At 45.2% G+C, this 107977-nt stretch overlaps 1 protein-coding gene and 1 long non-coding RNA gene across 3 annotated transcripts; one reads left to right on the forward strand and one right to left on the reverse strand.

The window, feature by feature from the left end:
• Positions 1-332: 332 nt before the first annotated feature.
• On the reverse strand, positions 333-74302 carry CDH1 (cadherin 1). The gene is made up of 16 exons (XM_079116852.1): positions 74117-74302; positions 73180-73294; positions 26078-26304; positions 20684-20836; positions 20393-20548; positions 19538-19682; positions 17521-17696; positions 17120-17248; positions 15261-15443; positions 13948-14192; positions 10975-11120; positions 8490-8714; positions 7943-8170; positions 5840-5970; positions 4310-4453; positions 333-2006 (listed from the first exon to the last, which is right to left on the reverse strand). Exons 1-16 carry the CDS (start codon positions 74162-74164, stop codon positions 1797-1799), a joined length of 2661 nt encoding a protein of 886 aa, XP_078972978.1. The 5' UTR covers positions 74165-74302; the 3' UTR covers positions 333-1796.
• On the forward strand, positions 73301-93312 carry LOC306647511. Of its 2 annotated transcripts, XR_013760113.1 has the most exons (4): positions 73301-74085; positions 91322-92019; positions 92315-92698; positions 92791-93312. It is a non-coding gene; the product is annotated as an uncharacterized lncRNA (long non-coding RNA). The 2 variants fall into 2 exon arrangements; XR_013760114.1 differs by lacking the exon at positions 92315-92698 and having other exon boundaries at positions 91322-91488.
• The last annotated feature ends 14665 nt before the right edge of the window (positions 93313-107977 follow it).

The raw sequence follows: 107977 nt of genomic DNA on the forward strand, positions 1-107977 counted from the left end.
AGGGGGCCACAACCTTCCTCAGTAGAAAACCACTGGCCTATGCTGGCATTGCTGACTAGGTAAGCATTGCTTGAAACTTTGCTTTTGTGAGTCTTCCATTGACCTTGGAATTTTATTGTTTTCACCACAGGTTATATGGATGGACAATCTTTGAACAAAGTTACCTTTTGAATATAGTTTCCCCTTCTCTGTCCCAAGTAGAATAACTAAAAATTCTGGAGAGGTCATTTCACCCTGAGGCTTCTTTCTCTACACCTTGAATGAGTTCACCTCCACCGTCTTCCTTTTGCCTTGCTTAGAATTCCAGTGGAACCAAATCAAACAAGTTTGACAATGATTTAACAAAATTCTTTAATAAAATTTATAAAAATGCTTCCTTGAGAATAAATTTCTCAGCTTGAATTGTTTTCTTCTTCCACTCCCAAAGAAAATACAAAATTATTAGCACCCACACACATACACTCAAAACTACAGTGACATTCTCTATGACAACTATATCAGATAGTTTCAAACACAAAAATCAAGACAATTCCAACAATTGATTGTAGACATGATTTTTTTCCTTCCCAAAACAGTTGACAGTAAAACAATTTTATAAAACTCTTCAGTACTTGTCAAAAGTTGAAATTTGCATTTTGAATTAAAAAAAAAAAAAAAAAAAAGAAATTCAAATCAGTCATTTTCCTCCCCTTAACACCAATTTGGGCAGTATTTACTTTCTGCTTCTAAGAGGGAAAAAAAAAAAAAAAGGAATTTCTAATATCTACAGTTTTTTGTGCACAGTTGGAATCAGGCAACTATGTCCAGATCAGCAAGTGTTTTCTGTAGACACCATTAAAAGCAGGCACTTGGGGATTCTGGGCTTTGGGTACAAACCATGGTATAAAGATCCTAGGTAGGAAACACATGCTGAGATCCCTCCATTCTGCCAGAATTTTCAGGGATAGAGACAAAACCACCTTAACCGTCCTCAGCATGTTTGCTAAAAGACCAGGCTTAGTGACAAGCTCTCTGCCACCTCCAAGTCCATCTTTCAAATTTCCTCTCTGGCTTTGGCTGCAGCACTGTAGGCACTACTCTACATCCCAGAACACACTGCTCTTTTGTGTCCGTGATAAATAAACAAGAAGCATTAAGTGGCACCTGAAAATTCACCACACTTTCTAGTCCAGGTTCCCATACAGAACCAAAGTACCCCGAAATGACATTCACATAGCAAACCTGGACTGAGAACAAGTAAATGCATAGATGCCCATTTCAAGTCAGTACTCAGGAGATGGAGAACCCCTGTGTGGGGCAGAGCCACAGAATTCAGGATTAAGGGTGAAGACTAGAACACAGGACACACCAGTGCACTGATGGGGAAAAAGCACACAATTAAAAAAAAAAAACAAAAAACTTTATATATATATTTACACACAAAACAGAGCTAGGACAATTGCTCTTCCTCTTTCTTTTAGACATGAGACCACGCCCCTTAGGGAAATCTACACGTGGCTAGGAGAACCTTCTGAAACTAAAGTTTGTTCTTTTGAAATACTAAAAATTCGGGGAGCTCTGTGACATCATCACTCTGTGAAGAGTGACAAAAGAAAAAAACCAAGATTCAAGCACTAAGTCAAAACCTTTCTAACATACACAGATTAGCGCTACAAAGTGGAAACAACTATCTGTACTGCATCGCCCATCAGTCTCTCCCCCAGGAACTCAGGTCAAGGGAAGACGGCTGAAAACCCCCAGCAACATCGCTCCGCATTTCCCATCACTCGGGCCCAAGGACCCCACTCTCGAGTGCCCTAGTCGTCCTCGCCACCCCCGTACATGTCCGCCAGTTTCTTGAAGCGATTGCCCCATTCGTTCAGGTAGTCATAGTCCTGGTCCTGGTCCGACTCTGAGGAATTCAGCGAGCTGAGACTAGCAGCTTCAGAACCGCTTCCTTCATAGTCAAACACCAGCAGAGAGTCATAAGGGGGCGCTGTGGGGTCACTATCAGCCGCCTTCAGGTTCTGAAGAAGAGAGACAAGGAGGTGTTTCAGTAAAAGGAACAGCATACTCCCCGGCACCAGGATGCACTGGAGGCAGGACGCCCCCCGTGGTGCTTCAGGCCACACGTGATGCAAGATGATGCAACCAGACTGTAGGTCACCACTGAGCAGTTAACACAAACAAGGGCCATTTATAGTACAACCTGGCATTAAAGGTGGACATGATATATTGTTGATGAGAAGGGAAAATTACAGGAATACATGAAGAATGCTTTCCCCCTAAATCAAAACAATAAATTTTATGTAGGTAAGGAAAGAACAGGCACCAACCAATCAGGATGGGGCTTTCTCAAATCAGGGTGGGGATTCTCATGTCCCCAGTTAAGATGGAGAGAGGCTAGAAATAATGAGGGTATAGTATATACAGACTGCATTTCAGTTGGAAAAGTCTAGAAGGATGAAAGTGTAATTATTATTAGAAGTTAATTCTGAGCCAGGTGCAGTGGCACAGGCCTGTAATCCCAGTGGCTTGGGAGGGTGAGGCAGGAGAATCTTGAGTTCAAAGCCAGCCTCGGCAACTTAGCAAGGCCCTAAGCAACTCAGCGAGACCCTGTCTCTAAACAAAATATAAATAAGTGCTAGGGATATGGCTCAGCACCCCTGGGTTCAATCCTCAGTGCCCCCCCCCCCAAAAAAAAGTTAACTCTGGGAAGTGGAGTGGGGGAAACTGAGGAAGGGCTTGCATGTTCTTTTCTTTATATACCTTTTCATAATTTATATTTTTTAAATGGCAAGCATAATTTTAAAAAACTACAAATAAATGTGATGACTTGCAAACGAATGTGAATTGGGGAAAGGATCTGAATCCAGATGTATCCAAAAGGAATGGTGAGCTGGATGCAGTGGTGCACACCTGTATTTCCAGTGATTTAGGAGGCCAAGGCAAGAGGATGGCAGATTTGAGGCCAGTCTCAGCAACTTAGACTTTGTCTCAAAATAAGAAGTAAAGAGGGCTAGTGATTGTAGTTCAATGGTAAAGCACCCCTGGGCTCAATGTCCAGTACCATAAAAAAAGGGGGGGGGGGGGTCCTTCCTGTTTCCCAAAAATCCAGTGATTTGAATGGATGTAACTTGGCTACCCCACCTTGCTGCATTGTTTTGTATAGTCCTCAGTGTTAGTGACTCCCACAGGAGACTACATAAAACCAGTCTCAGCCTCCAATGACCACTAGACTATCAGACCTGTCCTGAAAATAACTGAATAAATGATCAGGTGAAATAGTCTAAGAGAAAGAGAATGAAAGTCTTTGTTGGACTGTTCCCTTACTAGGTTATTTGGTCATCTCACTCCTAGTTCTTTATTTTATCCTGAGCTAATGAATTTAATGCCTTATTTTTCTCCCCTGCAGGTAGAACCACCTGTGCCAGTTCTGGCCAATAACATTTTGGGCCAATTCCTTTCTTGAATACAAAGATGATGTACTCAGAGAGGCAACATGTATCCCATTTGTTTAGAATTAAAAAAAAAAAAAAAACTGGAGTGCAGGAAAGGCACACTGTCTCTCCCCTCTCTGAGATGACCCACTATTTCTCTTGAGAGTGTCCCCTATTTCTTTTATTATCCCTTCAATAAACTCGTGCCTATTTAAAAAAAAAAAAAAAAAAAAAGATGATGTACTAGAAGAAAGATTTCTGTCTTTGGTTCTGCCCCTCCTACTTCTTCCTGATTGAAATATAGACTCGAGGCCTGGCAGTGATCACAAGGCATCAAGCATGAGAACAAGGATCCCAGTGCTTAAGAGCATACAATGGAGAGTGGAACAGCCCCGTGCACCAGCCAGGACAGCGTACCCCAGCCTTCTGTTTACACAAGGTAAACCCACTCCTATCTAAGTTTCTCAGTCTAGAGCAGAATAAATTTCTGACACATACAATATAGATTTTATTTTTCTGGCCCTCAGGTAGACTGTGATGCACATTTAACATTATGCCCCAACCAGTGGTGAGATCCCATTGAAACCAAACTCAACTTACTTTGCATCCTTTAATGGCATTTCTAGATCTATTAATTCCTTTCAAGCAATTCTTGGTTTTGTCCTGTAGACTTTGCAAATCCCCTAAGACCAATTCAAAGTGCTATCAGTTCTAAAGTTCATAGAAGATAAAAAAATAAAGAATAGGACTCAGGGATTAGGCAGGCTAAAAGCATGATAAAGGGATGAAGCTAAAGATTCTTTTTCTTGTTTTTATTATTTTGTTTTCCTCTCTTTTTCTCTGGAGTTTAGAGATACATTGTGCTTTGATTTTCAACTTTGCTTACTTACTTCATCGATAAAATTTCCAATTTCATCAGGATTGGCAGGGCGGGGACGATACTGGGGCACACTCAGGAGGGTTGGTGCTACATCATTACGAGTCACTTCCGGCCGGGCATCCAGGCCTCTGTGCAACTGGCTCAAGTCAAAGTCCTTGGAGAAAAATGTAAAGGTATGACAAAATAAAAGGCCACATACACAAAGCTATGTTTTTGTTATGCCTTGACTGCCAACTATATGATATTTACCAGCATGTGCCCAATTTAATATAAAATGACAGTTTTCAAATTAAGAGTCTCCCAATTAGCATCGAAAGAAAACAGCTTGAAACATGTAGCACTTGAGATGAATATAAACTGTTGTGTCTTACTTGCTTTCCATAGGATATAATTATTGGGTTATTATTCAGCAGACATTCACTCTCTTCCCACCAGTGCCTCTGTGAGAAGAGTACACATGCATTCATCTTGGCCTTTGTCACACGACTTGCTTTCAGCAACGAGACAACAGGCAAAAGCTTGAAAGGCCCTGGCCTGCTTGTACAGAGCAGGAGCAGACCTGGACACAACTTGAAACTTAGAGTCATTCAGCAAAAAATCTGCCCAGGTCAGTGAGTGTGAACCCCACTGATATTAGCAACTGCCCCAGCTAATCCACAAATGCCTGAGAAAAACACTCAGTGTGCCACTGAAATCCTGGGCTTGTGCACTATGTGGCAGTATCACCATAACTGCTCACTGAGAGAGCATATCTGGCACCCTCCAATTAGACTTGAAAATGCCTTGAAATCTGGAACACTTGAGTAAGGCAAGTAAGCACTTTTGCACAATAAGGAAAAATAGAGACCTCAAGAATTAAATATCTCAGACTGGGGGTGCAGCTCAGTGGTAGAGCACTTGCCTCGCATATGCAAGGACTGGGGTTCGATCTCCAATGCCACACACAGACACACATACAAGGCATGGTAGCACATACCTGTAATCCCAGTGACTTGGGAGACTGAGGCAGGAAAATTGCAAATTAGAGACCAGCCTCAGCAACTTAGCAATTTAGTGAGACCCTATCTCAAAATTAAATTAAAAAAATCAAAAAGGTATAGCTCAGGAGAAAACTATTGAGTTCAAGCTCCAGTACTAAGGGGGAAAAAAGATTTAACCTCTAAAAAAGCAAAAACCAGTTTGGCCTAACTAAAAACTCAAGAGAAACCAAATATTAAAATAGGTCATTATTCTACAATAATTTCTTCAAATTATCTCCAATGACAACTTGATTGGAGTTCTTTGTTTTGTCCGGACCATACAAATAGTGTAGACGCTGGAGTCAGACTAGGTGTGTGACCTTGGGCAAGCCACTCAACTGTTCTCTGCCTCAGTTCTCTTATCTGGATGCAGGACGGTAAGCAATAATGAAGACACCTTGGGGGGTTTTCCTTAAGAACAGTACGCAGAGTGGCATGGCTATTTCCGATGTCTGCCTTCTCATCATTGCTTCTTCCACATAAGCAGATCGCCACTGAGCTTTTATGTTTTTAAAACTCACCTGGTCTTCTTCTCCGCCTCCTTCTTCATCATAGTAATAAACATTGTCCCTGGTGTCATCTTCTGGTGGCAGTAAGGGCTCTTTGACCACCCCTCTCCTCCGAACAAACAGCAGAAGCAGCAGAAGCAGAACTGGAGGGGGAGAGAGGGAGTGATGGAAGCCACAGGCAAGGAAGGCCAGAAGCCACCGCCACAGAGCACCAGCAACTTGCATCCTAGACCGGAGGCAGCAGGCAGCCACTGGCCACCTTTAACACATGTGTAATCAACCCACATGACACTCATGTCCTTGAAGTTAATAAATGTAATACCACATAGCAGACGATGATGCTTGAATTTTAGTGTGTTCTTTAACTTCCAGATGGATCTTAAAACCAACCATGGTCATTTCTTCAGATTCTGGGGCAAAGTGTTCTAGGCAGAGGAAACAGTAAGGGCAAAGGCCCTGAGGCAGACGTGTACTTGATGTGATTGAGGAAAGGTGAAGAGGCCAATGTAGCTGAAGTGGAGAAGAGGCTGGGAGGTACCACTGTAAGGACTTTGGCTTTGATTCTAAGTGAGTTGGAGCCATTCAAGGTTTGTGAGCAGGGCTGCTGGGCCAACCTAATGTGACTAATTCATGCCTGTGATTGTTAATCTATTACAGGAAGTGGACTCAGAATACAAAATCACATGACATGTTCTTAATCTTAAAATAAAGATTGTGAATGAAGGGAAGGGAGGGGGGACAGGATAGGAAAGACAGTGGAATGAATCTATTTTAACTTTCCTGTGTATGTATACAAACACACCACAGTGAATCTCCATATCATGTAAACCATAAGACTAGGATCCCAATTAGAATAAGATATATTCCATGTTTGTATAAATACCAAAATATACTCTACTATCATGTATAACCAAAAAGAACAAATTAAAAAAAAAAAAAAAAGATTGTATAAGCAAGCTCAAGCTTTGAACTCTATTTCCAAAGTTTTCACTTGATCTTGAGATTATATATAATTAGGATACATACTTCACTTTAAAAAATAATATTATATTCTTCATTGTGAATGGAAAAAAAAAAAAAAAAGGACTGTGTTTTTATTGTTGTAACAATGTAATTCTTTAAGATCTTTGGACAGAAACTCTGTATACTCACTGCTCTGCCATGGCCTGTCTGCCCAGGGGGTGTGGCATGGATGAGACCCTTTGAGCTGCAAACAGTTCCTATCCATGCAGAAGCACCTTATGGTTGGTTTCCCAAGGGATTTTTTTTTTTTCCCATTTACTTTTAGACCTGTTTATTTTTGGCTTTACTTAGAATATCCATGAGGATAGATATTTTGTTTTGTTCACTGATAGCTCCAGCATTCAGAACAGTGCACAGCACTCAAATATTGAAATAACTGCATGAATGAACAAATGAACATACTGTTGCAACAGTGTAGCTTTAGCAAATAGGTTAAATCTAGCAAGTTTATATTTGGAAATTTCTCATTAATTATATATCCTGGAAAACCTGGTTACTGATATTAGTATGCATGGTTCTGGCATACTGTTGTTGTTGTTTTTTATAAATAAACATGATAATAGAGTGTATTTTGATATCATACATACATGGAGTATAACTTATTCTAATTTGGATCCCATGCTTGTAGTTGTACATGATGTGGAGTTTCACTGGTGGTATGTTCACTATGAACATAGGAAAGTTATGCCCGACTCATTCTACTTTCTCAAGGGATGCTTCTTATCAGTGACCCCAGTGTCTGACATAAAGCCTGATACCAAATAAGCAGTTAAATATTGGTGGAATGCAAGAAAAGCTTCATGTGCTTGTGTCCCACCTGTGTGCACTCAAACTTGGGAAGCACTGAGGGAGGAAAAGAAACAAAACAGATGAACCCCGAGGCCCCCTGACTTCATGAACAGGGTTTCTCCCATGCCTGGACAGCTTACCTCCAACATGTTCAGTAAAAGACAAACTTCTCCTTTATTTAAACCACTGTACTTGAGAGTCTCTTTCATCTTCTAACCAGTACCTTAACAAAAGTTCTTTCTAGGAAATAAACCACCCCCACTTGAGAATCCAAAGGCTGAACCACGTACCAGCTGCACTTACTTAGGAAAGCAAGGATCCCGCCAAGAATCCCTAGAATGGCAGGAACTTCCAGTGTCGCTTCTGCGAATTTCACCCTTATGCAGTTGTTGACAGCTCCCTCACAGTCACACACGTGGACGTCCAAGGTGGTCACTTGGTCTTTGTTCTGATTATCCATGAGCTTAAGATTGATTTTGTAGTCGCCCACCTCTAAGGGTTTCTTTGGCTTCAAAATGATGGACTCTTGGGCTGGGGGAAGCAAAACAAATGAATGGGATCAGGAGAAGACAGATAAACAAACAAACAAAAGTAAATTGAGAGGGAAGTAAAGATGCTCCAAAGCTGAGTGAAGAAAACAGAGCTGCTTGGGGTTTTGGTTACTGGGCAGTAGGTCACAGGCAAAATATGAGGAAAGGAAAGAGACCTCTGGGGCAATGCCACGAGTTTAGAAGGCACCAGAGCAAATATCAAAGGAAAGAGGTGGCAGGTAGAGCGGGAAGGGAAATTGAGCAACAGGCAGGGAAAGGGAAGGGAGAAAAAGCAGGGAGAATCAAGTTCAAGTTCCCACCTGGATCATTGTACTCAATGGTCCAATTCACACTTGCGCCATGAGTTAGTTCTGCTGTGAAAGGTGAAGTGTTGGGGGGAAGATCTGGATCTACGATGTTGATGACATGAGGCTGTGGATTCTTCTGGCAGAACTGCACATTTCGAGGTTCTGGTATGGGAGCATTGTCATTTACGTCGGAGAGGATCAAGAGAAGGGTTCCTGTTCCAGTGGCAATTGGAGAACCTAAGAGAAAACACAGAGGAGATGTCCCCACTCAGAAATATTAATGAAGCCTGGCATGGTGGCGTATGCCTATAATTCCAGCAACTCAGGAGGCTGAGGCAGGAGGATTGCAAGTTTGAGGTCAGCCTCATCAACTTAGTGAGGCTGTAAGCAACTTAGCAAGACCATGACTCAAAATAAAAAATAAAAAGGGCTGGGGATGTTGCTCAGCGGTTCAACACCCCTGGGTTCAATCTCTGGTACCAAAAATAAATAAGTAAATAAATAAACAAACAAGCAAACAAACTTTACAGAAAATTTTCTTTTAATCAGCTAGTGGATTTTCAGAATAAACTTCATTCTCCTTTTAGACTGTATGTTAAAAGGCTAGGCAAAGGCTGGGGATAGAGCGCAGTGGTAAAGTGATTGCCTAGCAAGTGTGAGGCCCTGGGTTCCACACTTAGCACTGCAGTGAAAGACAATTTGCAAAATTAAAGCAACACTTAACTCCATTTATGTGTGATGTGTCAAAATGCATTCTACTGCCATGTATAGCTAATTAGAACAGCAATGAGAAAAAAAAAAAAAAAAAAAAAAAAAAAAAAAAAGCAACCCTTACAGGAACCACTCAGAACATCAGCCTTTGGCTGTGATTATTTAGGTCAGGGTCAGCAAGCTAAGCTAAGGTCTTCTGGCCAAGTTAGGAACACAGTTATGCTCATCTCTTTATGGATTTTCTATGGCTGGCTGCAGGCTACAATAGCAACAGAGACTGTATAGTTTTGTAGAGCCTGAAATGTTTACTCCCTGGTCCTTTATAGAATAAGTTTGCCCATCCTTGGTTGACTGGAGAGTCCCAAGAAGCTGGGGCTCGCTGCAGGCTGAGGCAATGGGCTAGCTCTCTGCTCTGCAAATGGAGACTCATGATGGTCTTCCTTGCCTGGCCCTTTCCTTTCCACATGGTCAAACCAGATTACTACTTCAACAGGTTAGCGGGTGACAATGGGAAGAAAATTAACCACGGGAAGCTTGTAGATCTCTTTACAAGTAATTTGGCCTCAAAACCTCTATCTGAGGGAAATGCCTGTGAACAGAGGCATATACAAGGATGTCCATTCACCAATCATGGAAATAATAATTGCAAACGACCAGTGTCCTTTGATATGTGAATGACCAAATTATGCTACACCCAGATAACTTTTTGTTTTTAGGGGTAATGGAGCTCGAACTCATGGCCTCATGCATGCTAGACAAGTACCCTACCACTGAACCACATCCCCAGCTCCAGATAATACCATTCTTAAAAAGAGATATGTCTATCCTATGCCATGGCAGACCTCTGTGTCTTTGGAGGAGGGATGGGGGTCTTGGGAAAGGGGAGATTGAACCTAGGGGCCCTTAACCACTGAGCCACATCCCCAACCCTTTTTATTTTGAGAGAGGGTCTCGATTAGTTGCTGAGGCTGTCTTTGAACTTGTGATACTTCTCCCTTAGCCTCCCAAGTTGCTAAGTTTATAGGCATATGCCACCAGGCCCAGCAAATCTCTGTCTTAAAGACACTGTCAAATTAAAAAAAAAAGTTTGTTTTTCAGTGTTAGAGGTAGAACCCAGGGCCTCACACATGCTACACAAGTGTACAACTGCTCAGCTATATACCAGCCCCCAAAATTTAAAATTTAAACAATATGAATAATGTTTTTATAACAAAACAAAATTTAAAAAGCCTTAAACCAATATAATAAACCATATTTATATAAGTGTATTCAAATATACAGACATAATCTGTGCACACTCACACCTAACTGATGATAAAAATGCCAGTCCTGGGCTGGGGAGATAGCTCAGCTGGTAGAGTGCTTGCCTCACAAGCACAAGGCCCTGAGTTCGATCCCCAGTACCACAAAAAAAAAAAAAAAGCCAGTCCTTAGATAATTCATGACAGACACTATTCTAGGTGTGTTTACACCCGTTAACTCATGTAATCTGGATGGAGTGTTATCATTTTGCTAGATGAAGGAACTGACAGGTATAAAGTTAAAAGTAAGTGCAAGGTCACACAGGTGTTAAGCTATAGACCTGGGGCCCCCATGGGAAAGGAGTGGGTGGTAGGTATAGACAGGGACAGGGGAAAGGAATTACTTGACTCAAATTATTTGTATTTTTGATACAAATAATGAGAATTCTCATCTAAAATTAAAAAGACTGAACACATATCCAAAAGAAAGGCAAAGGGGCAAGGGAGGCAAGGGGGCCAGGAGGGTGGGGCCACGGGTGACCTACCATTGTCTGTGGCAATGATGAGGGCTGTATACGTGCTATTCTTCACATGCTCAGTGTTCTCTCTGTCCAGTTCAGCCCGAGTGGAAATAGCACCAGTGTCTGGATTAATCTCCAGCCAGTTGGCAGTGTCCCTCCAAATGCGATACCTGAAAAGTTGCAGGCTCTGGCTTAGCGTGAGAACATCAAAAAGCACAGAGCTAGAGAAGACCAAGGTACCTCCTTATTTATATATGGTTATTTTCTATTTTTATTTTAAGAACTATCAACTCTGTATAAAAGTTGCCAGAATAATAGGATGGCCATCCATGTACCCTGCTCCTAGATTTACCCCCAGTCTGTTTTTGAAGTGCTGGGGATCAATTCCAAGGCCTTGCACATGCTAGGTGAGCATTCTACCACTGAGCTACATCCCCAGCCATTGTTAATATTTTGTAGCATTTGCTTTCTCAAACGATATATTCTCACATACACACATGATTTCTTATTTTGTTAAGTCATTTGAGAATGAGTTGATGGTGTCATGTTCCTTTACTTACCTATACTTCAGTGTATTATCCTAAGAACAGAAGCATTCATATATACATATATGAATAAGTATGTAAGTTTGTAAAATATGTAAATTTGCATAGTCTCAATCACAAATTGATTTTCTTTTCTTTCTTTCTCCCTCTCTTGTGTGGTACTAGGAACTGAAGTTTATTTTGGAGACGGGGTCTCACTACATTGCCCAGGCTGGCCTTGACTCGCAATCCTCCTGCCTTAGCCTCCCAAGTAGCTGAGATTATAGGCGTGTGCCACCACACCAGCCTCACATATTGATTTTCAGTTAAGGAAACAAAACTCTTGACAGAATACTATTATGTCTTTTATAGTGATCTTGTGCCCTCCCCGATTCAGAATGCAATCTGCTGTTAGTAGCTCCAAGTTCTCTCTGCCCAGCCCCAACCACACAGAAATGGAACCAGTGTCCAGATCAATATCCAGCGATCCAAGGGCTCATCAGTGGCATTTGGCTGACATGTCTAGTTTCCATCAATCTGGACCCACGCCTTGCCTTTTCCTTCTCGTACCTAACATTTTTAAGATGGGTGGGCCAGTTGTTTGTGTGCCTCAATTTTAGATTGTCTAATTGTTCCCTTTTGCAGGGTGAGAGGGGATGAAAACCCTGTAGAGGTGAGGTTATGTCCTTCTCTGTGCTTCACCTTAGAAGGCACATGATGTCCCTCTGTTCTTTTATTGGTGATGTCAACTTTGATCACTTGGATAAGGAAAAGTCATTGGACTTCTTCATAAGAAAGGTATCTTCTCTTTATAGTTAATCTATAATCTAGCAGAAGACCATTCGGGAATATCCTGTTCACCCATTTTACACAATGAATTTAACATCTATGAGTAATTTTTGCCCAAAGCAATGCTTACTAGAAGCCTTATACAATCATAATCATGATCATCATCATGATCATCATCTTCACCACCACCACCACCACCACCACCACCACCACCATTTTTGGTACTAGGAATTGAACCCAAGGATGCTTTACCACTTTGAATTATATTCCCAGCCCTTTAGTCTGAGACAGGTTCTCACTAAGTTGTTCAGGGCCTCACTAAATTGCTGAGGCTGGCCTCAAACTTGCAGTCCACCTGCCTCAACCTCCCAAGTCACTGGGACTACAGGTGCTAGGATTACAATCCTGGCTCAAAATCCTACATTATTTTATTCTGCTTTTCATATTCTTTCCCACTCTGATTAAAAATACTTTTACTAGGCCTTACATTTTAGACAACCTAGAAGTATCCCCAGGATAATGAACTGTACACTGACTATCTGTACAAAATTAGAGTATTTCAAAGAAGAGTGTTGTAGGCACCTTCAAATTTAAAACAAGAGACAGTAAACTACTTATAATACTTATCACACATCACCACTGCATAAATCGAAACCATATTCCTACAGCCAAGTGCAGTGGCTCTGGGTACTCAGGAGCCCAAGGCAGGAGGATCACTTGAGCCCAGGTCCAGGACATTCCAGGCAACACAGTGAGACTTTGTCTTAAAACAAAACAGCCAGACACATGATGTATTTCTGTAATCCCAACCACTCAGGAGGCTGGGAGAAGAGGATCACAAATTGGAGGATAGCCAGGGCAACTTAGTGAGATCTTATCTCCCTGAAAGACTGGGGTAGTAACTCTGTGGTAGAGCACTTGCCTAGTGCAAAACCCTGGATTCAATAACCAGTACCACAAACAAAACAAAACAAAACTGGGCCCAGTGGTACAAGCCTATAGTCCCAGCAACATGAGAGGTTGAGGTAGCAGCATCACCAGCCTCAAAATAAAAAAATTAAAGGACTGGGGATGCAGTTCAGTGGTAAAGCACCCCTGGGTTAAATCACCAGTACCAAACAAAGCAAACAAGAAAACAGAATTACATTCCTCCTGTACTATCATAAGAACTCAAAGCTGGGATGCTTGCCTGTAATCCCAGCAATTTGGGAGACTGAGGCAGAAGATCATAAGTTCATAGCCAGCCTCTGCTACTTCAAACAAAACCAAACCAAAATGAAATAACTCAAAACTCAAAGATGGAAAGGACATTAAACCTAGAATGGCCAAGTGGAGAAAGAGAAATGATGTGGGAGACAGGGACAAAAGTGAATAAAAAAACAGAACAAGGAAAAGGTGTTGCACAGTCCCAAGCACGCCAGGAATGAAACAGCCATGTGCCACATAATAAGGATCAGTCATCCAAAGACTGCATACGTGACCACCTAGTGACAATGTGGTGAACTTAGCTTGTGTAACAATCGTGTTTGCACAATGATGACATGGGCCAGAGGAACTTCTCGGAATATAGTCCTCTGTCACTAAGTGAAGAGTAACTGTGTGTGTGTTTACCTGAATAAAAAACCATATAGATACATCACAATACCCACTTGTCACAAGACCATTGAGAAACCCACACACTCACGTAATCCTCTGTTCCATGAACGTGTCTGGCTCCCGGGCCGTGTAGGATGTGATTTCTAGGCCCACACCAAAGTCTTCGGGCACATCCACTCTCTTTTCAGGAGGTACAAAGATGGGGGCCTCGTTCACATCCAACACATCCACAGTGACGGTGGCTGTGGAGGTTGGGAGAGTCACGTCAAAGGCGGCCACGTTTGTCACTGCCACATGTAGAATGTACTGCTGCTTGGCCTCAAAATCCAAACCCTAGAGAGCAGAAAAAAATGAGATTAAAAATAAAATACAAGGGCCTGGTATGGTGGTGCATGCCTGTAATCCTAGTGACTCAGGAGGCTGACAGGAGGATTGCAAGTTCAAAGCCACCTTAGCAACTTAGAAGGGCCCTGTCTCAAAAAATAAAAAGGGCTGGGGACGTGGCTCAGTGGTTAAGTGCCCCTGGGTTCAATCTCTGGTACCGATAAATACATAAATAAATAAGATAAAATACAAGGACCATGGGTATAACTCAGTGGCAGGGTGCCTGCCTAGCATGCATGGCATGCTGGGTTCGACCCCCACTCCCACCCAGTAAATAAATAAATAAATGTCAAGAAACATTTTATGTTAGCAAAACCACACAAAAATTACATCTTTAATCATTGCTTTTGGTTGGTGATAAACCAGCAGTCCTCAAACATGACTGAAGAGGATGTCAAAGCTCTGGGGTGATTCCAAGCATCCGCCTTTTCCTAACTTCAATGAGCAACTCACCCAACTTCTTAGTTTCCAAGTTTCTAGGACATTTTCCACACACAATAAAGTATCTGTCCCCCCACCTTAAAAAATAGTCCATCAAAACAGCCAACACCAGTAAACCATGTTCTCTCTTACTTGCAAAACAGAAAGGGGATTAGGGCAGGCAAATGTTTCCAGGAAGGAGCACATTAAAGCAGACGGTACTGCTGGGCACTGTGGCGCCCATCTGTAACCCCAGAGGCTCGGGAAACTGAAGCAGGAGGATTTCACATTTGAAGCCAGGCTAGGCAACTGAGTAAGACCCTATCTCAAAATAAAAACAAAAAGGGCTGGGGGTGTAGCTCAGTGGTAGAGCACCCCTTGGTTCAACCCTTAGTAGCACCAAAAGTGGGGAAAAGTAGATGGTATGCCTCTTCAATTTTAGGTTTAGTACCCCATGAGCGCTGAGCAACAGGCCCACCAGAACCTGGGCAAGCTGTCCCACCCCTGCCCGCCAATGCTAATCTACTTCTGAGAAGACAGTGGGGGACAAGGCAGCAGCCAGCAGCTGGGGTGCAGGCTTGCCAGGCATATACAAACCTTAGCTGTCTTCAGAATGCCATCATTGGTCACTGGGTCTGTGACGACAACAAACTGTTGCTCATTATCGTTTAATATGGTGTACACCGCCTCCCACGCTGGGGTGTTGGGGGCGTCAGCATCAGTGACTTTGAGTGTAGTGATGACAGCATTAGCTTCATTCTCAGGCACCTGACCCTCATACTGCAGGACAAAGGAAGAGATGGGTCGTTGACGGCATACTGACGTGGAAAGTGGAACCAGGTCCCAGGCTAATGGGATCCATTCTGAGCCCAAGCCTGGAGGAGCTGGCGTGACGGACCAGGTCAGGCAGGGCACAAGCTGTCCCACTCTGGGAGCAGGCCCTCATTCCTGTGCATGGAATGGTTAGTACTCAAGAGTACCCACCTCCATGAGTACTTCAAGCAGGTTTTTGCAAGGTCCTCGCTGCCCAAGCCCCTCAGCACGTGTCCCTGGGCATCGAGGCTGACAGTGATTTTGGTCAGATGGTCTTAGTTCATTCACCTCCAGCCCCCCTTCTGTTCTCCATCAGTCAAGACTAGTCATTACGGTCCTTTCCTTAAAACCCTTTGACAGGGCTGGGCCTGTAGCCCAGTGACAGAGCGATTGCCTAGCATGGGTGAGGGACTGGGTTCGATCCTCAACATCATGTAAAAATAAAGGCATGCTGTCCATCTACAACTACAAAAAAAAAAGTGTGACAATGACCCCTTGTGCTCAGGGTAACATTCTTACCCCAGGCTACAAGGTCCTCTAGGACTGCCTTACTTGGTTCATTACACCTGGGTCCTATTGGCTGTCTTTTAGTTCTTCCTGTACATTAAGTTTCTTCTTGGTTCAGGACATTTTGCACATACTGATCCTTCTGCCAAAAATGCTTTTCCCATTTCCCTGTCTTGGTTTGATCTGCTTTCAAGTTTTATTATTAATAACATCCACTGTCTTTGTGATACCTTCTTATACTCAAGTGCTGGTTGGGATGACAGACACCGCTACTTACCTGCTAATATGCATTCTCCTCTTTCTTAACTATATTTTTGGTAACAGCAGTTACAAATGGCTGTCACCAATGAGATGCAAGTGAAACTTGTGGACAGTGTTGTCACAGAAATGTCTTTAATAAGAGGACTTGCCTCAGCAATGCCTTTGTGCCCTCTGCCCTTCTCCTTCCTGTATGGAACACAGACATGATTGGCTGGATCTACAGCAGCCATCTCAGGCCACAAGGTGACATTGAGGAGAAAAGACTTGCACTAAGGATGATGGAACAGCAATTATCTTTTTCTTTCTTTCTTTCTTTCTTTCTTTCTTTTCTTTTCTTTTTTTTTTTTGGTGACATAAATGAAAAAAATGCCATCTATTTGTTTAAACCACAGTAGTCAGGTCTCTATTTCTTAGCAGTAAATCAACTTTTTGCCAATTCAATAGGATTTAAAGTTCTTCTATTTGGCTCTCAGAATCTCCTTAATTGCATTTAATACTCTTGGTATTAAAGTGAGCTGTATAACATCTTCACGGTTAGACTACTAAGCTCCATGAGACTAGAGTTGTATGCTTTGTGAATCTATCTCCAGAGTCTGACACAGTGCCCAGTATAAATTTAGAAAATATTTCTTTGATAAATACACAAAACCTGGTAAGATTTGCTACAAAGATGCACAATACAAGGAAATGGATACAGTAGGTGCTTTTTGCAACTTTATAATCCTTTGCCAGATGGGCTCCAAGCTAAGGATGGAACAAAGATGCTCACAGTAGGTTTAGAATTAACATTCACTAGTCTGGGGAAGAGTTCTCAAGGTCTTGACCTTGTACGACAGATTTTTCCTTGGAAACCACCTAAGAAGTTGCAGGCTTACTGTGGTTGGATGGAAGATGGGAGGGTTATCATTGGTGTCAGTGACCGTGATCATGGCTGTTGCTGTGGTACTCAAGCCATCACCTTGAAGATCAGCAGCTTGAACCACCAGAGTATACTCAGGAAAACTCTGCAGAGAGATCACACATACCTGAATCAGAACCAGCAGCAATAGCCACCTAGGCCCAGCCAAGCCCACTGCACATATAGAACCACAATATTTTATCTGCTTAAATACCAGCCTTCATGCACCCAGGCACAGAAACCCTTGGCAGACAGTTAGGTGCAAAGTTCAGACCATCACACTAACTGGCCACTGGCCACAGCAGAGTTTTACAAAGGGATTTAGCCAATATACATTTGCTTTCAATTCCCACTGGATCCTCCTGAGCTCTGCCTGACCTCTCGGTCCAGCCCGGGAGTGACCACACTGATGACCCCCGTTTCCCGGTTGATGGTGAACATATTGCGGTGAGGTGACTCGGGTTCTTGGGAGAGGATGGTGTAAGCGATGGCAGCGTTGTAAGTGTTCACATCGTCGTCTGCATCCGTGGCTGAGACCTGCATTACGGAGGTTCCTGAAAGCACCAAAGGAGAGGAAGATTTAGACAGGCTGCCCTCTGGGACCTGCTCAATACTGCTCCGTCCCATCTTGCCCCACGGGGTGAAGGAGGACCCTGCAGATGGCACTTTGCCATAGTTGCATTCTTCCAAATTGCTAGGGGAAGAAGAAAGCACTACATCACGTGAGCTGTGTTCAGGGAACTCAACTCCCCAGGACAAATTTTTGGGTAGGGTAAGGAGGAATATTTTAAATAACCAAACTTTTACTAAAACATCTTGCTGCCAGGCATGGTGGCGCATGCCTATAATACCAGAAATTCAGGAGGCTGAGGCAGGAGGATGAGAGTTCAAAGCCAACCTCAGCAATTTAGCAAGGTAGTTAGCAAATCAGTGAGACCCTGTCTCTATATAAAATACAAAAAAGAGAAAAAAGGGGGGCCCTCCACCCCCCCTCCACCTCCCCCCCCCCCAGTTGGAGATGTGGCTCAGTAGTTAGGCATCCCTGGATTCAATCCTGGTACCAAAAAAAAAAGTCTTGCCATATCTCTTATACTGAGTTGAGTGGCATGTAAAACAAGAACAATTCCAGAATTCACTACATTAGAGAATGATCATTGGCATCATTACCTTCAATGGAGTAAAATACTTAAAACATACGCAACTGATAAAGGACCAATATCCAGAATATCTAAGTAATTAAGAATTAATAGCAAAAATACAAGTGATCCAAGAAAGAAATAACAAAAAAAAGGGAAAAATTTCAATAGACAAATCATAAAGAAAAAATAAATTAAAAATAGTCAGTAAACATATGCCAAGATGCTTAGGCCATCAGTCACCCCAGAAATGCAAGTGGTTGTTGTTGTTTTATTTTTTTGCAGTACTGGGGATTAAGTCCAGGGCCTAGTGCATGCTAGGCAGGTGCTCTACCACTGAGCCACACTGCCAGCCCATAAGTGCAATTTTAAATTGCACTAAGTTGGCATCACATGCCCAACAGATTGGCAAAAGCTAAACAGTCTAATAATTTCCAGGAGTGTAAACTGGTTTTAATCCCTTGAAAACCTGCTTGACACTATTAAGTAAAGATGAATACATGTGATCCACCATTATGAATGTGTATGCTAGAGAAATTGTCATGTATTTGCACCAGGAGATATATTAAGGATATTCTGAGAGTGCTGTTTAGAATAGCAACAAAATCAAAAGGGCCCAATTTCTATCAACAGCATACTAAACTGTTTTACATAAATAACCATAAAAGGGAACACTATGCATCAACGAAAACGAATTGTCATCACTAATGAAAATCTTACAAAATGAAAGAGGTCATAGAAATATAATATAAACCAGGCATAGTGGTGCATGACTAATTCTAGTGGCTCAAGAGACTGAGGCAGGAGGTCAGCCTCAGCAACCTAGTAAAGCCCTAAGCAACCCTTCTGCTCAAAATAAAAAATAAAAAGGGGTGGGGATGTGGCTCAGTGGTTAAGCATACCTAGGTTCAATCCCTGGTACCAAAAGAAAAAAAAAAAGAAACAACAACAACAACAACAACAACAAAAAGTCAGGACAATAGCTACCATTATGGAAGAGAGAAAAGGATATGATCAAGAAGTGTTTATGGGGGTTTAAGGTACTGGCGCGGATCTGTTTTATAATCAGGGAAGTTGTCTTAAACTGTTCCTACTGCATGTGTTTCTGTAGGTAGATTGTTCCACACACACAGTGGCTTCTAAAGAAAGCTCTGTCCATATGAAGGGTCAGCTTCAGCGGCCTAACCCCAAGCACCAGGCCTAACACTTTGGGACCTAAAGCAGCTCAGTGTCTCTCTGACTCCTTGCCATGCGTGTACCTGGAAGAGCCCCCTCCATGACAGACCCCTGGAAGACTGGCTGGATGAACTCAGGCTTGTTGTCATTCTGATCTGTCACCGTGATCACAATCTCCATGGGGTCCTCCACTGCATTCCCATTTGAAGACACGGCGTGAGAATAGAGCTGCAAGAGCCAAGTGAGGGTTATTCAGGCCCTGACGAGGAAGATGAGGCGGAGACGGGGGCTGGCTGGAGTCCCGCGGGCTCGCCTGGTCTCCACCCTTCCCACTGTGAAACCCCCAAAGAGGACTTTCCTCACACGTGTGCTGCTGCTTCAAGATCAGGATGAGTTAGGACCCATGTCTGTAGAACACATGCCCCCGCCTGGCAGACCTCCATGTCCCACAGGAAGTCTGGGGCACCAGGGCCAGAGGTAAAGGCAGAAGCATAAAAACTTCTGACTCACTCCACTCAGGGTCAAGTTTGCTCTGGCCTCTCCAGTCTGGTGTTTCTCCCAGATTTGTCTGCATCTGGCATTGATACTAATCTCCCTCTCTCCTAACTCCGATTCCTACCAAGTCCTAGAAATAGTTTCTGCTTTCTAATATCACCCCTATCTTCTTTCCTTAGGAACCTCCAGCCCCAAGAACAGGTTGACATCCTGGGTCTAAACTCCTGCTTGACATGTGAACACTCTTCCCCCATATTTTTCCTCATAAGGAAAAAAATGAACTGCCCTGGGTTCTCCTGTCATTTCATCTTATCAACAAGTCAAGAGATGTCAAAAGCTAAACTCTTCACATGCCCAGATCTCTGATGTGGGGACCCAGCAGGAGTGGACCCACAAAATTTTGGACAGATGTTACCCCCGGTCAACAAGCGAGAGGTACTTACGATATACTTGGCAATTTTTTCTCTGTCCAGAGGTTCCGTCACCTTCAGCCATCCTGTTTCTCTTTCAATAGTAAACACACCAACAGGGGGAGTGTCAGCTCCTTGGCCAGTGATACTATAGAAAACCTTGGTCTCTTTGTCCCTGTTGGATTTGATCTGAAGAAAAAACAGAAAGGGGAAAAAAAAAAAAAATTGGTAAGGGAAGATTCCAACCTGGGGTTTTTCCCCTTCTCTTCATTGGTTCTACTCTGCCAAATTCCTTCCAGAGAAATAGATAATTTTCTTCTCTACCTGAACCAGGTCTTTAGGAAATGGACCTTTTTCGTTTTCTGGGCAGCTGATGGGAGGGATGACCCAGTCTCTCTTCTGTCTTCTGAGACCACGGTGGGAGCTGGGAAATGTGAGCACTTCTGTGTGGGTTCCAGGGAGAGGCTCCTGAGAAGACTGGAAATGAGGAACAACAGGAGAGAAGTCAGGAGAGATACTACAAATCTGACTGTCCAACCTACCTGCTGCAGCCTGGGGGCTTTATTGGTTTTAACTTAATGACATGTCCTCCTCTCCATGAGAAATTATATATCCATTCCAAAATGAGCAACCAAAACAAAAATCAATGAACCCCTTTGCCACTGCCATGGTTTGGATGTTGAATGTCTTCCTAAAGTTCCAGGTGGCTTGGTCCCCAGAGTGATGCTATTGGGAGGAGGTAGAAACTTCAGGAGGTGGGGCCTATGATAGGTCTTCAGATCATTGGCAGGGGGTGTCCTTAGAGAGAATTTTGGTAACCAGTCTCTTCTTCCTCCTCCTCTTTGCTTAGGGAAGTGGTTTGCTCTGCCATATACACCCACCATAATGTGCTATCCTCACCAGAGGACCAAATTAAAAGGGTCACTTGATCTTGGATTGGAACCTCCCAAAACCATGAGCCAAACTAGACCTTTTCTCTTTATAAGTTTATTGCCTCAGGTATTTTGTTATAGGGATGGAAAGCTGACTGATACAGCCACATAATAAAGGATATGTCCTATTCTGATCCTTCTCAGTGTCCAAAATTCAAGTCATCATTATAAATACATAACTGTAGTTTGAAGTTTGATATTATAATTTACAAGTTATTTCAAGTCTATGCAATATATCTGTCATTTTTATAGCAACATTACAGTCTGGTGATTTAATATCAGAGTTTATTCAATAACTATCAAGTGTTTTCAATTTCTTTTCTTTTATGTTTTTCCCAGGGATATAGTTCCCTAAAGTTGAGTTGTCTGCCAAGTTAAGTTTGGGGAATTGTCTAAGAACTACTTTGAGATGAATACAAACCTCTTAATCTCACTGTTCTGTATCTATAAGGTTTCCATTTGCTTGAACAGAAGCTGTTTGGATGAGCACCAAAAACACCCTTTGAGACTCATACTGAACACTTTTCTTGTGCAATACAGATAACTTTATGCACAATCAGGGAAATAGGAGAGTGGTGAGAAGGAACATATCTCCCAAATTGTTTATGTTTGCTGTTGTTTTTCGTAATGGGGATTAAACCCAAGAGTGCTTTGCCATTGACTAACATACCAGCTCTTTCTATCTTCTATTTTGATACAGGGCCTTGCTGAGTTGCTGAGACTGTCCTCTATAACAAGCTATCCTCCTGCCTCGGCCTGCTGGGGTTGCAGGTAAGCGCTGCCACGTCCAGCTGTTGAAATATTTGAGAATGACTAGCGGTAACACACATGAGTTTCTAGTGGAAAATTCCACCTTCCTCCCTCCACAGAAGGATGCTCACTCATATTCCCTAATCACTGTTTGCCAAGTTTGATTCAAGCCCGATTTCCTGGCCTTTTTTTTTTTTTTTTTTTTTTAAAATTTAGATTCCAAATGTAAAACATGGAAGTGAGACTTGCCCAGGTGTAGTTCCCAGGGCACTTCCATGATCACGCATGCATGCGCAGGGGGCACACCCCTGCTCCGTCCTGCTGATCCTTGCATTTGTCTCCCACAGAGGCAGGCCAACCAGAGCCAAAGGCAGGCTCCTGGGCTAGGCTGTCAGGCTTTGATTCCTCAGTATGGCACCTCCTTGTTCAGGACGGATCACTTGACTTCTCTGTACCAGTCTCCTAATATCTATAACAGGGGTAATATCAGTACCTACATCATAGGTCACTGGAAGGATTAAGTGAAATATTGGCACATGTAAAGTACTTAGAATAGCACCTGAAACACAGTAAGTGCTCAATAAATGACTGTTAAAAAACGCTGAGTTATAATATTTTGGGATCTATTCCAAGCACAAGAACAATATAAGAAACTGACCATCCACAGCGTGCCCTAGGCTTTAAAATGATCATCGTGCACAGCCATGGTACTGAGGAAGAATGAAAAGCCATTTGCCAGATTGAAAAGGAAGACAAATGTATGCCTTGCTGACATCAGGACTGCAGAACACTTTCAGACAATGATATTAAATAGCGAGGAATACTGTGCTGGCTAAGCATAGGATGAACATTCATGTGTGAAATTAAAGGGAACAGTGCCTCTTCTTCCATACTTAACATGGAATGTATCCCTCAGAAAAACAGGCTACCAAACTGCAAGAATTCACTCAAATTAAGTGAAAGAACTGCAAAGTTAGATCTATTCTAATACAAAATTAAAACAGGGTAAGAAGGATTGGGGGTGGTACTTGGGGGTAGAGCTCTTACCCAGCCTGCACAATGCCCAGGGTTTAATCCCTAGTACTGGGGGTGGAAGTCACCCCTGTCCCTTCTCTTAACAGAGCACCACCTGGCTCCACAGGAGTCCCTTAAACTGGAGACAAACCCAGGGGAAGGTCAAAACCGTTGTGGCAGACTTTGCCACCACCCCAATAGCCATTTTCACTTTCTTATTAAGTACAAAACAAATTCAAAACCTCTTTTTCTCTATCTTAATGTGTACCTGGCAATGTACCCACAGAAAAAAACTACATATCTGTAAAAAGTTACACTTGTATCCAGGTGTGGCCAATGTGACATAGTCGAAGTACTGCTTCCACAAAGGCAGGCTGGGGTGGTGGCTCAGAGGCAGAGCACTCGCCTAGCATTTGTGAGGCACTGGGTTCCATCCTCAGGACCGCACAAAATAAATTAATAAAATAAAGGTATTGTGTTCAGATACAACTGAAAAAAAAAAGAAGAATCAACTAAAGGTTCCTTAAAATGCAGACAGATAACTAAGAAGTAACACACCTTTATGCTTCTCTTTCTTTTCTTTTTTTTTGGGGGGGGGGGTGAGGGAGTGGAGGGCGGTACTGGGGATTGAGATTGAACCAAGGGTCCTGCATATTTAGGCAAGCACTCTACCACTGAGCTTATACCCCCAGTTCCTTTCTCCTTATTATCACATAGAATGAAGAAGGGTGCCAAGTGCAGTGGTCCATGCCCTATAATCCCAGCTACTCAGGAGGCCGAGACAGGAGGCTGACTGTATCATGAGGTAACCACAAGAATACAACCCACGTGCTGAGGGCAGCAAAGTGGAGAGGAAAGGAGAAACCTGGGTTCTTGATGACTGTAAATCTCCATACTGGGCACACTTACCCCTGAACTTCTTTAACTTAAAAGAGAGTATTTTTCAGAAAAAAAGAAAAAAACCCTGTAATTTGGGGTTTCATGTAATATATACTTGAACCAAATCCTGATACAGCAGTACAGGAAGAAGAGGCAAAGTCGGCTGAGGTGGAGATGGAAAGTTGGAAAAGAACCAAGTTCAAAACTGTCTCAGTTGGTCATAAGATGTTTTCACAGGCGGCTGCCAAGCAAGAATTCATTGTGCTGAACTTATTCCTGTACCCTGAATGCGCCCCATCTCGCCTGAACTCCTTGCTGCGAATGCCAGGCCACCCGGAGACTGCAGGCAGGGAGACGCATGAACGTAGTTCTACTAATTTCCTCATTTTCTCTGATGATTCCACTAGGGAGAAAAATTAGCTCTATCAAGAAGACTATTAAGTACCAAGAGCCTCAAGCGTCCTCAGGGAGACAAATGGGAGGCACTCTTAAAGGCTCTGGCATTTACGGCACAGTCCACCTTGCCAAGCCAGTAAGCAGATGCAACTAGAATGTACCCCAGAGGCACATGTTGGTAGGAAGTGCCATGGGAGCAGTTTCAAAGCTGGTGGAGGCATTTGGCTTTTGATAACACCCTCCAGAAACACTCTTGCTTCCAGAAACATACATCCTTCCATTCGTGGCCAACCCCATCTCTCTGGCCATTCAGTACTTACAGGGCCCTGGTGTGCACCAGTGCTAATGACCAGGCACTGCAAACAAAATGGGAATGGACCCTGGGCAAGTGACAGGTCAGTGGGGCATATGCTTCCCTCTGGTTCCTCCTAGTCTTTGCCAAGATGCCCCCACAGCAAACACCAAGAGCAAAAGATCAGAGAATCCACCTCTTATCACTCTGCCTCCAGGAGGAAAACAATAGCAGCTAACAAGTAAGGAGTACATAACAGTCAGCCCTACAGATCCACAGGATCACATCTAGGGATTCAATCATCATGGATCAAAAAATATTTAAAAAAAAAAAAAAAGCCAGGCATGGTGGCACCCACCTATAATCCAGCAACTCAGGAGGGATCACAAGTTCAAGGCCAACTTCAGCAACTTAGTAAGGCCCTAAGCAACTTAGTGAGACCCTGTCTCAAAATAAAAAAATGAAAGGGTCTGGAGATGTGGCTCAGTGGTAAAGCATTCCTGGGTTCAATTTCCAATAGCTCCCTCCACTCCAGCCCCCCCCCCCAACAAAAAAAAAAAAAAAAAAAATCACTGAGCATGGTGGCCTATAATCTTGGCAACTCAGGAGGATGAGACAGGAAGGTCGAAAATTCAAGGTCAGTCTCAGCAATTTAGCAAAATCCTGTCTCAAAAACACAGGGGTGGAGGGAGGTTGGGGATGTAGCTCAGTGGCACATCCCTGGGTAAAATCCCTAGTACCATCCCCACCAAAATTGTGTCTGTACTGAACATGTACAGATTATATGAGAATGATTTACATTATATTATTAGGTATTGCAAGTAATCTAGAGAAGATTTTAAAGGATACAGGAGGAGGATGTGTGTAGGTTATATGCAAATATTATGTCATGCTACATAAGGGGCTAGAGGGGCGAGGTGAGGGGGCGTCCTGGAACTAACTCCCTATGGATACATACAGGGTCTATGCCTTTGCCCACTCTTCTATATTACTTGATTCCCTCCAACAAAATAAGAAGCCCAAAAATCCAACAAGAGTTAGTTCAGTGTAACAAAAAGTCCTCTCAATTGGAGGGATTTTGCAACCCCCTACCCCAAAGGACCACTGGCAGTATCTGGAAGTATTTTTTGGTTGTCAAAAGCAGCAAAGGGCCAGGCCTGGTGGTGCACACCTATAGTTCGAGTGGCTCAGGAGGCTGAGGCAGGAGGATGGCGAGTTCAAAGTCAGCCTCAGCAATGAGGTGCTAAGCAACGAGGTGCTAAGCAACTCAGTGAGAGACCTTGTTTCTAAATAAAACAAACCCAGCAGAGGTGCTTCTGGGTGTGGTCAGAGGTGCTGCTCAAAATCCCAAGACACTGCCCCTTTCCCCAGAATTACCTAGCCCCAAACACCAATGGTGCCAGGGCTGAGAAACCTGGTTTGACGGCAGATGAAACGAGCATCACCCCAACATACACGATGGTGGTGGCGGCGGTGGCGGTGATGCTCCACTGCCCGCAGCGTGACTTTGGCGGAGAGCTTCCTGTGGGAGGAGTCCCAGGCGTGGACCATAAAACTCGTCTCCGGATTATGAAGCTGTAGAGGCCGTTTGACCGTGATCACACCATCCGTGCCTACTTTGAATCGGGAGTCTTCAGAAAAGTAGACTGTCCTTGGTCGACCCGTGCATCCTTCAAAACCCACTGCAGGGCAGAAAATCACAGTGGTTAGGAAAGTGGGCAGATTGAAGACAAGAGCTCTCCTCCAGAAAGCAAACTCGATTCACCCACCAAAAGTGCAACTCTCACAGAACAAACAAGCAAGACCATCCCCACTGACAGAACAAAGCTGTCCAGGAATCAATATTGTCATTCAGGGGGCTGGGGTTGTGGCTCAGTGGTAGAGTGCTTGCCTAGCACGTGTGAAGCACGGGGTTCGAGCCTCAGCATCACATATGAATAAATGAATAAAATAAAGGTCTATCAACATCTAAAAATATTTTAAAAAAATATTGTCATTCAGTTCTTCATCCGTAATTACAGGATAGCTGATATCACTGTGGTCTGATTTTCTCCTCATACTGCTCGTCAAGTGAAAACAGTGTATTACCTAGAAAGTAGCTTTTCTGTTTCAGTAATGATAACAAAAAAAAAAAAAAAAAAAAAAAAAAAAAAAAGGCCTTCTTCAGGTGACTTTTGCCAACGTGAAAACCTATCCCGAAAATGACTGAGACGGTACCTGCAGACCCCAGAGGTTGGAGACCAGAGTACAGTGAGATGCTGTGGATAGTCTCCATTTGAAAAAAATAGTATCCATTTTGGCGGATACTAAGAGAGACAGTACATCACAATGGTTAAGAGTAGATTCTGACTCAGGAGGTTGAGGCAGGAGGGTCATAAGTTCAAGGGCAGCCTGGGCAACTTATTGAAACTGCCTCAAAATTAAATAAAAAAGGCTCAGGACATAGCTAAGTGGTAGAGTATTTGCCCAGCATGTGTGAGACCCTGGGTTCAATCTCTAGCATCACAAAAACAAACAAAGAAAAGTAGACTCTAGACCAAATTAACTGGGTTCAAGTCCCAGCTCTGCCACTTACTAGCTCTGTGACCTTGAACAAGTTGAACAAGTTATTTAACCTCTCTGATTCAATCTACCTACCGGTGGCATGAGAGCAACAATAGCAATTATATAGTAGGGTTATTTTAAGACATGTAGGAGAGTGCCTGCCACATAACAAATATTAAAGTTTATTAAATAAAAATAATAAAGCACATGCAACTTTGGCTAATCATCAACTTAGCTCCCATGACTATTAAACAAAACACACTGATAATAGTATCTATTGAGTGTTGATTATGTTTATTACATGAAGCAGAGAGCTAATTCCTACTTGCAGTGTGAGGCACAGAGAGCTAATTCCTACTTGCAGTGTGAAGCACAGAGGAGAAGCTGATCATTGTCAGAGGAGATGATGAAGGTTTCAGAGAACACAGTCTTCGTCCTGATCATACAGGGCACTAAGACAAATGCAAAAGCCAAAGAAGGACTACCTGGATGGAGGAGTGCTATGATCCACGGCTTGGAGGAAAGACTACTTAAAGTATTAACACTTTAAAAATTATTACTCTCCAAAGCTGGGGAATCTATGGTGAAAAGTTTGTACATGAAATATCAGAGTCCCAAAGGACTGATTCAACAGTCCTTCATCAAGCTATGTGCCTGACACTGTCCTGGGCTTTGAGGACCCAACGTGAACAAGATAAATTAGGTGCCTGCTGCTGTGGACCTTATGCCATGAAGGAAGAAAGGACAACACAAAAAATAAAAAATTTCAAGGACTGATAAGTGATCCCAGCTAGTAGGGAAGCTGAGGCAGGTGGATCCCTTGAGCCTAGGAGTTCAAGGCCAGTCTAGACAACACAGTGAGATAGACAGACAGACATAGATACAGATACATACATACATGTATGAAATTTCTAAATAAACAAATAAAATTTTAAAAGCAAAAGAAAAATATAACAAAGAGCCTCCCAGGCAGAGGGTACAGTTGAAGACAATTCATTCCAGGAAAACTCAGAACTTAGTCTGTTTTCCTTCCTTTCAAGTAATCTTCCCTCCTCTATCCAATGACATTTCTATTTTATCCAAGTGTTCTTTTATACAAATTCCTGGTGTCAGGCCTACTTTACAAGGCTAGACTCCTTTATGTTCAGGAGGATCAGGTGTTGGTCAGGAAGCCCCAAAGCCACCAATGATGTCTGGGCTGCAGTTCTCATTTCTTCCACCAGGGGCCACCCTTGCAACCATGTCTGTAGCCCTTGCTTCATTTTCCTGCTCTTAAAAGAGGAAATAAGACCCTGAATGTTTGGGGTGAGAAGAGTAGTACTGAGGCTGAGAAGTTAAGAAGTTACCTGACATCCCATAACTAGTATACGGCAGAGCCATAACTGGGCCTTGAAGGAAACCAGAATGTCACCCCAAAATATGTCTCTTTGACATAAATATTTTTGAGCCAAAGGCACTTAAGAGGTAGGATTTTAGGTCTGTCTGAACTGCCCTTCCTTACCCACAGACAAAACTCCTGGGAGAGAGAGCTGATACTCCTGTACCAGCAAGATAGGCCCCTGTCATCAGTGACTGGGAACTGATGCTGCAAAGATCTTTATAGATAAGCTTACTGCCGATAAGGAGACTGAGGTAGGAGGTTTGCAAATTCAAGACTAGCCTTGACAATTTTAGCAATACCCTAAGCAATATAGTGAGATCCTGTCCCAAAAATAAAAAAATAAACAAACTTACTAAACTCATTGAAATAATTCTCATTCTTCATCCCTCTATTTTCTCCTAGTGACTCACATAGCATTTACTGCCCCTAGCCCAGACCCCTCTGTCTTGTCATTTCTTCACAAAATGTATCGTTCTTTGTCTAGAAAGTATACAACTTTTTGCTTTGGCTACTTTTTCAAGCCTTCACTCTTGTGAGGGTTCTCATGTACATGTAAAAATTAATGAAATGTATATGCTTTTCTTCTGTAAATATGTCCTGTGTTAATATCCTGGTTAATAACTAACAGGGGCTAGATGCAGTGGTACACACCTGTAATCCCAGTGACTCAGGAGGCTGAGGCAGGAGGATCACAAGTTCCAGGCAACTGTGAGACCCGGTCTCAAAATAAAAAATAAAAAGCTCCCCTGGGTTCAATCCCTAGTACCACCAAAAGACAGGGAGAGGTGATCTAGAATCTCTCCTATGCCCCTAACTTGTATTGCTTTGGAGAGATGCTTGACTTTTTTTTTTTTTTTTTTTTTTTTTTTTTTTTTTGGTGGTGGTGCTGGGGATTGAACCCAGGACCTTGTACAGGTGAAGCAAGCGCTCTACCAACTCAGCTATATCCCCAGCCCCTTGTTTTGTTTTTTTTTCAATGCTAGGGATGGAAGTTGGCCTTGCACATGCAGGCAAGTTCTCTACCAGTGAGCTACACCCTTAACCCTTCGCCCCAAACCTGGACAATTTTTAAAGGATTCTGCCTTCAAGTTAGGAGCCTAAGGATGATAGAAATCTGAAACCACCGCAGCCCTAACTGGGAGTCTGTTAACTGGCAAATAAACTGAGTGACCAGAAAGAGTCAACTCAGAAGAAGAGAACTTGTCTTTCATGGCCCTCCCTCCTAGTTTCTTAAGAACAACAAAATTCCCTAACCCTTCAATCTCAGTTGACAATTCACTTTGCAAACTTGAGGGGCTGGGGGCAGGGTAAGCAAGGGCCAGCTATAACAAATGGTGGGAAGGAAAGCAATTTAAAAAAAAAAAAAAAAAAAAAAAAAAAAAAGACTGACTGCAGTTTTGCCACTGGATTATAAATCCAGATTTTACCATCTTTTTGCTGGGTGGCCTTAAGCAAATGACTCGGCCTCTCTGGGCCTCCATTTGCTCTATTTTAACATGAAGGATACCACCAAGTGGGGAGCCTACCACTTCAGAATTTCGTGAAGATTAACCAAGACGGTGAACATGATTACACTGCTGCAGAGTAGTGCAAAAGGAAGCGATGATGCTTTCTGTGCTTCTGGACAGACAAGACAGAAGTATTTTCTAAATGTACAGATGGGCCATAAAGTGACAACAGAAACTAGAGAAGAAATGCCGAGTCCTTCAAGGATGGGAAAACACCACCTTTTGAGTCTATAGTAGGAACTTCTTTTCAAACTAAAAAACAAGATGCTTTTTGAAGAACCCTCACCTACCACTGACACAACTAATAGAGCAACTGGGCTGCATCTGGGGGCTTGTGGTGTACGCAGGGAACATGAGCTGCCCTGGATTCCTTTCCCGAGCTCATCCAAATCTGGGCAGTGAAAGTTGAGACAGGCATGATTGGACTTGCCAAGGGTGGTGGCCTGAAAAAATGAAAATGGTTTTGCAAATAACTTGACGCAAGGCACTTAAACTACTGGGGCCTCTCCTCTTGACGCTGGCTAAGCCTCGCCCTTTGAGAAGTGACAGAGTAAGTGTGACAGGGAGCCCCAACCTGAATTACCAGGCGCTCATTAAGACTCATTATCTTTCTGTAAAACCGGATCCTCTGGGCTGACAAATTGCAAGTTGCAGGGGCTCTGGGAAGCTCCCCTAGGTGGCGGGCGGGGTGGGGCAGGGCCTGATCAGCCACTGTGCATTCCCACAGCACCAAGTAAGCGGGTGGCGAGGGCAAAATGGGAAGCCAGAGATCAGCACATGGGGACTGAGGATATTTGAACATTTCTATAAAAAAAAAGTTAACAAAAAGTGAGATGGGGGCGGGGGGATGAGGAGTCTTTAACCCAGTGTGAAGACCTTTCCTCAACCTGCTCTTTGGTCACGTGATCTAGAAACCAAATCCCAGTAACAGGCGAGAGACTCCAGTGGCCCTGTCTACATGGGATAATCTTTCTGCCACAAAAATATCACCACACCATCACCATCATCAAAAACTACAGACTCACTCAACAGCTTCAGCTGTTCTATTACATTTTAATTGTGTAGAACACTGACTAACATACCCCGCTCTGTTTTAGGCACTTTACAAATATTAGCTTATTTAATACTGGGATTCTATGAAGTTGGTGTATCTGGTGTCCTCCTCTTACACATGGAGGAACTGAGGTGGCTGACAGGTGGCGGAGCTGTGATTTGAACCTTGGTAGTCCAGAGTGCTCCCTAGGTGATGGTCCTTGCCCTGAGCTCCTTGTGTCCAATTTTCTGGCTTCATCCCTGCCTCAGGTCCCTAGGGCAGGCATCAGCAACACTGTTTTCTTTTTCCTAAAATTACACACTGGGGAATTCTGGGGCTGAGCTAGTTTACCCCAAAGTGAGGGCTTTTCCCACTGTTTTTCCTGCAAAATGGGGGTGTGCTTTCTAGCAGGAATTAATAAAATAAAAAGGCTAGGGATGGAGCTCAGTGGTAGTGTCCCTGGGTTTAACCCCCATTCAAACAAACGGACAACAATGACAAAAACCAAAACCAAAACCAAACCAAACAAAACAAACAAAAAACAACAACAACAAAAGAGAGAGGAGAAAAGGAAAAAGATGGTCCAGAACAGTATGAAATTACACAGCAGGAAGTTAAACCAGTGAGACAAGCCAGGCACACTTGCCTGTAATCCCAGCAACTCAGGAGGCTGAGGCAGGAGAATTGCAAGTTCAAGACCAGCATCAACTTAGTGAGGCCCTAAACAAAGGAGGGGAGCTGGGAGATGTGGCTCCAGTGGTTAAGCACCCCCTGGGTTTAATCCCCGGTGTCAAAAAGACAACAACAACAACAAAAACTAGTAAGGATGACTTTTTGAAAGTGTCTTTAATGTGGGGAAATTCTCACATACTGTTATTCTTCCTGTTTTCTAGTGTATTTGACAGAAATAATAAGCTTTGGGTTGGGGAGATAGCTCAGGACCTGGGTTCAATCCCTAGCGCTGGAAAGAAAGGAAAGAAAAGAAAAAGAAAGAAAGAAAGAAAGAAAGAAAGAAAGAAAGAAAGAAAGAAGAGAGGAGAAAGAAATAATAAGCTTTAAACAGAAAACCCTGGAAGAGATAGCTGAAGTTCAAATACAAATAAAACCCAAGTTCATGAAAGCATTGGGTCTGGGGTGGGCAGGCTCTGAGCACTCAGCAACATTCCTTCCTTGGAATTGCAGGCCTGCAGGGAACCCCACCCGCCTCTCCTCCACCCACGTGCAGACTGGAATGTGAGCGGGTAGGATGGAGACACTCTCAAAAGCTTCTATAGATCCCAGCAGATGCTGGGATGTGAGGACAGGGCCCTGCTGGCTGAGCCGCCCGGTACCAGTGGGGAGATGCAGTCTCTGAGGACACTGCTGGGAAGCAGAGCTGCACCCCGTTACGCACCAAGGGGACACCATGGATCATCTCCCCTCCTCAGAGCCAGGTCACTGCACTCAGCTGGACTTCAAGGACCATTTGAATTGAGCGCTCAAGCTTACGTGTACAAGATCAAAGAAGCTTCTGAGGCTCCTGGGGGCCACACTGCCATTATGTACCCCCAAACCAAGGGCTTCAGTTTCTAATTTAGTTTGATGTAACGGATGTAAGGACACCCAGGGAGACAGACAACCTCATTTAAGTGAAATGAGGGTTTTTCCTTTAGGGTTCAGGAGTGATGTTTCTAACTCCAACCATAAAGCCGTGAGTTCCCACAGGTGCCTCTACAAAACTTCTCTTCATGTTGACCAATTTCTTAGGTGGCACTGGGTAATGCTGGCAGGGCTTCCTTTGATGGACATCCATGAAATCATAAACATTACAGGCTTATTAAGCACCCATCAACAGCAGAAAATGTGATTTGATGTTTAAAAAAATGGGGGAGAGGGACAAGTAGGCTTCTGGGCTGTCCCCATCTGGGGCATGTTGAAGAGGAGACTCAGTCCCCTGGGAAGACCGGCCATCTCAATTGTAATGGGTCTCTATTTCTACGTGTCCATCTGCTACTGAGAACTGGCAGTAACGACGATCTAAAATCCTTATTAAATTCAGCAAGCCCATGAAGTAGGATTTAGCATCCTCTGTTTATAAATGAGGACACTGAGGCACAGAAGTGAAGGGAGGTGGCCAAGTCACACAGCTCTGAAGAGGCAAAGGCTGTGGTCCGACGCACTTAACCCATCAAGATTTAACCACCAGGAGGCCTGTCTCTCAGCACTGAGGACCCACTTGAGAAACTCCCCTAGTTAACTGAATTCCTGGAGGTTAATTCACACAAACGAATGGAACGGTTAAGAAAGTAAATAGAAGGAGAGTCATAAATGCAAAGCATCGGCAGACACACACCTTTCCTCTCTCCTGGGACAAATACGGAGCCTTGGAAATCCAGTTCCAGACATCAGAAAAACACAAGGCTCTTTAGACAGTCACATGGAGGAGGAAGTTTGAGACTCCAGACTCAGAATGTTCTGAATTATGTCATCACTTTGCACGAGCTGAAATAAGAGTTCCTCTAACTAGCCAGCTGCAACCCCAAAGGCTTCTCTGTGGAAGAATTGGAAGTGTCCTTGCACAAACACAGCTCCCAGCAGGTGGCCCCAACACCTGTGCACCCACCTGCTTCCTGTGTACTTTGGTTTGGTGAAGGCAGAGGCAGCCACAGTACTTGTTGATAGGTGGCTCCCTTGGGTTCCCAGGGACAGGAAACTTATTTGCAGGAAGCTTATCAGGTTGTTTCTCCTAATCTCCCCCAAATTTCCTTGCCCAGAACAAATTCACTAACTTCACCAATGTGCACCCTGAAATCAGATGTCAACAGTAAATGCTGCCTGGGTGGGAAGCAAGAAACAATCTTCAAGAAACAGAGGAGGCTGGGTATGGTGGCACAAGCCTGTAATCTCAACAACTTGGGGAGCTTGAGGCAGGAGGATTGCAAGTTTGAGGTCAGCCTCGGCAACCCTGTCTCAAAAGAAAAAAATAAAAGGGCTAGGGATAAAAAGGCTCAGTCATAAAGCACCCCGGGTTCATTCCCTGGTAGAGAGACAGAGAGAGAGAGAGAGAGAGAGAGAGAGAGAGAGAGAGAGAGAGAGAGAGAGAGAGGGAGAGAGAGGGAGAGAGAGGGCAGAAGAAGCAGCAAGCAGATGGGGCGAGTGGGGTGGCAGTGGAGAGAGGATTAGATGAAGATGAGCTTAAAGATGAAGGAAAACCTGGTCCCAGCCATTTATCCTTTATTTCCAGAAAGGGAGTAAGCAAGGAAACGATCATCCTTGCTTCTCAAAGGCTCCACCTCTCTGTGAATTTCCCCTCTCCTAGGAAGTCACTAATGCTACCTGGGTCATTTCTGCAGCGCCTTTGCTTGCCAGTCATGTTTCCACCCGGGCAGATGCATTTCCTTCTCCACAGCAAATACCAAGGATGCTGATCAGAATCAGCCTGGAGAAAAAATGCTATCAGTGGCGGCACTTCTGGCGCTGGTTAACAACCAGTGCAGTACGTTAATATTTTACATTTGTGTGAACGGAGGTCAAACCAACTCCGGTTCAAATCCCACCTTGGGGGCCACTGTTAAAATGACCTCTGCTGATGACCACTAGGTGTTTGTGGAGCTTAGCCCCGCAAGTACAGCAGCCAACTAAACAAGAGGCTGCCTGTGGCGGAGGGGTGACATTCCAGCGGAGAAGAGCCTATTGAAAAGAAAATTAGGGCCAGGAACTAAAAGCTTTAAAACTGTTAGCAGGTAAGGGGGTTCCCAGGGGGTTAGTTGCCAGCCCATCTAATGAAGGGAGTCTAAGGAGGGCCTCCAGAGGGCCACTGGAGAAAGGGCTCTGCGCACGCAGAAGCCAGGGAGGGAGGGAGCTGCAGGAGGCACAGGGGGAAGAGTTCCAAGGCCTAGCCAAGAACTGCATCCTACTGCGAGACCCTGAGGGCCAGGCCCTGGGCTGGTACTGAAGAGTCACCTGGGGACACAGTGGATGCTGTGACATTCTAGAAGAATTTAAGTAATTAGTGGGTCCCCCACTGGGTCTGTGTCCAGCACTTATTCCTGCTCCTTCAGTCCAAAAGGACTGAGGGCCTCCCCATCCCCTCTGTCCTTTTTGTCAACAAGATCAGAAAAAACTCAGTTTCGGATCATTTTCCTTCCGAGGCCTCTCCTGGACAGCACAGGAACCACCAGCACCCACAGATAAAACCTCACCCAGTTTAATGGCAATGTTCCTGCCTGGACAGGGTTCCAATGGTTCCGCTGGGGAAGCTGGGGTGAGTCTCGGCTCAAGGCAAGACCCAGGACTGGGTTTCAGTTTTCCAAGGGGGTGGGCACTAACTGGAAGGAACCTCACCTGAATTTAAGAGGTGGGGGAGGAAATGAGCACTTGATCTCCACTCCCTCAAGGGGCTGGGGGCACGTGGGCCTCCTGCAGAGGGGGAGGGGGGGCTTTGTCCCTGCCTGCCACAAGAAGGAAACTTGTTTGGTTTCTTGAAAAAGAACGAGGTGAATGGGGAGGCCCTCTGGCTTCCATGCCAAATTGGAGGAGTTTTATTGTCCCGGCTTCTGGCTGCATGAAAAATGCTCAGACACCCCACCCTGCCCGCCTAAATAACAGAGGTGCTAACTGCTCATTCTCATGGGCTGCAACCCAGGAAACATTCCTGTGGCCAACTTGGGCAACTCCAGGAACTGTTTGCTTATTGATTAGAAAGAAAAGGCTCCCACACAGTACTTGCCCACTTTTCCTTTCTGGAGGGTTCCATGTTCTGAATTCCAAAGCACCTGAGTTCCCACCCCCAGTTCCCACTGACCCCTCACTGGAAGGGGCAGCTGACAACCTTGGAGCAGGGCAACTGGGTCCTGAGCCCTACTGTGTCCCTTAGGGCTCTTCAGGTCTTTAATTCTCACAAAATAAGGCCCATTGATCAAAATTTCTGGTTCAGTTTTGGTTTCCCAGTACTGGGGATTAAACTCAGGGCCTCAGGCATGCAAAGCCCAAGGTATGCATCACTGAGCTACATCCCCAGCCCCGACCAAGAATTCTAACATCTTCTCCATCCAGGGTCTAAAATGCACTGCACACCCTCTTCTCGGGCACTTTGGCAAAAACACCTAGGCCTGGGGCCTGCCCCTGACTGAGTCCAGATGTCCAGAGCTGGGAGAGCCCAGGTGTAGGTACATTAAAACCTTTCCCAGGCACTTGCAGGAAATGCGATCTCAGTAACTTCCCTTCTATTTACCTTGACTGTTGAGCCTTCATGTAACAGGAGAAAAAGAACCTGTCACCTTCCTCAGTCACTTTATGTTCAGGGTGCCTTGTTATCTGTGTCTATTTCTTGCCCCCTATAAAGTTTTGATTTTAATTCAATAGCAGGACCTTGTGTATGTGAGAGAGGGAAAGTTACAAAACACAGAAGATACAGCAGCACTGTTTACGACAGCCAGCTCATCACCTGACGAATGGGTAAATAAGCTGTATTCTATCCATACAATAGCAATTGTTTGGCAATGAAAAGAAATGAAGTAGCAACACATGCTACAACATGGATGATGGGTTAAAACATCATGTTCAGAAGCCTGAGCCAAAGACCACATGTCGCATGGTTCCATTTACTGCATGTGAAATGTCCAGAGTGGGTAAACCTATAGGTAAGAGTAGATTAGAGGTTGCCCAGGGCTGGGAGGAAGCTGGGGTGGAGGCTCTGCTGGGATGCCTGTGGAGGGGGAGCTTTTTTGAGGGTTGGTGAAATGTTTTTAAGTTGATGTAATGATGGCTGAAAATTCTATGACTAATACTAAAAACCCACTAAATTCTAGATTTTGAATGAGCATACTATAGGACATGTGAATTGTATTTCAAAAAAACTGTCATGAACAAAAAAAGAGCCCACTCCCAAAGGCTTGGGAGGCTGAGGCAGGAAGATTGCAAGTTCAAAGCCAGCCTTAACAGAAGCAAGGTGCTAAGGAACTCAGTAAGACTGCATCTCTAAATAAAATACAAAATAGGGCTGGGGAGGTGGCTCAGTGGTCGAATGCCCTGCGTTCAAAGTCTGGTACCCTTAAAAAAAAAAAAAAGTCAATCCATAAAGTTTTTAGGATGGATAAAGTGTGGTATAGCCTCTCAGTGATAAAAAAGATTAAAATAGAAAAAAATGCAACAGCATAAGAACCTTAATAGCGCTATTCTAAGTGAAAGAAACCATTCACAAAAGAACTACACAGCTACTTACTAGAGACACAAGCACACCCATGGTGTCCTGGAGCAGGGGGTAGGTGGAGGCTTGACTGCCAAGAGGCCCAGGGGAACTTGTGAGGTGACAGAAATCTGAAACTGGGTTTGGGTGATGGCTGAACAGCTGTGTATGTCTGTAAAAATTATCTAATGTATATTTACACTGGGTATAATTGTGTGGCATGTAAATTACATCTCAATGAACCAGAAAGAAAATACAGTTATTAGGCCTTCTTTTAAGGACCCCATGAATCAAAGTCCTACCATTCAAAACAGATACAGTCTAAACCAATAATGGCAAGGCTATGAAAAAGCAAAGAGAGAAAAGAGAAACCATAAATAATCCTTGGTGAACAAGAATTAGAAAAGTAAAAATAATCCACACAGTCACCTGTGGACACGGTGTGAGGCTCTATGCCCACTCAGGCTGTGTGAAGCAGGGGGTTTTCTGATCCCCTGGATGCTGAGGCCCAGAAAGGCTCAAGTCACTTGCTCACAGTCCCACCTGTGAAATGACATTCACACCTGGGACTCGCCCAACACCAGAGCTTCTGTTCTAACCACTAAGCTAAACTGCCCTGCCTAGAGGAGGAAGGGACACTCTGGTATGAGGGTAAAAGTCCAAGTTGGAGGTAGATGGCTGAAACCACACTTAGTCTCTGTAAAGAACACATCTAGAGAGACATGCACTAATCCAGGGCCACATTTCCAAAGCCTGAGGACACAGAGATGTGGCAATGCTGACTGTGAAAACACAGGAATTTGGAATCTTTGTCTTTTTTTTTTTTTTTCCTTTTCTTTTTTTGGTACTGGGGATTGAACTCAGGGCACTCGATCACTGAGTCACACCCCCAGCCCTACTTTGTATTTTATTTAGAGACAGGGTCTCACTGAATTGCTTAGAGCCTCGCTAAATTGCTGAACTCGTGATCCTCCTGCTTCAGCCTCCCAAGCCACTGGGATTACAAGTGTGCACCACCATGCCCAGCTTGTCTTTTGGTTTTGAGATGGGGTCTGTCTGTGTTGCCCAGACTGCTCAGAAACTCCTGAGCTCAAGCGACCCTCCTGCCTCAGCCTCCTGAGTAGCTGGGACTACCAGAAATTTGAAATCTTTGAATCATTCAGTCATTCAAAATTGAGCTCTGGAAACTTCTACAAAGAATGAACATGAGGCCTGTCCTATTCCCAAACATGGGTTGTGCTGGAAATGCTCAGACCCTCTGCCTCTGACCTTTGGAACAAAACTCCTCTCACAGCCCCAAAGACCGGCTGAAAGCCAAGATGCAGAAGTGAGGCATTTCCCACAGTCTCCAGGTCACATGCGCTTGCGTGTGACTCCACGACAAGCCCTCACTTGTCCAACACGGCCTCCGAGAGCAGCTTTCCTTTAATGGACCCGAGCATCATTTTTCATTAACTCCACAAGTAAGCACTGACGGGAAGGAAGGGCTGCTGCTCCCAAGAGCAGCTGAACCTACTCAGGCTGCCCGAAAGGTATCTGCACAGACTCCAGAGAAACACACCCACAGCCAGTGCCATCTACCTCCGAGCCCCAGGAGGAGAGAGAAGGAGAGATGGAGAGGAATAGAATGGGGTGCTCACTCTAAGAATCCCAAATAGGAAAAAAATGAAAACCCAGAAGAGAAAATAGCAAAAAGATGAGTTCGTGGGCGCCACATGCAGACTTCCATATCTGGGGGCTACAGCCATGTGGCCAACTCTCTTCTCAAGAGGCCACAGAAGGTTGCTGTGGGACTGTCCCAGCAGTGATTCTCTCCACCTTCTTACTTTTCTGGATGCAGTCCTTGCCAAAAAGACTCCATGATACATTTATCTGACCTGTTCCTACTTTCCACTGTAATTCATAGTTGGAAATTGACACACATACATATATGACGTATGTAAAAGGTTATTCACTAAGGCAGTGTTTGTGGTAGAAAAATGGAGACCACCCAAGTATCCATCAATAGAGGGTTAGATAAATAAATTATGGAATCTTGCTTCAGTGAAATATTATGCAGCTATAAAACAAATAAGAGAGCCGGGGTTGTGGCTCAGTGGTAGAGTGCTTGCCTCACATGTGTGAGGCACTGGGCTCGATCCTCAGCACCGCATAAAAATAAGTAAATAAAAATTAAAGGTATTGCCTCCATCTACAACTAAAAATATTCAAAAAACAAAGAGCCAGGCATGGTCAAGCACACCTATAATCTCAGCAACTTGGGAGGCTGAGGCAGGAGGATCACAGTTCAAGGCCAAGCTCAGCAATTTAGGGAGGCCCTAAACAGTTTAGTGAGATACAAAATAAAACATAAAAAAGGCCTGTGTTCAATCTGCAGTACCAAAGGAGCTAGGGATGTAGCTCAGTCTGAGATGGTCCAAACCCCAGCACCACACAAAAAAGAAAGCTCTTTGTTCTTTATGTCCTGCTGTGGCATAAACTTCAAGATATATATTATTAGGTGATAAAAAGCAAAGTGCAGAGTGGGACTGCCTTTTGGGTAAATAAAAAGGAGGTGGGTGGGTGTGGTAGTACACGCCTATGAGTCTAGCTTTAGTTATTGTTTTATTTTTATCAACAGTGTGAACACATTACCCATACATATATATATATATTTTTTAAATGCGGAGCCATGTGTAAACTTACTATTTACTTTCTATCTGAGAGAATTTAGGATAGAGGGTATAGCTCAGTGTTAGTGTTTGCCTAGCATGCGGGCCTTGGGTTCAATCCCTAGCACTGAAGAAAACAAATTTCTTTTGGCCAAATACTTGGAGGAGTTGCGAAATTCACAGACCAATGAAACGGAAAAGACCAAAGTAAAGCCATTTTGTTTTGACTTGACTCCATTGTATCCTTGCTTGTAATGCTTTCCTTTCAGCCTCCTGAAGCTGTACTTATGTTGACAGTAGTGTGGGATCTTCTTGCTTCCCTGACTCTGGTCCTGATGTACAACAAAAATGACTCTGAAATGTGTAATCAAAACAATTCTCTCATGTAATCAAAATATCTGTCTCAACAAGGTCTTTCCTGACTTACGGGTGTCTCAATTGTCCTTGTGGTTTTGTGAATTTTGCCTTTATGAACTCTGTACTTCCAAAATTCAGGTGCTGGGAGTTCTTCAAGGCGTTAGCCTGCTCCCAGCCACGGCTTGCCTGGCATGCTCATTGAAAAAACCCTTTTTCAGTCTGGTTTAGTATGCATGGTGGTGTGTAATTTTCCCACATTCCCTAACAGCCAGTTAGAAGGCACCTGTGTCAGGCACAGGTACCTGTAATTCTAACTATCCAGGAGGCTGAGGCAGGAGAATCCCAGGTTTGAGGTCAGCCTCAGAAACTTAGTTAGACCTTGTCTCCAAATAAAAATAAAAAAGGTTGGAGATGTAGCTCAGTGATAAAGTGCCCCTGGGTTCAATCCCAGCACCTCACACAAAGGCACACTGTGCCCACTCTCGGGGGATTAAGAACCCTCTGAGAATCTCAGCAACACAGGATGCAGGAGCCCATGGGCGGTGGGAAAGAGGGAGGATGACCCACATGTGAGCGGAAAAGGAAGGGGCACAGCAGGCAGGACGCTGGTCAGCTGGTCTGGCAGGAAGTGGCAGATGCCAAGTCAGGTGACCAGATTCTCCTTGCAGTACGCCAGGCAAGTCCCTTGCATTCTTTCTGTGTAAGTGTTCTCATCTGTAACGTGCAGGGGCTGAGCTGTACCAGCACAGATGTGGGGCTCGGATGTAATGTGGAAGATGTGGAAGCCTTGGATGTAATGGCAAGTCTTTTGGAGGTCACTCTGAGCATGATTCTAGATTTTACACGTGTGAATCCTTTCTTCCCACAAAGCCCGTTTCCAGCACTTTAGAATGAAGTTTTTTATGGATTCGGGTAAACAAGGAGTCAGTACAGGCTTAGTCCGTAGAAAGGTAAAAACAGCATTCACAGAGGATTCAACAAAAACGCAGGTGGTCGTTTAAAAAGAATCAAGTAACTGGATGTTGTGGTACATGCCTGAAATCCCACCTACTCAGGAGACTGAGGAAGGAGGATTGCGTGTTTGAGGCCAGTCTCAGCAATTTAGCAAAACCTGTCTTAAAATGAAATTTTAAAAAATGGATCTAGGGATGCAGCTCAGTGATACAGCACTTGCCTAGTATGCATTAGGACCTAGGTTTGATCCCTGACACTGCAAAATAAATAAACTTAATTAAATAATTTTATTTACTTATTAATTTGAGGTACTGAGGATTAAACCCAGCCCAGTCCTTTTTTATATTTTATTCAGAGACAGGGTCTCTCTGAGTTGCTTAGGGCCTTGCTGAGTTGCTGAGGCTGACCTTGAACTCGTGAACCTCCTGCCTCAAGACTCCTGAACCCCTGGGATTACAGGCTTTCACCACCATGCCCAGCTGATGTTTTTAAAAATTTTAAAGAAAACAATAAAATGGACTGGGCGTGGTGGCTGGGGACATGGCTCAGTGGTTGAGTGCCCCTGAGTTCCATACCCAGTATCCAAAAAAAGAAGAAAAAGTGAAGAATAAAAAGAAAACAGTAAAATGGGATTGTGAAAAGGCTTAGACTGTCTGTAGAAGGACACAAGACATGGGAACACCGCTCATATCAAGAGACAAGCTGCCGATACCGGACGTTAAAGGGAGGGACACTTGCATGCAATTTCAAATCATTTAAACTGGTTTGTGTTTATTTTCTGGTCTTCATGTGACATTTTTCTCTCCTTTAATGAGAGAGTTGAGCTGAAGGAAGGACTGGTGTAGTTGACTGTAACTTCAATGAGCAACCAATTGGGTGCTGTGGCTTCCAAAACCCAAAATGCTGACTTTGGATGCATTATCAGAAATACAACACTCAGGACATGGAAGTCTGCGGGTTCTGTTCTGTCTGATTCTATTTGTGGTTTGATAAGAACATTCTCAGGGTTGCAATCTAATGATCTAAATGATGGATGTTGTATTTCTTTCCAAGCATCATGCTTTAAGAGGGACATTGACCCCTGGCTCTGGCCCAGGGGCAAAGGGGCAAGGATGGTAAGTAGTCCTAATGTAGAGGAAGGGACAGAAAGGGAGAGGCAATGGGATCTTTGCTTTTAGGATTTATAAATCTGACTCCTTTGAGAAGAATTGGTCACAATGGTACCAGAGGGCAAGTGAAGAGTTATGGAAAATAGAAAGAGCGAGACAATCCAAGAAGAGAAGCAAATTTCTTCTGCTAAGAGCTGACCTCGAACAAGATGGAACTGCCAGCCTCCTGCAGGCTCCTCTCTCCAAGTATCAGCACGAGTGGCTGCACCTGGTACTGCCTTTGCATGACACTGAGGCTGGTGTAAAAGCTTGGAGTCTACATAGATCCGGACTTTATTTGAACTATGCCTCTATCTGTGATCCTTTAAGAAAATTCATTAGCCCCGGAGTCTCTGACACCTCTAAGACAGAGAGAATGGTCCCTATACACCACAGAATCGAAGGGAAAATCTGAAGAGAGTGGTATGGGGCGAGCCCTCCACGTGTTGCTGCTGTTATCACTACACTATAAATGGTGTTTGCAGAACTGGAAACTTCTGCAACTGCTTCCAGGGCATCCTGCAAGACAGGCAGGGCCAAGATGGCTGTGCAGACTTGGCAGGGCAACAGCCCAGTGCCTTCTGGGGAGGCTAGAATATCAGCAGTCCCTCTCTCCAGCCTTGGTCCACACCCCCAGGACTGGCTACTCCTGCTTGCGGGTGTGGTGGCCCCTGCCTGTGGGGAGTGCCCACAGAGCCAGAGGAAGCTTTGGACTTGGGAAAGTCAATCCTTCCCCTCCCCTTCTGATCAAAGTTCTGGTACCACAGGGAACAGTGTCTGCCCACACCAACCACTCCCTTCTTAGGCCACCTGGAAACAACTCTATGGCCATAAAAGGAAGTTTCCTGATTGCTGCTCTGCTTTGCCTGATCCACTCCTTGAGGCCTTAGCAGCAAGAACTTCAGAGTTGGGCCAGGGTTGTTAGGTCTGTGAGTGGATGTCAAAGAAGGCACTAGTGCCCTGGAAGGTGGCTAGGATGTGGGAGCCTCCCAGGGGAGCCCTTGACAGTTTCTTAAATGGGTCTCAGATCCCAAAAGAGAATCTCTGGATTAGAGACAAAAGTAGGGGTTAAAATGGGTGTTGACAGTAGGAGAATGAAGGGGTCTCAACTGTGACCACCATATCTGGTTGTTTCCAATGCCCCTGGCCTTCAACTCAAACCCTGGGGGCACCGTCAGAAAAAACTCCAGGTTTCCTGGGAGCATGCTCAGAGAGGGTGAATAATAACACCTACAAAGCCCAAGTGAGCAGTGGGGACAGGGTAGTCAAAATGGGAGGTAAGAGAAGAGCAAGGAGACAGTCAACTCTGTGGGGAGCTTTCTCCCCACAGACACAATCCACCTCTCTGCCTCTCTCTCTCTCTCTCTCTCTCTCGCGCTCGTTGTGCTGGTGATTAAACTCAGAATTTGGTGCCGTCAGGCAAGGTGGCACACACCCGTACTCCCAGCAGTTTGGGAGACTGAGGCAGGAAGATCGCAAGTTCAGAGCCAGCTTCAGCCACTTAGCAAAACCCTGAGCAACTCAGCGAGACCCTGTTTCAAAATAAAAAATAAAAAGGGAGGGGCTGGGGAGCTAGCTCAGTCGGTAGAGTGCTTGCCTTGCAAGCACAAGGCCCTGGGTTCGATCCCCAGCGCTGCAAAAAAATAAATAAAAATAAAAAGGGCTGGTGATGTGGCCCAGTGGTTTGGTACCAAAACACAAAAACAAAAACACCTGGAGCAAGCTGGGCATGTGCCCTACCACAGAGCTCTGCCCGGCCCCGACCCATTCATCTCTTGGCGCCTGGACTATGGCAGCAGCCTTCTCACAGCTTTTCCCAACCCTGGCTCAGGTTGCTCCAGACTCTGCTCTGCACAGCAGCCCCTGGGAGTAACTGAGGGGTCTTACCAGAGCCCTCAGAGACCCCTCCCTATTTCCTTTCTCTCAGAATAAAAGCCCAGCTCCTACCATCAGGTCGCAGCCGACTTGGTCACCTGTTCCCCCCACCCCACTTGACTCTGCTCCGGACAGGACCCTGGCTACGCCTGCTCAAGTCTGCATTTGCTTCCCCCTCTGCCTGGAATGTTCTTCCTCAGATGACTGTGTGGTTCCCACCTCCCTTCCAGAGTCTTCGCTAAAATGCTCCTTGCCGCAGGGTCACCTTCAGGCAGCCCCTGATCCCTGGATTTTAAATGGCAGCCCAGTGCCTCCAGCACTCTCTCGTCTTCCATCCTGCTTTGTTTTTTCTCCACAGCACTGACTGCCTTATTATATATTTACAGCTAAGGGACCTTGGGGTCAGCCCAGCAGAAGAGGGGCAAGGATGCTCATGAGCCAGGAGTGCTCATTATGACTGTTCGAGGCTTCGCCAGCTGGCCAGGACTGCGCCTCAGCCTAATGGTTTCATGCCCGTGGTCACCTCTAAGAGCTCAGCTGTCAACCCAATGAGAAGCATCATGCAGAGGGTCAGTTCATCTTCACTGTCCTGAAAGAGGTAGGTACTGTATTATCCCCACCTTACAGGTGAATAAACCGAGACGGGAAAGTGATCTGCCCAAGGGCGCACAGAAGCCACCAGCAGAGACAGCCTGCCTGGCTCCAACAGCCACCTCGTCTTGGCCCTATCACCTCCCTGCTTCTCTCTGCCTTTTCACTCCCTTCCCAAAGCCACCACATGGGGGTGGCAGGTTCCAGGTAGGGTCGGTTTATTCCTGAGACAAGCCATGGGGGCATCTCATTAAACCTGGCACTACAGGTAGAAGGCAACAGAGCTGACGGGGCAGACGGTGCTGACAAGGCCTCTGGAGACTCTGGGGACTTGGACAGCCCAGGAATTGGCTTCAAGAGCTGTAATAAGTTGGCTCCACACCTTGACTTGTCAGCCTTGGCAATAGGCCCAATAGGCCACCTGGCCATTCGCAAAGTCTTAATTTGCTTAAATAAGAGTAAAACCTTTGGCTGTAATTTCCACAGAAAGTCCTGTCTTCTGACATGAGAAGACATGACAGAAAAGTCAGGAAGACAGAAATCTTTCTCCCCAGCTCCATCAATTCCATGGTAAAACCACGCATTAACTAAACCTGGGATGACGGGGCAAATGCTGCCATTGATGCCAGCTTTAAATACCTTCTCCTCTCAGTTCTAATGCACCACTTCTGCTGACTGGGCAGGCTACAACTTTCTCTTTTAAACATCCTCTTAAGCCATTAGCTTAAGAAAAGCTGGAAAGCCTGCCTGCCTGCCTTTTGATTACATAATACATGAAATTTATCTGGGGTGTCCATTTCCTTGGGAAGGTAGGTAGTTACGGTTTCCCAGAATGCCTTCTGCTTATGAGAAGGCTGCAAATCAAGTCCCTACACAAAGCGCAGGGCCAGGTAGAATCACTGGACATTAAGGGCTGTTTACTGTTTAACTTTAGCTCAGAACAGTAGCAGTACTAACCCAATCCAGACCTGTTTTGCTAAAGATCTTATTCCCCACCTTGGTATTTTCTAAAAATCAAGATATAATTAACATAACACAAAATTCACTCACTTAAAGTATATAATTTCAGTGGTGTTTAGTATATTCAGCCTGATGCACAACCATCAGTAATTTCTAATTCTGGAACATTTCCATCACCCCAACAAGAGAGTCTACCTATTACCACCACTCATCTCAGTTCCCCGCATCCTCATCCCTTAGCAATCCCTCATCTGCTTTCTATAGATTTGCCCACTCTGGTTATTTCATACACAAAGGTACCTGATTGGCAATGGTTCGCTTTTTTTAACTTAATGATGGTTTGAAACTGATACATGTTCAATAGAAGCCAGAAATCAAATCTTTAGTTTTGGTTTTTTTTGTTTGTTTTTGAGTTTTGATCTTTTCCCAGGCTGGCAATGCAGTGTGCAGCATAACACACTGTAATTTCTTACTCAGCTATGCTGTTCAGCAAGTTAGGTATATTAAGTGCATTTTTGACTTCTCAGGATCCAATCCCATCACAAGTCCAGGAGCAAGTGTAAGTGAAATTGTGCAGTGTGGTCTTTTGTGTCTGGCTTCTCCACGTACCGTGATGTTTTCAAATTCATCCATGTGACGCTATATGCTTCGTGTCTCGTTATGGCTGAATAATATTCTACGACATGGATATATCAGCTTTTAGTTATCCACTTGTCAGCTACTGAACAGTTGGGGTGTTTGGGCCTCTCTGCATAATGTTGTTTTGAACATTCATGTACATGTTGTTGTCTAGACACATACCTTCCATTATCCGGGGCATATTCTTAGGAGCTCAATTGCTGGGTCATATGTAATTCTATGCTGAACCTGCTGAGGAGATGTGAGACTGTCTTCCCAGTGGCCACAAAATTTTACACTCCTACTAGCAGTGTGCAAGTGAGAGTGCACTGGTTCCTCCACACCCTTACCAACACTTACTTTCTGTTCCCTAGTGAGTGACATGTTCTTGTTGTGGCTTTGCTAATGGTCTTTAAGGGGACACACTAACTTGCCCAGAATGACACCTGTGATGCCCAGAGCAGGGCAGGCTTCCTAAGGACACTCCGTGACAGGCTCCATGCATCAGTTCTCTGATCCTCACAGTAGCTGCCAGGCGTGGCGGCACACACCTGTGACCCCAGCAACTCGGGGGGCTGAGGCAGAAAGATTCCAAGTTCCAGGCTGGCCTAGGCAATTAGTGAGGCCCTGACTCAAAAGAAAATTATTTTAAAAGGGCTGGGGATATACTCTGTGGTAAAGCACCCCCAGTTCACTTTCCAGTACCCAAATAAAACAAAAGTGTTGCCTGTCACAGGGCAATAAACACAGGAGGTAGGACATAGGGTGGCAGATGAAGTCAGACACTCCTGGAGAAAAGGGGGTTTCAGCTCCACCACTCGGACCTCCAATCAGGTTGGAAACCTGTCCTCTCGTGCTCGCTTCGGCAGCACATATACTAAAACTGGAACAATACAGAGAAGATTAGCATAAAGTTTGGGTGGAACCACCATTTGACCCAGCTATCCCACTCCTTGGCCTATACCCAAAGGACTTAAAATCAGCACACTACAGAGATACAGCCACATCAATGTTCATAGCTGCTCAATTCACCATAGCCAGATTGTGGAACCAACCTAGATGCCCTTCAATTGATGAATGGATAAAGAAAATGTGGCATTTATATACAATGGAATATTACTCCGCCATAAAGAATGATAAAATTATGGCATTTGCAGGCAAATGGATGAAATTGGAGAATATCATGCTAAGTGAGATAAGCCAATCTCAAAAAACTAAAGGACGAATGATCTCGCTGGTAAGCAGATGATGACATATAATGGGGGGTGGGAGGGGTTAGCGTTAGGGTTAGGGTTAGGTTTAGGATTAGGATTAAGGAGGGTGGCAAAAATGGAGGAAGGAAGGACTGTATAGAGGGAAAAGAGGGGTGGGAGGAGTGGGGGGGGAAGAAAAAAAATAACAGAATGAAGCAAACAACATTACTCTATGTAAATTTATGATTATACAAACTGTATGCCTTAACTCCATGTACAGAGAAACAACATGTATCCCATTTGTTTACAATAGAACATAAAAAAAAAAAAAAAAAAAAAGAAAGAAAGAAACCTGTCCTCTCTTGAGTTTCAATCTCCTAACGTATACATGGGTGAATGGCTTGAATGGCAATCTTTAAATCCCAGGACGGTTGTGGGGATTAAGTGAGAAAGTTCATGGTGTGAAAGGACCCACACAAACCTGACGGACAAGCCTGCCAGTTTTGATAATAGGATAATATTGGGAAAACTGTGCATGACTTAAAATGTGCTAAGTCTCCCTTTAAAAGCTGATGTGAAGCCAGGTACTATGGCACACACCTGTAATCCCAGCGACTTGGGAGGCTGAAGCAGGATCACAAGTTCAAGGCCAGCCTCTGCGACTTAGTGAGACACTAAGCAACTTAGCAAGAGCCTGTCTCAAAATAAAAAATAAAAAGTACTGGGGATGTGGCTCAGTGGTTAAGGGCCCCTGGGTTCAATACCCAGTACCAAAAAAAAAAAAAAAAAAAAGTTGATGTGAAGGATTCCCATTATTTAAAAGCTGTATATAAAATGTATTTTACTATATTAAGAATGTTATAGTGTAGTTTCAAATCTGAATGATTCAAATTCACACCATGTCCAATGGCCAAAACTGCACTCCTACTGTGCACCAGGCCCCCTGCGGAGCACCCTAATCTACTGTTCATGCTCTGCAAACATTGATCATTATTCTTCACATTGGTAAAACCAGTCACGTATGGTGGTAGGCACCTATCATCCCTGCCCTCCGGAGGCTGAGGGAGGAGGCTCGCTTGAGTCCTGGGAGTTCAAGACCAGCCTAGGCAACACAGCAACCCCTTCTTTAAACAAACAAATGAATGAATAAGTAAATAAATAAGTAAAAGTGGCTGTGTGTAGAGTATGTGCTTACCATGAGCAAGGCCAAGTCCAATCCCCAGCACTTAAGGGAAAAACTAAACAGTACATGAACTACAATTGCTACCTCCATGAAAAGAAATCTAAAATGCTATGTTTGGGCTGAGTTTTTTGTTTTGTTTGTTTTCAATAGCTTCCTTTCCTAAATTTCTCCCTTTTGCGGAGAGACGTCTGTTGAAGACGGATGGACCAAAAGTGAGCCTGGCAAATGCTCCCGCCTGGACTTACACCATCATGACCCTGAAATCTAATTTCAGGGCTTGTTAAATCATGACCTTTTGTTCCTTGTGAAAGCAACATGCTGACACCATCAGGTTTGCTTTCGTTAGATGTCTCAGATCTGGAAATGCCAGCTTTGCTTTATTACAGGGGAGGGGAAATAAAACAAACCTTTTTGAATTACAAACTTAAATTCTACGTATGGCTGGTGTGCATGAACACAGTTTCTGTGAGACTGGTGTGCTCATAAAGACAAACAGCAACTTCCCACTGCTCCAGAGTACAACAGACGCACCTCCCAGAGGTGGGAGAACAAAACAGGGTGTGGCTCATCAAAGTCAAGAACACCCCCTTCTCTCTCCGCATTCCCTACTGTGCACACCGGTGGCAGCCACGGAGGCGATGTTTGAAATGGCTTGTGTGTTAGATTCTACCCTAAATAAAAGACATTCTTGGGATAGTTGAGGATATTTGAATTCGGAGTCAATGTCAGATGATACTGTAGATTTTCCTACTTGGGATAACGGTACCTGGGTTCAGACAGCAAGTCTTCTCTCTTAGGAGAGACGGGTGGTGAGCCACGTGAGCCACTTTTTTTCTCCGAATATGAACTTAATTTTTTTAATGGACATAAAAATTGCACATATTGACAGGGCACCGCATAAGGTTTCAGCATTTGCTTACATTGCACAATTGTTTGATGTTCGATAAGCATATCTAGCCCCTCAAACATTTATCATTACTTTGTGGCGAAGCATTTAATATCCTTTCTTCTAACTTTTTTTAAAAAAATTATTTTTTTTTTTTTTTACAGACTGCATTTTGATTCGTTGTACACAAATAGGGTATATCATTTAGTTTTTATGGTTGTGCATGATGTAGACTCATACCATTTGTGTAATTGGACATATACATAGGGTAATGATGTCTGTCTCATTCCATGATTTTTCATACCCCCCCATTTCCTTCTACATAATCTAAAGTTCCTTTATTCTTCTCTCACTCCCCTTCCCTTCCCCCATTATATATCATCATCCACTTACCAGGGAAAACATTCGGCCTTTAGTTTTTTGGGGATTGGCTTATTTCACTTGGCATGATATTCTCCAATTCCATCCGTTTATTTGAAAATGCCATAATATTACCCTTCCTTATGGCTGAATAATATTCCATTTTACTAGCTTTTTTTGAAGTACACAGTACACAATTGTTATCTACAGCAACCCTACTGTGCAATGGAACACAGAACTTATTTCTCCTGCGTAACCAGCTTCCCTGCCCCTGCCTCACCTCTGCTCTCTGGGAACCAGCATTTACTCTCCACTCCTTCTCGGAGCGCAGCATACTTTCAAATGGCTCATCACATACAGATGAAGCAATGAGAAAGGCAGCGTGCACTGTGAAATGAGGTTGTCCATTGTATTTCTCAACTTCTATGTATTTGTAAAAGTTTTTCCTAATTAAAAGTTTTAGAGATGGGGGAAAATCCTAGGAACAACAACAGAAACACTAACCAAACTAACCAGTCAACCACCTATATATGTATGTATGAATGTATGTATGTATGTATGTGTTTATGGTACTGGGGATTGTATTCTATTATTGAGCCACATTCACAGCCCTTTTTATGTTTTGAGACAGGGTATTGCTAAGGTGCTCAGGACCTTGCTTAGTTGCTGAGGCTGGCCATGAGTTTGCACCACCACTTCTGGCTCCAGTTGTTTTTTGAGGATGTAATCACAACTGACTTCCACCTAACATGCACTGACACAGCTGCACAAATGGCTGAAACATGGAAGATGTCTCCAGTTTCTTGCTTGATGAGCAGCCTCCACCCTGAGCCTCCTGGGGTCCCTCCCTCATGCCAACATCACCCTCTAGCTACTGCCCAGGACCTCAGGACCTGGCATCCACTTTGCCTACAAAAGGTCCATGCTAAACTGGTCATTGTTAAAAAATTTACAGTATCACTTGAACATTTTTAACTACTGGCCATATGCCACCAGCATCCCTTCTCCTTTAGGAGGGTTCCAACATCTCTCCTCTAGGTCGACAGTCAACATAACTTATTCACAATGAAGTTTTTTTGTTTTTGCTTTGTTTTGTTTAAGAGACAGGGTCTCAGTGGGCATGGGAGTCAATGCCTGTTAATTCCAGCAACTAGGGAGGCTGAGGCAGGAGGATTGCAAGTTCAAGGCCAGCCTCTGCAATTTAGGGAGACCCTAAGAATAAAAAGCAAAAAATAAAGGACTGGGGCTATAGCTATAGTGCCCTTGGGCTCAATCCTCAGTACTGGGGGGAAAAAAAGACAGACAAACAAGGTCTCCTTATGTTATGTTGGTTGCCCAGGCTAGCCTAGAATTCCTGGGTTAAGTGATCCTTCTGCCTCAGACTGCCAGGTAGCTGGGACAGGTGTGTGTAGAACTCTCTCAGTCCCAATCCCCTAGCTTTATTATCCTGTAAGCCTAATAGTTCATGCTGAACTATTTGCCACATCATGGTGATTTTTTTAGGAAGGCCTCTGTTACATTTCAGTAGGACCATGTTCCTATCTCACAGGGTATGAGATAAGGCAAATACAAGGTCTGAATACAGCCCAGGGCAATGGCACATGCCTGTTTCTCAGCTACTTGGGAGGCTGAGCTGAGGATCGCAAGTTTCAGGTCAGCTTGGGCAACTTAGGGAAACCCCTTCTCTTTAAAAAAAAAAAAAAGATATTTATACAACTGAAGGTTAGGCCAGAGCTAGGCCCATTGTAAACAATGAATAAATACCAACAATCACTATTCTGCCGCTCGTGGCAGACAGAACTTGGTGCATTTCAGATGCTCAGTGAACATTTATTGAATGTGCCTTATAAGGTCTATGGCTTATTAATCTCAGTGGGCTAATTAAAGAGAAACACTCTTTTCTCCCAAGAGGCTGGGGTGGGGCAATGACTGCCCAAAAGGCAAATTAGAAATGAAATTTCAAACCTTTTTTTTTTTTTTTTTGAGTTACTGGGGATTGGACCCAGGACCTTATGCCTGCCAGGCAAGTATTCTACCACTGAGCTATGTCCCCAGTTTCAAAAGTGCCTCACCCTCCATGCATGGCATGAGGATGACCAGCATCATGAAAGACAATGACCCTGTCAGCAAGGATCCTGACAGATTGGGTGGTAGACAAGGCAAGGACATAAACTTCGGTCACCACTGGGCTACAGGGGGTCAACTCTGAGATGAGGAACCTAGATCCTCTTTCCTTACCTCAGGGTACACTATCGTATTCTGTGGTTAGGAGCTCAGTCAGAGGTCAGATGATCTGAGTTCAAATTCCAGCTCTCCTTATCAATTAAACCACTTCAGCATGTGACTTTGTTCCTCCTGCCTCTATTTCCTCCTCTGTAGAACAGAGCAGTGACAGACCCTGTTTCCTAAGGGAATGGAGTGAAGGGTCAACGGCAGACCCTTAACACTGTGTCAGACACAGAATAAAAGCTCAATGAACATAGGTTGCTTATTCGGTACTAGAGAAGAAAATGAGACAGATTCAAAGTAGGAAATCAAAGGTTTGTAGAGCAGAAAGAGAAAGTCTGATTTAGCTGTGCCTGACGGAGGACACTGTGGGCAGAAGTAATTTCCATCAACCGTCTATCCCAAATACTTTCTGACAGAAGAGCCTGCGCTGAGCCGTGTCCACTAAAGAAATAAGCCTTATTGTTCTGGTCTCCTGAGCATCATTTCCAAAACACCAGCACCTCCTCCGCTGGAGGGGAAAGGGCACTGTCCAGCCAGGAGGCTGCATCAGTCCAATGGACTCGTTCGCATCACTTCCTCTTGGTGGAAGCCAGTAGATGAAAGGCATTTATCTGTCCTTCGGAAGAGATCATCTGACCCAGGGACAAGCTCTGGTCTCTGCCCAGCTTCAACTTCATTTCCTACCTGTGAACCCATGGAGTCTACAAGGCCTCAGCCAACCTGGCCACTTCCTCCTCAGCCCATGGCACTTATTCCTATCTCAGACTCCATCCCCTTCAGAGTCCCTGCCCCCTTAGGCCATGGGTGTAGGAAAGATACATAAGAAGGAACCATTTTATGGGGTTTACTGCTGCTGGGGATTGTACCCAGGGCCTCGTGCATGCTAATCACCCAATCCTACCACTGAGCAACACCCTGAGCTCAAGATAGTACCATTCTGGGGTTTTTGTTTTTAAAGAGCCGATGAGCAGGACATATGGCACACCCTTGTGATCCCAGCCACTTGGAAGGAGGATCACAAATCTGAGGCCAGCTTCAACACTTCAGCGAGACCCTGTCTCAAGATGAAATAAAAAGGGACTGGGGATGTAGCTCAACGGAAAAGTAACTCTGGCTTCAATCCCCAGTTTCAGAAAAAAATATTGCTAGGATTACAGGAAATGAAGAGCTCTTTGGAGAAGCAGGATCCTGACTCCCCCACTAAAACTTAACATATGGGAACCCAGATCCACAACTGATCCTATTTCCCTCTTTCCACTGGCAGGTGGGAATGTCCAAGTCAAATTTGTGGTCTGCTTTTAGCAGGGATCTAAGCTTACAGCAATCATTTTGTCACCCCCCCCACCTTCATCTTAACTTTGATCTTTATTTTATCCTTTGTCCATTTCCTTTACACCTGAGATATATGTGTGGATATTATCTATCTGGGCCTCCCAGATAAATATTATATTTAAAATTCTTCTTTGGAGTTAGGAATAAACAAAAGTAAAGAAATAGGTTCTTAATCAAGTCCTAAAAAAGGAGTATTGTTTTGGAAAGTCTTGGCTACAGAGGAAAGAGAATCCCTATTTCTGGGGATACCCAGATTCCCATTATGGGAATATGATGGTCTAGAATGGGGCAGGGAGAGTTCAGATCACCAGGTTCAATCACAGAAAAGGGTAAAATGGCCTCGAGCCTTTCGAAGTAGATTTCCTTGTCATGGTGGACTATGAGCAAAATCACCCTCTCAGGGCCTGTTTCCTCATCAAAAAGTGGCACCTGAGAGATGGAGGTGTAGCTCAATGGTAAAGCACCACTGGATTCAATCCCCAGTACCAAAACAGTAAAAATTAAATTAAAAAGACTGGAGATGTAGCTCAGTGGTAAAGGGCCCCTAGGTTCAATTCCCAATACCAAAAAAAAAAAAAAAAAAAAAAAAATTACAATTAAAATAACAAGCAAAGACAGAGTGACTGAGGAATCCTCAGCTTTATGACTAATTGTCTATTCTAAAATTTCAGGAGTGTATTTATAATCGAGTATCTAAAATGCCTTCTATGTTCAATGGATCTATTATCAAATCCCAGGTAGATTAATCATAAACCAACCTTCCCACCAAATGAAAAGCAACCTAACTTCCAGTCCACAGCAAGGAAAGTCCCGAAAGTTCTTAGTTGGCCCTACCTAAAGCTGAAACTGCAGCTGCCTTATCTCTATGGCGGATCTGTTTTCTGCTCAGCTTGAGTTTCATGCTGGCTTCTCCAGGACAACAGCAGGGCTTAATGGTGCGTTTTAATATTGGGCTGGGTAACTCATAAACTAGGGAGCTGTTTGCTCATAAATGACGCCTCAGACTACAGCCAAGTGAGTTAACTTGTCAAATCATGAGCTGGTCTGGATTATCCAAGCTACCCTCCTAGCTCCAGCAGCCTGAATACTGGAGAACTTGAATACAGTAGGTGACCAATGATAACTACATAAATAGAAGAATAAATGATGGGGTGACTGATGTACAGAGAGATAGAAGGAAGGCCCCGTGGCCAGCTAAGTTGTCCTCTCCAAATCCACTGGAACTCTGTCTCACATCTAGCATATTTTGCTTACTTATATTTGGTTCTTCAGGAAAACATGAGGAGCTGGGAGTATTGGTGTATGTCTGTAATGACAGTGACTCAGGAGGCTGAGGTAGGAGGATTGTGTGTTCAAGGTCAGCCTCAGCAAATTGGAAAGGCCCTAAGCAATTTAGTGAGACCCTGTCTCAAAATAAAAAATAAAAAGGACTGGCCACGTGGCTCTGAGGCTAAGTACCCCTGGGTTCAATCCCTGATACAAAATAGAACAAAAAAACTGGGCAAGCAGCTCGGTGGGTAAGCCACCTGCCTAGCATGCACCCTTGCTAATAAAAAGACCACATGGGAGTGTGCAGGACTCAATCCCCCTTCATCTCTTGCCTTGAAGGAGTCATTCCCACTTTAGACTGGTCCTTCTGTCCAGGACAGAGTCTTGACATCCTTTGGGGAAATTTACATTCCTCAGAAAAGCCTTGCATCCCCTTTGCACACACACACTTTCCACAACTTCCAGTGACTTCATATTCCTGCCTCCTTCTCAGCCCAACTGAGAATCACCTGGGGAGTGTTCTCAAGTCCCCCAATTCCTGAGATTTCTAGTCTCTGGGAGGAAAGGCCTCTTAAAGAGTGCACTTTAAAGCACTGGTGGGTCATACTCTAGCCCAGGTGTAGGAATAGTGGCTCTGGTCCCGTTTGCCCTGATGGGATCCAAGAACCTCCAATTTAAGCACAAGATTTTTAAATGTAGAGTCATAGATCCCACCCCAGATTTATAAATCGGAATGGGGAATTGGACAAAGCAGTTCATGGTTTTAATTAGTTACTGAAGTAAGTGTGTGTGTGTGTGTGTGTGTGTGTGTGTGTGTGTGTGTGTTGCTGGGGAATTGAACTCAGGGGTTCTCTACCACTAAGTTGGAGTATTAGGCTGAAGGTCCCCAAACAGTTGTTAATTAACTAATCAGCATTTCAAAAGGAGTCACTCAAGTGAAGGGGAGGGCAGGTGGCTTTCCCTTCCCTCCCGACTTCTGGGTCCCACTATCTTCCTCCAGTTCTCTGGCACCTTCTCTGGGTTTTCACTCTTCCAGCTGCCTAAGGACCCCCTGCAATGCCAGTGGTTCCCCTCTCTAACCCTCAATCTCTCCATCTGTAAAATGGGAATGAATCTGGGGTCGAAGGATTGTGGCCACAAAGGAATTCGAGGTGCAGCTCCCACTTCAAGACCCCTGTTCCTGGCTGTTCTTGGCTTTTTGGCCCCAGCAGGACCACCAAAAACTCTACTTAATCTGCTGATAGTTCTAGTCCCTCCCCCCTCACTCTCCACTGTAATGTAGATTCCAATCAGAGTGTGGAGGAGTGGGAATTGTCACTGACTTTCTTCACCACAATGTCCCCAGGGTCTGGGGGACACTGCAGGCTGGGTACAGGGTGGGCTCCAAAAGGCTGAAGGGTAATTTGAAGTTTTGGCCTCAGAGCCCGCCCCGCGCTAAGCTGAACACAGTAGTAGCTCTCACCGTGATTTCCCCTGCATGCGGAAAGCAGAGGAAGGAACAGTTTAAGCTGCTTTCTACCATTGGCTTATCTTTGGGAAGCAAATAGTTTGGGAAGGCAAGGGGAGAACATTACTGTCTAAAAGGATGGCCAGAAAGATGGCACCAACTGAGTGTGTGTGTGTGTGTGTGTGTGTGTGTGTGTGTGTGTGTGTGTGTGCGTGTGTCTGCCTGTTTTGAGAAGAGGAAGGACAAATCTGGGGAAAAAAAAAAAAAAAGGAGTTCAGGAATCTGGCTTCTTCTTCACTATAATGCACTGCCCCAAAAAGTCCCCCAAAGATGGAGATAAGCCACCCCCATCCCTGGGGACTCTGCTGCCACATCTCAGGTCCTCATCAACTACTCATTGAATAGTGCCAGTAGCACACCAGGCACCTTGCTAGGGTGAGAGGAGGATACTGATCCCTAAGCGGGAGAGGGGCAGAGGGTAGGAAGTGTCCTGACCTGGACGCTGGGGAGAAGATCAGAGAGTCCAGGAGCACTGACAGTTGAGTTAGCCAGGCAGGGAGCACAGGAAGGGCGGCTACAGAGGACAAAGTGTGCAGCAGGAGGCAGGAGAGCCTGGCAGCACCATAGGAACGTGAATCCATGGGCCCCACCTGGGGACAAATGGATCAGCGAGAGGACCCAGGCCTCTGCTCAACTGGGAACCTGAGCAGTCAGAAGCTGGGGTCCAAACTAGTAACCACCCAACCCCAAGGCCTGGAAGGAGGGGAAAGACAAAGGAAGACCTTGTAATAAACACAAACCTAGGCAAGGTGCTGTCCCCCTTTCTCCTGCCACTTCCTGCCCCTTGAGTCATGCACGCTGGCCTTCCTGCTCTTTTCAGAGGCTCTGCCCTGGCTGTTTGGTCTAGAACACCTTGCTCTGTAAAGCCACATGGTCTGATCCTTCCCCGCTCCTGGGTCTTTGCTCACAGGGTCCCGTCGGTCTTCTCAGGTCACCCCAATGCTCCCCAGCAATTCCTCATCAGACTCATTTTTCCTAAACATTTGTCACCAACACCACAAATGTTTTACACATCTTGGTTTATTGTCTGCTCCCTCTGACACACCAGAATGCTAATTCCAGCAGAGTCCGGCGGGGTTCTCCTCTGCTGTGTTCCCAGCCTCAGAACAGTGCAAATGTCAGTGAATGAATGAACGAACGCACTGGACCGAAGGCACTGGACCGGGCGGCCCCCTCTGGATGGGGCAGCCCCAGGGCAGGGAGAGGGAAAAGGACCTGCTGCTCCAGTTCTCCAGGTTCTCCAGGCTCTCCAGGCTTGCTCACATCCCTGCCAGCAGGCCCCACCCAGTGGCCACACAACTGTCCCTCTGTGGCCTTACGAGGGCTGTCAGCCCTGAGGTCAGGCCTGAAGGGTGAAGAGGGAGTGTCCTCACAGCCCCCTCACCTCATATGGTGACTCCAGAGTCTGAGGACCCCTTGCACCTCAGGTGCTGAGTCACTACCCACACACCCCCTTTTCATGTTCCTGGCCCCAGAATCTGCACGGGAGGCCCCTCCCTTCTGCTTTGGTTTATAGCACCCCCATCTCCACCAACAACAGAGGCTGCCTCCCCGCCCCCCGCCCACCCTGGCTTACAAGCCACTCCTCGCCCAAGGCCCAGCTGCTGGCTCCCCTGCCTCCCCTGGGGCCTGCCAGCTGCTACAGCCCACACAGGTCTGGCCCCACCTGGATTCTCAATGTGCCTATTGTCTGATAACTTGGCAGCTCAGCGTTTTCTACCACCCAGAACAATCTCTAACCCCTTGGGACAGGGGAAGGCTTGTGATGGGCACGAAGCACACAGTAGGCACTCAGTCGCTATGGTGAAAAGGAAAGCGCCTGTGGTAGTCTGAGATATGAAATGTCTTTCTCAGGTTAAAGAAAACGAGGGAAAAGTTCTACAGACTGACAAACTTTTTTCCAGGGCATGTTATAAAGGAGGAGCAGAGAGGCTGATTCATAGAACAATTCATGTTTCCATTTATGGAAAACTCCAATTAAAAAAAAAAGTATAAATTCTATAAGTGCATAGGAAAACATCGAGGGATTCACACAATTGTTAACGCAGGTCAGCTGAGCTGGCATTTTGGAAAACACTTGAATTTCTATTTCAATCATTATTCAGGCTTTAGTAATTATACATATTATTATATATGTATTATACGTATATATCCCTCCACCCTGTTGCCCAGGCAGGCCTTAAACTACTGGGCTCAAGTGATCCTTCAACCTCAGCTTGCTTGTAGCTAGGAGTATGGATTAAAGCCACTGCACCTGGTTACCAAGATTCAGGTTCACTTACAGAACTCATTTAAGCTTCATTAGAGAGACTGCCGCCTACATATCCAGAGAAGAGAAATATTCAGTGAGTTCCATGTTCCCAGCACCTATGATCAGCTGCAGTTAGTCTTCTTTCATGTACGCCCCTATCTCCTCACTCACTCCAAGTTTCTATCTTTATCTCAGTGTGGATCTCTAAGGGATGGAGAACCCCTGACTTTTTTTTTTTTTTTTTCTTTTAACATAATTACATAATTCTTATTATGAATTTTTAAAAAAATGCTTTCCTCAAGCTGGGTATGGTGGCGCTTGCCTGTAATCTCAGAGACTCAGGAGGATCCCAAGTTGGAGGCCAACCTCAGCAACTTAGGGAGACCCTGTCTCAAAATAAAAAATGAAAAGAGGTGGCGATGTAGCTCAGTGGTAAAACACTTCTGGGTTCAATCTCCGGTACAAAAAAAAAAAAAAAAAAAACCAAAAAACAAACTTTCCTCAGATTCTGTCTGTGGCACTTTTAGAGTTAACTGGTCTATCCTTCTCCCACCTCCCACTCCCACCAAAGTGATTATGAAAATCCTTAGGTGGTAGTTTGGAAAAGAAAAATAATAATAATTAAAAGAAACTCTGGCATGACTGCTTGTAAACTTAAGTCCCCAGACAGCCATTCAGATTTAAAATTGGGCCCAAGGGGCCCAGTCACACCCTTTAATTACCCAAAGGCCCAGAACTGGGAAAGGGCTGAGGGCTGCTGAGGGGGTGGGGGGGTGGCGCACACCCTACCATCCCAGGGACTGGGGAGGCTGAGAGAGGAAGGCCCCAAGTTTGAGGCCAGCCTCAGCAACGTGGCAAGACCCTGCAAGGACTGGTGAGGTCACTGGCTGTAAAGTGCCCCTGGGTTCAATCCCCAGTACCAAAAAGAGGAGGAGGACGGGGGGTGGGGTGCTGCTTGACCTGAGCTCAAGGTTGCTTTCCAGGCTCAGATGCAGAAACTCTCAGAAAGGGAGCCACTGACACAGGGAGGAGTTGAGCGGGTGCCTCTGGGAGACACACATTTTCCACGGCAGGTTCACTAGTTGCAGGACCTTGGGGTAGTTAATAACCTCTAGCAGCTTCTATTCATTATCTCAAAAAGAAATTGTCCACAGAGCACCTACCTCAACAGTGGGTGCAAGGTTTTAAAGAAACAAGATCATACATGAACACTTACTTTAGTACCAATATGTGGATGCAATGAACATTATGGTGCCAGGCAACTGCTCTACCACTGAGCTACATTCCCACAGAAACTAGGAAATTCTTCTTTTTTTGGTACTGGGGACTGAACCCAGGGGCACTTAAACTCTGAGAGGTCATCCCCAGCCCATTTTATATTTTATTTAGATAGGTCTCGCTAAATTGCTTTGACTGGCTTTGAACTGGAGATCGTCCTGCCTCAGCCTCCTGAGCCACTGGATTTATAGGAATGAGCCACTGCACCCAGTGAAACTAGGCAATTGCTAAGGCCTCTCCTAACCATGCCCCCAAAGAATGGATTTTTAAAAACACACTTTGTCTCTGAACTTAGTTTGAGACAATTCTAAATCTTCCTCTAGAGGGAGGATTATGAGGTCTGCAGAGAACTTGGCATCTATTCTTTGGTTGCTGCAGCCCCTGAGGAAGGGGCAGGAGAAGCGACCCTGGTGTGACCCCAAGTAGTTTAGAAGTCAAAATTGGGAAAGGCGCCTATTCAGAACATGCAGGCCGAGTCCTCTCACCTCCTCTCAGAGTTTTACCCCAGTCCTTTCTGCTGCCATTTCTGCCTATTTCCTTTCATTCCATTCTCCTTGGGACCACATGATACCCTTTACAAGTATTTAAAAGCATCTTAATTGGCTCTCAGCTTTCTCAAAAGGCCAGCAGCAAAGGTGGCTAGAGAATCAGTCATCCAAAGAACTCTTGGCCTGCGGATGGCTTAAAGGATCCTGGGAGGTGGGGAAAGAACAGTGTCACTGAACTGTTGATAGGCACAGTGGGAGTCTGAGCAGGGACTCCTGCAAGAACAAATTCTCAACTTTGGTGAGAGAAGCTGCCTGAGGGATTAATATTGATCCTCTATTTCACACTTCAGCAAACTCTGAGACCTAGTACCCCTCCCACAGGTTGTGGGAGGAATCTGTCCCCTGCCATCGGTAACCACCCCAGAGACTAAGAGACCACCATATCTGCAGACCCTCCTGCCCTTAGGATCTAATATGCTCTTGAGAGCTGGGGGGATATTTGACTAGTTTGTGAGAGGCCCTGGATTCTATCCCCAGACCCAAAGAAAGAAAGAAAAACATTGCAGGCAATCTCTAAGATACTACTGAGTGAAGAAATAATATACTCATGTATAATATGCTATCGTTTGTGTTATAAGTTGCAGTGCGGGGGGCATAAGAGTCTATAATCCTCATTCAAGAAACACTGGTACTTGGGCAACAGGAATTCACCAGAAAAGCACCAGATACAGATACGTAGCTGATGGCATAAGCTTTGGGGTCAGCAGACCTGGGTTCAAATCCCTGCCTGCCTTATCCTTGCTCTGTGGCCTAGGGCAAGTCAATAACTTTCTCTGAGGCTTGATATCCTCCTCTGTAAAATGGATGCAACGCTAGAATCAATTTCATAGGATGATGCAGCCACGTAGGTGGTGACGATCAGTTGACACAGATTGGCTGCATGATAGCACGTACAGCTGGCAGCACTTGAGATGTGAACACACCATCTGCCCTTGAATGGGTGCTGGGTCCAAAGGGATGGTCAAAAGGGATTTGGGGGGTTGGGGCTATAGCTCAGTGGTAGAATGTTTGCCTAGCACATGTGAGGCAATGGGTTCGATCCCCTGAACCACATAAAACTAAATAAACCAAGTTTAAAAAAAAAAAAAAAAAAAGGATTTGGGGAGGCCATGCAGCAAAGGGAGGTACCTCTCCTTCATCTTTAATCCTTCTCTCGGGCTCCTTCAGTCTTTTATCACTTACACATTTGTCATTCCGTCGACAGAAATCAAAAGCAGAAGCACCTAATAAAACCTGGGGCTTTTGCCAGGTACAGTGGTTGCACACCTGTAATTCCAGCAACTTGGGAGGATGAGGCAGGAGGCTTGCAAGTTCAAGGCCAGCCTCAGCAACTTAGTGAGATCTTGTCTCAAAATAAAAAAAAAGGGTTGGGAATATAACTCAGTGGTAAAGCACAGATATAGCATGCTCTGTCCTGGTGTCAATCCCCAGAACCAAAAGGAAGAAAAACTTTTTTTTTTAAAATTATTTTGAGAATCGAACCCAGTCTCACACATGCTAGGAAAGTGCTCTACAACTCCAATCCAGAAAAAAACAAAACAAAACTTCTTTTTAGATTTATTTTTTATTTATTTTATTTATTTATGTGGTGCTGAGGATTGAACCCAGTGCCCCACGCCTGTGAGGCAAGCACTCTACCACCGAGCCACAACCCCAGCCCCAGAAAAAAAAAATTTTAAGGAACGTTTGCTCTGTACAGGGAGCACTTTCTGAATGCTAACTCATCAGATCTTCCCCACAACCCTGAGATAGGAATTATATTTATTCCCTGTTTATAGATGAGGGGACTGAAGCACAAGAGGGTTAAGTGACTAGCTCAAGGTCAAATTTAGGGACTGGAATTCAGCCTCTCAGACCACCCTTCCCAGTTTATCCTCTCTGAAGCAGGCTCAGAGACTCATCCTGAAAGTCACAACCTTGACATTAAATCTCCTTTGAAACAAGAAATAAAACCCCACACCTGGCAAGTGACAGTGGTTTCTTTGGTTGAACAGCCTGCCAAGTATTTGATTCCTTAAGTCTTAAATACTCCCATGGTTCAGGTGAGAGGATTAGCAGAAAGAAGAAATGAAAACAAGAAACCATAACTAAATTTCAAAGTCCAAAGAAAAATCAGCACAATTTAAGTTTCAAAATCAAAGACCATGTGACAAGCCCTGAAACTCCCACTTTCAAGGTGAAGAAGATTCCTTTCTTTCTGTCTCAGTCTCAACCTGAGCCTGGGCTCCAATTAGACAGTAACTGGGATTATTATAGTTGAGTTAGAGGATTTCTGTTTTAGAGGGTGGGGTACTGGGGATCGACCAACCCAGGACCACTATCACTGAGCAACATCCCCACCGTTCTGCTTTTTATTTTGAGACAAGGTCCCTCTATTGCCTAGGCTGGGCTCAAATTGGCCATTCTCGCCACCTCAGCCTCCACAAATTCTTGGGATTAGAGTCCACGTGATTATATAGGCCTGCACAACTGTGCCCGGTCTGGAAGATTTCTTTGTAAATGCAGATTTAAAATAAGAAAGCACAAGGTCTAGGAAGTATACCCACAAATCCTATCATCTTCAGAAGTCAACTCTGCAAGCCTGGAAGTTTGTTGAGATGGTTAATGAAACCTCTGTGTGAACTTTACCAAGCCATCGCTGAACTCAGTCATCTCCCCAAACCTGCAGAAGAGGCTAGGAGGAAAGAGACCTAGGGCCAGTATCTCCTGGGACAAATGAGTAAGAGCTGGCACCTGAAGTACCTGTTACTCTGAAGGGTGATGTCATGGTTGATTCAACCTTTGAAACAGAATGACCTTCCCAGGAGAGGCCTCTCCACATTGGTGACTCAGGGCCCTGCCCCACCTGTCAAGAAGCACCCAGGTTATTTGTCCCACCGCTGACTCAAGTGGTGACGTTTTCTGATAGGAAAGCCACAACTTTTCCCACAAACAAGTTGGTCATCTTGTTCCCTTTTCAAACACTCCTACACAATTGTGGTGAGGAATCTGTGGGGGAGGAAGTCTGCAGTCTTTCAGAGTGCTCACCCTGGCTTCTTCCTGAGGAGCAGGTCCAGGACGCTGGTAGATCAGTGTCCGGAGTAAGACGACCTCTGCCCAAGAGGTCATGATGGACCCCCCACCCCTCCTCCACAAGAAGCCTGGGAAAACTAGAGGAGAGCCACATTCCTCCGGGGCAACATGCCAAGGGGCGGGCTGGCTTGAAAAGAGCATTAGATGCTGGTTTGCATCTGATACTCTTAAAAGAAGTGGTAGCATCAGCCTCAGGATTGTTCCTCTAGCAAATGCTACCAAGATGAACTGGGAAAATGTGGGAGGGTCAGTTCCCATAAGACTCAGTCTAACTAAACGACTCGCTTCTTCAGGCCTTTACAGGAACGTTATTCTTCTTGGGGATGACATCTCCCGAATTTCTTCACCCCACCACACATAGTCTTGATCACCCTTCCTTCCATAGAGCACCATCTGTCTGTCTGTCTCCTCTTGTCTTCTTCACTGGAAGTGATGTTCCAGCAGGGCTTTTGATCTGCTTGGACCCTTCTGGATTCCTAATGCCTAGAGCTACCCGGGGCAGTGCTCAATGTCAATCTGTTCAGTGAACAGACAAGCGAATGCCCCTGTCATCTGGAAGAACTGCTCTCCCTCTGAGATCTTCAGAACAGAAATCATCTATCTCTCCAACTGACTGACCACAGACCCACTTACTGGCTGCGTGACCTGTGCTGTCCACAACTGTCAGCTCTCATGGGGCGGTCATGAGATAGGAAGGAGACAGAGCACGGGAAGACCTTGACACATAAGTGCTAGTCAGGACGTTGCTGTTCACAATCAGAACAGACCTAGCACTTTTTTTCCTGCTGCCCTGGGCAATGGAAACCTGGGCCTCACACTTGCTAGAGCATTCTATTCTACGCTACCACTGAGCCATACTCCCAGCCCCACCAGACAATTTTTTTTTCTGGTTAAGTTTGCCTCAAATATCACGCAGGATGTACTTCTGTGTGTGGCAGAGTCGGGGAGTGGAACTGGGGATTGAACCCAGGGGCACTCTACTGCTGAGTTACATCCTCAGGTCTTTTTTTTTTTTTTTTCCTTTTGAGACAGGGTCTCACTAAATTGCCAAAACTGGCCTTGAACTTGTGTACACCTCTTTACCCAGCATGGGATATACTTATATTAAAACTTAGCCACTGTTTATTTGAAATTCAAAAGTAACTGAGTGTCTTATATTTTTATTTGCTAAGTCTGGTGACCCTACCCATTAGGCAGTGATCTTCCAGAAGGCAGGGTGACATATCTTACATAAAGATTTAAAAGTTTACCCCACAGCTCTCTCTCAATGAGTCAATGAATATCCAGTGGATGGGTTTTGGAGCTATGAGATTTTTATCCTGGCTACTATCTCATTAAGTCAGCCTTAAACTTTTACCTTTAAAGTTTAGGCATCCCAGGAACCCCCCAAAAAAGTTTCTGCATCTCTCACCAAGGTCCTTCTAGGTTCATCTGCAATGCCAAGAACTAGAAATATACCAGGTCTTAAACAATTAATAGGCTGTAGGAGAGAGCAGGTGGAAGGTTCTGGATATACCTGGGAGCCTTATTCAAGGAAGGTGTTGCCTGACAACAGGGAAGTGAACAGGTGGCCTGGCAGGCTCAGGTGTCTGTTGAGATTTTGATCTGGTGCTTCCTTACACCCAGAAGTGAGGGGTAGAAATGGCTCGTCTGACCTTTAGACTGCAGACTGCAAGCTGTTTTCTGACAAGACAATTTGGTAAGGTTACACCGGGGTATGCAGGGCTTGAAGACACTGCATAGTGCCATGCAGAAGCAGCACATGCTCTGAGAGCATCCCTTCCTTCTTGTGTGACTCAATAAGAAAGCCCATCTCAAAACAAAACAAAACAAAAAGAGACCCACCATGGTGAGTGACATGTCATCTAAAGGAAGAAGATCATTTTGTATAGACATGAGTATACATTCTCATTAATTCATTCAATAGATGCTTATTGAGCACCTATTATGTGCCAGGAACTGTTATACCACAAAAATCTCTGGCCTCTCATAGCTCACATTTTAGTGAGAGGAGATAGTGAACAGGAGAAATAAGCAAAATACACAGCACGTTAGAAGGTGAAAAGTGCTAGAGAAAAACGAAGCAAAAGAGGAGGAAAGAAACCTGGGGCAGGGATTACTATCCCAAAAAGGGAGTGAAAGAAAGGCCTTGCTGAATGGGGACATCCGAGTAGTGTCTTGCAGGACACAGAGAGTGAGCTCTGCAGATATCACAAACAGGTAATAACCAGTGCAAAGGTGCTGAGTAGATGTGTAGCCAGTGTTTCAGGTACAGCTGGGAAGCAAAGCGGCTGGGCAAAATAAATACACTTGCAGGGGATGAGAAGAAAGAAGGAGCCAGAGTAAAGGAGCCAGGCTGGGGGTGGGGGGAGGTGGCAGAAGACTCACAAAAGTCAGAGAAGACTTTTATTCTGTGTAAAATAGGGAATTCACCAGCAATTGAACCTGGGGCACTTTATCATTGAGCTATACTTTTTGTTTTACATTCTGAGGGTGGGACTCACTAAGTTGTTGAGACTGGCCTCAAACTTGTGATCCTCCTACCTCAGCCTCCCAAATCATTAGGATTTCAGGGTGGGACGAGCTCTAACTTCATTTTTAAAACCATCACTCTGACTGCTGAGTGGAGAATAGATTGTGTTGGGGGAGGAGAGGGACCAGGGAAGCAGAGAGAACAGGAAGGGGCTGCTAGGACCCTTTCTTTTGGGAACAGAGACAATATCTATGCATGTTTGAATGCCAAACCACAGAAACAGATGTTCTTGGTCTTGAACTTGCCCTGGTAAAATAAATCTGAAAAGCTTAAAGCTTGTTACAAGCTCTCCCAATTGCAAAGCCAGCTAATTATTATCTAGGACATGGTCAATTATCCCTCAAGGTCCTATGCCTGCCACCGTTTATGATCTTGCTCACAGGGAACAGAGTCAACCCTTCCAGGGAGGCCCCATTAAGACCTAATAGTAATATTGGAGCTCACAGGGGAATTGGCATATTCCCACTCTTTTGGGAGGGGTATCCTCTTCCTGGCTCAGAACCTTGAGCAAGTCCCAGTTGGAACATGAGTTTGTTTAAGACAACTTTCCTGTCTCTACTTCTCCAGTCATGAGTGCAAATTTTGGTAGATTTTTCTGGGACTCAGAAAGTTGTAAGACAGAAAAAGGAAGACAAGTGCTGTTCGCCTAGCATTCATTTCAGGTGAAGGTCAAGAGGTAAACAGACCAAGGCAAGAAAAGGACTGTAAGTTCAAGGCCAGCCCTGGAAACTTAGTGAGATCATTTCTCAAAAAACAAACAAACAAAAACGTGCCTAAGGATCCATGGGAGATGCAGGATTTAGTAGTAAGACATAAAAGGGTCGGATAAGAGTTTCTGAAGATAAAAAGTCCTGGGCTATAGTCCCAGCTCTGTCACTACCTGGCTAGGTGACCAGAAGCATGGTCCAACCTCTCTGAGCCTATTTCCTCTTCTGGAATGGAGAATAAGGACAGTTCCCGCCTTGGACCATTACGAGGATCAACTACACCGTCAGGTTGGCAAGGCAACCCCTGTGTTCATCCTCAGGCTTCCTCTTCTTGTCTAGGAAGGCACAGCTCCTGCTCCGGACTCCAGCGACACGCCATTTGGCACCCCACTTCCTTTTCCTAGAATCCCTTTCCCTTTTTGTGTCTGGCCAACGCCCTCTTACTCACAAGCCTCAGCAGATGAAACTGACCACTCCTGCCGCCCTCTGAACATTTTCCCACCTGCAGCTTTCTCAGAGTATACTGAAATGACCATCCAAGGGTCTCTTAAGTGGATATTTTTGCAGAACCTTCCTAAGGAGCTGTTTCTTTAGTTTGGTACACTGGCTGCTTCTCTGGGTTCCCCATTCCTAGCTCACCCACTTGGCATCCAGAGTACTCCGTGGTGTGGTCAGCTGTCTCCCTCTCTACCTCCTCAAAGGTGCCCTGAGATCCTTGGCCTCAGACTGGACAACCAAGTGCCAACTGCCCACACCCTGGGTGGCACCAGGTATTTCCTCATCCAACACCTCTGACCTAGCCCCTAGGGCTGTCCAGGGCAATGAATGGGTCACAGATATCTGGGGAGCTTTATAAAAATGCCAAGTCCAGACCACCCCCCAATTTCCCCTCCCCACGGAGACCATGTCTAAGTGAATTGCAAGAGGGAAAATCAGCATTTGCAGGTGCTCCAGGGGACTAGATGCTTACCCACAGGAGTGAACCACAGTCTCAGGGGCTAGGACAGCGCATTTTTCGCAATGGGAGAACAGACAGGTATCCTTAAGCATGAGTACTATGAGACACTTTTAAAAATCAAGTAGAACCAGACATAGTGACACATGCCTGTAATCCCAGTGGCTCGGGAAGCTGAGGCAGGAAGATCACAAGTTCAAAGACAGGCTCAGCAATTTAGCAAGACCCTGTCTCAAAATAAAATATAGGGCTGGGATGTGGCTCAGTGGTTAAGTTACCCCTGGGTTCAATCCCCAGTATCCCCAATACAAAAAAAAAAAAAAAATTCAAGCAGAAGCTGACAGGCCGACAGATTCAAGGTCATCCTGACTTCCCCACCACCAGACTCCTTATCCCACTCCTCTCGCCCCAACTCTAAACTTGTGGCAAATCCACTGCAGCCCACCCCAAGCACACTGCACAGTGGCAAATAAGAAAACTGCCACAGAATTCCCTTTTCCAGCAAAGGCACTCTGGTGGAGTCACTGTTTGCAGAGCGGTGTTTGCTTAACACAGAAGCAGGAGGGTAAGGAAACTGGTTTAGCTGGTTTGCTGGGCAGGAGGGAGCTCAGGGGAACTTTTGAACTAAGGGTATAAAACATGGGACAGTCTCAAATTCAGACAGCACGTGGCACCCCAGGGACTCTCCTATTTAATATCCATAGGGTACTTGACACACCACCCTAGGACAAGAGTGGGGATTCCCACTGTACAGATGAGAAAACCAAGGCTCAGAGGAGTATCTTGGCCAATGCCCCTCACTGGCAAGAGGCTTTACCTCAAGAATCTTTTAAATTGGGGGAAGATGCCACAAGGACCTTGGGAAGAAGTGGAGATGGGAGGAAGGAAAGGGAAGAGGAAAAGGGCAGAAAACACTGGAATTAGCATAGGCTGAGGCCTAGGAAAGGGAGACTTATAAAAAGGAAAGAAGTGGATGGGGATGGGGAGGACAATGATGTCTTTTTAACTGATCAAAGATGAAAAACACTTAAAAAGGACTAGCTGCCCTTCCACTTCTGGATTCCGATTTGAGGCCTCTCTTCTCTGGCCTCCACAGCTTTCAGAGGGAAGTATTGGGTGTATAGCTCCCCAAGGACACACTCAAGGCAAGCGAGTGACCGACTGTCCAGGCCGGCAGCCCTCACGAGTGTATTTAAGAGTTCCAACAGACCAGCTCCTCCCTGCCCATCTATAGGCAACCTGCAGGACTGAACCGAAGTCACAGAGTAGAGTTTGAGAGGAAAAGCGTAAGCCAAGGTAGTGAGTACTCATTCATCCGTCCATTCATTTGTTTAAAACGTTACCTGGGTGCCTTCTATGTCCCTAAGAAATTATTAGCTGCCATGTTGTTGTATGTTTTTTCTTTACATTCATTCTCACCTGCATTTATGTTCAGTCTTACCTGCTTTATTCATTACTAGAACCCTAGGTATAAGTTCTACCTAATGCTGGCATAAAACAGGCATTCACATTTGTCAATTTAATGAATAAATGTGGACACCCAGATACCCACAACCCAGCTGGTGCCAACTAATTATTTACCAAATATGAATTGAGAGCTGGAGATGTAGATCAGTAGTAGAGTACTTGCCTAGCCTGCAGGAGGCCCTGGGTTCAATCCCCGGTAAAAGAAAAAAAAAAAAAAAAAAAAAGAATGAATACAACAAATGTATATGTATAATTACACCCATTTCATAGATGAGGAAATGAGTTTCACGAAGTGACATCTGAACTCATATAGCCAGGAGCTGAAATTCAAACCAGGATCTTTCCTATACTTTTTCACTGAATCATCCTAACTCCATTCTTCTCCTTGGAAAGCCTCCTGTCCTGAAAGGAGAGGAAAGTGAGGCACAGTAGACACCCCAAAAGGCAAAGCCTGGACTGTGACAGGTGCCTCTTGGGGATTTTAGGGTTTTGGCAGCTTTTAGGAGATGGGGAGCTGATTGCTTCACAGTCTCTGGCTTATCTGGGGCTATACTTGGAAGGGACTGTGTAACAGACACCAAGGTGAGCATTTCGGAAGAAATAGTTTGCCCAGCCCAATAAAAAGCCCCAGTGCACAAACAGGGATTTCCACAAGCACCTGGCGGAGAGGGTGGGGTAGGGAATGGCAGTCAGTCTTCCTTAAATGGCCCTGCAGGACCTGGGGACTTCTCCGCCTCCACTGCTTTTGGAGACACAAAGGGAAGGGCAGGAGGCCCACTGGCCTCCTTTCCCTGTAATCTCTGCATCAGTCCTTGTCACAGACATGACTAATTGGGGAAGTGACTATAGGAGTGGGAGGGGTGGAGGAATGGGTATCTGATGAAGTGATCCCAAAGCAGGTTTCTATGTTTGCTTTTTAAAGTCCACTTGGTGAAGGGACCTGCTGTGGTTTGTACCAGCTTTCAGCACATCTTTCAGAAAGGAGGGGAAATGAGCCTGTTTAATCCATGCAGGTGGGTACCTGTCAATCTATCAAGCAGCCAAAGCTCAAACCCAAAACATGGCCCTGTTTGTCCAGATTGTAGTAAAAGCAAAAGAAGGAAACCATCACTTTAAAAGCCTGACAGCTTTTCTTTATTCCACCCCACATCAACTTAAAATTGTGCACTAGGCTAATAGCACTGAGATTCCAACATCTAATATCCTGGGTTTCTCAAACCAGTTTGTCCTAAGAAAAAGGAAAATAGCAACTCTAAAGAATCAATTTATTGGGGCTGGGGTTATGGCCCAGTGGTAGAGCACTTGCCTAGCATGTGTGAGGCACTGGGCTCGATTCTTAGCACCATATATAATAAGTAAATAAAATAAAGGTCCATTAACAACAAAGATTTAAAAAAAAAAAAGAATCAATTGAGGTTTTTTGTTTTTGTTTTTGTTTTTTTTTTAAACATTCTCCACTCTAGAAACTAGAGGAAAAACCAAAGGAATAAACTCAAGACTTTGATTGTGGAGTTAATCTCATGGGGCACAAGAATGACCCCCCACAGAACGTACGAAGTCCCCTCAGTTCAGTCAAAACCCTATTTGTGACACTTTAGCCACCAGTTCTTTATTTTGAAATTCCCAGGCAACAAATTCTCCACAAAGTCCATTTCTAAACCTGGTGCCAATGTCTTGTCCCTTTATTTCCCCAGACTGTCCAAAGAGAGCAAGGTCACCATTGTGACTACATCTTAAAATCACAGAGCCGATTCTGGAAGCCAGAAGTGTAATTTTACAAAAGGGCACTTCTGTCCTGGAGCAATCCTACATTCCACTGCTGCAAAGAGACTCCACTGCCCAGAATGGAGTTAAAAAAGTTAAAAGGCAGGAAAATTGTAGAGTGGAGTGGGTTCTGCAGTCACAAAAGGACCAGGAACCAGCCACAAGAGAAGCTTGTGGAATGTGCTTCTACAAAACCACCAGCCCCAGGTCACCCTCCACCCCCTACCTAATCAGCTTCATCTCCCTCATCACTACCTGCTCTCTGGGGTCCCCCATCAATACCTTGGTCCTCAGTCTACTTTACAAAGGACACTAGTTCCCCAAATACCTTCCTTCTTATTTCTTTTCTCTCTCTCTCTCTCTTTCCCTTGGTTTCTTGAGGGAAAGAGGAAGGGAAAGAAGGAGAGAAAGAACAAATGTGGATCCTTCAGCAGATTAAATTGGTTTTTGCCTCAGTTTTCTTACTTGCAAAATAGAATGGTTTCCACTCTCTTAAGACTAGTAGTAGCTGGGTGCAGAGGTACACAATCCCAGCTACTCAGAGACTGAGGCAAGCAGATCACAAGTTCAAGACCAGCCTCAATGACTTAGCAAGACCCTATCTCAAAAGAAAAAGAAAAAGGGCCGGGAATGTAGCTCAGTAGTAGAGAATTCCTGGGTTCAATCCCTGGGGGTAGGGCAAAAACAGCCTAACCCTCCCAGGCACTACCAAATGAACTGGCGCGGGAGTACAAAGCAATCAGCACTTGTGTTGGGACACCTCATACATGTGCTCACACACACTCCTGCTTTTCATTTCTAACCCCTGCCCTACTCTCCAAGTCTGGGTCAACATTCCTTCCTCCTAGAAGCCAGTTTTCACTGCCCACTAACACCTATCAGAACCCCCCAGGCCACCCATACCCTTTCACACCTCACTATGTCCCAAAGTGCATCTAAAGGGATCCTGGAATACTCAAGAACCTGCTAGAAGGTGCAGTTCAGAGGGCAAGGCTGGAGTGTCCCTAACCCTACATCTCAATTTACTCTTTGGGCAGCCAAGGCAGAACATCAGTAGAGAGTGAATAAGTCAATCACTGACCTACTCAAACATCAGACAGAAACAGCCTTTCTGATTCCACAGAAAGTTCCAGACACCGATGGGAAAGGCAAATACGGTTAATCAATCAAGCTGCAGTTTCTCTGTACAACGCACACTGTTGGAACAAATTCCAAAATTTAAGACAATAGCATGATTGCTGTAGATTTTTCAAGTGGTCAAAAACTAGAAGAAAAAGCTGAAGAAATCGCTCTCTTTGGAGAGTGCTCGCCTAGCATGCACAAGGGCCACGGTTCAAATCCCCCGCCCCTAAAAAAAAAAAATCTCTAAAAAAGACTAGAAGAATAAACACAGTGGAAGTATTCCCTCTAGGAGGAAATGTGGATGATTTCTCTTTAAAACGTATTTATTTTACTGTTATTACTGCCCAATCAACAAAAATCATGAGGAAGGAGAGAATGTGCTTTTGATACAAAGTAAGGACCTGGGAATTTGTGAAACCAGAAGAGAAACCAGCCCCTTCCCTTGCTTCCAGCCCAGCTGCAACAGTGAGTGGAATGAAGCAAACTCTAGATTATCACAGTGATAAGACCTGAAATACATTGGGTGTTTGTATGCATTTCCATCTGAGTCAGAGCTACTGTGCTTTTATTAAAAAAAAAAAAAAAAAAAAAAAAAGGAAAAAAATCCTTATTCTTTGGGGAAATAGTATCTGTATCAAAATGTTTTCATCACTATGAACAAAAGTCACAGCCCTGGTAACCAAGAGGTGGCTCTTCAGTCATCCCCCAGATGGTGCATAATGGGGCCTGGTTCAGATTCCTGCTCTGCTGACCCTAGGCAAGTGGAGTCACCCTCTGAGCCTCAGTTTGCTCATCTGTAAAACGGTAATACTCCTGTCCCACCCGGCAGGTTTTTGCAGTCTGAAATGATAAGACTGTCTCCAGTGGCCAGGACCATATGAGAAATACTAATGGCCTCTAAGTGCGGCTGCCCACCTCCAGCCCTATAAAGTTAACCAGACAGGGCTCAACCGCAATAAAAGTTTAGACCCCTACATTCGTGTAAATTCCAAGGGGGTGCTTGAGAAAGTGGGGGAGGGTTGTCCACTCCACCCCAGAGGTGTGGAAGTGCAATTTCTAGGCACCTTCCCTACCCCTCCTCATTCTGCCCAGGGACACCAGCGGTGCGCCCTCACCTCTGCCCAGAATGCGGCCTCTCTCCAGGTGCCGCCGGGGCACTGTGAACGTGTAGCTCTCAGCGCTAAAGCCGGGATGGCAGGACTTCGGTTCCTGGCAGAGCCATGATGAAACCTGGAGTGAAAAAAGGTACCGAACCGGGGTGACTTGGGGGGTTCCCTCCCGCCTACACCGAAACCAACAACGCGGCTGCCTCTCCCTGGCTCCCGGCGTAGGGATTGTGGGAGGCCACCCCCAACCCCCACCCCGGGGCAGGAGCGACGTCATCCTCTCCATCCCGAAACCGGCAGCTAAGCCCCCACGAACTCCTGGGAGAGGAGGCCACTGGGTCACCTTCTGACACTCCAGCCCACCCTTCTTTCCCGTTTCCTTTTTCATCTCATTGGAGACGTCTTCACTCTTCGCGACCCCACTTTCCTTAGACCTGGAGCGCTCTCAGTCCTACTGCCTCACACCCAGGGGCGCTCTGACACCTTTGGCCCTCTTTCTTATCCCAAGGAGCCCTGGTTCCATTTACTACCCTTTCTTTACATGGCAGGTGCCTTTATTTCTACGAAAGCCTCTTATCTGATTCTAGTTTTCTTGCACCACGTCTCCCCTTGTCCACATGCCGACCCCCATCGTGTTTCACGCCCCCAATACCCGCCCCCAGCCCATTCAGCGGCCAACCCGGAGTTCCGGAGTTTGCAGCGTGGCGCGCCCCCCACCTGGGTATTGGCCGGAGGGGGCGGGAAAAGTAGCGCTCGCCCTCATCCCCCGCCCAGTCCCTTCTCGCCGCAATCCAGAGCTCCGCGCAGCCTCCAAGCAGTTCTGGCCCTCTGGACCCAAACTTCCTTGGAAGAAGGGAAAGTAGGGCAGCAGGAGAGGAAAGGACTCCGGGCTGGCGCGCATCGTGGGGCCGGAAGGTATTCCCCCAAGTCAGGGCACCCGACTTACCTGCAGCAGCAGCAGGAGCGCGGAGAGGCTGCGGCACAGAGGGCCCATGGCGGGCCGGATAGGTGCCGAGCGAAGGCGGGAGCCGGGCGCGGTCGGGTCGGGCGGGGATGGCCCAAGCTAGAGGCTAGCCGGATTTCCGCGACCTCACAGGTGCCGTGGAGGCTCCCGACGCCACTGAGCCGGGCAGCGCAGCGAGCCGCCAGGTGAGCTTCAAGGCACCACCCTCGGTGCCGCTGATTGGCTGAGGACGCACCTGCCGGCTTCAGCCAATGAGCGGCGGAGCTTTCAGCTTCCTCCGCGGGCAGGGCGGACTACCCGCCCCGAGCCCCGCCTCCCAGCCTAGCGCGGAACTAGTGACCCACTGGTCCGTAGATGGTAGTCTGTAGGGTCCTTATTCCGCGGCGTTCGAATTCCAGCACCGAGGGAGCTCCTCTAAGACCTGGGATGAGAAAGGGCTTTACCCTTTACCCTTTTTCTGGCATCTGATGATGATGATTATTCTTCCTCCTCCTCCTCCTTATTTCCTCTCTCTCTCTCTCTCTCTCTCTCTCTCTCTCTCTTTCTTTCTCTCTCTCCCCCTCCCCCCCCCCCGCAGGGTTTTCTACCACTAAGCTACATCCCGAGCTATTTTTATTTTACCACGTTGAGAACTTGCCATCCTCTTCCTCAGCCTCCCCAGTCACTGCGATTACTGGAAGAGACCCTTAAGAGATCTCTCAAACCTGTTATTGGCACATTACTCATTCAGTGTCACATAATAAGTCAATGTGAAAGCCAAGAGCAGCCAGTACGTTGGCTAATGCCTGTAATCCAGCCATTTGGGAGTCCGAGACTGGAGGATCCTGAGTACAAGGCCAACTCGGCAACATGGCAAGACTACCCCACCTCCACCCCCACCCCCCAAAAGAAAAAGAAAGAAAAAGAAAACTCAAGACCAGAACCCAAGATCTCCTGATCAGCAGATTTGGGATCTTAATACCACAGCCACCATCACCTTCTCTAGAGAATTCTGTCCCTGGTAAAATAAATTTAGGATCAAAAACAGAATAGACAGGCAAAACTTTAAGTCAGATAGCTTCCCTGTCTGCTTGTGGTTGGCCATGTCTGCGTGGTTTGGCTCCGCTGACAAAGACACCTTCCTTGCCTTCATCCAAACACAGTCAGGACCATGAAGCAGTATGCTTCTGCCACTCTGCAGCTGTGTGACCTTGAGCAAGTCAGTGTTCTCATGTGCATAAATGAGTTGACACTGGCTAATGGAAAAACAATCACTAAGCAGGGTACTTGGCATGTAGCAGCAACCGCTCAATAAATGTTCGGTGTGGAAAGGCTCAACCCTATTTGCCTCCCTCGTGGGGAAGGCCATGTTGAGTATTTCACCCAGAGCTGAAAGTGAATCTGAGCCCATATGGAGTAGGAGTACTTTCTCCTCTGCAGAGGAGAGGTGTTGTCTCAAACCAAGAGAGTTTGCTGGCAGCCACTCCCCCCAGGTTGACCCCTTCAGTTTTAATGAGTTTCCGAACACACACCCAACATTTTGAATTTCTGCATGCCTCTTAACCTGCCAGGAGGCTCAGAGGAAAAAGGCTCCGGTATTTCCTTTCCCACTGAGGCTCCTGCTGGACTGTGCATTAAACAAGATAATGGAAATACAGAAAGAGGCGTTTCTCCCATGGGGCAGCCTTGTCCATTTATTTTTTTTCTCCCAGCTATGTAAAAATACATATTTCATACCATCACTGGACCCAGGGAGCCTTTGGGGCTTTGCTTTCTTCTACCCAGCAAGACCTGACCTTGTAAACTCTGCGGTGACTCTGACTCCTCCATTACACTAGGATAATTCAATAAAAAGGATTTTAGAAAACAATTAGGGGCAGCGAGGACAGGTCAGGCCTGATGCGTTTTTCAGACTTCTCGGCAAGTCCTTCTTCAACCTCCAGGAAGGGTTGCCACCCCTTGACTGTTCAGACTGAGGGAACACACAGGGGCTCCGTGAGGTGGTGGGTGCAGCATGACTGTGGGCAACATAGGAATTGCCTCTGTCCCCTCTTCTGTTAAACAGGAACATATCGCCATGGGGATCAAATGGCCAGTGTGGTGAGCCTGTGCTGTTGATATTGAGCTATGCTCAGGGTATTGATCTCAGACTGGTGCATCGTTCGGATTCCAATGTGACCACTATCTGGGTAGCCTAAGTCACTTCAATCTCCCCCAGCCCTGGTTTCCTCCTCCACAAAATGGAGACCTTGATAGCACTGAATTCACAATCTTTTTCTGAGCGTGCCCAATACTTTCCCTTCCCAGTTCTAGGGAAAAAAATCAAACATCCCCAGGGAGCCTCCCCAGCCCCAGGCTGTCTTTCCCCTACCCCCACCAGGAAAGCCTGGTAAGCTCTCTGTCCTCATTGGGAAAACCTTTCACACAGGAGGGTTAGTCATTTTGACCCTCCAGGGTCATTTGCATTTTAAAGAGAGTGTTGGGGGCTGACCTTGCTTTTTTCAAAGCAACGAAAGCCTTGGAGCTAGTGAACTCCTTCCCGGGTACTTAACCTGCTGACTATGAATGGGCTTCTGGGGGACCCATGAACCCCCTTGAGCTTGTATGCGACCCTGTCGATGTGGTGGGAAGGTGTTGCCTTCCTTAGCTTCTCACCCAGAGGAAAGGAAAAAATCGAAACCTAGGAGTCGAGATCCTGGGAATTTCAGGCACCAACAGGGAAAAGAAATGTGGTCCAGAGGCCCTACAGGTGCCCTTGAGATCACTCCAGGAAGATAACAGACCTTCCCACCAGGTGCCAACTGGCATCCATCCCTCCGTGGATTATAAACTCCAGGTTTCCTCATTGCAGAGTGCTTCTCTGATGGACTTCCATTTCCCAGCTGCCCTGGTGACTGGTCAGGCAGGAGGCTAACGATTAATCCCCCAGGCAGTCTTGTGCCTTTTATCTCCGGCAACTGTAAAAATGGTGTTCAGACCGGGAGAGGTGCCCCTCCCTTGCCCTCTGTTAGGGGAGCCCAACCCCCATCTGGCTGGATAGGAATCCCCAGGGAAGCTGGAATTGCTAGAGATTGTAGCAGGATCAGGCTCCATTCCTGCTACCCTAGGGGGCCCTCCTGACACCTCTGCTGGGCCACCTGCCAGCATGCAGGGGAGGAACTGGATAAACTGCTCCAGCCTCCTGTTGAGCTGAGGGTAACTGATAGGGCCTGCCCTTAGTAGCTGCTGGTCTGCAGTTTCATTTCAAAAGCAAAATAAAAAAATAGGGCTGGGGATGTAGCTCAGTGGTAGACTGCTCGCATAGCACATTCAAAGTCCTGGTTTAGATCCCAGCACAGCAAAAAGAATTTTGTAATATAAAAAATAGGCCCAGGGTGGCCTTGAATCCTTTCCCTTACAGGCAGGGAAAACTGCTCATGGTCAGATGCATTTAAAAAAAAAAAAATTCAAACTGTGTTGATGGAATTGTCAGATATGTAGGGCCAACTGTATAATGAAGCCTCACATATCTATCACCCAACTCCAAATTTTCTTAACTTTTTAAAGTTTGCAATATATAAACTTTGTACCAAATCTTTTTTCATCATTCTACACCAGTATTTTTATTTTTGTTTTAAAAGAATTTAAAACAAGTTGAGAAAACATATATCACTTCTACTCTAAGTATTGCAGTCTGCATCTCTGATCAGGACATGTTTTATTTTGTTTTGTTTTTTGGTACCAGAAGTTCAACCTAGGCGTGTTTAACCACTGAGTCACATCCTTAAATCATTTTGTTTGTTTGTTTGTTTGTTTGTTTAAGACAGGTTCTCACTAAATGGCTTAGGCTGGCCTGGAACTCATGATTCTCCTGCCTCAGGCTCTGCTATTTCCCCAGCCCCACCCCCCAACCTTTTTTTTTTTTTTTTTTTTTTTTTGGTACTGGGGATTGAACTCAGGTGTACTCAGCCACTGAGCCACATCCCCAGCCCCAGCCCTTTTTTTGTATTTTATTTAGATATAGCATCCCAAGGCTGGTTTTGAACTTATAATCCTCCTGCCTCAGCCTCCCCAACTGACTGGCTACCCCGAGAACCTTTTGTTTTTTATTTTGAGACAGTCTCACTAAGTTCCTCAGGCTTACCTTGAAATTGCAATCTTCTTGCCTTAGCCGCCATAGTAGCTGGGATTATAAGCATATACTACTATGTCCACTTTTTTTTTTTCCCCCTGGTACCAGGGATTGAACTCAGAGACACTTAACCACTGAGTCTCATCCCCAGTCCTTTTTTATTTTGAGACAGGGTCTCTAAGTTGTTTAGGCCTTCCCTAAATTGCTGAGTCTGATCCGGAACTTGGCTCAGCCTCTTGAGTCCCTAGATTTAGAGTTGTGCACCACGGCACCAGGCAAGCCTTGTTCAATTTTTCCAGGTATAATTTACCTATATTTAAAATATTCAAATGACCAGGAGCAGTCACTGTAATCCCAGTGACTTGGAAGGCTGAGGCAGGATGATAGCAATTTTGAGGCCAGTTTGGGCAACTTAGCAAGACCCTCAGCAACTTAGTGAAATCCTGTCCCAAAATAAAAAATAAAAGGGCTGGGGATGTGGCTCAGTAGTAAAGTGCCCCTGGGCTAAATCCCCAGTACAATTGTTCATTCAGGCGTGGCCGCGGATATCTATTGAGGCAGCACTCAGGAGACTGAGACCAAAGGATTTCTCTTTTTTAAAAAATGTAATTTTTTTTTTTTTAGTTGTAGATGGACATAATACCTTTATTTTATTTATTTATTTTTATGCAGTGCTGAGGATCAAACCTGGTGCTTCACACGTGCTAGGAAAGTGCTCTACTCCTGAGGTAGAGGAGTCCCCACAGAATTCCTTGAGACCAGGAGTTGGCCAGCCTGGGCAGCATAGCACACTCTGTCTAAAAAACAAACAACAACAAAACAACAACAACAAAGCCCATAGTGAGGTAGGGCACAGTGGCACTGGCATATACCTGATTCCAGGAACTTTTGCAGGAAGAGCACAAGTTCCAGGCCAACCTGAGTCACTTATCAAGACCCTGTCTTGCAATGAAAAATAAAAAGAGCTGGAGATGTAGCTCAGTGATGGAGCCCTTCTGAATCCAATCCCCAGTACCACCAGGGGGTTGGGGGGACATTTATCATACAATACTCAGCATTTTGTAATTTGTTCAGTGCATCCTTGAGATGTCATTAAATGTGTTCTTTTCTCCCATATGCAGCATAAACTACTCAGGTACAAAGGAATGATTTGATCCAGATCCATTTTTTTTAAGCAAAAATATTTCATCAATGGTGAAGGGCATTTCCCACAGCCCAATATCAGGATGTAAGAAATTGTCCAGTTGGTTCTCTTTTAAGATGCTTAATTCAATTGGTATCATCCGATCCCTCCATTATCAAGTTCTCTATCACCTTGTGTTTTGTAGCCCCAGAGATGAGGGCTCTACAGATCCATTATCTCATTAGAGCAAACAGCAAGCATTTATTAAGCAGTCCCATGTGCCAGGCGTTCTGCTCAACACTAGGAAGGAAATAAAATATTGTCCCTGTCCTTAAGGAGTTCAGAAGGTAGTCGGGGGCGGGGTGCAGACAAGTAAACATTCATTTATTTATTTATTAAATATCTATTGAATGCCAATCGTGTGTCAGGCGTTGTGCTGGATGCCAGTAACTGCATTATAAGTGTGTGATAAAAATGGTAGCTACTGTTCATTGGAGTTCACCATACGCTATATACATCTCTCACCAGTCTTTCTACAAGACCCTTACAATCAAGACATCCATTTTAAAGATTTGGAAGCAGAGGTGTACAGAGAGATAAAGAGATTGGAGAAAGTTCAGCATTCTCCAGAGAACAGAAGCCAATGAGATGCACACTGTATATGGAGAGAGGAGAGGAATAAGTGATTATGGAGACTGCAGAGCTTTACACTGTGCCATCTACAAGCTGGAGAACCAGAAAAGTCTGTAGTGTGGCTCAGTTCAAGTCCAAAGGCCTGAGAAATTGGGGGGCCACTAGTGCTAGTCCCAGAGTCTGAAGGTAGAAGAACCAAGACTTCTGATATCCAAATGCAGGAGGACATCCTGGCTCCTGGGGAGAGAGGGAGAAGGAGAAAGAGAGAAAATGTGAATTCAGCCTTCCTCTCTTCCACAATTTACATTTGTCTATTGCATTCCTTAAGTTTCTTTGTAAATTCCCCCCCCCCCCCTTTTTTTTTTTCTGTACCAAGTATTGAACCTAGGGCACTCAACCACTGAGTTACATCCCCAGCCCTTTTTAATTTTTTTAAATTTTTTTAAATTTTGAGACAAGGTCTTGCTCAGTTGCTGAGGCTAGCTTTGAACTTGCGATTCTCCTGCCTCAGCCTCCTGAGTGACTGGGATTACCAATGTGTGCCACTGCGCCCAGCATTTCCCCCTTCTTTTTTTTTTTTTTTTTTTTTAGTATAATTGACTAAATGTATTTAAAATATACAATTTGATGAGTCTTGGTATTTGCATAGACTCAGAAACCATTGGCATAACCAAGATAATGGACAATGGCACCCTGGGCCAATTGATGGTGCTCACCCACACTTGGTGGATCTTCCTTACTCAGTCCTCTGACTCAAATGCCAGTGTCTTCTGGATACACCCTCACAGACATATCCAGAAATAAAGCTGCATCAGCTAACTGGGTAACCCTTAATCGAGTCAAGAAGATGGCTGAAATTAATCATCACACACAGAAAAATGGTCAAAGCTGGAATATGAACTGTGGGCCATTTACCTCCAAAGCCTCTTAATCTCCATGCTACACTGCTAAGATTGAGACAGGTTTTTATTTCCAGGTGCCATCTGAACTAAGTGGCAAATCTTAATTTAGCAAGAAATGGTCTGTTGTGTGCTGGGCTTATAGATCAGTGAGAGAGTGCTTGCCTACAATATGCAAGTCCTTGCCTACAATATGCAATCCCAGCAGTACAAAAACAGAAAAAAAGAGGGCTGGGGATATAGCTCAGTTGGTAGAATGCTTGCCTTACATGCACAAGGCCCTGGGTTCAATCCTCAGTACCACCAAGAAAGAAAAAAGAAATGGTCTGTTAGATTGGCCCGAAACTCCAGACTCTAGAGCAGGAAAGAAAGAGGCAGGCAAGAGTCTGAGGTGCTCCTTGTCCCTCTAGGATGGTGAGATGAGGGAGAAACACTGAGGAGGGGCAGGCCCTGGGGATCTGGCCACTCGGTCCCCCAGCTTGGTTTAACTGGGCCTGGCTGATCAGTCAGTTTGAGGGTAGAGGCAGCTTGAGACTGGTGGTACAGCTCAAGACCAGTCTGGCAGAGTGGTTCCCAGCAGACTTGGTTCCTAAATGCCTGGGCTGAATCCTGCTTTTGCACCGGCTAATTATAAGTCTTTAAATGAGTCACTAAAACTCTTTCTGGATTCCTAATCTCCCCACCTTCCCAATGAGAATAATTATAGCATCTACCCCCTGAATGGTTTCAAGAATTAGGTGAGACAGTCTAAGTAAACAAGGCAAACAGGAAGTGCAAAATAAACATTAACTATAGGGTTCCATACTGCACATTGCTCAGGGGCCAGGGTTTTCCCTGAGCCAAGCCCTTGGACAGCAGGCCCCCTCCAACCCACCTAGCTAACCCTGGAAAGGGTCTGCAGCGCTCCAGGACCAGTAGATCCCCTCTCACGGGATTCACCTTTGCACCTAGTCATTTGAGAATGACAGTGCTGGCTTTGGCAACACATGTAGTAAATTTGGAATGACACAAAGATTAGCAGGGGAGCATGGTTCCCACATAAGGATGACACACAAATTCGTGAACCATTCCATTAAAAAAAAAAAAAAGACAAAGTAAGGCACCGTGGCGCTGGCTTGTAATCCCAGCAAACAGGCAAGCTAAGGCAAGAGGATTCAAAGTTCAAGACCAGCCTTGGCAACTTAGTGAGATGAGCCTGTCTCAAAATTAAAAAAAAAAAAAAAAAAAGTAAAATGGGCCTGGGTATGTGCCCCTAGGTAGAGCACTGGGTACAGTGCCCCTAGGTTCAACCCCCTGTACTGCCAAAAAAGAAAAAAAGTTAAGGCACTTGCAGAATAATTGTCAAGGCCCCAAAGACCTATGACTACCTGTCCCCCACTTCTAAGCCAAGAAAGCTCCACTCCTTCTCTCAGAGTTAGGGAAATCAGGCCAACAAAGATGCTGTCCAATAAGGACCCTCCCCAAAGTCAACCCCCTGAGTCTGGGTGTTGCTCCAGGGTAGAGCCCTTGCCCAACATGATCTGGATCCTAGGTTCCATTCCAGTGCCACTGCCCCACCCCCACCCCTGCACACACACACATAAAATAATAATAATAAAGGAATGAGAAAAGTGGAGACAATTCTCTGCTTTTATTTTTTATGATTAAAATATTATTATTATTTTTGGCACTAGGGATTGAACCCTGACTACATACCCCTTCCTGACCACATACCCCTTTATTTTTGAGACAGAGCTGCTAAATTGCTGAGGCTAGGCTTGAACTGGCAATCCAGCCTCAGCCTCCTGAATCTCTGGGCTTACAGGTGTGTGCCCCAGTGCCAGGTTCGCAATGCCTTCTTTTCTGAAATATCTGAAATAGATAAACCTATGGAGAGAGAGAAAGCAGATTCACGGTTGCCAGGGACTGTGAAGGATAGGGGCAGGATGGAAACTGGGCTTCTTTTAGGGGAGTGAACATGTTCTGAACTTACACAACCTTGTGAATATACTGCAAAACACACAACTGATCGCCTCACATGGGTAGATTGTATGGCATGTGAATTATATCACAATAGAGCTGGGTCTTGTTATTTGTTAGTGTTTTTTAGGTTTTTTGTTTTTGTATTTCTTACTTATTTTTTGTTTTTGTCATTGTTTTTTGCACTGTTGGGGATTGAATCCAGGGTTGCTCTATCACTGAGCTACACTCTCATCCCCTTTTATTTTTTATTTCCAGATAGGGTCTTGCTAAATTGTTGAGGCTGGCCTCAAACTTGTGGTTCTCCTGCCTCTGTTTCCCGAGTCTCTGTGATCATGGGCATGCAGCATTGTGCTGGGATGTTTGTTTTATGTGGGGAAGAGGGTCTTCCCAGGTGCAGACTAAGTAGAGGGGTGACTTTTTTAGTCTTATACTGCCAATTGTCTTTTATTTGCTTCACAAAATGAAAAACCTAGAAATCTTTCTTCTGTGCACACAAACAATAGTAATAACAGCAATAAAAGTAATAATGGTCATCATTTCTGTAACACTCATTACATGCCAGGCGTTATGCTCCAAGCACTTTAACTTTGTATCAATGCCTGTGCCTCGAAGAGAAAGATATTATTTTGCTTCCACTTGAGGAAACTGAGAGGTGGCCTGATTTTCCACAGCCAGTAAGTGACAGAACTGGGGCAAACCCACCTTGGGTCAAATACTGTGCTGAGCATCAACAACACAGAAATCCATCCTGAAAGATACCACCCTCCCTGCTGTCTGTAAATAACCCAAGCAACGCAGGGCTAGTGTGACCAACTGTTCCCATTTGGCTGATACCAAGGTTCCCATGCTGTAGGTCCCAGGTAAATGGGGATGACATTAGAACCAGTAAGCATCCACAGGTTGATCGTCCTGCCCTGCTCCTGTGTGCGCATGTGTGTCTGCGGGCACACATGTGCTCACCTATGCCTGTGTGGGTAGAAGGACTGTGACTTGATCCACCCAGGTTTTATAGGAGGGGAGGGTGGAGTTGGCCTGGCTAGGACCAGACTAGGGCAGGTGGCAGGATAAGAAAATAAAATGTGGGCAATAAAGCGTGGGCAAAGGGCAAGCTTTCCAGTGCAGGCCCAGAAAACTCCAGTCCAAATTGAGGATGAGGGGCCATCATTTTCCAGAGGGTCTTCCGATTTTGCGGGCCGTGATCTTTTATTCACTCCTGTTTTCTCATTCACTCAGCAAAGGCTCCAGGGCACCTAGCACATACGAGATGCTTAGGTGGTGAGGGAGGCACCACCCTGCCCTCAAGGAGCTTATGATCTGGTTGAATAAACAGGCAAGGGATTTACAACCCAGGGATTTGCATTCCAGAGCGATAGTCAAGGATGATAAGAACAATATTTAACAGCTGGGAGAGCCCAGGCACCAGTCGGATTAGAATGAACACCAGCCACTAGCACCAGGACACGTCCGGGGTCCAGGTTGTTGGAGAGTGAGGAGGTGGGGGCTGTGGGAGGAGCCTTGAGGGACTCCAGGAAGCAGCTGCTTACCAACGGATATGGAAAAATTTAATAGAGTATTTCAGCAACTGGGATAGCCATATCAGTGGTTCTGGTTGAGGACTAGACTGGTGATGAGTGATTTGTGATTAACCAGTGGGTATGATGGGGAGGCACCAGGGACTCAGGGAAGACTTGCAGAGAAAAATGACTTCTACCCAGGAGGACGAGGCAGGAAAATTGCAAGTTCAAAGCCAGCCTCAGCAATTTCGTGAGGTCCTGAGCATCTTGTTGAGACCTTGTCTCTAAATAAAATATGAAAAAGGGCTGGGGAGGTGGCTCAGTGGTTAAGCACCCCTGGGTTTAATCCCCAGTAGAAAAAAAGATAGGAAGGAAGGAAGGAAGGAAGGAAGGAAGGAAGGAAGGAAGGAAGGAAGGAAGGAAGGAAGGAAGGAAGAAAGGAAGGAAGAAAGGAAGGAAGATGGATGACAGACAACTAAGTTGAGTTAACCAGAGTGTTCCTGGCAAAGGTCACCACCTGGCAAAAAGCCCAGAGGGGAGGAGCATTCAGTCTAGCTGGAGAAGAGAAGCAAGAGATCATACACAAGAGACAGGTAAAGACTAGGCAGGGATGGAACTCTGTTATCAGAGTCAGTAGCTTGCACTATGTCCTAAAATCAATAGGGAGCCATTGCAGGATTTCATTTTATTTAGTTTTGGTGCTGGAATGAAACCCAGGGCTTCACATAGGCTCAGCACATACTCTACCACTAAGCGATATTCCACCCCTATTGGAAGGGGTGGAATATCTACTGCAAATCTCCCCAGAGAGACACCAAAGGATTAATTTTTTCACAGCAAGAACGTAGGCTCAGAAAGGTTAAAACATCTAGCCAAGTGCAGTGCTGCATGCCTGTAATCCCAGTGACTCAGGAGACTGCAGCAGGAGGATCACAAGTTCAAGGCCAGCCTCAGCAATTTAGTGATGTCCTAAGCAATTTAGTGAGACTCTGTCTCAAAATAAAAAATAAAAAGGGCTGGACGTGGTGGCATGCTCCTGTAATCCCAGTGGCTCGGAAGACTGAGGCAGGAGGATTGTGAGTTCAAAGTCAGCCTCAGTAAAAGCAAGGCACTGAGCAACTCGGTGAGACCCTGTCTCTAAATAGAACACAAAATAGGGCTGGGGCTGTGGCTCAGTGGTCGAGTGCCCCTGAGTTCAATCCCCAGTACCAAAAAAAAAAAAAAAAAAAATGTTAAAACGTCTGTCAGTTGTTACGCAGTGAGATAAACATGGGGTAAATGGAACCATTCACTTCTAGATCACCTTTCCACAGGACACATGTGCAGCAAAAGCTGCCCTCTTGTGTATGGTGCCTTACAGTTTGCAAAGTGCGATACAGATTACGAAGCACTTTCCTGTCTTCACTCCTTTTATTTCCTGGCACAACTCCGTTCCCTTTACATGGTTGAAGGGACCGACGTGCAGAGCTGTTTCAAGACCTACTGCACAGTTAAATCTTAATTCAAATTCAAGTCTTAAAACTCCTGGTCCAGTGTTCTCTCTTTTGTCTCGTGTCTTGGCATTGTGGACTCATCACTTTGGGTTATAAATGTCAAGAAACACAAATGTCTATGCAGAAAAAAAAAAAAAAAGGAGGGGTGTAATTTGGGAGCTTACATACCAAAAAGTCCAGGGAGAGATGAACTTCAGGCATCGCTCCAGGTAGTCAAGTGATGTCATCAGGGAACTGTCTTTGCTTTCCTCTAATCTGACTTCATGCTTAGGTTCTCCTAGAAAGGTAGAAACAGGCACCCACCTACCAGTTCAGCAATCCCAGAATAGGGAACTATACCTACTTTTCTTTCTTTCTTTCTTTCTTTCTTTTTTTTTTTTCTGGTACTTGGGATCAAACCCAGGATTGCTTAACCACTGAGTCACTTCCCCAGCCCTTTTTTTATGTTTTATTTTGAGACAGGGTTTTGCTAAGTCCTTAGGGCCTCCTTTCCTTGCTGAGGTTGGCCTCAAACTTGCAATCCTCCTGCCTCAGCCTCACAGGCACTTGCTACTGTACCCAGCTCAGGTTTCACTTTTATGGACTGGCTACTTAGCTTATATACACACCTCTGCACCAACTGCCTTTGACAGAGAGATACCTCGAGGGTTTTGATAAGCTAAGGTCATGAGCCCAGTCATGAAGTGAGACAAGAGGATCCAGGCTCCCAAACTAGGGGAGATGTGGTGGCGCACACCTGTAATCCCAGCGACTTTGAATCCCAGCGATTTTGGAGGCTGAGGCAGGAGGATGGCAAGTTTGAGGCCAACATCAGCAACTTAGTGAGGCCCTAAGCAAAAGTTAGCAAGACCCTGTCTTAAAATAAAAAAAATAAAAAGGGCTTGGGATGTAGCTCACAGGTAAAGCACCCCTGAGTTCAATCCCCAGTACCAAGAAAAAGAAAGACAGACTAACATTCAAGCCCCAGCATAATCCCCAGTTGCCAGGAGGAGGCTGCTCTCCTTGGGGGTTGGGAAGGGTATTCTCTCTGACTGAGAAACTCAATGGTAGCAGACATGACCTGCCTTGGATCTGTCCCCTTGGGGTAAAAGCCCTTGCCACATGTAGATCTTCACACTTACAGATTGACCAGGAAGACCCAGTCCAGCTTGGAGCCCCACAAGCCTCTTTTTTTTTTTCTTTCTTTCCTTTTTCTTCTTCTTCCTCTCCTCCTTTCTTTCTTTTTTATTTTAAATTTATTTTTAATTTTTGTAGTACTGGGGATATAAAGCAGGGGTACTCTACAACTGGCTACATCCCCATCCCTTTAAAAAATTTTTTTTTATTCTGAAACAGGGTTTAACCAAATTGCTGAGACTGAACTCAAACTTGAGATCCTCCTACCTCAGCCTTCCCAGGAGCTGAAATTACAGGTGTGCACCATTGAGTTTGGTTTCTCTTCCCTTTTTCTTTTGGTACTGGGATTGGACCCAGGAGCCCTTTACCACTGAGCTACATCCGCAGTCCTTTTTATTTTTTATTTTGAGACAGGGTCTTGCTAAGTTACTTAGGGCATTGCTAAATTGTTAAGGCTGGCCTTGAACTTGTGATCCTTGTGCCTGTCTCCTGTGTTGCTGGGATTACAGGCATGTGCCACCAAGCCTGGCCCTCTTCCCTTTTAAAAAATGTCAGTCTTGGGTCTTTTCCTTTGGGGGTTAGTTTGGGGAGACTAGTTTTCCTGAAGATGTTCCTCTTGGACATAATTTAGTCACAGTGTGAACTAACAATCTAATTATGTATTAAAAATGAAAAAAAAGTCAAGAACTCAAAATAGCCTGACTTGAATGGGGGCTGGAGCCAAGTTCAATAATTTCTCTCCATTTGTGAGACTCACTTACCTCATCTCATCTTTGGTGAGAGCTGTTACCCAAAATCCAGAATGGGGTGTTGGGCAGTGCTCTAGGACACAGAACCTACAGACAGGACAACTAGACTGACTGGCCGCCTGATCTTCAGCAGCTGGCTTCGCCCCTCGGAGCCTCAGTCTTGGCCTCTGTCAAATAGATCAAATCAGCCAGGTGGTGTAGACAACCTGGCCCCTCTGAACCTTTTTCTGTCTCCACAGATTTTTATGTTCTAGATTGTCATATAAATGAAACCACATAGTATGTAGGCACATGGTTTCTTCCACTTAGCAAATTGCTTTGGAGATGCATCCATATCATATCTGTAGTGATGTCGTTCTTTCTGGCTTAACAGAATTCCATTGTGTGGATATACCAAAAATTGTGTAATCACTTCTCCGTTTACTAGTTATGGGGCTTGGGGCTACTTCCAGTTTGGGGCTATTATGAATAAAGTTGCTTAGGAACATTTGTGAGTCTTTATATGAACATTTCTTTTCATCTTGGATAAATACTTAGGAGTAGAATTGCTGAATCATATGGTCAGTGTATGTTTATAAGAGATTAGCAAACTGCTTTTCAAAGTGGCTAGGCCGCTTTTATAATGCCATCAGTAATGTATGAAAGTTCCCATGGAGCCAATCTTTGCCAGCATTTGGCTACATGGTCAGTCTTTTCAACTGTACCCATTCTAGTGTAGTAGTATCTCATCGTGGTCTTAATTTGCATTTATCTAATGACTAATGCTAACCACTGTGTATTCTCTGCCTTTCAGTGCTAGGAATTGAATCCAGGGCTCACACATGCCTTGCCCCCTTCTCTCTTTATTTAAAAAAAAAAAAAAAAAAAAATATATATATATATATACAATTAATAAATATCCACAATAGAAAAATATTTAAATGCAAGGATAAGAAAAAAGAAGAAAAATACAAACGAAGGTCACCTGTTAGTTTAGAAATGACCACAAATGACATTTTGAGGGCTGGGGATGTAGCTCAGCAGTAGAGCAATTATAAGGCCCTGAGTTTGATTCCCAGCACTGGAAAGAAAAAAAAAAAAAAAAAGAAAAGAAAGAAAAAGAAAAAGAAAAATGATATTTTGAGCTGTATCCAACCTTTTTTTTTGAGGGGTGGGGTGCTGGGGTTGAACCCAGACCCTGGCGGATGGTAGGCAAGCACTCTACCACTGAGCTATACCTCCAACCCCTCTATCCAACCTTGATTTTTTTTTCAGACAAAACTATGATTACATTTTATTTATCAGCATAGATAATACACACACCTGGTACAAAGTTTGGAAAGGGTGAAACAGTAAGTGTGGTGCAGGTCTGTTTTTCAGTTGCCAAAATGAAGAAGCCAAATGAAACCCCAGGCAGCGGAGGGTGTGGATCAGCAGCGTTTCCTTAACCCACTGCCCCAAGTGTAAACTGGTGGGATTTCAGAAAAATTGAACATCCACAAATCCTACACCCCAGGGCTTTCATTTAATCAGAGAAAACACCATAAACACAGACAGCAGGGAATCTTGCACAAGAATGTTCATAGATGCTTTACTTGTAATAGCAAAAATCTGGAGAAACCCAAAATCCATTGATGGGAGAATAGATTAAAAAAAAAAAAAAAAAAATGAATCAACCGTAGCTACACACCCAGCATGAATGAATCTGAGTAATGTCATGTGGAATGGGAAAACTAGCTTCAAGACATTCCAAACAGGGTACCCCTTTCTTTCCTTCCTTAGTGCTGGGGATTGATCCCCAGCCTCATGCAGACTAAGCATATGCTCTACCACTGAGCTGTACCCTATCACTTTAGTGTTTTTATAAAGATTAGGAACAACTAAAAGTAAACCATAGTATATTTAAACCATATGTGTTTATGTGTTAAGCTATACCAAAGAAGCAAGGGAAGTAAAAGTGCAATCATCCAAAGACTGGTTAGCTTTAGGGGGATACAGGGAAGCAAGACTGGGAAGGATCCCTAGGTAGATGCAAGATGTCATTATTTCTATTCTTTGAGTTCAATGGAGAGGTAAAAATGGGCACAGAATTCAAAGAGTAACCAACAGCCCGGCGTAATGGTGCATGCTTATAATCCCGGAGGTTTGGGAGACTGAGGCAGGGGGATTCCAAGTTTGAGGATGGCTTCAGCAACTTAGTGAGGCCCAGTCTCAAAATATAAAAAGTGGTAGAATGCTTGCCTAGAGTGTTTAAAAAGAAATTAATAAAGTGTAGTTATTCAAACAGAGGAAAAGTAGCCATTAAAATGCTATTGGGGAGATAAGCCAATCTCAAAAAGCCAAAGGATGAATGATATCGCTAATAAGTGGATGATGACACATAATGGGGGGAGGGAAGGGTTAGTGTTAAGGTTAGAGTTAGGGTTAGGGAGGGGGGCATGTATGGAGGAAGGAAGCTCTGTATAGAGGGAAAAGAGGGGTGGGAGGGGTGGGGGGAAGGGAAAAAATAACAGAATGAATCAAACAACATTACTCTATGTAAATTTATGATTACACAAATGGTATGCCTTTACGCCATGTACAATCAGAGAAACAACATGTATCCCATTTGTTTACAATAAAAAAAAAATTAAAAAAAAAATGCTATTGGGGGCCATGCACAGTGGCACGGGCCTATAATCCCAGCAGTTTAAGAGGCTGAGACAGGAGGATTGCCAGTTCAAAGTCAGCCTCAGCAATTTAGCAAGGCCCTAAGCAACTCAGTGAGACGTTTTCTGTAAATAAAATATTTTTAAAAGGCTGAGAATGTGGTTCAGTGTTTAAGTAGCCCTGGATTCAATCCCTTGTACCTAAAAAAAAGCTATTGGGGGGGGGGGGCTTGGAATATAGCTCAGTGGTAGCATGCCCCTGGGCTAACTCCCCAATACCATAACAAATTAATTAACTAATTAATTAATTCCTTTATGATGAATCTGCCCCCCCACCCAGTCTTAAGGCATTCCTTCATATATATTCAGCTTTGGGATTTATTTTGAGAGGTCTTTAGTATAAATTTCTCCAATTGGAGTTACTGGGTCAAAGATGAGAGGCCTGTTTTGGCATTTTGAGCCTTCTATTGTGCTCACCAGCAAGGACAGAGGTGGCCCTCTGTGAGAGGTCTGGCATTAGACCTAATCCTGTGAGATCCTTTGTCTCCAAAGCTGCCCCAGAGGTTATTCACTCAGCAAAGCAATGCTAACCATTCCCAGGACCTCCCCATGCAGTGGCAGGAAATGGGCAGCTTCTGGGGCAGAGAAGAACAACGAGTCTTTATTAACATGTTGTTCACCAAGAGCACTTTATTAGTGCAGACCTCAGCTTTGCTCTTGAGCAATTCCCTGCACACTGACCTGGGACTCTGTCTCCTGGGGGAAGATGAGCAGGAGCTCTGGGTGGACCTGGGCTCCTGGAAAGGGGAGGCATTGGCTCCCATTCCCTTCACCCAGTGATACAGTTTAGATGGTGCAGGTGAGGGCTAGACTCGAGTCCTTGTTCCTCCACTTCCCAGCTGTGTGACTGGTCAAGTTTAGAACCTCTCTGGCTTCAGTTTGCCCCTCCATCAAATGGGGCTAATATCACCCTCCTCACAGGGTTGTCTTTGCTCAAATGAGTCAGGACACAGAGTGCTCAGAACGAAACTGGCATCCTGACATTTCTCCACAGCAATCACCACTGCTTGGTGCCTTCCTTGGACTGGATCCACAACTCCTGCCCCCAAGAGGCGTCCTCAAATTGGTCCTGACTGGGAGATGAACAGGTAAAGAGGCAATTGCCATTACCATGTGGCATGATCACTGCATGAATACAGGCGCTGTGGACACTGTCTGAAGAGATGACAAATCCAGAGGGCTTCCTGGAAGAAGTGACATCCTGGCAGGAACTGCATCACTTGTAGATTAAAGTAAAGTAGCTTGGCGAGATCAGCCTTTAACTCCACCCTCCCTATTTTTCCGCAGTGCTGGGGATTGACGCAGGGCCTGCCAGCGCTCTACCACTGAGCTACATCTCCAGCTCTGTTAACTGCCTTTACTGAATATATGACCATGAGTCTTGGAGACAGTTTTCAATGTCAGACTTTAATTCAGCAATTTCTCAGCCCCTGCTGTTTTCTGGGTACCGTGCTTGGCAGGGTGAGAGTGGATGCTGGAGATAAGACATCGCCCTAAGACTGACAGGGGAAATGTATCTGAAATGCACAAGAAGCAGGCCCTGGTGAGGGCTGCAAAGTACACAGGGAGCAACTAATTCTGGCAGACCCAGGACTGAGGAGGCTGTGCCCAGGAAATGCGTAAGAACTGATTAGCCGAGGGGAACAGGAGGGTGAGAAGGAAAGACACCCACGTGGGGAACAATGTGAGCAAAAGCCTGGCAGAAGCAAAGCCTGTATTACGGGCAGAAAAAATGTCCAGTGTAGCTGCCTGGCATGTACCTGGGAGAGGGACGGGTGGCTGGGAGCTGGGGTGCTGGGCTCAAATTTGAAGAGCTGCAGATGATCTGCTGCTTGGACTTCATCTAGTAGGTCATGGGAATAGAACTGAAGTGTCTGAGAAAAGAAGGGTCCAATGAGTTCTGTGTCCCCAAAGGTCACTCTGGCACAGATGGGGAGGAGTCTGTGGGGAAGATCTTTGGGAATTATCCTTTCGGAGGACTTCTATGGGGACAGGAGCCTAGTTAAGGATGCTGTGGCCATCTTGGTGAGGAATCTGGGGTCTGGCCTGGCCCAGGGGAGGTGGGCATGGAGCAAAGAGGTGGAGGGTTTGTCAGCAGACCAAAATCAAAACCCTGGTATTATTTCCTGTGCCTCGTGAGTCAAGATGTCTAATATTCCTGGAAAAGTAAACCTGTTCCTGACATCAGCCAGCAGGGGCGAGAGTAACTTGATATGCTGGCTGATTAGGGTTAGCTTCCTGCCCCTGACCCTTTTATTGAAGGTCCACTGAATTATCAGAAGGGGTGAAAAGAGAGAGGTATATACAAGTGAAATGACTTAGTTTTATTGTTTTTCCTTATCAGAAAAAAAAATACATGAAATTAATCAACATCTAAAAATGTTTTTCAGGCTGGGTGTGGTGACTTTCCCCTGTAGCAGCTGGGGAGGCTGAGGCAGGAGGATCGCAAGTTCAAAGCCAGCCTCAGCAACTGGGTGAGGCCCTAAGCAATTTAGCAAGACCCTGTCTCAAAATAAAATGTAAAAATAGAACTGGGATGTGGCTCAGTGGTTAAGTGTCCCCAGTGTTTAATTCCCAGTACAAAATAACAAGTATACACACACACACACACACACACACACACACACGTTTTTCAAGTAGGGCGCAGTGGTGAATGCTATAATCCCAACTTCACAACTACTTGGGAGGTTGAGGTTGGAGAATTTTAAGTTCTAGGCCAGCCTGGGAGGTTTAATGAAATACAATTTATAAAAAGGGTGATGGCTAGGGATGTTATTCAGGGAGGGAGGCTGTGGCCCAGAGCAAAGGGGATTGCTTAAGAATCTTGGAGGACTGGGAATATAGCTCAGTTGGTAGAGTGCTTGCCTCGCATGCACAAGACCCTGGGTTCAGGCCCCAGCACCACAAAGGGGGAAAAAGAGATCTTGGAGCCCTCTGCAGTGGTGAAGACCTGAAATCCCAGCTACTCAGGAGGCTCAGGCAGAAGACTCACAAGTTCAAGGCCAGTCTCAGCAACTTAGTGAGATCTTGTCTTTTTTTTTTTTTTTTTAATTTATTTATTTTTATTTTTTATTGTAAACAAATGGGATACAAGTTGTTTCAGTTTCAGTTTGTACATGGAGTAACAGCATACCATTTGCATATTCATACATTTACATAGAGTAATGATGTTTGATTCATTCCGTTATTTTTTTATTCCCCCCCCACCCCTCCCACCTCTCTTTTCCCTCTATACAGTCCCTCCTTCCTCCATTCTTGCCCCCCTCCCATCCCCCATTATGTGTCATCATCCGTTTATCAGTGAGATCATTTGTCTTTTGGATTTTTTAGATTGGCTTATCTCACTTAGCATGATATTCTCCAATTTCATCCATTTGCCTGCAAGTGCCATAATTTTATTATTCTTTATGGCTGAGTAATATTCCATTGTATATATATATACACCACGGTTTCTTTATCCATTCATCAATTGAAGGACATCTAGGTTGGTTCCACAATCTGGCTATGGTGAATTGAGCAGCTATGAACATTGATGTGGCTGTATCTCTGTAGTATGCTGATTTTAAGTCCTTTGGGTATAGGCCGAGGAGTGGGATAGCTGGGTCAAATGATAGGTACATTCCAAGTTTTCTAAGGAATCTCCACACTGCTTTCCAGAGTGGCTGCACTAATTTGCAGCCCCACCAGCAATGTATGAGTGTACCTTTTTCCCCACATCCTCTCCAACACCTATTGTTGCTTGTATTCTTGATAATCGCCATTCTAATTGGGGTGAGATGGAATCTTAGTGTAGTTTTGATTTGCATTTCTCTTATTACTAAAGATGGTGAACATTTTTTCATATGTTTGTTGATTGCTTGTACATCTTCTTCTGTGAAGTGTCTGTTCATTTCCTTAGCCCATTTGTTGATTGGGTTATTTGTATTCTTGGTGTAGAGTTTTTTGAGTTCTTTATATATTCTGGAAATTAGTGCTCTATCTGAAGTATGAGTGGCAAAGATATTCTCCCACTCTGTAGGCTGTCTCTTTGCATTGCTGATAGTTTCCTTTGCTGAGAGAAAGCTATTTAGTTTGAATCTATCCCATTTCTTGATTCTTGCTTTTATTTCTTGTGCTATGGGAGTCCTGTTAAGGAAGTCTGATCCTAAGCCAACAAGGTGAAGATTTGGACCTACTTTTTCTTCTATAAGATGTAGGGTCTCTGGTCTGATTTCAAGGTCCTTGATCCATTGTGAGTTGAGTTTTGTGCAGGGTGAGAGATAGGGGTTTAGTTTCATTCTGTTGCATATGGATTTCCAGTTTTCCCAGCACCATTTGTTGAAGAGGCTATCTTTTCTCCATCGCATATTTTTGGCACCTTTGTCTAGTATGAGAAAATTGTATTTATTTGGGTTTGTGTCCGTGTCCTCTATTCTGTACCATTGATCTACCTGTCTATTTTGGTGCCAATACCATGCTGTTTTTGTTACTATTGCTTTGTAGTATAGTTGAAGTTCTGGTATTGCGATACCCCCTGTTGCATTCTTCCTGCTAAGGATTGCTTTAGCTATTCTGGGTTTCTTATTCTTCCAGATGAATTTCATGACTGCTTGCTCTATTTCTGTAAGGCACATCATTGGTATTTTAATTGGAATTGCATTGAATCTGTATAGCACTTTAGGTAGTATGGCCATTTTGACAATATTAATTCTGCCTATCCAAGAACACAGGAGATCTTTCCATCTTCTAAGGTGTTCCTTAATTTCTTTCTTTAATGTTTTGTAGTTTTCATCGTAGAGATCTTTTACCTCTTTGGTTAGATGGATGCCCAAATATTTTATTTTTTTTGAGGCTATTGCAAATGGAGTCGTTTTCCTCATTTCCCTTTCAGCTGTTTCGTCACTTGCATATAAAAATGCTGTAGATTTATGTGTGTTGATTTTATAGCCTGCTATTTTGCTGAATTCATTGATGAGGTCTAGAAGTTTTCTGGAGGAGGTTTTTGGATCCTCTAAATATAGAATCATGTCATCTGCAAATAGTGACAGCCTAAGTTCCTCTTTTCCTATTCGTATCCCTTTAATTTCTTTGGTCTGCCTAATTGCTCTGGCTAGAGTTTCGAAGACAATGTTGAATATAAGTGGTGAAAGAGGACATCCCTGTCTTGTTCCGTTTTTAAAGGGAATGGTTTCAGTTTTTCTCCATTAAGAATGATGTTGGCCATGGGCTTAGCCTAAATAGCCTTTACAATGTTCAGGTATGTTCCTACTATCCCTATTTTTTCTAGTGTTTTGAGCATGAAGGGGTGTTGTATTTTGCCAAACGCTTTTTCTGCGTCAATTGAAATAACCATATGATTCTTATCCTTAAGTCTATTGACATGATGGATTACATTTATTGATTTACGAATGTTGAACCATCCTTGCATTCCAGGAATGAACCCCACTTGATTGTGGTGCACAATTTTCTTAATATGTTTTTGGATACGGTTTGCCAATATTTTGTTAAGGATCTTTGCATCTATATTCATCAAGGATATTGGTCTAAAATTTTCTTTCCTTGATGTGTCTTTTCCTGGTTTGGGTATGAGGGTGATATTAGCTTCATAGAATGAGTTGGTAGGATACCCTCCTTTGCTATTTCCTGGAATACTTTGAGAAGTATTGGAATGAGTTCTTCTTTGAAGGTCTTGTAGAACTCGGCTGAGAATCCGTCTGGTCCTGGGCTTTTCTTGGATGGTAGATTTTTAATGGCTTCTTCTATTTCATTGCTTGCTATTGATCTGTTGATTAAGTCGTGTATGTCTTCCTGGTTCAGTTTGGGAGGAGCATATGTCTCTAGAAATTTGTCAGTCTTCGGTAGTTTCTATTTTGTTGGAATACAGATTTTCAAAGTAGCTTCTCATTATGTTCTATATCTCAGTGGTGTCTGTCGTCATATTTCCTTTTGCATTATGTATTTTAGTAATTTGAGTCTTCGCTCTCCTTCTCTTTGTTAGTGTGGCTAAGGGTTTGTCTATTTTGTTTATTTTCTCAAAGAACCAACTTTTTGTTTTGTCAATTTTTTGAATAGTTTCTTTTGTTTCAATTTCATTGATTTCAGCTCTGATTTTAATTATTTCCTGTCTTTTACTACTTTTGCTGTTATTCTGTTCTTCTTTTTCTAGGGCTTTGAGCTGTAATGTTAGGTCATTTAGTTGTTGACTTTTCATTCTTTTCTGGAATGCGCTCTATGCAATGAATTTTTCTCTTAGTACTGCTTTCATAGTGTCCCAGAGATTTTGATATGTTGTATCATCATTCTAATTGACCTCTAAGAATTTTTTTTTATTTCCTCCCTGATGTTTTTTGTTATCCATGTTTCATTTAATAGCATATTATTTAGCCTCCAAGTGTGGAAGTAATTTCTGTTTTTTATTTTGTCATTGATTTCTACTCTCAGTCCATTATGATCTGATAGAACACAAAGCAGTATTTCTATTTTTTTGCATTTCCTAAGGGCTGCTTTGTGGCATAACATATGGTCTATTTTCGAGAAGGTTCCATGTGCTGCTGAGAAGAAAGTGTATCCGTTTGTTGATGGATGGATATTCTATATATGTCTATTAAGTCTAGGTTATTGTGTTATTGAGTTCTATGGTTTCTCTGGTTGGATTTTGTTTGGAAGATCTATCTAGTGGTGACAGCGGTGCGTTAAAGTCGCCCAGAATTATGTTGTGGTCTATGTGATTCTTGAAATTGAGAAGGATTTGTTTGATGTACAGGGATGCACCATTGTTTGGGGCATAAATATTTACTATCGTTATGTCTTCCTGATTTATGGTTCCCTTAAGCAGTATGAAATGTCCTTCTTTATCCCTTCTGACTAACTTTGGCTTGAAGTCCACTTTATCTGATATAAGGATGGAAACCCCCCCTTTTTTACTGAGTTCATGTGCGTGGTAGGTTTTTTTCCCATCCTTTCACCTTTAGTCTGTGGATGTCTTTTTCTATGAGATGAGTCTCTTGCAGGCAGCATATTGTTGGGTCTTTCTTTTTAATCCATTCTGCCAGTCTATGTCTTTTGATTGATGAGTTTAGGCCATTAACGTTCAGGGGTATTATTGAGAAATAATTTGTATTCCCAGTCATTTGGCTTATTTTTGATTTTTAAGTCGGCTTGGTTTCTCCTTTGAGTGGTTTTTCTCTAAGGTAGTTCCTCCCTTTGCTGACCTCCATTGTTGTTTTTCATTTCCTCCTCATGGAATATTTTGTTGAGAACATTCTGTAGTGCAGGCTTTCTATTTGTAAATTCTTTTAACTTTTGTTTATCATGGAAGGATTTTATTTCATCTTCAAATCTGAAGGTTAGTTTTGCTGGGTATAGGATTCTTGGTTGGCAACCGTATTCTTTCAGAGCTTGAAGAGATCTTGTCTTAAAACTAGAAATAAAAAGGACTGGGGATGGGTTATCCTGTGTTCAATCCCCAGGACCACAAAAAAAAAAAAAAAAAAAAAAAAAAAAAAAAAAAAATTTAAAAAGAGGACTTTGGAATTGGCAGTCCCAGGTTTGTGTCTTGGCTGAGTCCCTGCACCCTTCTTAGCCTCGGTTGCCTTGTTGGTCAAGTGGGGTCATAAGGTCCTTTCCATGCAGCTCATTGAATGCTATTGGGTCTGCATCTTAGAAAGATTGGAGTGGATAAAAGAGAGTGTACTGCAGACGAGTTGGTGCTGAGAAACCTCTTCAACCAGGAGGCTGTTGGCTTATCATTGTTATGGTTACCATGCCTTTTTTTTTTTTGCGGGGGGGGGGGTGCTGGGGAATCAAACCTAAGTCCTTGTGTTTACAAGGTAAGCACTACTACCGACTGAGCTATCTCCCCAGCCCTTTACCGTGATTAGTTTTAACAAGGTTCATTTCAGTAGGAAACTCTGATTGGCCACCTGTTGCAGCTCTACAGCTGGCCTCTTTGAAACCCTTCTGGGCTTGTTGCTTCCTGGGGTGGGGAAGTGGAGTGGCACTGGGCACTGGGTGGGTACGCTTGGGCACTGGGTGGGCCTCCTTTCCCAGGCCTGCTTCCTCCATCTTCATGGGGCTGAGCCAGGAAAGGTACCAGGCAGCCTTGTTCCCCTCCTCCCCTGGCTGACCCCACAGCCGACATAGCAGCGTCCCCGCTGCTGTCTTGTTGGCTGGTTGGTCTGTGCCCTGTGGGCAGGCCTCAGCCCTGGCTTTTACTTCTCTCCCTGGGAAGCCACCCCCAGGAGAAGAGGAGAGAATGAAATAAGGATGCGGGTTCCCTGGGGCCACACTTCCCCTTCGCTCTTCCTCTTCCTTCCTCTGTGGCTGGAGGCGACTTCCCTCTCCAAACTCTAGTGGGAAGCTGGACAGAGTTTGGAGGAAGCCGGCACCAGTGCCCCTCCCTCCAGGGTGCCCTGACTGCAAGCCGCACGGGCCTCTGACACCTGACACTGTGTGGAAGCTTGCTGCACCCCGACACCTCTGCTGCCGCGTCCCTTAGACGCCGCAAAAGGTTCAAAATCCAACTCGTCATTGCCCATCTCCAACCTGCTCCTCTTTCTACCTTCGTTTCAGGAGAATGGCACTGTCATTGCAGCCCAGCTGCCCTGGCCAGGAACCTGAATCCCTTGTCCTTAATTCTTTCCTCTCACCTACTGCCATGTTGATCAGCCACGGAATCCACCATCTCTGTCCCCTCTCCTCCCCCTCTTCATCCCAGTGACCAACCGTTACCCTGCGGGGATGACCAAGGTGGCTTCTGTGCTGCTCAAGTCCCTCCCCCACTCCACCCCGTGTTCCTTCCTCTTGTCCCTGCTCTGTGCCCTAGGATGCTGACCACTGTGCATTGCACCCCGCTGGCTCGCTGCATTCTGGCCTTTGGTTGGTCAAACTGAGTGACTGAACCCACAGAGATGGGGCGGGAGGAGGTGAAGTTGAAGCATCTCTCCCTGCTCCATCCCGACCAGGCCATTTGGCAGTGGCTGCCTTCTGCCACCTGTGGCCACAGCCCCTGCCGCGGGGACACCCTCCCATGGCTTCAGCTCTCACAGGGGACTGAAAGACTGTCTCCTCCCTTTGCCCCATTTGGGTGCATTTGGAAGGCAATGGTTTCCTTTGCTAGCCTGAGGATGTCTTGCCATCCCCGTTGGTCACCCTTGACAAATTGCCCTCAACCAGGGACGATTTTGTCCTGCTCCCTGAGGGACATTTGGTAATGTCTGGAGACATCTTTGGTTGTCACCAAGGTGGGGTGCTAGTGGCATCTAGTGAGCAGAGGCCAGAGATGTTGCCAAACATCCTACAACACATAGAACAGTCTCCCAACTAAGAATCAGTCCTCCCAGACAACAGAGGACTTGGACTGAGAAACTCAGCCCTGCTGGACACACAGTAAATGGTATCCCCTTAGCACTCCCCAGGTGGTCCTGAGCTTGCCTGTGCTTGACAGCACTCCCGCTGAAACGTCTGTCTCCATCATTTCCTCTCTCCATTCTCTCCACAGAAGCCAGAGGGCTCGCCTTCCTCCCTCTTACCCTCTTTCCTTTTCCTTTTTCAAATCTAACTTTGGGATGGGTGAGACATTCATTTGGTTCAGAAATATCAGAATACAGAAAAGGTATAAAGTATCTAAGCGTCTCTCCCCACCCGGCTGCCACCTGCTAGTTCATCCCAAATCAGGGCCTCACACAGGGCTACCTCCTCAGTCCTTAAAAATCTTTTTTTTATCTTTAGACAGAGTCTCTCGAAGTTGCTTAGGCTGACCTGGAACTTGGGATCCACCTACCTCAGCCTCTTGAGTAGCTGGGATTGAACGCGTGTGCCACATGCCCAGTTGTCACCTGGAATCCGCACATGTGCAGATGTTCATCTCGGACAAGCAGAGGGACCGATTCTTGAGCACTAATTCCATCACAGCCCTCCCCCTGTCAAGCTCACACTGACCCTGATCTCCTCCTCCAGTTCCTGCAAAACTCCTACGTAGCTGTCCATCTGAGCTCAGATCAGCGTCCTGTCTTCTGGGAAGCCCGCTCTACTCCACACTGGGATCATGGCGGTCGCCTGGTCCTCGCTGTCCCCTCCCCAGGCTAGAGCTCCGTGAGGGAGACTCGGGGGGGCTATTCTGTTCCTGGCTGTATCCGGGGGGCCCAGCTTTGGGCCTCATACTCAGTGGGGCTTCGACCGATGTTTGTGGAACGACGGGTCAAGCGCCAGTTTCTGTTTGTTCTTTCTAGCACTTCCTGGGCTTCCACACTTCACAGAGCTGGAAAGGAGCACCCCTAGAGAGCAGCTCACTCATATGGGGACACTGAGGCACAGAGATGGCAGTCTTTTGACCCATTTCTTTGACTCCCAACCACTTCTTTTCCAATAAAAACAAAAATTCAGGGGCACAGTGGTGCATACCTGTAACCTGAGCAATTGGGGAGGCTGAGGCAGGAGGATTATAAGTTTGAGGCCAGGCTTGACAACTTAGTGAGACCTGTCTCAAAGTAAAATATAAAAAGGGCTGAGGATATAGCTTGGTGATAAAGTGTCTCTGAGTTTCAATCCCTAGTACCCAGCCCCCTGCCAAAAAAGGCCCCAAACCACCTCCTGGGACAAGTATTAGGTTGAGCTCTGCTGTAAGTGTGTTCCAGGTACTTGATTGGAGTAGCGGCTCTCATTGATCTCATCTTTTTTTTCTTCCTGGTGCTGGGGATAGAACCCAGGACTTCATACATGTTAGCTGGGTTCTCTCCCATTGACCTATGTCCCAAGCCCCTCTCATTGGACCCATCTTACCAGCAGAGAAATTGATATGCCAGGGTATTTGAAGTTGTCACAAATGGCAGAGAATGATCTGAATCCAGGTAGTTGATTTAGAGTCCACACTTAAAACCTCCTCTGCAGTGCTATCTGCTGGTCGAGGGGATTCTCCCCTCTTCCAGAGGCTGCTGTGGTAATTTCCTGCCTTTAAGACCAAGGCCTTGTCTCTTGTTGCCCCCTCCCTGTCCTGTACCATCTCTTTGGGTTTGACTTAATTTTTTTTCTTTCTTTTGGTACTGGGGTGAACCTGGGGCACTTTACTACTGAGCCACATCCCCAGCCTTTTTTATTTTTTATTTTGAGACAGGATCTTGCTAAGTTACTTAGGGCCTTTCTAAATTCCTGAGACTGGCCTTGAATTTGTGATTCTCCTGTCTCAGCCTCCTGAGCCTCTGGAATTACAGGCATGTGCCATGGCACCCAACTTGAATTGATTTATTTTCTACTCCATTGGTATTCTAGTCAGCTTTCAGTCACTGTGACAAAACACCTGAGATTAACAACCTGAGATTATAGGAGGAAAAGATTTATTTTATTTTAGTTTAGTTTCAGAAGTTTCAGTCCATGATCACTTGTTCTGGTTGCCTTGGGCCTGTGATGGATCTTGCATCATCATGGCAGCAAGAGCACATGGCAGAGGAGGCCTGTTCACCTCAGCCAGGAAGCAAAGAGACAGAAAGGGGCCAGGATCTCAATATCCACCTTAAAGGTATATACCCAACCTCCTACCCAACCTCCTGCCTAACCTCCTGCCATGAGGCCCCACTACTAAAGGTTCTGCCACCTCCCAGTAGCACCCTGTGCCAAGCCTTCAACACATAGGCCTTTGGGGATATTCAAGATCCAAACTATATGTTGTGGGTTGGACATGAAGTGTCCCCAGCAAAGCTCCTGTCTGTGCAGGAATATGCAGAGATGAAATGACTTGATCACGGGTGCTCTAACCTAGTCAGTCCATCCTAGTTGGAATGGACGAATTAGGAGGTAACTCTAAGCAGTGGGGTGTGGTTGGACAAGTTGGGTCACTGGGGGCATGCCCTGGAAGGGTGCAGCTTCCCTACCCTTTCCTCCTGGCCCTGCCCTGAGCTGAGAGCTTTCTTCTGCCACCCCTTCCCCCATGATGTGACCTCGCCTTGGGCCTAGACAGCGGAGATGGTCGTCTATGGACTGAGATCCCTGAAACCATGAGCTTTGCCTCCTCTAAGTTGTTCTTGTCATGTATTTTGGTCACAGCAATGCAAAAGCTAACCAAAACACTGTAATGATTGAGTTCCCCCTGGAACAAGATCCTGGCCAGGAGCCAGTTGGGACACTCGTATTTATTTGGTAGAGCTGCCCTGTAGCCCTCAGTTTTCTTACCTGTACCGCATGAGACACTCTAAGGGTCTCATGTAAAATTCTAATCCATTCTTTCCCTGGCTCCTTTCAGTGCCTTATCCAACTCCTTCAAGGCCAACTCAGTTGGCTTCCTCTGTCAGGCACCTTCCTAGATTTCTCTAGCCCCTGAAATTACCTCCCACTCTTTCTCCAACTACAGGCAATTTTGAACACTCAGGTTAGCACTTAATTATTCTTTTATGGATATAAATAATCTCTTTCCAAAGAAAATGAACATTCTTTTTGGAAGAACCTATAAGATAAAATGGGGGGAAAAAAAGTCTTGCTAAGTGCAAAGTGTAAAAAGGAACTCTCCTCAATGCAAGCGGGACTGAAGAAGACTGAAAAGGAAATCAGTTTCTGTGAGATTCGGAGGCATTCAATATTTTAATACCTTGCTCATCTATCACCTAACATTGTCTCACATTCCACTGCCAGCACAAAGCCTAAGACACAATGGCTTGGTCAGGACATACAGAATCAGTGCCAGCTCCTGCCTCTGCCACTCTCTAGCCTCTGTTTGCCCCTCTGTAAAGTGGAATAATCATAGCCATGCCAATTTCTGCTGTTGTAATGAAACAAGATGCTGTATATGGTGTCCCTGGATTATTTTAGCTTTGTAATTTACCATCTGGGTACAAGCCTGGGTGACATGGTTTCCTTTTCTCTTTTCTTGCCTGCTGGGGATTGAACTTAGGACCTCACACATGGGAGGTGAGCCCACCACTTAGTTATACCCTCAGCCTGGGGCCTTGGCTTTCTCATCTCTTCTTGGGAAGGCTGTAAGAAACCTTTTTTCAGCAAATATTTATTGAGTATCTACTAAGTACTAGGTACCATTTTATGAGTTGGGGACACAGCAGTGAAGAAAATAAAAAAATCTATGCGCTCACAGAGCTTATGTTCAGAGAGAGGGAGAAGGCACATAGCAGGACAAATAGATAAAATAGAGTGTGGTAGCCAGGTGCAGTGGTACACACTTGCCTGTAATTCCAGCGACTCAGGAGGCTGAGACAGGAGGATTGCAAGTTCAAGGTCAGACCCTATCTCAAAATAAAAATTTTAACAAGGGCTGGGAATGTAGTTCAATGGTAGAGTCCTTGAGTAGCATGCACAAGGCCCTGGGTTCAATCCCCAGCATTGCAAAAAAAGAAGTACAATATGGTGAATCAACACTATGAAAAAAGTAAGGTCTGGTGGTGCAGCATTGTACATTTCAAAGGGTTATCCAGCCAAGCATGATGGCATGCACCTGTAGTCCCAGTTACTTGGGAGGCTGAGGCAGGAGGATCACGATCACGTGAGCCCTGCCTGAGCAACTTAAGAAGACCCTGCCTTAAGAAAAGAGTTGGGGGGTAAATCCAGGGATGACATGTATGACAAGTTGGCATTTGCATGATGTCTGAAAGAGGGACAGGGAGGAAGAGGTGGCTGGAGGAATGGCATACCTGGTGGAGGACAAATATAAAGACCCTGAGGAAATCTGGTTTTGATTTACAGAGAAACTTTAGCATACAGTCTGGCACGTGGTGTTAATTTATGATGTTCAAAGAATAATTAACTTTGTAATCAGTTAGCATTGGTTTCCCAGAGTGCCTTGGACTTCAGATTCCCTGGGGTGACACACTGAGGCCTTCCCTGCCCTGCCCTATCAGCCACCAGTCCTGACTTCCTGGAAGGCAATGGGGACAAGAAATGGTTGGAACCGAGCCCCACATTCCTGACCCACCCATCTCTGCTCAGATTCCTCTTGGGCTGCCGCGCCCTGCAGCTCACCAGGCAGAGGGCACAGGAGTGCTGGGCAGCTGAGGGGTGGCAGCTTGAACTCCCGCTAATGTGGAGAGGGCCTAAGAACCAGCAGCAGCAATAACAGCAGCTGGCACTTCTGGCTCCAAAGTATACAAGTGCATGTCAGGCCTAGCGCTGAACACTGGGTGTTCTTCTGATATCCCTTTTGAGTCCTCCTTTCAGTCCCTTGGGAGAGGTCAGGCTGAGTCGCCCCACCTCTACCACCTCAAGGACTGCCCCCTTAGATTAGTGGTCCTTTCAGACAGGGTCCCTATTCAGCCGTGGGGCTGAGAGAGAGAGAGAGAGAGGGAGAGAAAGGAATCTTGCTGCTCCTGCCTGCCAACTCTGGAGCTGCCCACAGGCCCAGACAGGCCCCAGACTCCCTTTGAGTGACTGAGGATGGCTCAGAGGAAGAATCAGGTTTTGCCAGCTCCAGGGTCGAGCTGAGTCAGGTCTTTTCCCAGGCTTTGTGGGACTGGGCCTCGCCCTTGCCCATGCCTCCGGCCCTGGGTCCTTACCTCTCTAACCTCACCTCCTACCACATTCAGTCTTTTTATTTTCATTTACTTATTTGCTTATGGTGCTGGGGACTGAACCCAGGGCCTCAGGCATCTTAGGCAAACACTGTACCACATCCCTAGTACTTTTCATTTTAAATTTTGAGGCGGGGTTCGCCCAGTTGACCAGGCTGACCTTGAACTTTCGATCCTCCTGCCTTAGCCTCCAAGTAGCGGGGCTTACAGGTGTGTGCCACTGCATCCAGCTACCTTCTGGCTCTTTCCCGCCCAAATGGCCCCAGGTCTTCCCCAGGCCTGTCCTGAGGGAACAGCTAGCATAGCCCACCTGCGTACTCCTAGGTCCAAGGAGTGGTCAGTGGAAGCTGTTTTGGGTGACTAGTGGACAGAGCTGGGATGCATGGGCTGGGGTGTCCACACACGTGTGCATAAGGACCCTCAAAGTGCAGGGTGGAGCTTGGGTGGGAAGAGGAGGGAGTGGCCATGCTTTCTGGGGTGGGATTCCTCCAGTCCCCTCAGTCTCTTGTGTACCAGAATCCAGATACAAACCTGGCTTCCTGATCCCTGCGAGGATAAGCTCCTCCACAAAGGAACTCAGAACAGGCTCTTTTTTTTTTTTTGTTTTGGTACCAGCAGTTGAACCCAGGGGTGCTTGACCATGGAGCCACATCCCCAGCCCTTTTTAAAATTTTGTATTTTGATACAGGGTCTTGCTAAGTTGCTGAGGCTGGCCTGGAATTTGCAATCCTCCCATCTCAGCCTCCTGGGTCTCTGGGATTATGGTTGTGTGTCACCACGCCCAACTCAAAATAGGTTTTAACCTGCATCCCTGGCACCAGGTGTAGGCCCTACACATATTTTGTCACACATGGGACTGTTGTTTTTGTTTTTTAACCTAGAAAGTGCCAGGCACAGAACACAAACTCATTAACAGATACAAAAGCCCTGGCTGGTTTTTTTTGTTTTTTGTTTTGTTTTTTTTTTTTTTTGGAACTGGGGATAAAACGTTGGGGCTCTCTACCACTGAGCTGTATCCTCAGACCTTTTTATTTTTTAGGGTCTTGCTAATTTGCCCAGGCTGCCTGGGGAACTCGTGATCCTCCTGCCTCAGCTTCCTGAATTGCTGGGCTTACAGACCTGAGGCTCTCAATTTCCTTTTAAAAGTCTAACTGTAAATCCTCTCTGCCTGGTTAAGAAGTGGGAGAAGGTGCCAGGCATGGTGGCGCACACCTGTGATCTCAGTGACCGGGAAGGATTACTGGGAGGCAAATGCAAGGTCAGCCTGGGCAACTTAGCAAGAGCCCGTCTCAAAATAAAATTTTAAAAAGGGCTGAGGATGTAGCTAGTGGTAAGGCAATCCTGAGTTTAATTCCCAATTAAATTCCCAATGGCGGGGCAAGGACTCCGCGTGTGGGAAGGCTTTGGCAGTCATAGCCCAATAATACCCGCCACCACCATCGCCGCCCTCCTCCGCGTGCCCATGGCAGTTCCTGCCACACAGCGGACTCCCTTCCGAGGTCCGCAGCAGCCGGTGCGACTGTTCCCTTCCCACAGATGTGGTTCTTGGCGGACCAGGCTGGGAGGTGCCGGCTGCGGCTGTGGTCCGGGTGCGTGATGCCCTCTGCTGGGCACGAAGAGAAGGGCCTTTCAGGAAACCACAGCCACCGGAGCACTGAATTTCCCCACGTCTGGGAATTTCTGAGAATTCCTCCTGCTGGAAATGCAGTCTCCACTCAGGGTGTGAATGTGGAGAAAAGGAGCAATTACTGGCCCTGTCAGTCTCTCGACGACCACATTAGTAGCGATCGCAAGAATGGCGGGTCTCTCGAGCAGGAGGCGAATGAGACAGAGAGCAGTGATTTGTCCAAGGCCTGGGCATGAAGTGCCAGGCTCCGCTCCTGTGCTCTGAGCTATGCCTCCTGGGTGGGCTTTTCTTTGGGACTGGGATTGAACCCATGGGTGCTTTACCACTGAGCTACATCCCCAGTCGCTTTTAATCCTTTTTAAAAATTTTGGAGTACTGGTGATTTAACCCAGAGGGACTTTATCACTGAGTCATCCCCCAGCCCATTTTTAAAAATTTGCAAAGGGATTTCATTGAGTTGCTTAGGGCCTCACTAAGTTGCTGAGCCTAACCTTGGAACTTGCCATCCTTCCTCAGCCTCCCAAGTTGCTGGGATTATAGACACGAGACACTGTAATGGGCCCTGGTGGGCTATTTCAATGGGAGGTAGGCGTCTCCTTTAATCTGAGGGGAGTTGGCTCACGGAGTTGAACTGGACACACAAGGCATGTGCTGCTAAGGGGCTTCCCAGGGGACTGCCCTCCATCCTGTCAGTGCCAGCCTCATGACCCAACTGACTTCGGGAACCCTCCCTAACTGGCCATCCCTTCGCAGTTCCCTGACTGGGTCTTTGCCCTGTGTCTCTTTGTGAGTCCCCTTGGTTAAGGAAGCTTAGCATGGGTGGGGACAGGAATTTGGGTCTTCTTGGTGTCTGCTGACCTTCCAGGGACAAAAGCCACCCTGCTGGTGCCTCTCAAGGGCCTGGGCAAAGGGAAATTATCTACACCCCTTTGAGAAGGAAAAAGAATTGTTGGTGTGACCAGGCATGGCTGGTCTCAGGCTCTGCTGGAGGGGACTGAGGGAGTCCCTTCTTTGGAGTGTTTCCTCCTGCAAAATGACAGCAGATTGGGGCAGTTTTCAAAATGTTCTGCATTTGGGGTTTGTAAGGAGACACACTGGAAGGATGGGGCTGAGGCGGCAGGTCTCTGGGCACCCAGTCCCTTCTTCTAGTAAAGTTCTACTTTTTAAAATTTTTGGTACTGGAGATTGAACCCAGGCTTACCACTGAACTACGTCCCCAACCCTTTTTATGTTTCGTCTTGGGACAGGCTCTTGCTAAGTTGCTTAGGGCCTTGCTAAGTACTGCAGCTGACCTTGAACTTGTGATCCTCCTGCCTTAGCCTCCCAAGTTGCTGGGATTACATGTATACACCACAGTGCTCAGCTTCAGGCCCATTCTTTCCAAATCAGAGGTTGGTGACTGGCTCCATCACTGGGAGAATCCAGGTGCATCCAGAGGCCAGGCTTAGCTGGGGAAGGCTGCTTTTCCTC

The sequence above is a fragment of the Sciurus vulgaris genome (assembly GCF_902686455.1).
Source record: "Sciurus vulgaris genome assembly, chromosome: 17".
In the NCBI taxonomy this organism is placed as follows: Eukaryota; Metazoa; Chordata; class Mammalia; order Rodentia; family Sciuridae; genus Sciurus; species Sciurus vulgaris.

What these genes read in the sequence shown, in the direction of transcription:
- CDH1 (XM_079116852.1), bottom strand. Translation starts at nt 74,164, where the DNA reads ATGGGCCCTCTGTGCCGCAGCCTCTCCGCGCTCCTGCTGCTGCTGCAG. An exon ending in CCATCTTCCATCCAACCACA is followed by an intron (nt 15,444 to 17,119) that starts GTAAGCCTGCAA and finishes TTTGTCCTGCAG; the next exon opens with TATGAGGGTCAGGTGCCTGA. An exon ending in GCATTCTGAAGACAGCTAAG is followed by an intron (nt 14,193 to 15,260) that starts GTTTGTATATGC and finishes TCTGCTCTCTAG; the next exon opens with GGTTTGGATTTTGAGGCCAA.